At 49.2% G+C, this 108475-nt stretch overlaps 3 protein-coding genes and 1 long non-coding RNA gene across 7 annotated transcripts; 3 read left to right on the forward strand and 1 right to left on the reverse strand.

The window, feature by feature from the left end:
• Positions 1 to 9009: 9009 nt before the first annotated feature.
• Positions 9010 to 48793, forward strand: Galnt6 (polypeptide N-acetylgalactosaminyltransferase 6). 2 transcript variants are annotated; one of them, XM_087899294.1, is made up of 12 exons: positions 9010 to 9083; positions 16736 to 16937; positions 22633 to 23223; positions 24768 to 24940; positions 36912 to 37061; positions 38261 to 38495; positions 41469 to 41586; positions 42777 to 42977; positions 43449 to 43580; positions 44494 to 44595; positions 46144 to 46296; positions 47148 to 48793. In XM_087899294.1, exons 3-12 carry the CDS (start codon positions 22730 to 22732, stop codon positions 47259 to 47261), a joined length of 1872 nt encoding a protein of 623 aa, XP_087755420.1. In that variant the 5' UTR covers positions 9010 to 9083; positions 16736 to 16937; positions 22633 to 22729; the 3' UTR covers positions 47262 to 48793. The 2 variants fall into 2 exon arrangements, with proteins under 2 accessions (XP_087755420.1, XP_087755421.1); XM_087899295.1 differs by lacking the exon at positions 9010 to 9083 and adding an exon at positions 10403 to 10556.
• Positions 26811 to 28275, reverse strand: LOC146890982 (uncharacterized). Its single transcript, XR_015735705.1, has 3 exons — positions 28202 to 28275; positions 27379 to 27442; positions 26811 to 27056 (listed from the first exon to the last, which is right to left on the reverse strand). It is a non-coding gene; the product is annotated as an uncharacterized LOC146890982 (long non-coding RNA).
• A 9218-nt stretch (positions 48794 to 58011) lies between the features above and the next one.
• Positions 58012 to 75527, forward strand: Cela1 (chymotrypsin like elastase 1). Of its 3 annotated transcripts, none has more exons than XM_085678595.2 (8): positions 58012 to 58156; positions 58808 to 58890; positions 61226 to 61326; positions 62761 to 62886; positions 64268 to 64404; positions 65676 to 65821; positions 70796 to 70945; positions 75372 to 75527. In XM_085678595.2, exons 1-8 carry the CDS (start codon positions 58117 to 58119, stop codon positions 75375 to 75377), a joined length of 789 nt encoding a protein of 262 aa, XP_085534721.2. In that variant the 5' UTR covers positions 58012 to 58116; the 3' UTR covers positions 75378 to 75527. The 3 variants fall into 3 exon arrangements, 2 of the variants coding, with proteins under 2 accessions (XP_085534721.2, XP_048302311.2); XM_048446354.3 differs by lacking the exon at positions 75372 to 75527 and adding an exon at positions 71397 to 71752 and having other exon boundaries at positions 58017 to 58156; XR_014997912.2 differs by lacking the exons at positions 58012 to 58156; positions 58808 to 58890; positions 61226 to 61326; ... (2 more) ...; positions 65676 to 65821; positions 75372 to 75527 and adding an exon at positions 66938 to 67137 and having other exon boundaries at positions 70796 to 70931.
• Positions 75528 to 75931: 404 nt separating this feature from the next.
• Positions 75932 to 104567, forward strand: Bin2 (bridging integrator 2). The gene is made up of 12 exons (XM_048446313.3): positions 75932 to 76102; positions 82885 to 82965; positions 88857 to 88911; positions 89161 to 89255; positions 89713 to 89808; positions 92589 to 92696; positions 92900 to 92985; positions 94699 to 94774; positions 95496 to 95578; positions 97199 to 97904; positions 103217 to 103291; positions 104186 to 104567. Exons 1-12 carry the CDS (start codon positions 75947 to 75949, stop codon positions 104213 to 104215), a joined length of 1647 nt encoding a protein of 548 aa, XP_048302270.3. The 5' UTR covers positions 75932 to 75946; the 3' UTR covers positions 104216 to 104567.
• The last annotated feature ends 3908 nt before the right edge of the window (positions 104568 to 108475 follow it).

Raw genomic sequence — 108475 nt, forward strand, 5'->3', positions numbered from 1 at the left:
CCCATAACCATACTGATGTATATTTTGCTTATCACCATAGATCCTTCATCTGCTGAAGGACGGCGATACAGACGGAGACCCACATTGGAGCACCGGACTGAGCCCCTCAAGGTCCAAATGAGGAGCAGAAGGAGGAAGAACATGAAAAAGAAAATCAGGACTGCGAGGGATGCTATCACCCACTGATACAAGGGAACAGATCTAATGAGAGTTTACCAAGGCCAGTTGGACTGGGACTGAACGAGGACGTGATCTAACCAGATTCTCGGAATTTGGCCGGATTCTCTGAATGTGGCTGGCCCGAAGTCTTTCTGAAAAGCCATTGACTATGATACTGGGACTTGTTTCCTCTGCATATACTGGATTTTGGTGATCCAGTCTGTTTGGATACTCACCTTCCTGGACCTGGAGGGAGGGGGAAGAACTTGAACTTCCCACAGGGCAGGAAACCCTGACTGCCCTAAGGGACGAAGAGGGAGGAGGAGAGGGAGTGGGGGGAGTGGGAGGGTGTTAGGAAGAGGGGCGGAAATGGAAACTTTTATAATTTAATAAAATTTACTCTCAAAAAAACAAAAAAAAAAAACAAAGAATGAAAGCATCAAAGAGTAAAAAGAAGAAAATGAGGTGGAACACGGAAGAAGCAAAGAATAATGGATTTCAGGTACAGTGGGATCCAGGAGGCCAAAAGATGTCACTGGGTCCTCCCACTCCTCACTGTCTTGCCTTCTCAACTACGTCCAGTTTGCTTGTCCTTCCTCAGGCCACTGTAAAGATGCCCACTCTAAACTTCTGCCTCAAGCTTCCCCACCTGGTCATTCTACCCTAAGCCAGTGGCCATGATCAGAGATCCACCCCTGCCCACTGAGCTTCACATGAACTAAGAAGCCGAGGTAGGTGAAGAAAAAAGCAAGCTCTTTTGACCAGGCTGGCCCTGTTCTCACGTAGTCAAACTTCCCAGACTCTTAGTCACAGACCAGCAATTCCCTGCTCAGAAGCCGGCCCCAGGGCTCATCCATCCCCTTCACATAACTCCTCATATATTTGTGTATTCCTGTTACAGAAAGTTAAAGCCATTACTAATCAGTAAGTGCATACAGTCCAGCTTCATTGCCCCTGAGCTCACGTCCCTTGCCTCCCCTCAGGCAGGATCACTGTGCCCCCGAGAAATTAGAACCCAAAGACCCTCCAGCTGTGGCTTCCACTGGATGTATGGACTGCCCTTGCACAAGCAGCTCGCACCAGCTGCCCTGATCACAGGTCGGCATCTGGCAGAGGAAATGGCCGACGAGGGCCAGGCCTGGACTTTAGACCTGGTGGTAAAGCCAGAGTAATGAGGATCTCATATTACTAGGAGGTGTGGCACAGCTGGGATGCAACCCCAGGGGACATCCTGGCAGGCATCTTGCCATCACCCCTACTGAAGGCCACCCTCACCAGCCAACAAACAAAAACAAAACAAAAATAAATAATTAAAAATAATAAAAAATCTAAATTTTTATCCTAATTTTGTTTTGGGTCTTTTGGTTTTTTAAAACAGAGTTTCTCTGTATAGCCCTGGCTATTCTGGACTTCACTCTGTTGACCAGGCTCGCCTTGAACTCACAAAGATTCGCCTGCCTCTGCCTCCTGAGTGCTGGGATTAAAGATTTGGGACCCCACCACCCAGCTTTCTGCATTAATTATCTTGATGGGTTGGTTGGTTTGTTTTGAGACAGGGTCTCATTGTGTGGTCCTGGCTGGTCTGGAACTGGTAGAGGTCCACCTGCCTTAGCTTCCCTAGTGCTTGAATTTACGGCATGTACCACCAATCTCAGCTTTCCTGTTTTTAACATATTGAGTTAAAATATAATTTCCTCACAAAACATAGTAGTTCATGCCTGTAATCCTAGAACTTGGGAGATAAAGGCAGGAGACAGAAGTTCAAAGCCATCTTTGGCCATATAATAAATTCTAGGTCAGCCTAAACTGTGTAAGGCCTAGTCGCTAACACACATATTTTTCTTGTATTGAATATTTTGCCTCTTGAATTTTGCACTTCAAATACCTCATTTGTTACCATCTAGTCCTGAGCCTGCTCCAGTCATAACTCTTTTTACATCCATCAGGCTGCCCAGATTGACCACTGGGTCTAGAAAAGGCAGTCAAGGCTTGGCTATTTTTGTACCTCTTTATAATTCTGCATCACACAGAGGCCAGCACAAGCAACTTCAACAGTGTTTAGCGGCCAGACATGGAGGTGCTCATATATGATCCCTGTTTGAGAGGCTCTGTAACAGGCCCCAGACCTTCGCACAACTGACTCCATGATGGAAGGACCATTCAGGCTGGAAAACTCAGCACATAGACAGCACCACCTGCCCAAACTAAAGGTCTAATCCATGAAAGTCGATAGTTCTGAGAAAGTCCCTAAATGTCCTACCCCTGCCTTTTGACTTCTGTAGATCCTCTTCTGCTCACTGTTCTTGTTAACTGCAGTCTGCCAACCCAGGACATGGTTCTTGTGCTGAAAAGCTCACCCTGAGGAAGGCTCAGGGCTCCACTGGGATCCTGGACACTCACTGTAGTCACAACCAGCTAATAAAGATTTTCTATTGGCTTAAACCAATGTCTGAGCAGTTGCCTCTGGTGAAAACCCCAAAACAGGTCGAGGTCAGCTTGAGCTACATATCAAAACCCTATTTCAGAACAACAACAACAAGAATGAAACAATCTTTAATTGAAGGAAGAAAGGAAAAAGCCACTGACAAGATTGTATAATTTGGGGGTGACACAGTTTATTGTTTACCAGGGACTGGGTTGAAGGCTTTGTCGGTTTTTTAAAACTTACTTTTGCTTTGTTGTTGCTTTGTGTTTTTTTTTGTTTGTTTTTTTTTGGGTTGTTGTTGTTCTTTTTGTTATTTTAGTTTGCTTTGGTTTTTGAGATAGAACCTTGGGCACCTCAGTCTGGCCTGGAACTTGCTAAGTAGCTGAGGATAGCCCAAACTCCTGATCCTCCCTCCTGCTTCCCCCACCCCTAGTTGGATTACAGGTACACACCATGGCTTTCAGGTGTTAGGGTTTGTTTGTGGTGTTTTGAGACAAATCCTTGAATCCCTGGCTGGCCTTGAAATCATTTAGTAGCCAAGAATAACCTATAACATCCTGACCTACTTCTCTTCCCTCCTCCTTCCAGGCGCTGGGATTCCAGGCCCATGCCAGTATGGCCTCCAGAGGTCAAACTCAGTTCATGGGGTTTGTGCTTTTACCACTGAGGCATCTTACCAGCTCCCGTCATTTCTTTGAGACATGGTCTCAGTAGCCCAGGCTAGTCTCTAAGTCCCACTTCCACCTCCCAAACATCGGTATTCCAAACACATGCCACCATTTCCAGGGATCGTTTTACTGATCTATCAACACAAAGGTTGAAATAATCATCCCATTTTACAGATAAAAAAGCTGAGGAACTCTGAGGCAAGCAAACTAGAAATCCTTAGTGACGATGGCAGAACTTGAAACAGTCAAGATTCCTAACCCATCTCTTGTTTTGGCTACTTCTCCCCTGGGCGCAGGAACGACAGTGCTACCGAAGCAGGTGGTACTGAGAACTATCACACCCACTCATGCTCCACTCACTCGGTAGCCCAGGCTGGCCTGGGCATCACTGACCACACTGGTCACTTGCAGGAGTCACCTACTGGTGAGGTCGGGGTAGTGATCCAGGCAAGCTCATGGTGTCCCACACCCACAACAAGTTTTCCCAGAAAAGCCGGAACAGCCTCTCTCTGTGGAGGGCGGCCTCCCTCTCCCCCATGTCTGCCACACCCGGAAGTAGCTCTCTCTCTCCAGTGGCCTGAGTGGGAGGAAGAGAGCCAGCCGGCAAGGGGCAGAACTGGTGTCTTCAGCTCACAGAGCTGCCCTTGTCTCCTGGCTTCAAGGCATCTGCTCCTCACTGAGCTTCCCGCGCCCTAGCGGGGAAACCCCTTGAGAAACACGGGCATGAAAAGGGAAATGCAGAGCACCCCAAACTAGAACCTTAAACGGCTGAGCAACAAAAAGCAGCGTGTGAGGGAAACAATGTTATTCACAAGGCTCCTAGGAAAGGGCCATCTCAAGTTATTGCAGCTGGGTAGCCCAAGCTGGTCCTACGGAATAGCCCAAGGATCAAGGGATGGTTGTGAGCATGCGTGGATGATTTCAGGCGCCAGACTGCAGGTCGGGAAGGGAGGAAGTGTAACTCCTAGTTCATATCTTGTCCTGGGGCCAGTTTTACCCCATACCACATGCATATATAAATTTGTCATTTAAGGGAAATAAATGACTTTGTCTTTATCTTATTTATCAGTATTGTGAGAGGGGATTAGAGGACAACTTTTGGGAGTCAATTCTTATCAGGTAGGCTCTGGGGACCAAACTCAGGAGTCAGAATGAGGTTACAAGCCCTCTAGCCTGCTGAGCCATGTCGATCTCCCACCACACACCTGTTTTTTGACTTAGGGTTGGTCTCATGTAGCCCATGATATTCTCAAACTTGTTATTTAGCCAAGTGTGGCCTTGAACCCCTGATCGATTGATCCTCTTAGATAAGAGGTGTGTGCCACCATCTTGTGGACTTCCACCAGTGGAGGTCAGGTTGGCAGCTCCTGTGCTGTGGTGGCTCAGAACCTTCCTGATGCTGTGGGGAGGACCACTGACATCCCCCTGATGCTGTGGGGAGGACCACTGACATCCCCTGATGCTGTGGGGAGGACCACTGACATTCCCCTGGTGTTGTGGGGAGGACCACTGACATCCCCCTGATGCTGTGGGGAGGACCACTGACATCCCCCTGATGCTGTGGGGAGGACCACTGACATCGCCCTGATGCTGTGGGGAGGACCACTGACATCCCCTGATGCTGTGGGGAGGACCACTGACATTCCCCTGGTGTTGTGGGGAGGACCACTGACATCCCCCTGATGCTGTGGGGAGGACCACTGACATCCCCCTGATGCTGTGGGGAGGACCACTGACATTCCCCTGCTAGGAAGGAACAATTCAGGCCCTGTTGTTAGGGACAGGTCTATGGCATGTACCTCTAAGTTAGGTCATTATGAGAACTTAAGTCACAGTTAAAATCATAGTCAGGCATGGTGGTTCACACCTCTAACTCCAGCACATGGAAGACTGAGGCAGGAGGATTGCCCCAAATTTGAGACCAACTGGGCTACAGGAGACTGACGCTTTTTCAAAGACAAAAATGGAGGCAGGGCTCATGTCTTTAATTCCAGCACTCAGGAGGTAGAGGCAGACAGATCTCTGAGTTCAAGACCAGCGTGGTCTACGTGGTAACTTTCAAGACAGCCAGGCTACACAGAGAAACTCTGTCTTAAGGAAGGAAAAGGATTGGAAAGATACAGTAAATACAAACCTAATGACCTGAGTTAATTGCCAGGATTCACATGGTGGGAGGAGAGAACTAACTTCTAAGAGTTGCTCTCTGACCTACACACGCACAAGCATGAACGCACACACAGATTGTAAAAAAAAAAAAAAGGAGGGATTAAGATGATTAAAATATAGTATATACATAAATGAAGTGTCATAATGAAATTATTGTTTTACACAATAAATTGTAGGGGAAAGTGTTAGAGCTGTGGAGTTGCAGAGACACCCTAACTTAATCAGGAAGCCAGACTATTCTTAGAGCTGCAACAGGACAGCTCTGGAGGGGTAGAGGGCTATAGGACAGTTCTGGGGGGTAGAGGGCTAAAGGACAGCTCTGGAGGGGTAGAGGGCTATAGGACAGCTCTGGAGGGGTAGAGGGCAACAGGACAGCTCTGGAGGGTAGAGGGCTATAGGACAGCTCTGGAGGGGTAGAGGGCTATAGGACAGTTCTGGGGGGTAGAGGGCTAAAGGACAGCTCTGGAGGGGTAGAGGGCTATAGGACAGCTCTGGAGGGGTAGAGGGCAACAGGACAGCTCTGGAGGGGTAGAGGGCTATAGGACAGCTCTGGAGGGGTAGAGGGCTATAGGACAGCTCTGGAGACTGGAGCTGCAATAGGACAGCTCAGCCCTGGAGGGACAGTGTCCTGACTTACTAGGAAGCCGGGTTACCTGAAGCAGTGGGAGATAGTTTCCCCACAGGATACAGCAATCCTGCTCTTCTGGAGAGCCTGCTATGGTTGACCTCTGTTCTGTTCCCTTAAGGGAACGTCTTAGCAGAGCTATCTGCTTCTTCTCCCGACCAAGATGTTACTTTTTTTAGCTAATACTCTGCTAAAGGGGAAGTCCCTGCAGAAATGTAGCAATCTCCTTGGGCTCTGACAAAAAGTTGTTACTTTTTCTGTTCAGCTTTGCTCAGCCCCTCATAGGGAGCATCCCAGGAAGGTTCTTCTGTTCTGCTCTGCCTTCCTCAGTCCCCTAAGGTTGGTCCTAAGGAGGAAAAAATGGCAGCCTCTAACTGAACAGGCAGAGAGGCTTATATAGGTCTTCTTGGGGGGGGGGGCTGCTTTCCCAGGTAGAAGAAGGATTGGTTAATTTAGTTGGTCAGGGGCTGAGATGGCTCTGATTTCATGGTCCTTTTTAGCTTTTTGACTCTAATCTTAGGATCAGGGCATTTTTTTTTTCACTGGTTCTGATTCTAGGGACAAAGTGTGTTTCTTTGTCACTGGTTTCAGAGTCAGGGCATGTTTATTTAGTTCTGGGTTCAGGGATACAGATATTTCTTTCCCTGGCTTAGGTCTCAATCCAGGGTATATTTCTCTCACTGGCTCTGGGTTCAGAGTCAGGATGCTCAGTGATTGGTTGGTTTCCTGCTCCAGTTGTCCCTTTTACCCTACATAAATGCTAATCATTTTCTTTTTAAAATTATTATTATTAGTTTTTCAAGACAGGGTTTTTCTGTGTAGCCCTGGCTGTCCTGGAACTTGCTTTGTAGACCAGGTTGGTCTGGGACTCAGAGATCTGTCCACCACTGCCTTCCATGTACTGGAATTAAAAGGTGGCTAATCAATTCTTATTTTAAAAGTTAATTTATTGAAAACCGCTTCAGAAGGTGAGGCACAAAACACAGGCTGGTGTAACTTCTTGGAAAGCGAAACACAGTCTCTTTCAAGCTCCAAGGTGCTGTCAGTGGTCAGGAGCCTGAGCCTGCCCTGGGGAAGTACAAGTCCAACACCTCAGGCCATGTTGGGACCTAACTGAGGTCACATATTCCTGATGGTCAAAGTGGTCAAAGGTGAGAGGCAGAGTGGGGCAAAGGTGATAGGTCAAACCTAGGCAGGGAGTCTAATAGCCAAGGAAAGAGAAATGGGGACAGGGTCCCCTCATCCCAGCAGGAAGAGCCATGGGGGAGGGCAGAGCCTCTGCAGAGGAGCCACAGGGAATGAGGCTTGATCCCCCAGAGGGCTGGACAATGGAGGGTGTGGGGTTGGGTCCTGGAGCTGGAGGTGATTATGTGAAGTACACAGGACACCTCCCTTTCTACTCTGGTGAAAATGTAGCCCTGCACCTGAGAGAGCTGGGAGAGCATCTGCCTGTGTTCTACTGGCTTACAGGCTTTCCCAGAACACCTCTGAGTCATTCAACCCAACCACAGGCTTTTAGATCAAACCCCTGTCCCTGAGTCTTAGAGACTTAAAAATGCAAAATCATTTTACTATCAACCAAACGAGAAACAGCATTCTTTTTTTTCTTTTTTCCTTTCTTTTCTTTTTTTCTTTCTTTTTTTTTTTTCTTTTTTGAGGCAGAGTGTGGCTGCTCAGATCAAGCTCCAACTCCAGACCTCCAGCATTAACGTCCCCAATCCTGGGAACAGGCACCAGTGTCTACCAGAAGAGAGTATCCAAGCTGGGTAAGGTGGTATACTTCCGCAATCTCAGAACTCAGGAGGTAGAAGTCAGAGGACCAGGAATTCAAGGTCATCCTCCATTATGCTATATAGGGAGTTCAAGAGTAGCCTAGTCCACTTGAGACTCTGTCTCAAAACAACAACTCAACCAAATAAACACACACACACACACACACACACACACACACACACGAGGGCTAGAGAGATGGCTCAGCAGTAAAGAGCATTTGCAGCTCAGTGATGAGGACCAGGGTTCAGATCCCACACCCCTGTAAACAAGCCGGACAACTCCTCTAATTTACAAGGCACAGACACATAAGCGACTGCAGCCGTTAGATGGGCGAGGTACCAGGCTTTTTCTCTGAGCCACCAACCAGCTCCCAAATCATGACATAGAGACTGACTAGTTTTGAACGCTGGGCCTTGCTTAGAGGCATTTCTGGCTAGCTCTTTATTAAATGAACCCTTTTCTCTTTATCTATTTTGCTTCGGGGCTTATTACCTTCCTTTCTTATTACCTTTCTTTCTTATTACCTTATCTTACTTTCACTGCTTTTCTCAGTCTGTCTGTCCTCTGCCTGGCTTCTTGTCCCCGGCATGTCCCTCTTTCTCTGCTCCTTCTGGTTCCGTTCTTTCAGCTGTGAGCCTAAATTTCTTCTCCCATTTATTCTCTCTGCCCGCCAGTCCCACCTGCCTTTCTCTGCCGAGCTATCGACTGTTCAGCGTTTTATTAGACTCATCAGGTGCCTTAGGCAGGCAAGGTGAAACAGACACACACATCTTTACATCACTAAACAAGTGCAGCATAAACAAAACACATTTACAGTCACTCTGCAGTATATACAAATGTAACACATCTTTCCCTAGTTAAATAATATTCCACAACAGGAAAGGGAATTTATGTGTCCGCGAGTTATCTGCCTGGGACACCTGGACGAGCCTCTGGACTAGCCACCGCCCAGCACGACCCCCGCCGGGGGCCTCAGGCTCTGGGCGCCGCAGCCACTGTGGCTCCTGGTCGGGGGCCCTCGCCGCCCGCGGCTTGCGATGCCGGCGGTCTGGGGTATCCGCAGACACTGCACCGGAGGGAGGGGCGGGATCTGGAGAGAGCGGTCTGACTCCCCGTGTCGGGAGCGGAGTCGACGCACCTGCCGGAGCGGGGTGTGGCTCCACCCATGACAGGACCCGCCCCGCGCCGGGCCCGCCCGCCCTCCCAGACTCCCCGTCGGGAAACCCGCAAATGACTCGGCGGCAGCGGTTCGGCCTCGGCGCGATAGGTAAGCAGCAGTGGGGCGCTCGATCCCGCGGTGCCCTTGGACTTCGCAGCCCTGAGCTTCTCGGGGACTCGCTTCACTCGCGCTCGCTCTGAGTCCCGACTTCCTGCTACCCGCCCCACTCCTCTCCGACCCGCAGTCAAATGAAGGGGCCGAGCCAGACACCTCCTCTGGTGCGGTGCCAACCAGCGCCTCGCCTGGGGAGACCCCCTCCACCTTTGCGCTCCAGAAACGGGGGTGGAGGAGCTTAAGCGGGGAGCTCCGACCCCTCTTCCCGTCTCACACACCCGAGCGCCTACCCTGCGCTTCCCCAGATTGCGATCACTTCATGTGCTCAAGCGCGGGAAGACCTTCAGAGAGGGTCCTTCCTGCCATGTCACCTTTGCGCAAAAGGGACAAACCAGGGGAAGCCTTTTTGGTGGGGTCCCTTGCCTGCTTGATTCCCCCTTGGATGCTTGGCACTTTTGAGGGGTAGAGAGCAGAGTTCTGTGGTATTGTATAGGGAGTGTATGACTTACTGTCACCAACTTCCTGATTCTCTTCCTCACTTGTTCCATACCTCATGAAGACTACAAGGAGAACCCTCCTGTTACTTGCCCAAGGGCCAGTCGTTCCAGACTCCAGACCACTGCTTCTGTGGACACTGCTGATGATAACTTGCCCACAAAGCTCAAAAAGGGAAGCCTCTATCTTAAGCAGGAACTCACCGCAGTGGTCTCAGGGAGAGCTTTAAGGGTTGCACTCTGAGCTCATCCCGAGACCCACAAAGGCAGGCATTGACTGACGTTAATGACTCTAGACACACCAAAGAACCTCCAGGGCTATGTTCACTTAACCGCAGGTGTGTGTGCATTCCACAGGCCCTCCTCCCCTCCCGACAGGAGAGCGTTCCCCTGCCATCAGAAAGGCTAAGAAGGATGAGCTGGGCAAATTCATGTGATGACTGGATCAGGGTTCTGAAGTCTACTTCATTCAAATTAGCCAAGAGCCTGCGTCAGCACAGGCATTCCCCAGCTATGCCACGTGCTTCGGGAACCCAGCGGTGACAGGAGAGAGCTGCTTCGGGGTTACCAGGACCAAAGAGCAAGACAGGACAGTCAAAAGGAAGTATAGAGCAAGTGAAACCGAGGGAAGCTGGCTGCCGGGTAATCTCTGCCCACAGCTGGTACTGCCTCCAGCACCCGGAAGAGTCCAGGAAAGGGAGGCCCCGTGGGTGTCAGGTGCCCTCGGAGATCACAACTATCTTTGCCCAAGTTCAACTGGGAGAAACCCGGACACGGATGCGATCATAGGTTGAATTCTTGTAGCCATTGTCCGGAACAGAAGTCAGGCTAGGGAGGGGCAGCCCTGTGCTCACCTGAGAGCTGCTCACAGAGGGAGGTAGTGGTGGATAATGAAGGCTGCCAGTAGCTGACTCAGCGCTCGCTCCCACTAATGTAGCTGTATAACCTTGGCCACATCACGTAAACTCTCTGGGTAAGGAGTAAATGAGGAGGTGCTTGTGGAAGTGATTGCTAGAGCTTTAGGTACCAACCAGACGTATGATGTGTCAGGGCTCTGGTCAGACATGAGCCTTGGTGTGAATCTGCTTTTTCCGAGCTGTGTGCCTATGGTCAAGCTAGTCACTCTGGGCTTCATTTTACTTCTGGGTAAAACAGAAGGTAGGAATTGATCATGTAGCTCAGTTGGCAGAGTGTTTTCCTAGTGCGCATAAGACTGGGGGTCCAATCTCTAGCATCACAAAAACTGGGCATGATGGCATACGTCTGGAACCTAAGCATTTGGGAGGTGGAAGCAGGAGAATCTGAAGTTCAAGATCCTCCTTGGCTAGGTAATGAGTTTGAGGCCAGCCTGGACTACCTGAGACTCTGTCTCAAAGCAAAAGCAAAATCCAAGACCAAACAAAACAAAACAAAACAAAACAATAACTTATGTGAGGTTTTTGTTTATTCTATTTTTTCTTATTGTTGTTTTTCTCAGATGGGGTCTCTATATAGACCTGACTGAGCTGGAACTCACTATGTAGACCAGGCTGGCCTCAGACTCATAAACATCCACCTTCTTCTGTCCCCACCCCCCAAGTGCTGAGATCAAAGGCATTCACCACCACTATCTTCCCAGCTTCTCCGGAGGATGGGGCAGAATGGTTGCTTGAGCCCAGGAGTCAGGCTGAAGGCGAGCCTGGGTGGCATAGTGAGGTGATCATAGGCATGTCCTTGTGGCCAATATCTTTTTTGCTTGAAAAGCAAATGAAAGATGGTGATAACATTGCCCTAAACATCCCCTTGGGGCTGATGGACATAGTCCAGTGTCCCCATCTGGAAGTGAAGCCGAATACCACAGTGGGTGTTTGGCTGTGCCAGAGTTCGGGTAAACTTGGCTCTTCATATACCCTCAGCCTTTCTTCTGGAAAAGCCCAAAATGCCCGTTTCTGGTGGATGGGATGAGACTGAGTGTTTCTGTACAGAAGAGGTCAAGTGCAGGGCAGTGCCTGTCTCCGTGAGGATCTCAATGCTGTGATTGTGCTGGGTAAAGGCCTTGTGTGGTAAACAAGGATGGGTTCGGCCCAGGGAGAAAGGAGCTTTGAGAATGAGTCCCCTGGCACCTGAGAGTCCTGTGGGGTCCAGTTATTCTCCAGTACCCGGCCTAGCCTGGCATAAGTCCTAGGGAGAGATGTGCAGAGAGAAACCCCTTTCTGACCACAGCTCTGCATCTAATGGCAAACAAAAGACAGATCGGGAAGGAAGTTACTACATGCACACTCACACACATGCACGCACACATACATACACATACTCCCCCACACGCATGTCCATTCACACACATGCATACAGATGAGCATACACACATGCACACACATATATACACACACTCCTGAACACACACACCTCAGTGCAGAGGGATGGATACCTGGCCAAGCCGTCAGAATAAGCATTCTGGATACAGAAGCTTGAGAAACGGTTGAAGGGTGCAGAAAGCAAAAGGACGAAGTTGTCTGGATGTGTTGCTCACTCTCCTCCATGAATCTAGTGGGAAAGTCCCACGTGGAGAAAGCAGGGCAAGTGAGGAGTGACTCTGGGGACAAAGATGCACCCCCAACTCCCGAGGGCCGTGATACACCTAGAAAACCTAGCTTTCTTTTGTTCTTTTAGAGATAGGGTTTCACGTAGCCTAGGATTGCCTCAAATTCTCCACGCAAATGGAAGTGACCTTGAACTCATTTTTGATTTATTGATTTTATCTTATGTGTGTGAATGGCTTTCTTGCCTACATTCGTATATGTGTGCCACGTGCATGCCTGGTGTCCATGGAAGGCAGAAGAGGGCAGTGGGTCCCATGGGACTGGGGTCACAGGTGGTTGTGAGGCACTAAGTCCCTCCAAGAGCAGCCATGCTCTTAAGCACTGGGCCTTCTCTCTAGCCCCTGACCTTGAATTCTTGGTTTTCCTTAATGGTTGAAAACACAGGTTTGGGCCACCACATCCTACTAGGAAGACCTCTTTTTATTTGTTTTTAATTTAATTATGTGTATGTGCCAGAGAGGAGTTGGATTCACCTGGAGCTGGAGTTGCAGGCAGTTGTGAGCCATCAGATGTGGATGCCTGGAACTGAATTTAGGCCCTCTGGGAGAGCAGTGAGTTCTTTTAGCAGCTGAGCCACCTTTCCAGCTTCAGAAGACTTTTGGAAAAAAAAAAAAAGCATTATAAGCAAGTGTCTTGACTGTCTGTTTTGCTTTGCTTTGCTGAGACCTTAGGAAGGAAAGGAGAGCCATGCCAAGCGTCTGGTTAGCCTGGAAGGTAAATAAATGCAGATGGCAAGCTGACTGCTGGATGAATCTGCCCCCATTAAACAGCCTTAATCTAAAGAAACGTGGCCAGGGCTTTGCTGATCACGAAGTAGAGAAGCCCAGAGCAAAGGAGTCTGGCAGGTACTACATCTCATCCTCCAGGGTGAGAACAGATTTTGACGACAGTTCCGGGTAGAGAGGAAGGGCACCCAGAAAGTAGGACATAACCAGCAAGGGCTTGGTTACCTTGGTACCGTGAAGGGATTGAACATCACAGATCTTGGTGTGAACCAGGAATTAGGGGTGCTTCTGGAAGCACTGGGGAATTGCTCAAGTCAGCGGACTTAGCTGGCTGCTTGCAGACCTGAGGGCTGTGGCAGGTGGAAGTCTCCAACCATCCTGAGAAGGACTCCTGGGACCAGGAGCAGACTGCCCCAAGAGAAGAGAGGGTCAAACTTCTTAGCCCCAGCCCTTAGAACCATCTGTCCCATGACCCCCAGCTTGTCTCCTCCTACCCACCACCAGCCAACAGATGGCAAAACTCAACTCAACCCTAGGAGGTTAGAGAGGCCCAGCTCCCACACCCGAGACCCTGGGGATAAAAGCCCGGCTTCCTGTTTAGTTGCCTGCTGTTCTGATTTCCAGTGAGTTATGCTTGGGGTAAGACGACAAAGGTGTAACAAACACTTTTTATGCCAACCCTGATCCTGTTACACAGTGGTGAGAAACTGGTTGGTTTTTTTTTTTTTTTTCAGTAGAAAATCTGTTTGGATAACTTCAGTTCAACATTTTCTGTAAACCTAGAATGAACCTAGATGTGCTGGCTGCAGAAATAACTTATCACACTGTTCTGGGAGAACGAACCCAGGACATTACTGTAGTGTTGGTCTTCAGGAAGAGCCAAAGTGTCTGTGAAGGTGTAACTCAGGGACAGGTAGTGGAAATGTCCCACCATCCTGGGACCAGAGACATCTGACAGGGAAGGAAAGCCCTAGAGGCCATCCGGTCATCTTCTCATAGTGTGACTACAGGGGAGGTAAAGGCAGCTGGGCTTGATGAAGAGAGCATGTCATCGGATGAAGGGACAACCATTTGGCCATACAACCTTGTAGCTCCCTTCCCCCTCCAGGATCTTGAAACCAACCTGTTCCGTGAGGTCCACCTGTCTACACCAACGCCTTGGTGAGCCAATTAACTTGAGCAAATATCCTGTGGGGATGGTGTGACAGCTCTCTCCCTGAAAGCCACAGAAGGCCACGTCTCTCTTCTCCCAGAGGTGTGCAGTTCATTTGCATATACAGGAAGAAACTTCATTACAAAGAGGCCACCTGGGTACCGTCTGGGTGGCTGACCCTGTCTCTCATGAGAGCCAAGACCTCACTCGGTGCTTCCTAGTTTTGACATCTTCAAGCATAGGATCCCTGAGTGGGAGTTGGGGAGAAGGGAAATGCAGTAAGGGGGGTTAGGGACGGAGGAGAGGTGCAGAAGAGCCCAGGCCCTGTAGCACTGCCATCGGGAGGTAAGAGTGACAGGAACATAGCAGAGCTCTGAGAACCCAAACCAGCACCTGCTCCTGGGAGCCTCTAGCTGCGTGTCTGCAGTCATCCAACCAAAGTAGGCTCACAGACACAACAAGGCTGCTGGATACCCAGATGGCAAGCTGCGTGTGACAGCAGAATGCCACCTAACTCAAACACTTGTGGGAGGTGCGCTCGGCGTCATTAGAAAGCCACTGTCCAAAGCTGACCAACGCTAGCTCCTTCCATCTATGACAGGCTGGGTCACCTACTCATACAGCTGGTACTCCAGACTTCGCAAGTGACAGATGGTAGAAATGGCATGGCCCTTGAAGTCCGGGAGTCCAGATCCCTGGCCTGGCATAGAGACACACTGACACAGGCAGGTTTGTGTCCTGATGACAATGAAGAAGAGGGAAGTCAGGAGGCCAGAGGTGGAGGTGTGGCTCAGTGGGAAAAAGCCCTTGCCTTGCGTGTGTGAAGCCCTGGCTTAGATCCTCAGCACTGGGGGCTGGGGAGGAGAAAGAGAGGAAGACAAAGACAGGTAAATAATGCTTAACTCTGCTTTAGTTTTATGAATTCTGTATAACTGATGTTTCCTATTCCTTTACTGAAGATGGCAGAAGATCAGAGGAGACTCTCCTGGAAGAGGGTTGTGTCACCGAGTTTTAAATGTGGGGCTACAAAGAAGGCATTTTCCTAGACCTGGACTCATATCAGTGTGGCAGGAAAGCTCAAAAGTCTCACAGCAGCTTACACATACGATGACATCAGAAGTATAAAGTGTGTGCCGTACCGAAAATTACCTGAAAATGTGATTGTTCAACTGTGCTTACTTCATTGAGAAGTATAAATTTTGAAGAACACAGTTTTTAGTTCCTTTTTGAGACAGGTCCTCACGTGGCCTAGGCTGCCTACAAACTCTGTGTAGCCGTATGACCTTGGACTTGTGAGCCTCCTGCTGTCACCTCCTGAGTGTTGAGATTACAGGTGTCACCAATTTATCCAGTGCTGGGGTTGGAGAGGAGGGCCTCGTGTGGCCTAGACAGGCACTTGACCCACTGAGGTCCATTCCCCAGCCCCAGTTCTAATTTTATATCAAGTAATGTTTGTCACCTTCAGGAAGATAAAGTGTTAAATTTTAATTATTCAAAATTCATAAACTAAAAGCAAAAATAAAGTTTTCCAAAGATCCTTGTTGAGTCTGTAGCCTTTACACCTCAGAAGTTTCTTATGCCAAGAGCTGTTCTGAGACTTTGATGCGTGCTGTAGCCATAGGTAACAACGGAGAGGAAAATATAATAAAATCATGCAATGCAGTTTTGGGATGTTGTTGTTGTTTGTTTGTTTGTTTGTTTTTGTAGCGCTGGAGACAGCATGTGCCGGGCAAGCGCTCTACCACTGAGCTATGTCCCCAGCCCAACTTAGTTTCTCCTCTTCTCTTTTTAGGCAGTCGCTCACTGTATAGCCCAGGCCTGGAACTCGCTATGTAGCCCTTAGATTTTATGCTCTTAGATTTTTTAGAGATCCACCTGCTCTTCTCCTGAGTGCTGGGACAAAAGATACACCACCACTATAACTGTCTTTTTGTATTCTGGTCTTTTTTTAAATTAATTTTTATTTTATGTGTTTGACTGTTTTGCCTGCATGTATGTGTATTACATGCATGTCTGGTACCTTAAAGACCAGAAGAGGGTTCTGGATCCCCTGGAACTGGAGTTCTGAGCAGTTGTGAGCCCTCATGAGGGTGCTGGGTCCTCTGCAAGAGCAACAAGTGTTCTTCACTGCTGGGCCATCTCTCCAGCCCTTCTAATGTTCCCCCTGCCCTATGCTGGCTATTTAAAGACTCTTCAGTGACCGATTGGAATCAGTATTGGTGTAGCCTGGGCTCTGCTCTCTGAGCAGCAAGGTAGTGAGTGCGTGCTCTATCTAGAGGAGCCCATCCCCCATGTCTTCCTCAACTAGGACTTGGGGTAACTTGGCTCTGACAGTCTTATGAACAACAGGCCCAAGGGAGGGAGAGACCTGGGAGTGGATGCTCCCTGGCAGCCACAGGGCTGTGAGCACAGGTAGGAAGGGACGTGGGTCCTGCAGAGCTCTGAACTCAACCACCTACTATATTAGGGGTTATTTCTTTCCCAAGGCTCATGGGGCCCAACCTCCTGGCCCTTGTTTGCCATGATTCTAGGACTGTGTCTGCATGGGGCAGGAACCCTCAACCCCAAAGCCCTGTGGCATCCATGAAATTGATATTTCTCCAGGAATATCTTCCTGTTGCTGGCATGCTGAGCTGACACTGAGAACAAGTCCTTTCCTGCCAAGTCTAATCACAGGTGTCTCGTTTCATTTCAGGATGTGGTTAGAACCTTGAGGAACTGCAGGTTCCAGAAAGAGCGCTTTAGACGGCCAGACTGGATCCAGAGAGCAGAAGTTCCAGAAGAGTTCAGTTTAACCCAAGGTCTGTTTCTCCAGGGACAATAAAAGGAATAAAGGTGTCCGCCTCTTCAAAGAGTGCTGGAGTGACGAGTAACTCCAGGAGGCCTTCCTGCAGGAGGTGAGTCCTGGCCTGAGTCTAGCTGGTTACTGCAGTGTTACCACGCCTGTGTCCAGCTGTGCCCACTCTCGTGCTGGAGTGGGAAGTAAACAGAAAACTGTCCTGAGTGCAGGCTACAGGGTGGCTCAAGACCTGGCCCAGGCTACAGAGCCCAGTCTGCTCTCGACAGTCTCTAGACCGAGGTCTGCAGCTCAGGCAGAGCCCCTGGAGCTGGCCCTCAGCGTAGCTCAGGCCCTGGGAAAGAGTCTCCACGCACAATCCTGCTTCTCTCCTTGAAAACTTCGTGAGACCTGGAGGGAACCCTGCCTTTCTCAGCTGTCTGTGCTGTTCGCTACCTTTTACTTTCAACAGCTTGAATAGGCAGTACGGTGTGGGTTCCCAGTACGGTGTGGCTCGCAGTATGATGTGGGTTCCCAGTATGGTGTGGCTCGCAGTACGGTGTGGGTTCCCAGTACGGTGTGGGTTCCCAGTATGGTGTGGCTCGCAGTAGGGTGTGGCTTGCAGTATCAGATATTCAGTGCTCCCTCCTCCCTGGCCTGCCCTGTAGAACCACCTCTTCCATTTAATTTTATTTTCTTTTTTAAAATTTTGTTTCTATTTTATGCATATGAGTGCTTTGCCTGAGTGCATGTCTGTGCACCACAGATATCTGGCGCCTGTGAAGCCGGAAGAGAGCACCAGCTCTCCCAGAACTGGAGTTACAACAGTCATGAGGTGTCATGTGGGTGCCGGGAATTGAACCTGGGTCCTCAGGACACCCAGTGCTCTCAGCTGCTGAGTGTTTTCCCAGGACTGCCCCACTTCCTGGGACCTTCACAACCCTTGGGAAGAGGCATTGAGCCTCACACCCCACTGTGTATCTTTGTGTCCCACCCTAAGACCCAAAAGAGTTTTACTGGTGCCACTTCTGTCACTGGCAGGGCTGCTCCCCGGGTCGGATCTCCGGGTCCCTCTTACCTGGTCACCCAGCTGCTAGCGGCTGCTGCTCACCTCTTCGGCCACCAGCTGTCCTATTCCTCTTCCTAGAATCCTTTCTGGAAAACTGCTCCCCGTTCCTCAAGGGCAAACAGTGTGAGGGCTGCTGTCAGGCTTCACCCCAGCCAGCTTCTGCTGTGCTTCTCTGACCTCCCTCTCCCCCGTCCTGGGCTGCTGCTCTCTAATTGGCCGGCCCAGCTCAGCCTTTGCTAGGCTCTGCACTTGAGATATGCTAAGCTTGTGCAGACAACTAAGGTGAACTCGGGGGCTCAGCCCAACTTTCCCCCGTGTGACGTTTTGGCCTTCCTCCATCTGGCATTCCCTATACACTCCTCCTCTCACCTAAGGACACCCCTCTGATGCGCCCTCCTCGAGGGGAGGCCTTATTCATCCTTGCCCTTTCCGAGTCCCTGGCACATAGTAAGTCTTCCACTTATAGCAACAGAATCAATGAAGGTCTCTCATAGCCTAGATAATCCTTAATACAAAACAGGAATTTAAAAAAGATTTGTTTTTATTTTGTGTTATGAATGTTTTGATTGCTTATAAGCACCATATGCACGCAATGCCCTCAGAGGCCAGAAGAGGGTGCTGGATCCTCTGGAATGAGTTGTCAGCTGCCCTGTCTGTGTTGGGAACTGAACCCAGGTCCCCTGCAAGAACAGTGAGCACTCCTAACTGCTGAGCCACCTCTCCAACATCAAAACAAGGATTTCTTTAATTTATTATTGATAATGCTATAAAAGAAATCACTGTCTCCGCAGCACAGACTGAGCTTGCCGGCCTTTGAGTCCATGCTGGCCATGTATTCTCCATGTACAAGGGACTCCCAGCACCAGGCTTCCCGCAGAGCAGACAGACCTGGGCTCAGCGAAGAGCACTAAACATCTCAAGCACAGTCACTTGTTTTTCTTCAGAGTAGACTCGACAGGTCTTGGGTGTGCAGTATGAGGGACGAACGGGGGTGGGGAGGTAACTATCATCACCAGCCCAGGGTCACTTTAAAGCAAAGGATGCCAGGTGCGATGCCAAAGCCACCGATGCCTGGGGGTAGGTTTTGCAGGGAAACCGCACAGGGCCTTATTCATTGCAACGATAGGGGTACCTGAGGGCTTAGACAATGACATGAACTCGGCCGTAGGTTTTGCATACATCACCTAACCCAGTCCTCAGCACTGCCCGAGTTGGCTGTTGGCAATGCCTAGTTTATAGATGAGGAAATCAAGGCTTAGAGGGATAAAATAGATCTCCCAAGGGTCACCTGTGGCTAATAGCTGAGACTGTGTTTTGAAAACTGACTGTGCACACTGATGAGACTGCCACACTTCTGAGGAACATTTCCTTTCTCCCTTAACCCTGCACCAGCTATAGAGGTGGCTCCTCTAAAGGGGGACTGAGCCTGAGGTCACGTCTCTTGGCACCAGCATCCATCAGCTGGTGCCCTTTATACTAGCTTAGCTCCCATAGAAAACCTTCATATTCATCCTCTGACTGGGGTGCTGCGGCCAACCCCCTTGCTCCTCACTCCATCCTCTTACCCCTTAGTCCCCCTCCCCCATGCCTAGTACTGCATGGAAGGTGTTATCATGGAATAGAATCTTAGATTAAAAGCAGCAACAACAATTTCATCTGGAATTAGCGACATGTGCTCATAATCTCAGTTTGTGGGAGCTGAGGCAGGAGGTTTTAGGCGAACAAGTTACATAGTAAGAGCCTATCAAAAAATGAAATGATTGCCAGACAGTGGTGGAGCACACCTTTAATCTCAGCACTAGGGAGGAAGAGGCAGGTGGATCTCTCTGAGTTTGAGACCAGCCTGGTCTACAGAGTGAGTTCCAGGACAACCAGAACTATACAGAGAAACCCTGTTTCAAAAAACCAAAAAGAATACATACATAAATACATACATACACACACATACATAAGTACATTCATATACACACATACACATATACATGCATACATACATATTCTAAGTGAGTAAATAGAGAAGAAACCACTTGGCCCTTGGACAGCAGGAATTTGAGCTCCATGGCCCACCCATATGTACATTTTGAGGGGCAAGGAACTTTTGACAATCTGAAAAACTAACAAATGAATGTAGAAATGTATTTTAATTGATATATCATGAATGCATAAAACATATGTTGATAATGATGTGTCTGACACAAAAGATATACAAACCTATTATGTGTGCATGTTTTTAATTGTCTCTCACAGTCCAGGTTGACCTTGAACTTACTAGATAGCTGAGTATTATCTTGAACTTCTGATCTTCCTGCCTCCACCTTCTGACACGTGAGGCCTCAGCGTGACTGAAAAAGTCGTAATTGCATAGAATGAACTGCAGTATTACAGCACTGAAATCTCCATGCCCTACTATGTGATAACCTCATTGCTTCCTCTCCTGTGCTCCTGTGGTAACCTCAGGTGTTGGGGGTAGCTGCTTAAAATGTCATTTGACACTAATTGTCTCCATCTGAGCTGGTCATTCTTCCAGGAAATCTCACATGATACACGGTAATCTTTCATAGCTGGTGTGTGTTGGCCACCATACAGAGTATACATGTGATCTTTCATAGTTGGTGTGTGTTGGTCACCATACAGAGTACACATGTAGTTTTTCATAGTTGGTGTGTGTTGGCCACCATACAGAGTACACATGTAGTCTTTTATAGTTGGTGTGTGTTGGTGTGTGTACCATACAGAGTACACATGTGATCTTTCATAGTTGGTGTGTGTTGACCACCATACAGAGTACACATGTGATCTTTCATAGCTGATGTGTACTGGCCACCATGCAGAGTATACATGTGTATTAATTGATTACTATTGCTATCAGTAAGGCTTCCTTCCAGTCAGTAGCCACTGATGGTAGTTTTAGGGGAGTAGAAAGTTATGTTTTCAACTGAATAGGACCCTTAGCCCCTGCATTGTTTCAGGGTCAACTATATTTACGAAATCTGTGCCAGACATAAAGAGTAAGAGTAGGCGAGGGGTGGTGGCGCGCGCCTTTAATCCCAGCACTCAGGACGCAGAGGCAGGCGGATCTCTGTGAGTCTGAGGCCAGCCTGGTCTACAGAGTGAGTTCCAGGACAGCCTTGTCTACACTAGCGACCCTGTCTCAAAAGAAAGAGAAAGGGATGCTGGGTGGTAGTGGCACATGGCTTTAATCTCAGTACTCAGGAGGCAGAGGCAGGTGAATCTCTGTGAGTTCAAGGCCAGCCTGGTATACAGAGTGAGTTCCAGGACAGGGCTGTTACACAGGGCAACCGTGTCTTAGGAAAAAGGAAGAAAGGAAGGAAGGAAGGAAAGGGGTAAGATACTGCCCACATCAGCATCTCTCTCCAGAAAGAAGACTGCATTTTCTAACTTTCTAGTCCTCGTCTGCCTATTTCTAATCAGTATTTCTTTGTACCTTTTTCCTTTTCCCCCTAACCCCAATAGCCCTGTCTGTCCCGGAACTCACTGTGTAGACCAGGCTGGCCTTGAACTCTCAAATATCTGCCTGCCTCTGCCTCCCAAGAGCTGGGATTAAAGGCATGATCCACCATGCTCGACTACTTCATACATTTTTGTCTTTCTTCAGAAACGCTGGCTTTCCTGTTCTTAGCCTCTTTATAGCTTTGCCACGTATTTATACATGCAACACCATCTTTAATTCGGGCGTATTTTATACTTTTCAGTAAATGGCAACACTATCTCTGTGCAGCTTGCACTTTTACCCCACTGCCCTGACAGCATTTCACAGAGAAGTGGTGTTCCTTCCACGGCTGCAGAGAGCTTGGTGGTGTCGTAGTCTCACACTTACTGTTCAACAGCTAATTATGCATTGCTGCCACTTTTGATCAGTGATGCTACAGACATTCTTGTCCAGGCCTCCAGGGTCACACAAACCAGTTTATCTGACATGCAAAGTGGGCCAGGCATGGTGGTCCATGCCTATAATCCCAGTTCACAGGAGGCTGTGGATCAGGAGTTGAAGGCCAGCCTGGGCTAATTAGCAAACCCTGTCTCAAAAACCAAGACAGCTTGGAATGAGACTGCAGGTCGTTCATGGAGATGCTGTCTAGTCCTATCCTCTAAAGCAAGGCACCAACAAGTGTGTTCCAGCTAAACTTTATTTAGTGACAAAGGGTTTCCCAAAGTAGTTTCCTCCTAGCAGGAAAGACACAGACCCAGTTTTCTCACTTATAGCAAAAGGAAATTAGATACCAGGATGCTGTGGCTGTGCACAAAGGTGATGGGCACACTCACCTTGGAGTCCCCAACCTTCCCCATCTCTGCAATGGCTTATAACATTGGGGGCTGCTAGTTGGGGTTTCTGTCCTGCTCAGTTCCCACAGCCGATAAGCCCCAAAGAGAGTCTACATTAGGTTATAAACTGATTGGCCCATTAGCTCAGGCTTCTTTTTAGTTCTTGTAGCTTATATTAACCCATTATTCTTATCTATGTTAGCCACATGGCTCGGTACCTTTTTCAGCAAGGCAGGTCATATGCTGCTTCTTTGGTGATCTGGGCAGGACTGCAGAAAGAGCTTCCTTCTTCCCAGAATACTCCTGTTCTCATTGCCACACCTCTACTTCCTGTCTGGTTTCCCCACCTATACTTCCTGCCTGGCTATCAGCCAATCAGCGTTTATTTAAAATATAATTGACAGAATACAGACAATTCTCCTGCACCAGTGGCTCATCTCTCTCATATGCCCTCTTTTCTCAGGCTGAGGCCCCAGGCGTGGCCACCCTGGCATAGCAAGCTATTTCCAAAGTGAAGTCCAAGACTCGGTGCCGACCCTGCTTGGGTCCTGGTCGGGAAGATGAGGCTCCTTCGCAGACGCCACATGCCCCTGCGCCTAGCCATTCTCGGCAGCGCCCTCATGTTCTTCCTCTTCATCCGGCAAAAGGAAGTAAGCAAACAGGAGCAGCAGGCCATGGAGAAACCGTGGCTGAAGTCCCTGGTAGGCCAGAAGGACCACGTGCTGGACCTCATGCTAGGTGCTGTAAACAACATTAGAGATGCCATGCCCAAGCTGCAGATCAGGGCTCCGGAACCCCAGCAGACTCAGCTCTCCACAAACCGCTCCTGCCTTCCTGGATTCTATACCCCTGCGGAGCTGAAGCCCTTCTGGGAACGGCCACCTCAGGACCCTAGCAGCCCCGGGGCTGACGGAAAAGCATTTCAGAAGAAAGAATGGACCCCTCTAGAGACCCAGGAGAAGGATGAGGGCTATAAGAAACACTGCTTCAATGCCTTTGCCAGTGACCGCATCTCCTTGCAGAGGTCCCTGGGGCCAGACACCCGACCCCCTGAGTAAGTAGCATCCAGAACTCTCAGAGGAGACCAGAGCATACCCAGAAGTGTGGCCAGGAGGGCTGTGCCCACTGGCCAGTTGTCAGAAAGCAAGTCGAAGGGAATTTGAGAATAGGCAGGGATTTCCTCTTCCCTTTTGCTGGTCAATTGCCCTGATCCCAGGGGCTGGAGCTCAGGAGTACTATGGTCAGGCAGGGGCCATAGGGACTTGTGAGCTAAAACACAGCTGTAGAGGGAACAGGATGTAAAAGAAGGAACCCAAGGCTGCAGACCAGGACCTGGCACAGGGAACTGGGAGGGGCTGGGGCAAAGCTGTGGCTTCTGCAGCCTTCAAGATGCTGAACCTGCTGCTGCCATCTGGGCCTCTGGTACTAATTCGAGAGAGGGGACATACTCTGACTGCTGCTGTGGCAGTCCAGAAGGTGCCCACACCACCCTCTTGGTTCCCTCTAGTGAAGCCACAGGTCCATAAATCATTCCAACTTGAAGCCGCTTATGCTCTTGATTTTGGGAAGAAGACCCACACTTGAATCTTAGAGCTGCCCTCCCCTCTAATGTGTGCCCCCCTCATAATTACACTGTGTCCTGATAATTTTTTTTTTGTCTTTCACACTTAGCCATTGTCCTTTTTAACTAATGAGTTGGAAAGAAACAAGAGGCTCCACTAAAGGTCATGACCTTATCAGGCTGCAAACCTGGGCCTCCCCGGACTTGAGCCATGTATTACAAGCCAACAAAGTGTAGCTTGGCCATCAGGAACCTCTCAGCAAAGAATGACGTCGGCATAAGAGCAGCCAGAGCAGGAAGCTGAGGAGGCTCCCTGGCGGTCTGACATCTCCCTGATAAGCAGGAGAGAATCACCGCCAGGAAATTGAGTCTGATAATCCCAGGACTTAGGAGGCTGAGGCGGGAGGATTGCCAATGTGAGATCAGCCTGGTTTACACTGGGAGACCCTGTCTCCACGAAAAGAAAACAGTGGTCAGCTGTGTGTTCCCTGAGATTCAGGTCCCTGACCCTTACAGTGTCTAGACGGCAGAGCCAGGTGTCTCACAATGGTTGCTGTGGAAGACAATGGGGGAAAGGTCCCAGGAAATTGCTAGAGTCAGATCAAGAGGAAGTATGAACTAGAACTCTTAGGGACGGAATTTACCTCACACTGAACATTTGCCCTTAGTGACTCAGCCCTCTGGGACTGCTGAACAGTCATACCTTGTGCAGTGTCCAAGGTGCAGAGGGAGGCAGTTGTAGGAACACCTGGTCTGAGAGCAAAATGAAGTTGTGGGGAGGGGTGGTGTACCTGAGCATCCTGAGCGGTAGCTTTGGAGGGGACTGCACCGAGGGCCAGGGTGGGAGAATGGAGCCACAGAGTAAGAGCTATTCCCAAGTACAGGCAGGGAATGGAGATTGGTGTGTTGGGGGGGTGCGGGGGTCACCGGGGGTTGGGGGCTAGAGAGCTCTAGACAGACCTCTTTCTTTCCCCCTCCTGGAACTCCTCCCCTGCCCCCAGGACTTAGGGAGTTTGTATGTCCTTCCACTGTTCCAGGTGTGTGGACCAGAGGTTCCGGCGTTGTCCCCCGCTGCCCACCACCAGCGTGATCATTGTGTTCCACAACGAAGCCTGGTCCACTCTGCTGCGCACAGTGTACAGCGTCCTGCACACCAGCCCTGCCATCTTGCTGAAGGAGATCATCCTGGTAGATGATGCCAGCACAGAGGGTGAGACTGGCATGTCTGAGTAGGGGTGGAGTCCAGGGGCCCTCTGAGGAGGGCAGGCCTCTGAGGATCAGGCCACATTCCTAGAGCCTTGAGCTTATCCGCACCACACGTGGCAACCTGGGACTCCGAGGCTCCCTGTTTGCAGTCACGGGCAACTCTAACTCAGGAGTTAAAAGGAAATGGCTCAGCAAGTAAATGCACTTTGCTGCCAAGCCTGGTGACCTGAATCTGAACCCTGAGACCCATGCACTACCAACCAACTCTACCTGAGTGTTGTGATTTGAGTGTGTGTGCACAAGCATGTGCAAATACAAACACTAAATAAAGGAGGGGGAGGGGAGGCAAGGACGGGGCCTGCAGGGCAGGGCAGGACAGGTGGCTGGAGGGCCCTCCTGGTCTCCCTCTGCTTCTGAAGGCTCCCCCTCAGAAGCCCCTTCTGTCCTAATTGTTAATAGGGGAGACTGCTCAAGTTTTTGACCTCCCGAGTATTCTGCACCCGGCTCTGACCTAGGCACGAGTCAGTGGGGGAAATGGTTCCCGGAGAAGGCTCATGAACCATTCAGAGCTCATGGGTTTAGGGCCTGAGTGCTCCTTTAGCAGACAGTGAAATGTCATGTAATGACGTGGACTTGAAAGTCCAACCTTGAGGAGTCTAATTCCAGCCCTGACTGTGCTGGGCCTCTCTGAGTTCCAACTTCCCTTTTCTACGAATGGGCACACTCGACTCCTGCCTATGGTAGGTGCAGGTGTGAGACAGGTGATGAATATGATTCGTGGGCCACAGGGGATCCAATGGCGTCGCAGGAGAACTCTCTGTGAGTTTGCTTTCCTTGCTGTGTGGGGAGAGTGCATTGTGGGAGTGTGCAGCCCCGAGATGCTACTTCTGCCTGGTGTGGCTGTGACTGGCTGATGATGGAGCCTGGGCAGGAGCCGGGCCTGGAAGGATTGTTAATGAGACCACTACCACAGCTTCAAGCCAAATCTGAAGCAAGCTTTATTTAAATACCAGCCAGGTGGATGGGCTCTGGCTAGGTTTCTGAGAGATGGCCCAGAATCACAGTTTGTAGTGGCTTAAGAAGGAAATCTCACAATTCATTGCATTTCCCATCAGGTCCAATTAGAGGCAAACATATAGCCTGAAGTACCTCCATCCTGTGAACCTCCTGCCCATCTGTGGTCAAGCCCATCCGTGCAGATGGGTCAAACAAAAACATGTGTCTTGCTACCTCCCATAAACAACAGTTCCCAGCATTGCAGGAGCTGTCTGTCCTGGGGCAGGGGCTGGCAGGTCAGAGGCGTTTTTGTTCCATGGATCTCTGAGGCACAGTAAATAGAACTTGAAGTGTAACTTCGGCTCTCACAGAATGAGTGTCTGAGGAAGGAGCAGCAGGTGGTGGGTGTTCCTGGGAGAGAGGGGAGCCCAAGCAGGGCTCTGGAGACAGGAGCCTGTTTGTTAAGGAGACTGAGGGTGACTGCAGGTTAGGTTTGCCATGGATCTGAGGGTAACAGGATGCAGAGGTTTGCACTTTGCTGGGACGCTGTGTTCAAACCAAGAACTTTGTAAACAGGTTCTCTCTCTATGGATGTTATAGTTCCTTGTCCTGTCACTGTGATAAAACACCTGACAAGAGGCTGGAGAGGTGGCTCAGCTGTCGGGAGCACTGGCTGCTCTTCCAGAGGACACAGATTTGGTTCCCAACACCCACGGGGCAGCTTACAACCATCGGTAATTCCAGTTCTGGGGATCTGATGCCCTCTTCTGACCTCCATGGGCATGTACCTGGTGCACAGGCATAGGTGCAGGCAAAACACTATATACACAGGGAAAAAAAGTGTTTAAAAAAATACTCAGACAAAAGCAATTCAGGAGAAAAGGATTTATTTTGGCTTTCAGGTCAAAGTTACAGTCCACTGTGGTGGGGACGTCCCAACAGCCGGCGCACAGCAGCTGGGCACACTGCACCCACAGCCAGTGACTGTCTGTGCTCAGCTCGTGTTCTCCTTTTCCTGCAGTCCCGAATGCCAGCGAATGATGGCACCCACAGCAGGCGACTCTTCCTGCTTCTGTTAACCGGATCAAGATGTCTGGAGGGTCATCATTCGGTGATCCTAGAGCCTGTGAAGTTGACAGAATGAGCAGTCATACATGTTGAAGTGGCCTTCGTGCCCGGGCTCAATATATCCATTTAAAAAGAGACGAGGCCTCACTGTGGACCCGTGCTCATGTCCCATGCTATAGCCAGAGCAGCCTTGTCTTTCCGGCTGCTCTATTCCTGCGTTAGGGAGGATCCTTCAAGGGTATGAGGGAGAGGGAGAGGGAGCTGGGCATAAGTACTACTAAACCCTCTTGTCTAGGGAGCGCTCTCTCTTCCAGGGAAGACTGGCACTTGGCCACACAAGTATCGGGGTTGCAGAAAGGAGGTCTGGTGGGCAAGTACCTGGCATGTTAGGCGTCTGGGAAGGGAGGAGCCTCATAGTTGCAGTACTCATAACGGCAGCTTCCTGAAAAATCAAAAACAAGTTAAAGGCTCCATGAGGGGAGAATCAGGGCACAGTCACAATCAGACTGAAGCAAAATCCAAGTCTAGAAGTAAAAACAGCTCAGTGTCTGACATCTGGAACTAACTCACGGTCTTCTGGGCTCCAAAGTCCCCATTTCTCTAGCTCACGTTCACAGCACACACAGCTTGTGTGTAGGCTCAGGCTAGCTCCAGCCCACAGCTGCTGCTGTCCTCGGTGGCGGTCATATGGTTCTGATTTCCAAAATGCTGGGGTCTGTACACAACTGGGCTGTGCCTTCATCAGTAGCCTCTCTCAGACTCTGTTCTGGGACCCTGACCAGTCCAAGCTTCTGCTGTTCTCTTCAATCCCGGGGCTTCTTCTTAAACCAAGGCTGCACCTGCACCAGTGATGTCCCCTGGCCTCTTTTAGTGTCGAGCCTCAGCTCTTCCCCATGACTCCATTGTCTTTAAAACCAGTACCCTGTGTGACTCTTCCACATGACCAAGTTCAGCTGGCTGCCAGTGCAGAGGTCCAGCCTTGGTCTTCTCTGGCCCACAGCTTCTGTGGGATGACCCTAAAGAAACACTTCCCAGAAGCGTTCACTTCCTGGTCCCGGCCTCTTGCTAATCACGGCCGAGTCTTTGGCTCTCGCTGACCAGAACCACAGATTCTTAATTCAAAATATTTCATGGCCCCAATATAATCTTTAAAGGACCTCTTTAAACTTCCCTCTGAAGCTCTGCAAGCCAATCTTCTAACCTCTGCTCAGCATGAAGGGAAGTCAGGACAAGAACTCAAGGCAGGAACCTAGAAGGAAGAGCTGAAGCCGAGGCCATGCAGGAACACTCATACAGCTTGTTCAGCCTGCTTATATAACCCGGGACCTCCTGACCAGGGCTGGCACCAGCTGCAGCGATCTCGGCCTGCCCACATGAACCACTAATTAAGAAAGCGTCCCATCAGCTTTGGACAACAGGCCAATCTTTTGGAAGCGTTTTCTTAATTGTCAATCCCTCTAGCTTGGGTCAAGTTGACAAAAAAGAAAAGAAAGAAAAAGACCAATCCGGACAGTACCCTTCATAGCAGCCAGCAGGCCTGTGTTCCAAATACATCCATAGTTAAACTGCACTATTACATGTGTCTGTGTGGGTATGCACGTGTGAGTGCAGGTGCCCTAGAAAGCCAGGGGTCCTCAGAAATGGAGTTACAGGTGGCTCTGAGCAACCTGATGCTGAGCTGGGATCCGAACTCAGGTCCTACAGAAGAGCAAGCATCTCTCCAGACCCCATTCCTGTGTTTGCCAGGGACCGTTCCCGGTGGGGCACAGGTCCAGCAGAGGAAGTAAAGTAGGTGAGAGAACCAGTCCCTGGTGGTGTTGGGAATCTTGCAGCCTGAGTGACTGGAAGCCAGAGCACTTCTTTATGCAGAATCTAGTAAGCAGAAATACATCCATGTTGTTCCAAAACATAGATCACATCATTCTGGTTTTGGACATGTGTTTCACCTCCTCTTGCTCATCTTTTAGTCACCAATAAACTATGACAGAGCAGAGTTATCATTTCCAATCATTTCCCATCAAGTTTTGACATCTTTGATAAGCAGTTTTCATTTTTTTAAAATTTTCTATGATTTATTTATCTTTATTTTATGTGCATTGGTGTGAAGGTGTCAGATATGGATTTTCAGACAGTTGTAAACTGCCATGTGGGTACTGGGAATTGAACCCAGGTCCTCTGGAAGAGCAGTCAGTGCTCTTAGCCGCTAAGCCATTTCTCCAGCCCAGCAGTTTTCATTTTTAATTATTATTACTCATTAATCCCATAACCCAATTTTTAAGAATCTAGGGGCATATGACAACCTGCTCTCGGGCTGGTAGCTTTTGTGGCTACAAGGGTACTAGGCCAAACAAAATCTTCCAGCCATCCCAGGCCTGCTGCCATGTCCAAGCGTGAATTATTAACTCTTAATGGTCAGAGTGCCCAAGACAAATCCTCAGGCCGAAGCTGTTGCAGGTATGAAATTCTGGCACACTACAATGCTCTCATTTACATCTTCACAAAATTTGTTTGTAAATCTAATCCTGGCATTCTTGTCCCTTGGTCATATGATACCACAGTGGCTCTGCATGTGCCAACTTTTCCAGGAAAAGGGGGGTCCCGACATCTCATTCTTCCTACACCATTCTTACCCATCAACACAAGTCTCTGTGTGATCTAACTTTTAGTCTTTGCTGATTGCCAAGTGTGCAGTGAGAAGAGGCTGCGATCTGATCTGTGGCCACTCCTCCAGCCCACTGAATTTTGTTGACCTTTTTGAGTTTACTTTGTTTTGAATATCTTGTTCCTGCATAACAGGAACAGATGTTTAAAGAATGTCTCAGAGACCTCTGGCGTCTTTATGTGTGTCAGTCTCCACGACCTGAGGAAGACCTTCAAGTTGATAAGGATATCTCCCTAAAAGTGGGCGGGGTAGTATCTTCAGGATTATCCTGGGGAAGCTTAGAAGCAGTGCTCCTGGGAGAAGGCGTAAATGATTCGTAAGAAATTTCCCATCAATCCAATATCCCCAAATTGTACAAATATTAAAATATGGAAGTATGCAGCAGGTGGAGATGAAAACCAAAGGTGACATGGCGGCCATCACGGGGCTCAGCTTTGCTGGACCTTTGTCCACCAACTGTGCAGGCTTTATGACTTCTGCCATCCCCATCAGACATGGCTGTGCCATGTGTTCTCTCTGCCACCTCCAGTTTGGCCTGGGCTCATTCTTTTGTTTTGTTTTGTTTCCCTTCTGCGTATGAGAGCCTTGCCTGCATGTAGGTCTGTGTACCATGTGTACACCTGATGTCTTTGGAGGCCATAGGATTCCCCAGAACTGAAGTTACAGATAGTTGTGAGTCTCCGTGTGGATGCTGGGAATTGGACACAGGTCCTCTGTAAGAGTATCCAGAATTCCTAACCACTGGGCCATCTCTCCAGTACCCACACACACTCGCTCTTAAGGCCACGCCTGTCGTCTCTAACTTCTCACCTGAGAACTCCGGCTGGTCCTCTTCATTTTCCGAGTCCTGCTTTGAGACTGTATGTGAGATGTCATTGCCCACAACAATATCCACTGCTGCCATGTCTCTACATGTAACCCTCACGGCAGTGCACATACTGTAAGAAACACCCCTCTCTGAGGCCTCTCAGACTTCGGGAAGCCTCTGAGTGCTATTCAGTAGGAACAGAAGAACTGTGGGCTCAGCAGTCTCTGCCTGTCTATCCACACAGGAGAAAATTTCCCACACGTTTGACTGTTTGATCAGATTAACTGGCTCCTGTTACACACACAAGGCCTGCTTCTCTGCTGGACAGTGTGCCTCCTCTCTGTCCTCATACCCAGGTGCCCCACAGCAGCCCCGTGACCTGATTATGTGGGCATTTGATACTTGGGGGAGGAGACCCTGTGCTAGGCTGGGGGACTTTTAATTCCTTGCCAAGAGGCAGAATCAGAGTCTAGACTTCACCCCTTACTGCCCTGTCTTCTTGGAGTTTAATTTTTTTGTTTTATTTATTGTTTTTTCAAGACAGTGTTTCTCTATGTAACAGCCCTGGCTGTCCTGGAACTCTCTTAGCAGAGCAGGCTGGCCTCGAACTCACAGAGATTCACCTGTCTCTGCCCCCTTGTGTTGTAAAGGTCTGCACCACCACCACCTAGTTGTTTAACTTTTTTAGTTGAAAAGACAGAAAATTAATTTACTTTTTTAGACTTTTTTATGTATACGAGTGCCTTGTCTGCATGTATATGAGTGCACCGTGTATGTCTCTGGTACCCGGAGAGGCCAGAAAAGGGCATTGGATCCCTGGACCTGGAGTGAAGGATGGTTGTGAGCCACCATGTGGGTCCCGGAAACCAAACCCAGGATCTCTGCAAGAGCAGCTAGAACCCTTAACTGCCGACCTATCTCTCCAGTACCTTTATTTTGTATTTTTGAAAATAAGATCTTATTTATATGTATGTATATGTGAACATGTCTGTATACGGATATGTGCACAAGAGTGTAGAGCCCACAGAGGCAAGCAGAGACCTGGAGGTCGAGTTCCAGGTAGCCGTGAGCCACCAGAAGTGGGTGCCCCCTGCCAGAGCAGCAAGGGCTCTTAACTCTGTGCCGTCTCTCCAACCCCCAGAAAATCAGTTTAGATAACAACAAGTCTATGAAGCAGTTTGGGTAGGAGAGAGAAAAGGAACAGTGCCAGGCTACCGAGTCAGGGGCCCCTTCAGCAGAGATGCCAGGGAAGGCCGCTCAGGCTGTCCCCGCAAAGCAGCAGCCAGCACAAGGGCCCTCGGGCGTGGTGCGTTGGCGAGAAAGCAGGCTGTCATGGCTAAAAGGAAGTGGGCAAGGCAGCCAAACATACGGATACAAAAGTGACAAGGGTGAGTCACGAGGCCTATGTAAGCAGTGGCAAGTGAGTCTTGTGAGTCGCACACAGTGTGGCATGCTGGCATCGCCGTCTTTTGCTTACTTTTAATTTTAGTATATGAATTTAATCTTTTTCTTTTAAATCTGTGAACAGGTCTTTTGTGTGTGTGTGTGTGTGTGTGTGTGTGTGTGTGTGTGTGTGTGTGTGTGTGTGATCAAGCCGAGAATCAAGCCTAGGTCCCTGTGCATGATAGACAAGGCTCCTGCCTCTCAATCTTGACCATGTTTTTCCTTCCCTTCTTAAAAAAATTTCTTTTAGCCAAGCATGATGTCACTTGCCTTAATCCAGCACTTGGGACTGAGTCTCTGTGAATTTGAGGCCAGCCTGGTCTACATAACAAGTTCAAAGCAAGTCAAGGCTACCAGCCAGGGCTAAATAGAGAAATTGTGTCAAAAATTATTATTATTGTATGTGGATGTACATGTGTGCATGTGTTTAAGTACAGGTCCACACATGTCATGGTACATGTGTGGAGGGCAGAGGACAACTTTTGGGCACTTCTCTCTTCTTCTCTGACTCTCCTGCCTTGCATCTCACTGTAGGAGGTCTGGGATTGCAGATGCATGCCCCCACACCCGACTTCTTTTTAACACGGTTTCTGGAGATCAAATTCATGCCATCAGCACCGTGCTTCAACCCTCTGAACCCTCTCACTGGCCCCATCATTGACATTTTCAAGTGCACAGTCCTTTGGCCCTAAACCTATCCAAACTGTCACGCAGTCATCACCACTGCTGTCTGCAGGCCTTCATCTTCCCATGTTGCACCTCTGCCCATTAAAACCACAGTGCCGTCCACACCAGCACCTGGTGCCCCCATCCCACCTCCTGGCTATTGCGGTTGAGCACTCTGGCTACCTCCTCCTATAGGTGAATAGCATACACAACATTTGTCTTTGGGGGCTGGCTTCCTTCACATTCCACAGTATTTTCAAGATCTGGTCTGTGGAACACGCATCAGGCTGACTAACATTCCCTGATAATGGTAAACCTCATTTTGCTTATGCATTCATATGTTGCTTTTACAAGTGGCTGTTATGACTAACCCTGCTATGAACAGGTGTACAAATATCTGTTTCAGTCCCTGTTTTGAATTCTTTTTTATCTGTACCCAGAAGTGAAATTGCCAGATTATATTATGATAAATCTGTGGTGGATTTTTTTTATTTTTATTTTTTATTTGTTGTTGTTAGGTTTGGGTGCCCCACCCCGCCCAGTGCTGAGAAGTGAACCTGGGGCTTTGCACTTGTCGGGGAGTTGGTTCTCTCCTTCCACTCTGTGGTCCAGTAATTGAACTCAGGTTGTCAGGTCTTCATAGCAAGCACCTCCACTCACTAAGTCACCTCACTGGCTCTGGATTTGTTTTTAATGCACCTCTGAAACAGTGTTAGTAAAATTATCTGATTGTAGTAGATTAAAGCAGCAGAATTGTGAGCCTGAGTCCATAGAGACCCCACAGAGACACCACATCTTAAAAAACAAAGTTCGTCTGATTCACAGTTTTAAGAGATAGCGCTGAGGAGCAGGAGGAGGCCAGGAATATAACACAGTTAGTGAGTGTTTGCTTAGCATGCACAAGGTCCTGTGTTCAACCCACAGCATGGCATTAGTCAAACGTGATGGCACATGCCTGTAATTCCAACGTGTGGCAAGTGAATACAGGAGGATCAGAAACTCAAGGTCATCCTCAAAGATGCCAGGGCTGGAAAGATGAAGTAACACTGAAGAGCACTGGCTGCTCTCTCAGAGGACCCAGGTTCAGTTCTCAGCACCCACCCTGTGGGTCACTGCTGTCTGTCACTCCAATTCTAGGGATCCAGCACCCTCTTCTGACCTCCATAGGCACTACACATACGTATGGTACAGACATACATGCAGGTGAAACACCATACACATCAAATAAATTTCTTTAAATTAGAAACTCAGAAGATGAAAGAAAAAAAGGAAGAGTTTGAGGCTAGCCTGGATTAGAGGCCCAGGAGAGAAAGTGGTGGGGAGATCTGGGGCTAGGGCGTTGCTCAGTGGTAGAGCATTTACCTAGCATGCTTGAGGCTGTGAACTCTGCCTCCATCATCATCGAACATAAGGAGAGAAAGGAAACTGTGTGTGTGTGTGTGTGTGTTGTGTTGTTTTGTTTTGTTTTGTTTTGTTTTTCAAGCCAGAGCTTCTCCATGTAGCCCTGACTATCCTGGAACTCGCTCTGTAGACCAGGTTATCCTCAAACTCAGAGATCTACCTGCCTCTGCCTCCTGAGTGCTGGGATTAAAGGCGTGCACCACCTCACCCAACGAGGAAACTGTATCTTAAGGTGGCTCCATATCTAGAACATTCTGGGAAAGTATGGAGGGGTGGCTGAGAGGACAGCTGACTGTGATACCTGGGGTGACAGCTATGGGGTAAGAACGGATCAGCTTGCTGTTGAGTTGACAATGGAGCGTTAAAGAAGGGAAAAGGCAGGGAGAACCCAGCTTGGCGCCAGGGCGGAGTGGCTAAAGGGTTGCTGGTTGCTGGTGTGGAGGTCACGAGGTGAGGCTGGGAGCGCAGACTTGCACTGAGGTGCAGGGCTCTGCAGGGCTGGAGGAAAACCTTGGAGCTGTCAGCCACAGAAGCATTGTCACCCGTGGGCTGCCTGGGGCAGAGGAGAGGGGTTTGCCTCTGTCTTGTGGACTCTCATCCTGGTGAGTGATAAAGTCACAAACTGTCATTGCGGGACATGAGAACGCATGCTGGCCTGCCTGTCTCTAGACTCAGCCTTGGGTTCTATGTCCAGTAATCCCAGAGGTGGGACAGACAGTGGATGATGTGGGGAGTTGTCTGGCTTTCCTGCAAGGACCTGAGGCCCAGAACCAGGATCCCCCAGCCTGGGCCCCTGAGACTGGAAGGAAGGCGTGGGAGAACTCTAGAGCACAGGGCCCTGGAAGTCACAGCTTAGCGCCTCTCACTGTCTTACCACACAACCCACTTCCTGTGAGGCTTGCCGTGGTTATCTCTACCATGAGCTTCCCATGAGCCGAGCTGAGCAGGGTCTCTGGAGACCTCAGCTGAGCTGCTAAGAAGGTGACACCACAGTCGGGCTCCTCCTTCCTGTGAGCAACACCTGGCAGGGGCCAAGCTGGCGCTCACATGTCCCATGGTGGCCAGGCTGGGACTTACATGTCCCATGGTGGCCAGGCTGAGGCTCACATGTCCCGTGGTGGCCACTCTAGGGTTCACATGTCCCTTGGTGGCCAGGCTGGGACTCACATGTCCTGTGGTGGCCAGGCTGGGACTCACATGTCCCGTGGTGGCCAGGCTGGGACTCACATGTCCCGTGGTGGTGATAGACACTCCCTGTCCAATCCAGTGTCCTGCCCCTGGACAGTGCATTGCAGACACTAAGTCACTGCTGGGCTGAAGCCACCACGTGAGACTAAATTGGAACAGCCAGGTCCTGACACCAAAGACAAGAGGCTCCATTTCTGAAACAAGACAAGCTCCCTTCTCAGGTGACTTCCTGGAGGGTGTCATTCGCAAGGGCAATGGGTCAGGGACACTTGCCTACCAGAAGGACTGAAAAAGAAAAACCAGGTCACTTTTAAAGTTTAGTTTCTTTCCCCGAGGCTCTGCTTTCCCCGGCAGTGAGGGGTCTCACAGGGGAAGCAGGAAGACCATGGATAACTAAGGGTACACCCTCACCCCACGAAACTCACACCCCTTAAGTCCTGGTAGGTGACCTCAAAGCTCTTAGAGGAGATAAATCTTCACACACAGGCTGCTTAGGACCCCGGTGCCACCACAGGGTTTGCTGGGGTGACCTGGGCGCCCAGTCTTGACTTTCCATCTGTTAACCCTGGGGTAAACAGGCACAATGTCACCTGCTTTAGTGACTGGCACATGACAGGTGTATGTGTGTGTGTGGGTGTGGGTGTGGGTGTGTTTGCTATCAGTGACAGCCCAATAAATTGCCTCTAACTCCAGCTGCAGCAAACCTGACATCCTCTGGGCCTGCAACACAGCACTGCACGCACGTGCACACACACACACACACACACACACACACACACACACACGCATAATTTAAAAACACAATCATTTTTCCTTTGTTTTTAAAACAGAACAGTAAGCCAGGAGTGGTGGTGGTACACATCCTTAATCCCAGCACTCGAGAAGCAGAGGCAGGCAGCTGTCTGTGAGTTTGAGGTCACCCTGGGCTACATAGTGAGTTCCAAGGCAGACAAGACAGTGAAACTCATCAACAAAAATCATTAAAATATAAAGATAATTGATGTTTCAAGATGGAATCCTTCAAAATAAAACGAGTTTAGATGTCCTGTGAATTTTAGGTGGAATCCCAGGGCTCTTAGGGAGCACTGCACACTGTAGCCAGAAAGAGCCTCTCCAGGTTCCTCACAAAGGGAAGCACCAAGAGAAGTCCCGAGGCTTGGTCTGTGCGTGGAGCAGAAGGGGCAGCCCAGCTGACAGGAAGTAGGCAGCGTGCTCCCTCAGGAGGAGCCGCTGCTCTGCACAGGGGTCCTTCCTGCTCTAGCAGAGGGGTCCTCCCTTCTGCAGGCTCCTGTTGGGCCTGCACCTGCCCTGGCAGGTTGTCCACCACCCACTGTGATTGTCTGATCTGTCTTGCCCCCCCGGGCAGTCTGTTCTTCAGACGCAGGCTCCTGTCTGCCATGCTCCCTGCTGTAGTTAGTGCCTAGCTTGTGCAAGCCTGTGGGCATGGGGTTCACAGTTTTATATATATATATAGTGTTCTCTTATGAAAAGTATGTGTTCTTCTTGGGCATGCCCAGCACTGGAGAGGGGAGGCAGAGGCAGGATGACCAGGACCCTGATGACAGGCCTCAGGCCTTCCTCCCTGCGTGTCTCTGCTCTCTGCCTTCGCATTCTGTGTAATGGATCTGTTCAGGTGTGTGGGAGGGGTTGGCATTCAGACCTGCTGAAGACCTGGGAGTACCTGGGCATGGTGCCCACAGGGGATTAGTGAGGAGCTGGTAACAGTGGCCTTGTCCCTTCCAGAATACCTGAAGGAGAGGCTGGAGCAGTACGTCCAACAGCTGCAGATCGTCAGGGTGGTGCGGCAGCCGGAGCGGAAAGGGCTCATTACAGCCCGGCTGCTGGGAGCGAGCGTGGCGCAGGCCGAGGTGCTCACGTTCCTGGATGCCCACTGTGAGTAGCAGATGCCCGCCTGGTGGAGGTCTAGATACCTGCCCTTCACCACTGGCAGATGAGGAAGGGCTGGGGCTGTCCTGTCCTGTTTCAGAAGTAAAGAGGCTTGGGTGCTCCTCCATTTTTGTCCCTTCCTCACACTGACTCCAGGCATGGTTCCTGAGAGAACATAACCATGAGGCTTGGTGACTCAGGACAGCTGGCAGTGACGCCGATGGCCATTTGCCCTTCCCTTGTGTGGGTCTAAGAGAAACCCCTGTCCCCACTAGGAACGCTCCTGTGTGGGATTGTTCTATAGGCCTATGAGGAGTTTAAAAGGCCTCCCCCTTGACTTTTCCTGAAAGAACAATAGAAACCAGAAAACTCTAGACTCGTATCAGGAACCCAAGTTCCCGTCTGGCTCTGCCTCAGTTTCCTTACTTATCTAACAGGATAACATTAAAATAAAGTAAAATAGGGGGCCCCAAATGGCTTAGAGGTTAAAAACACTTGCAGAGAACCAGGGTGTTAATCCCAGCACCCACATAGTGGCTCACAACCATCTTTAACTCCAGTTCTAGGGGATCAAATCCCCTTTTCTGACCCCGCAGGCACAAGGCACACATATGGGACACAGATACACAAGCAGACAGAACACTCAGATACATAAGGTAAAATAAATAAACCTAAAAAATAAAGTAACGTAGAACCTACGTTCATTTAAAGTCACAACTGTCTAGGCGTGGTGACATGCGCCTGTTATTTCAGCATTTGGTGGCAGAGGCAGGGGGATCACTGCAGGTTCGAGGCCAGTCCACTTAGTGCGCAGTATAGTGAGTTTGAGTCAGTGGAGACTGAGTAGCAAAGCTCTCAGGAGGAGAGACAAGAAAGAAAGAAGATCATGAAGCCTGGGGGAGGTCAGCTCCACAGTAAGAGCTGGGCATTGACACGCACATGCCCTGGAGGACAGACACTCAGGCGGGGGCTGGAAACCCTGAGGACACCGTCTTCAGGTCCATGGTAGTTCACATCTGATTTGTGCTGACCAGGTTGCTCCCCCAAAACCTACCGTCCCCCTTCCAAAGCCACATCCACCTTTCAGGAAGTGGAGGAAGAGGCTTCGGGGATTCTATGTGTCCCCCATCCTGGGCCTCCTCTGAGGGTAGAGGGTTCATCTATGGCTGGGCCCCTGACCTGCACCTTCTGGTCTGGGTCTGCAGGTGAGTGCTTCCACGGCTGGCTGGAGCCCCTCCTGGCTCGAATCGCTGAAGATAAGACAGTGGTGGCGAGCCCAGACATCGTCACCATCGACCTTAACACGTTCCGGTTCTCCAGACCTTCACAGAAAGGCAAAGCCCACAGCCGTGGCAACTTTGACTGGAGTCTGACCTTCGGCTGGGAATTGCTTCCTGCACATGAGAAGCAGAGGCGCAAGGATGAGACGTACCCCATCAAGTAAGGACTGTGCCCTGCTAAGCCCCCACCCTGGCCTCTGCTCACTCAGCTCCTAGGACCTGTACCATCCCACACCAACATCTGCTAGGTGCTTTATCAAGCCACAGTCCCTGTGAGGTAGATCCCTTGGTTAGCCTGTTTTACAAGTGAGACTACGAAGCCAAGACGGTAAGCAGCTAACCTCAGATCCTGCGGCTAACACAGGGTAGATGACCTGTGTGCCCAGCATGGACCCTACCACCCCACACCATGATAGCTTGCTCCTGCCAGCCTGTTCACCTTCACCTCACTCTTTGTTCCCTATATCTAGGAGGCCAGGGCCTCTGCTTGCAGAGCAGGTGAGGGACGCTGTATGGAGGTCATTGCTGAACAATCACTGCAATAGGTAGTTGTGGCATGGGCTCCCAGGTTACTGTCTCAGGAAAGACTCAGAGAAAGAAAATAGGTGCTGGACCCAGCGATGCATGCTTGTACACTGTCTTAGTCAGGGGTGCTATTGCTGCAATGAAATACCATGTCCAAAACCAAGGTGGAGAGGAAAGAATTTGTGTGGCTTACGCTTCTACATCCTAGTCCATCATAGAAGGAAACCAGGGCAGGATCGCAAACAGGGCAGGAACCTGGAGGCAGGAGCTGATGCAGAGACCATGGAGGGGTGCTGCTTACTGGCTAGCTCCCCATAGCTTGCCCTGCTTTTTTTCTTCTAGAACACAGGCCCGCCAGCCCAGGGATGGCACTACCCAAAATGGACTGTACCACAATAGCCCTCCTCCATTATACACTAACTAAGAAAATGCCCTAGGCTCAACAACAGTTTGGTGTTATGGAGGCATTTTCTCAATTGTGGTTTCCTCCTGAGAGAATGTTAGCCTGTATTGAGCTCAAACTACCCCTCAGGACACTGAGACAAGAGGATCACAAATTCAAGGACTGTCTGGGCTACAGTGTGTTCAGATCCAGCCTTTGAAATCCAGTGAGACTTTGTCTGAAAGCTAAAATGTCTAAGGCGCTGCGACATGCGTCAGCACTCAGTGGGAGAGCTCTTGCCCAGCGTGTACAGAGGCCTAGGTTCAGTCTGAAGCAGGGCAGGGTGGGGTGAGGGAAAAGGAACAAATGCAGGCTGTGTGCATCAGTTTGAGGCTTCAACTGCCATGTACTTTTCACTAAGGAGACACAGAACTGTCTAACTCCGCCAGCCACCCACAGATAGCCTATTGGTGTTCTTTTATTGGGGGGTGTAGATTTGGGGTTTTTTTATAGTTGCTTCAAAATGTGAAAACCAAACTGAGCCTGGTCGTGCACATCTGAAACCCCACCTTCGGAAGGGAAAACAATACCAGACATTCAAGTTATCCTTGGCTAGCCAGCTCCAGGCCTGCCTTGAAGAGAGCCTATGAAGAAAAAGTAAAAATCATGTTTTACCATAGAGCACTAATTCTCAACCTTCCTAAACCTTTAAACTGCATTAAACCCTTTAATGCAGTTTCTCATGTCGTGGTGACCCCAACCATAGCATTCTTTTTGCTGCTACTTCACGGCTGTAATTTTGCTACTGTTATGAATCGCAATGTAATATCTGATATGCGGTCCTGACAGCAAACAGGCTAGGTATCTACAGCTAACGTGCTTAAAGCTTATGGAGGCTTGCCTCTCGCTCCCTGCGTGCCCAGCCTCTACAGACTGCAGGACTTTTTCTTCTTTTTGTGCTGTCTGTGTGCATGTGTGCAGATGTGTGTACAGGTGCACATGTGCACATGTTTTTGCATGTGTTGTGGGCACATGTGCAGGTGAGTGCTTCTGTTTGTGTGTTCATGTTTCCAGGGATGGTGTTGGGACTCATCCTTAAGTGACCTTCCACCTCGTTCGTTGAGGCACTGTCTCCCGGTTAATCCTAGAACTCCCCAACACAGCTGGGATCACTAGCCAGCTTGCCCTGGGATCCTGTCTCTGAGACCGAGTAGCAGGCAGGTTGTCATGTCCACCTGCATTACCCAGGGTTTCAGGATCTGAACTCAGGCCCTCACACTCATGTAACACTTTCACTGCTGAGCCATCTGAACCGTTGTTTTCCCTGCCCAGATCATTATGGATTTTAGACTAGCCTGAGCCACAAAGTTCCAGGAGAGCCTGGACTATAGAGTAAGACTTCTCATCTTGAGAAACAAAAAACAAAAAGAAGAGGGGAAAGAGAAGACAGAGGAAGAAATCTACAGTCCCTGCTGACTCTGTTTGTCTCATAGGAGCCTTTGTTTGGCATGTATAACAACAAACCCGTACTCCGCCCAGGCCGGGACCAGGCACACAGCAGCACGGGCAGGGCACCTGGCCCCCACCCCTCACTAACGCCCTAGCTCGAGGGCCTCTGTAAGACAGTCCAGCAGGAGTACAAAACTCCAGTGTTTGAGGAATGAATGTGCTACTGGGTTCAGGTGCCCTGGCAGCACACGTGGCTTGCTAGAAACACTTTGGATGGTGGTCCGTCAACACTGGTACTCATCCTTGTTCTCCCAGAGATGACTGAAGGGGGAGCTAAGGGACACAGGGTCCCAGGAAGTAGGCCAGGATATACAGGCATTTTCCAAAGGCTATCTGTTGAGATGAGTCTACAGTGATGTTTCTGAGTGACCTTTATCCTCATGGCCAGTTTGTCCGTGATTGCCCCAGTCTGGGCAGCTCTCAGGCATCGTCAAGAGCAGGTTCGCCTCAATGCTTCATCTGGAGCTCTGGGCTCTCGGAGCAGCCTGGGGCTACTTGGGCTGCCTTAGGACCCCTTAAAGAAGACAGAAGTAGTGACAAGAACCCAGTCCAAGCATGATGGTTTCCTCAACTGAAATTCTTTCTAGAATGTGACTGTGGCATCAGGGAGACAAGAGCAGGTCCGGGGAATCCCCCACTTCCCTGGACTCCTGTGACATCACCTTGCTGCACTGGCCCGGTCTTTACTTGGGTCTGTGCCTCTCCCTGCCTCTCCAGATCCCCGACGTTTGCTGGTGGCCTCTTCTCCATCTCCAAGGCCTACTTTGAGCACATCGGAACCTACGACAGCCAGATGGAGATCTGGGGAGGGGAGAATGTGGAAATGTCCTTCCGGGTGAGAATGGAGAGAGCTTCGAAGGGGAAGCCTCAACATGAGTGGGGGGGGGGGACAAGCTATCTATCAGGCATTGGTAGCTTCGAGGATGTCATGTTGGAACTGGACTTGAAAGGGTGTCTGCTTCCTGCCCTGGCTCCCGGTGAGGGCAATAGGACTCTGGAGCTGAGTCCGATAGCTTGAACCAAATCCCAGGGCAGAACTTCTAAGAGGGAAGGGATTGTGGGAGCAGTAAGGACTGAACTCAGGTACCAACTGTTCTATGAAGAATGTGGGAATGGTCTCAGTGAAGGTGAGAACGGGCCAGGAGCCAGTTTGTAAAAATCAGGCTCTTCTCCCCAGTCAAAGGACACCTGCCCTGGGGGCCTTTGGGTTTTCAACAAGCTCTTCCTAAGAGAGACAAGAGGTGGGACCTGGTTCTGATGAAGACAGAACTCTGAGGAATTCTGAGAATGAGGCAAATCCAGACAGATTAGGAAGGATTGCCTCTGAAACCCGCTAGTGAGAAAGTAATTAGTAGGAAAATGAGCTCATTAATGGAGTCATCTCGGTACCTGGCATATATCAGGCACATAATTGCCCTCCGAGGTTACTGTAGCTGCGGCCATGGATTTCTGTTGCTGCCATATATAAGTGAATAGCAGGTGCCTCCCAAAACAAGACCCAAAGAGCCCGGTGGAGAGATGTCTCCAGCCAGCAGCTAGCATAGAGAAGGGCTGCCAGTCAGTATCTGGTTCTCACTTTTGGTGAGCTCTGACCCAGATTCAGGATCTCTCCTGGGAAGCTGGCATGCTCAAGGCCCAGTGGCCATGGGCCACTGACAGGTGCTCTGGTGTAGGGGAGGCCAGCTGTTCTGTAACCCCTGGGAAAGGAGCCGAGAGCCCCAGAGCTGAGAGTAAGCCATAGCACAGAAGTAACCGATCGTCTCTTCTCTGGCATGAGCCCTGGTGACTCAGGACTGCACACACATCCACTAACCCAGAGCAAGCAGCACAGACAGCCTGGACACGGGTAGCTGAGCCCTGGGCGGAAGCCCACCAATGTCTCTTTCTTCAGGGATGAAAAGGGAACATATACTTCCATCCTAGGACCTGGGCTCTGGTGTTCTGGGGACTGAACAGAACTGCTTGGAGGGACTTTCATCCAACCTCCTGAAGGCCCCAAAAGAACCTCCTGTTCTTTTGTGTCAGGTATGGCAGTGTGGAGGCCAGCTGGAGATCATCCCCTGCTCTGTGGTGGGCCACGTGTTCCGTACCAAGAGTCCCCATACCTTCCCCAAGGGCACCAGTGTCATTGCACGCAATCAGGTGCGCCTGGCTGAGGTCTGGATGGACAGCTACAAGAAGCTTTTCTACAGGAGAAATCTGCAGGCAGCAAAGATGGTCCAGGAGGTAAGATGTCCGGTGCCTGGTGAGAGTCTGCTGCCCATTGGCAGGGCCATCCCGTCTCTACCCTCCTGCCTCCCTTCATTCCTCAGAACTCTATAAGCTAGCCCAGTGAACACAGGGCTCCGAAGCTAGAGGGCTGGGGGAGCCTTGGTTGTGCCTCCAGGGAGGGGAAGTGTCCCAGCATCGCTCAGAGGGGAAGGAGAGGAAGGAAAGAGATAGGAAGGAGAACCCATCACTGGAGGAATGGCTCTGACAGGCTGACTGGGGAATCACAGGACGCGAGGGGGTGTTGTGAGGTAATGAGGTCCCCAAGGTAAGGCAAGAGGTTAGGTATTAGATGTGAGGCTGAGCCTGTAGCCATGATGAGCAGGGGAGAGTGGCGTCAGCGTTCCATGTTGTCTGGGCTGCTCAACGCCGACAGGAAGACTGGCTGTGCCACTCACTCACCTTTTAGGGGACTGACTTGGTTGACAGAATAATTTCGGTGACATTTCGGAGCGACTGCAGCTGAGGGAGCAGCTACACTGCCACAACTTTTCCTGGTACCTGCACAATGTCTACCCGGAGATGTTTGTCCCTGACCTGAACCCCACCTTCTATGGAGCCGTGAGTTAGCTCACCCACCACCATGGTACCCCAAAAGAAGTTAAGACCACATAGCCCAGGAGCAGCCAAGTCAAGAGGATGGGGGATACAACTGGGGGCGTCCTCCAATAGTTAAAAACCTGATAAAGGGGGAAATCTGTGAGGTGAGGAGTGATTCTCAAGGGCTGAGTCTGGGAGAATACCCAGGAGGGTGTGTTAATACGCATCACTGGGCCCCATGCGCACTGTTTCCATCTGGACGTGGACAAGTCCCAGGTGATGATGAGGGTATCTCCTGTGTGCTGAGGACCTCTCAGGGCCTGGCATCCTAAGGGCCTGCTCATCTTTCCCTACAAAGGGCATACAGCCCTGCCCTGCCCATCCTTGGGGCTCCTCTGTCACACTTTGCTATTAGCTCCAAGCATCTGGTTCATGCCCAGGGTGGAAAGGCCATTCCAGCCGTGCCCATACCCGGCTGAGCTATCTGCCCGTACCCAGCTGAGCTATCCTGCCCATACCCAGCTGAGCTATCCTGCCCATACCCAGCTGAGCTATCTGCCCATACCCAGCTGAGCTATCTACCCATACCCAGCTGAGCTATCTGCCCATACCCAGCTGAGCTATCTGCCCATACCCAGCTGAGCTATCCTGTCCATACCCAGCTGAGCTATCTGCCCATACCCAGCTGAGCTATCCTGCCCATACCCAGCTGAGCTATCTGCCCATACCCAGCTGAGCTATCTACCCATACCCAGCTGAGCTATCCTGCCCACACCCAGCTGAGCTATCCTGCCCACACCCAGCTGAGCTATCCTGCCCATACCCAGCTGAGCTATCTGCCCATACCCAGCTGAGCTATCTGTCCATACCCAGCTGAGCTCTCTGCCCATACCCAGCTGAGCTATCCTGCTTCCCCATGCTCACCTTTGTGCAGATCAAGAATCTCGGCACCAACCAGTGTTTGGATGTGGGTGAGAACAACCGTGGAGGGAAGCCTCTCATCATGTATGTCTGCCACAACCTTGGCGGCAATCAGGTAGATAAAACATGTTCGCCCTGGGTAGACCCAACGGGAGCCCATCTCTGAGGCACCTCCTCTTTCCATGGGCCCCCTTTCTGTATTCTGAATAGTCCTTTTCTGAGGCCTACAACAGAGGCCATGCGGAGGGAGGAGTCACCCCTGCAGCAGGAAGCAGCCAGGCTGAATGGGAAAGCATGCTGCAAACAGACGAAGCGGGCCACACGGCTGGCATCGTGCTGGGCACTAGAGGATGAGGGGATGCTGCCGACAGAGAGGGCTGTGGCTGAGACCAGCTGCTGAGGGCTGTGGAGAGTTGCTGGGCACTCGCTTTCACTTACACCTATACTCAGCTTTTATCCTTAATGCCCTCCTGGCCACCTCTAGTAGTGACCTCTAGTAGTGACCGCCAAACCTACCGACACCCTGGAAATGTCCCCATGCCCCAGTGCCCTGGCACATCCCTGAGGGTAACTTGTAAACCTCTGCCTTAGTTTGTGTTCTGTTGCTGTGTTAAAACACAAAGAGGAAAGAGTTTTTAGACACAGGGGCTCCCCGCAGGGGCTCACCTGGCTGTCCTGGCACTTACTATGTAGACCAGGCTGGCCGCCTGCCTCTGCCTCCTGAGTGCTGGGATTAAAGACGTGTGCTGACAGGTTTGTTTTTTTGTTACACTTCTACATCACAGTCTATCACTGAAGGGAGCAGGGCAATAATGTGGAGACAGGGACTGAAGCAAAGGCCACAGAGAAACAGTGCTAGCTGGCTTGCCCTCCAGGCTCATGTTCAGTCGACTTCCTCCCTACCAGGACCGCCTGCCAAGGAGCGCCACCTCCCACAGTGGGCTGGGCCTTCTCATTAACCAAAAATGCCCTGCGTCCTTGCCAATCTGATGATGGCATTTTCTCAGTTGAGATTCTTCTTCCAGATGACCCTAGTTTGTTTCTAGGTAACAAAACCAGCCAGCACGCTTCTATCCCGTCCCTCAGATATCCGGTACCCAGATCTGGTACACAAAAAGTATTTAAAGCAGAACTGACACAAGATGAAGGGGTAGCCGGAACTGACTGCGGAGATGTGCAGAGGCAAGCAAAGCCATTTTAGCCAACCTAGAACTAGCAGGTGACTGTGATGGCATATGCCATGGGCTGGATGGCACAATGTTCTAGTAGTTGGAAGGCTGGTCATGAGTTTGAGACCATCCTGGTCTACATGACAGAAATCTAAACCAGCCTTGGTTACAAAACAAGAATCCATGTCTCTCCCAAAAGGTAGGGCTAGTGTTCCAGCATATGACTGCATAGGTGGCGCTGATATGTATAAGGCTCAGGTAAATTTTAATTTATAGTTCAATTATGGTGCAGATAATTTATAGTTCTATGCTCTGTCAACCCAGTATAACGTGTGGCAGCGATCACTGCAGCGGCACAAATCTCTGAAAGCCGCAGCGCATTTCCACGTCCTCCCTAGAAAGTCCTCTAGTTGGTGCTGTAGGACAAGTGGCTTCGGGAGGTAGCAGGGAAGCTGCCCACCTGCCCCAGAGAACATCTTTGTCTTGACTTCCAGTACTTTGAGTACACATCCCAGAGGGACCTTCGTCACAACATTGGGAAGCAGCTGTGTCTACACGCCAGCGCTAGCACGCTGGGCCTCAGGAGCTGTCAGTTCACTGGCAAAAACAGCCAAGTGCCCAAGGATGAGGAATGGGAGTTGACTCAGGTAAGTCAGTGGCCCAGAAAGCTCGGGGCGTGAGTCCAGAGCATCATCTGCCCTCTTCTCCCTCATCTTCTTCTTCGTCTGGGTGGAATACACAGTGGCTGTGGAGTCGGCCAATGTCTGGTTCCGGCTAATTATAAAAAGAGCAGAGATGATGGTCTGGGCTCTCCTGCCGTGGCACATTTTAAGGCTGAATCCAAACAGGTGCTCCCCTGCCTCTCGTGCTGGGCACTAAGCAATGCATAGGCAACGTCTCTCTCAATCGTTTAGGGGCTCCGTCCCAAAGGACAATGTCCGCATTTCTACCAGGTAGCCAGATGAAATTCAACAAGCTTGTCTGGCCCAAGCTTCAGGCCTCCCTGAGTCTGTCTGGGAGTCCAGGGTCTGTCCCTCCCACTACACCGCGTGACGTGGGCAGTAGCCACTCTCATCACCAAGCCTGAGCGCCACTCACTGCGGTCAGCTGCTCAGAAATAAAGAATGGCCTAACCATGAAGCTACCAGAAAGGACAGAGCCAAAGTTTCGGCCAGAAACAGAAAAAGGGGGAAGGCAGCTATGACCCCAAGTTTTTGAACCTGGCCACCCTGGAGAAAGGGAGGCCCTGAAAGGGTTTGTTTTGTTTATTCTATCAGCCATGGTCCTGTAGTCTTCTGTGACAGCCTTCAGGCTGGCGTGGCGCGTGGATCTTTGGGAAGGACCTGGCAGTCCTCTTTGTATCTTACCTGGTTTCCTTTGCCTTTTGTGAGCTGCCCTTGTCTCGTGGTCCTCGGGTTCACCCTCCACTGTGTTGCCTTTTGTCAGCTGCCCTTGTCTCGTGGTCCCCAGGTTGACCCTCCACTGTGTTGCCTTCTAGGATCAGCTCATCAGAAACTCAGGATCGGGCACCTGCCTGATAACCCAGGACAAAAAGCCAGCCATGGCCCCCTGTAACCCCAGTGACCCCCGCCAGCTCTGGCTATTTGTTTAGGCCTGGGATCAACCCCATTGCAAATTCAACAAGCCCCCTCAGGAAGTGGTGTCGCCAGCCGTCTGGATGCCTTCTCCCCGGCTGCTCTGGAGGCCTGGAAGGTGGATTTCTAAGCTCAGTGGCCATCAAGGCAGGACCTTCTTCTTGCAACAACACTGGGGCCATTTTATTTCCTCCAGTGGAAGAGACCAGCAGGTCACATACTTCTTGGCCCAAGGCTTTTCTCATCCTCCAGAGACAATGGCCTTTAAAGCCATTTAAAGCCACTGAAAGTTCATCCTGCAGAGGGACTGGAAGTACAGAGACCACCCTCAGTTGTTGGCACTCCCTAGTGCCAAATCGTTCTGACTTACACAGAGTGCCTTTATCCCACAGCGTTTGCACAGTTATCCATGGAAGAGACAGGGAAGGAGCCACGCTGGAAAGGAGCCCCCATTGGATCAATAAGAAGACTGAGACTGAGCTGGGATATAGTTCAGGGAAAGGCCCTGGGAAACTCCCTAGCACCACAGAAAACAGGAGAGAAGGAAGGCCAGGAGAGGAGAGCAGAAACAGAGTAGAGGGCCCTTTCTGAAGTCACACACTAGCAGGTGGCTCAAGCCGGGGCTAAGGCCCCATCTTTGGTGCTGAACCAGGGCTCCATCCGTCACACAGCAACACTAGACCATGCACTGCCAGCCTTGCTGTTTCCTGATCCGCTCTGACCATTCTGGCTGGCTGGCCTCCAGAAAGTCAGTTAGCAAGATGGGAGACCACATTGAGAATCCTGGGCTGTTAGTGTTGAAAGAAGTTCATGGGCTCAGGCATCGGTGAGTCTCAAGGCTTAAGGCCTTGGCCCCTTTGTTCTAACCCATATACAGGGAGATAAAAAGCAAGGCAAGAACTAGACATGAAGGTACAGGCTTGCAATCTTGGTACTTAGAGACTAACACATTGTCAATCCAAGGCCAGCCTGAGCTACAGAGTTCAATCTTGTCTCGAAAGCAACAAAAAACAGCATGGGACTCTGAGGGCAGCACCTCGCAGCCCTGAACTATGGTAGACCAAGTGTTTGTTTTTCAGTAGAAGCTGGATAGGTGTTTGCCCAAGGTCACTTGACAAGGTGTTTGGCAGCTCTGGGACCAAATCCCAGATAAGGCTAGTTGGAGTCCTAGCAAGGCTGAGGGATCAGGGATGGTGTGCAGAAGACTGGAAGACTAATGCCACCAGCTGTCCTTGTACAAGCGCCCGGTGTGGAGCTGACGTGAGAGTGCCAACCCTACTACAATCAGCTTGGACCCCACTGTTCTGCCTGGAAGAAAATAGAAATGTCCAGCAAGGCTTGGGAGGGCTTCAGGAGCAAGTTGTCACCACATGAGGGGGCCGTGGTCCACGCAACTGCACTTTGCAGGAGATGTCCCGCATTCCCTGGGAGACAGTCAGGGGTGGTCTAGCCAACGGAAGAGGAACTGGTCAAGCTATGATCCAGGGTGGGGGAAGGGAAGAAAGACTTGCGGACCCAGTGGAAATAAAGGTTTTATGGTATTTGTCGAGGACGTTGTATCGGGCTCCACTCTCTCTGTTCTGGCTGAAACAGGTTGGGAAGAGCTACATTGTCCTAGTACGGCCACCGTCACTTATCTGCAAGCATCCTCTAGCCAGTGAAGTGTGTGTAGGTGTGAGACGGGCCCTTCCCCCATGGACTCCCACTCCAAATGTAAGCAAGACCCAGGATGTGCTAGTAAAGGAGTCAGGAAGGGCCTCATTCAGTGACAGCTAACCCCATTGATGGAAAGATTGGAGGACATGTCACATGCAGCTTCACACGCAGCTCCTCAGCGTTAGCCAAACCGCGGGAAGGTCCAAGGGCCTGGGAAACAAAGACGGCAGGTTGAGGTGGTGATAGGAATAGAAGGTGACTTTGACTCGTCCCAAGGCGGAGGCAGCCTGGTCTACACAGCAAGTTTCAGGCCAGCCAGGGCTACATAGTGAGACCCTGTCTCAAAAAAAGAAAGAGGGGGGAGGGGCTGGAGAGATGGCTCAGAGGTTAAGAGCATTGCCTGCTCTTCCAAAGGTCCTGAGTTCAATTCCCAGCAACCACATGGTGGCTCACAACCATCTGTAATGAGGCCTGGTGCCCTCTTCTGGACTGAAGAAAGAATACTGTATACATAATGAGCAAATAAATAAATATTTAAAAAAAGAAAGAAAGAAAGAGGGGAAACAGGGTGATGGTGGCGCACACCTTTAATCCCAGCACTTGTGAGCAGAAGCATGCTAGACTCTGTGAGTTTGAGGCCAGCCTGGTCTACAGAGTGAGTTCCAGGACAAACCCTGTCTCAAAAAAAAAAAGAAAGAAAAAGAGAAGAAAAGAAAAGAAAGTGAAAGAAGGAAAGAAAGAAAGGAAGAAAGAAAGAAAAAAAAAGAAAGAAAGAAAGAAAGAAAGAAAGAAAGAAAGAAAGAAAGGGGACGAGGGGATGGCTGGGTGGTTTAGAGCGCTGGCTGCTCTTCCAGAGGACCTGAGTTCAATTCCCAGTACCCACATGGTGGTTCATAAGTGTCCGTAAATCCAGTTCCTTCCCATCATTGCACATAAAATAAAGTTAAATAAATTATGATTTTTTTAAGAAAGGAAGAGAAAGGAAAAGAAAGGGGGAACTGAAGAGATGGTTCAGTGGTTGGGGATTCTGCTCATCCATGGGACCTGAGTTCAATTCCCCACAGTCACATAGTAACTCAAGTTCCTCATCAGCTCCACACAGTGTGTAATTCCAGTTCTGGAAGATCCATGTCCTCTTCTGGCCTCTAAACATACCAGCCACATGCGTGATACACAGATATACATGCAGCAAAACACTCATACCCATAGAAATTTTTAAGTTTTAATTTTTAAAAAGAAAAAAAGAAAAATTTAAGAGCTGAGGAGAGTTTGGTCAGTAGCATGGGCCTGGCATGCACAAGCCAGGTAAAGTGGACGTGACACATAGCACAAGCCAATAATTCCAGCACTCAGGAGACAGAAGCAAGATGAGACATTCACATCATCAATTACACGGAGAGCTGGGGACCAGCCTGGGCTACAATGACAACAATGTTTGGATCACATGGGCACGAAGGTGACCATTCTGGCTCCTTTCATTTCTTCAGATCTTAAACTGAAACACTTTCGTGGGTCCCTAAGTGTATTCTGGGCCCTAAGCACTGTGAATGAATGAATGAATGAATGAATGAATAAAATTTATGCCCTGGCAATGCTGAAGCATGCATGGGCAGCCTGTATATGGTGGCTCTGTTGAACTTGTCCCTATTGGGTTTCATGGTCTAAGTTGATGAGGATGACTGACCAGGTCTCTTCCTCAAGAGGGCACCAGATCTCGTTACAGATGGTTGTGAGCCACCATGTGGTTGCTGGGAATTGAATTCAGGACCTTTGGAAGAGCAGGCAGTGCTCTTAATGCACACTGTTAAGAGAGGCAGGAGGATCAGGAGTTCAAGGCCGGACTGGGCTTCAAGCACTGTGGCTACTGGCTGAATCTGCCCCTATGAGAGGGGGTTGAGTTGCAGCTGAGAAAAGCTCAGGGAACTCAGAGAAAATGAAAGCTGCCCTCCTACCCCGGAATGGGCCCAGGTTAGGGGAGGGGCATATACGGCCGGAGTGTTGAAAAGGCTAAGGCTGGCTGCCTCACTGACCTTGCCTTCTCTAGCCTACTGCTGCCCCCATGTAACCACTTTCTGATGCTTTAATTTTGAGACAGGGCCTCAAGTATCCCAGTCTGGCCTCAAACTCTAACTCACTCTGCAGCAGAGGGTGACCTTAAAATTCTGCCCTCCTGCCTCCACCTCCTAAGCACCAGGGGGTCCTAGCTATATTTGCTTGCTTGCTCCTTCCTTCCTTCCTCCTTCCTTTCTTTCTTTTCTTCTTTTATTGTTTTGACAGAACCTCACTTAATGTAGCCCCAGGTACCTGTGTTGTTGTTTTGATAGAATCTCATTTACATAACCCTATTTACCTGAAACTTGGAATCTTAGACCAAGTTGGTCACAAACTCAGAGAGATCTACCTGCCCCTGCCTCCTGAGTTCTCAGATTAAAGGCACGTGTCACCACGCATGGCCATATATATTCTTTAGAAGTGATAACTGTCTACAGCAAGAAGCATAGATGTCCCCATTTTCCATGCATATGCACAGAGTAAACATGATCACGTTCATAACTGGCTTCCTTCGCTTAGCATGGCAGCAGTGTCTTCTCATACCAGTCTAACTCATTCCTTTTGAGAGCTGTGCCTTATTGCTGCTTGTGAACCCAGCACTGAGGCAGGGGAATTACAAGATAGAAGCTAAGCTGAGCTACATATCAAAACTCTGTCTCAAAAAAATAACAAAAGAGTCGCTGCTGGCCCAGGCTGTGCCGGGAGACAGCATCTATAGCACAATTAATAAAAACCCAGAGGCTTGACCTGGAGCTCAACCTGAAGGTGAGAAAAGCAAAACAGCCAGCCACTGACTCTTACCTCTACCTCAGTCCAAAATGGTGACCCTGCCTCCAGGAATCTCAGAATGAGACTGTGTGTGAGAGCTGTCTCTTCCCACTTTATATTCCTCTCTAGTGCTGGGATTAAAGGTGTGCACCACTGCTGCCTGGTTTCTATGGCAACTAGTGTGGTTACTGGGATTAAAGGTGTGTGTCACCACTGCCTGGTCAGTAGAACATGAGTGCGGCTGTTTTACTCTGATCTTCGGGCAAGCTTTATGTATTAAGATACAAATGGAATATCACTGCAAGCTTTACCACCCACCACGAGGCGTGGCGACAGCAGAGGTCTCCAGAAGCTATCCGACCTTCAGAGCCTCAGCCTCAGCCCCACCTACACCTAAGCCATAATCACCTGAGATGCTCCTGGAGGGCTGACCACCAGCACTGTGGCCCTGCCTACACCAAGAGGAGAGGTCATCTGAGCCTTGAGCCCATCTACACCTGGAGGAGCAAAAACCAGAGGCTGAGCCCTACCCGAACCTGAAGGACTGCTCGACGGAGCCACAGCCCAGCCACACCAACTGAAGGAGGAGGGACCCTCCCTGAAACACAGGCCGACTGGGGGAAGAGATGGGTACAAGGTAAGAAGACACTAAACAACACAAGGAGCAATACCACCAGAAACTAGTGGGTCTATGGCGAGAAAACCTGAACACCCAACGCAGATGAAGCAGGAGAAAACAACACTAAAAATAATTTTATAAAGATGATTGAGGCCCTTAAAGAGGAAATGAATAACCCCCTTAAGGAAATGGAATAAAATACAAACAAAAAATTGGAAGGGATAACAAATCCCTTAAAGAAAACCAAGTAAAAGCAATCAAACAGGTGGATGAAATGGTTCAAGACTTAAAAACTGAAATAGAGGCAATAAAGAAAACACAAACCAAGGGAAATCTGGGAATGGAAAAATCTGGGTAAACAATCAGATGCAAACATAACCAGACAGAACACAAGGGATGGAAGAGAGATTCTCAGGAGTTAAAGATACGGTAGAGGAAATTGATGAATTGGTCAAAGAAAATATCAAATCCAACAAATTCTTAATACAAAATATCCAAGGAAATCTGGGACACTGTAGTGGCATTTCGATTGTATTTTAATAAATAAAGACTGCCTGAAGATCTGAGAGTAAAACAGCCCCACTGGTCAGCCATACAGACTAGGCTATGGTAACACACACCTTTAATGCCAGTACCAATAATGATAGACACCTTTAATCCCAGTAGCCACACTGGTTGCCATAGAAACTGAGCAGTGCATGCCTTTAATCATGGTGGTGCACGCCTTTAGTCCCAGTCCTAAGGAAGATTATAAAATGGGAGGAAACAGCTCTCAACACACAGTCTCATTCTGAGATTCCGGGAGGCAGGATCGCCATTTCAGACTGAGGTCGAGGTAAGAGCCAGTAGCTGGCTGTTTTGCCAGATATTAATCCACACACCTACGAACACCTGATTTTTGACAAAGAAGCAAAAAATATAAAATCGAAAAGAGAAAGCATATTCAACAAATGGTGCTGGCATAACTGGATATCAACATGTAGAAGAATGAAATTAGACCCATATCTATCACCATGCACAAAACTCAAGTCCAAATGAGTCAAAGATCTCAACATAAAGCCAGTCACACTGAACTTTATAGAAGAGAAAGTGAGAAATACACTTGAACGCATTGGCACAGGAGACCACTTCCTAAATAGAACCTCAGCAGCACAGACACTGAGAGAAACAATTAATAAATGGGACCTCCTGAAACTGAAAACCTTCTGTTAAGCAAAGGACATGGTCAACAAGACAAAACAACAGCCTACAGAATGGGAAAAGATCTTCACCAACTCCACATCAGACAAAGGTCTGATCTCCAAAATATACAAAGAACTCAAGAAATTGGTCATCAAAAGAACAAATAATCCGATAAAAAAAAAAATGAAGTACAGACCTAAACAGAGAACTCTCAACAGAAGAATCTAAAATGGCCAAAAGACACTTAGTCATCAGAGAAACGCAAATCAAAACAATTCTGAGATTCCATCTTACACCTGCAAGAATGGCCAAGATCAAAAACACTGATGACAACTTATGTTGGAGAGGTTGTGGGGTGAAGGGAACACTCCTGCATTGCTGGTGGGAGTGCAATCTTGTATAGCTGCTATGGAAATCAATATGGCAGTTTCTCAGAAAATTAGGAATCAATCTACCTCCAAAATATGGGTATTTATCTACCCATAAATACCACTCTTAGGCATATACCCAAAGAATGTACACTCATACCATAAGGACATTTGCTCAACTGTGTTCATAGCAGCATTATTTGTAATAGCCAGACCCTAGAAACAACCTAGATGCTCCTCAACCAAAGAATGGATAGGGAAAATGTGGGGCATTTACACAATAGAATACTAATCAAAGGTAAAAAGCCAATGACATCTTGAAATTTGCAGGCAAATGGACGGAACTAAGAAAAGCCATCCTGAGCGAGGTAACCCAGACCCAGAAAGACAAATATAATATGCACTCACTCATTAGTAGATAATAGACATAAAGCAAAACACAACCAGCCTCCAGGCCACAACCCCAGAGACCTAGGTAGCAAAGAGGACCCTAAGAGAGACATACATGGATCCACAGGAAGGGAAAAAAGACAAGACCTCCTGAATAAATTGGGAGTGTGGAGTGGGGGGGTGGGGTGGAAGGAGAGAAGGGAGGAGGGAAGGGGAGTGGGGGAAACAGTATAGCACATTTCTATCCAAACAGTTAAAATGAGAAGGAGAAAGGAAGGAAGGAAGGAAGGAGGGGGGGGAGGGAGGGAGGGAGGAGAGAGAGAGAGAGAGAGAGAGAGAGAGAGAGAGAGAGAAAGATAGAAAGAAAGAAAGAAGAAAATCAGTATGGGGAAAGAAAAAAATAACAAAGAAAAGCAAAGTCTCGATTTTCTTCTCTGTGACTCCCCTCCCTTCCTCCCTCAGCTCCTCTTCTCCAGACAGAAACCTGTGTGTAGCCCAGGCTGGCCTCCAACTCTCCATCCTGCCTCCCTCGCCCCATGCTGGGATCACAGGTCTGTCCCTACCATTCCTTCAGGAAGCTTTCCGGGAAGGGGAGAGTGTCACCTGGGACCAAAGTGCAGGATAGCTCCTGAAAGGCCTCTCTGTCCTGGGGTCAGTTTTTATATTCTAAAACCACAAGGTGGAGCTGGCAAGCAAGCAAGGTTTCCAGGAGCCGACTGAGGGCAGCAGGCTGTGAGCTGGCCCACTGTTCAGCTGTTTCTCCAGGCCATTCTGTTTCAGGTAGCAGTGAAATCATGTTTGGCAAACAGGCAGCACAAACAGTGCTTTAAGTGAATCACCAAATAAATCAACAAATCAGGATCTAAGAATAGTTCTTCCACCATTAGAGCCAATTCATGCAAACCTCTGTGTCAACTGGGCCTTTTCTGAACTTTGTGGGAAATTTCATGGCCAGCCATGAAGTTTTGTGGTAAACTAGACCACACACCACAGCCTCGCATCTTTGCTTAATTGAAAAGGATGTGTTCCAGCCTGGCAGTGGTGGTCACACCTTTAATCCCAGTGCTCAGGAGGCAGAGGCAGGAGAATGAATCTCCATGAGATTGAGGCCAACCTGGTCTATAGATAGATTAAGTTCCAGGATAGCCATGACTACATAAGGAAACCCTGTCTTAAAACAAAAATTTTAAAAAAGAAGAAGAAAAGAATGAAATCCTAGGATTTGGAATGGCTTATTTGGGAAAACAAAAACAAACAAACAAGAAAGATGTCTTGACGTTGAAGCCAACCAAGGTGACTGTCTATGCCTAAACCTACAAACGAGACTGAGAGAGTCTGAAGCAGCTTCGGTGTGGTGTGGACACCGATAACCTCAGCAAGCGGAGGTAGAAGAATCGGAGTTCAAGACCAGACCCTACCTCAAATAAAAAAGAAAGGCTGGCCAGTTTAAGGATGAAGTGCCAGTTGTAGGGGTTTGAATGGAATCCTAGGGTTTACTCGTTCCGTTTTTGTTTGTTTGGGAAAGGGTCTCATTGGGCCCAAACTGGCCCGGAACCCCTCCCCATCCTCGTACCTCCTCTAAGCTCTGGAACTGCAGCTGTGAGCCGCCACTCCAGAAGGAGGCTGGTTTTCAAGCGCGTGCGGACAGGGAACAGGATTTCTCTGGGCCAGGCCAAGAACAGAGTGGGTCCTGCTCTTAAAGAAGGTGGATTCTGTGATGTTGGACTATACTCAAGAGGAGGCTCAAGCTTTCTCTTAGGCACTGTAAAGGTTTTGTGGCCTGGTAGGGCTCTCCGCCGACGCAATAATCCAAATCAAACCCAATTAGAAGATGCCCAGGTTTAATGGATGCCAGCGCTCCCGGGTGACCCTTCAGGCTTCCTGGGAGAAAGATGGGGAAACCATGGAGAGGGGAAAGGAGAACCGGAAAGACCACGTGTTGGTTCTCTGGGTCTTGATCCTCTCTGCAAGGGTCACTGTTTGGCAGGCTTTCTCAGAGATGGAGTCTGGACCGTGGCAACGCCCAGGGGAGGGGCCTGGAATGAAAAGCTCCACCCAAACATTTCAGAATGGATGCCAGGGGCTGGGGTGAAGCCCCACCCGAACATTCCAGACTCTCTGGATATAGGGGTGTCAAGGGGCTGGGCTGACACTTCCAACCAAGCATCCTGGACTAGCAACTGCTTCTCAGTCTCCAGAGAAGCCAGAAGGTGGGAGAGGGACACAAGATGTCCTGGATTCTCTGGCAGCTCAACCCTCTCCGTGAGATCACCTCTGTTTTTAGATGCTGGAGGCCGATTGCAGAAGGAGCGTCCTGGACATCCACCACCCTGAAGGCCCAGGGGACAGACTGCAGAGCCCTCAAGTGCCTTCCTCTCCCAGCCCCGCAGCCCCCAAGCCTGGACTCTGAGGTGCATCGGAGGACCCTAGGGGAGTCATGGCAGCTTCCAGGCTCTGCTGCACTGCTGCTCCCGTCACCGCGCTGACCATGGTCGCCTTGGGCCCAGCTGGGGCACACTGGCCTCTGACCTTCTTCTTCTTTCTCTTCTAGCCCCTCCTCCTGTGCACCCTCTGCCGTCCGTCCTCACGATCCTTATTCTCCCCGTCCTGAAGGTCCCTCTTTCATCTTGTCCACATTCTCTCGTCCTGAGAGCTCTGTGGCTTTCCTGAGCCTTCCCAAATCGGTCTCTCTCCATAGTGTCTTCTTTGCTTTGCTCCTGGGCTCAAGCCTATATCCGTGTGCTGGGAACAAGTCCCATCTCCCTGTTTGGACACAGAGAAGCTGCTGTGTCTGTTCCCCTCGGTTTTCCCCAGTCCCCCGGTCCCTACAGACACAGGACAGGTCTCTGCATTCTAGTTCCGCAGTGTGCTGTGGGGCAGTGTGAACGATGACAGGGCTTCTGACCATGCGCTGACGTCTGGAAGAAAAGCAATCCTCATTCTTTGTCTGATTTTTTTTTTTTTTTGAGACAGGGTTTCTCTGTAGCTCTGGAGCCTGTTCTGGAACTAGCTCTGTAGACCAGGCTGGCCTTGAACTCACAGAGATCCACCTGCCTCTTCCTCCTGAGTGCTGGGATTAAAGGCGTGCACTACCATGGCTCAAATTTTTTATTATCACATTTACCTACTTACATATTTATGTTGTGTGTGTGTGTATATGTGTGTATATATGTATGTATGTGTGTGCATGTGTGTGTATGTGTGCGTGCATGTGTATATATATATATATATGTTTGTATGTGTGTATGTGTGTGCATGCATGTGTGTAGTGTATGTGTGTGTATATGTGTATGTGTGTGTGCATGTGTGTATGTGAATGTGTTTATATATGCATGTGTGTATGCATGTGTGTCTATATATGTGTATGTGCCTATATGTGTGTGTGCATCTGTGTATGTGCATGTGTATGTGTGTGTGTGTGTGTGTGTGTGTGTGTGTGTGTGTGTGTGGAGATCAGAGGATAACTTGTAAGATTCCATTCACTTCTACCATGTCAGTTCTAGGGACTGAGCTGGGGTCAGCAGTGTGGTGGCAAAGGCTGTTAACCCTCTCAGCCATTTCTATGGCATTCTCTCCATCTTACTTCTCAAAAAAAAAAAAAAAGATTTTCTGGATGCTTTTCAACTGAAACAGGTTAACTGAGCTCTGTCTTTGAAGAGCAGATAACCGAGTTGACTTGAACACTTTCCATTTGGACTGCCATGCCACCTGTGCTTTCCCGCCCGCTACCCACAGCCCTGCCCAGCTGGCAGCAGGAAGGTCAGCAAAGCTGCTGATAAGAGGGTATAAAGAGGGCTTGGCTCATGGCAAGGGGCAGTGGGCTACCCTCTCGGCAACATGTTGCGCTTCCTGGTGCTCGCCTCCCTGGTCCTGTACGGTAAGTGGATCCTTTGGCCTGAGTTCTGAGGGAGGGGGGACTTGAACAGCAGGGTCAGAAAGTCTCTAAGCCCAGACCAGCTCTCTATCTCAGAGGAAGGTGGAAAGCTACGCCTAGCAGAGACCTAACTCTCCTGGAGCAAAAGACGAGCAAGATTGAGGAGCACTGCCTGACTGGCCACGCAGGACTGAGGGGTACCGATTGGTCACGCAGGTGCCTGCTAGGTGTCAGGTACCTGAGCCAAAAAGTATAAAGAAGCCCCTTGGGGGGTTCCCCACCATCCCTCCTAACTGCTGTCAGTAGCTCCTGGAGAATCCCACCAAAGCATAGGAGAGGTTTCCTCAAGCTGAAGGGTGACCTTGAGGCAGGAAGAGCAGGCGTCTGTGGGCCTTTAACCTGGTGATTTGGGAAAGGTCTTTCCCTGCCAGTCAGAGTTCTTACACATCCCAAAGAAAGAAGGGGCTTGGGCTCCGTTTTCAAAAGAGGCAGAAGGGGTGCAGACAACTTAGGGCTGGGCCCCTGGGCCTGTTTCAGAAGGGCTGTGAATTTGCAGACAAAGCTAACAGTCTTCACAGCCCAGCTGCCGCTCCCTGCCCCCGCCCGGCTGCCCCCACGCTGAGTCATCAGTGTCTTTTCTTCTGCCCCACAAAGGACACAGCACCCAGGACTTTCCAGAAACTAATGCACGGGTGGTCGGAGGGGCTGAGGCCCAGAGGAACTCTTGGCCATCTCAGGTGGGTGTTTCCCCCTGCCCAGGATTTTACCCAAACAAGAGATAATAATGTGTACCCCCCCCCAAATTATTTCACACGTCTATCGTGTTTATCCTCAGCAGCTCACTTGCTGTCTAATTCTGATTTTTAAATATGTGTGGGGCCAAACTAAGATGGAACTCTAATTGCAAAAGACTTGGGGGAGGAGACTTATATACCAGTGTCCTGGGCGCGTGCGTGCGTGCATGTGTGTGAGAGAGAGAGAGAGAAAGAGAGAGAGAGAGAAAGAGAGACAGACAGACAGACAGACAGACACAGAAAGTGCCGAGTTCCACCCCACAGCTAGAGCATTCCGCCATGTTTGTGGTCGGGCCTCCCATGCTTCTGCCACTGCACTGAGTACTCTAAGCTAGTGCCAACCCCTCGCTCTCTCACTGACCCCTCGAAAATCCCTCTCACTCTTCTGTCTCCACCTCCCACCTCACCACAGGAGTGCTGGGAATCACAGGTGCTCACCATCCAGGCTTCAGTTTGCTGTATGAGACGGGTTCTCGTCATGGGTCCTGGCCGGCCTGGAACTGGTAGTGTAGACCAGGCTGACCTCAAACTCAGAGAACCTTCCTGCCTCTGTCTCCCAAGTGCTGAGATGAACACACCGGTTTCTTTCCTTGCTTCCTTCCTTCCTTGCTTCTTTCCTTCTTTCCTCCTTTCTTTCTTCCTTCCTTTCTTCCTTCCTTCCTTCTTTCCTTCCTTCCTTCCCTCCCTCTTTCCTTCTTTCTTTCTTTCTTTCTTTCTTTCTTTCTTTCTTTCTTTCTTTCTTTCTTATAATCTTTGGGGGGAGGTATATTTTATCTATCTATCTATCTATCTATCTATCTATCTATTTCTTTATTTATTTTTGTTTGTTTATGTTGTTTATATTGAGCTATATATTTTCTTCACTCCCTTCTTCCCTGCCTCTCCCCTCCCCTTCTATCATCTCCCATGGTCCCCATGCCCCAAATTTGCTCAGGAAATCTTGTCTTTTTCTATTTCCCATGTAGATTAGATCCTCATTGTTGTCTAGGTTCTCTGAGATTGTGAATTATAGACTAGTTTTTCTTTGCTTTATATATAAAAGCCACTTATGAGTGAGAATGTATGATATTTGTATTTCTGGGTCTGGGTTACCTCATTCAATATGATGTTTTCTAGATCCATTCATTTACCCACAAATTTCAAGATGTCATTATTTTTTTCTGCTGTGTAGTACTCCATTGTGTAAATGTACCACATTTTCCTTATCCATTCTTCAGTCAAGGGGCATTTAGGTTGTTCCCAGGTTCTGGCTATGACAAACAAAGCTGCTATGAACATAGTTGAGTACATGTCCTTGGAACACACCAGTGTCTTACAAGGGTTTCAAGGATTTATACCCAGGCCATCAGGCATAGCAAGTGATTTACTTGTGACCCAAACTTCATTCCTTCCTTCTGTAATATGAGGGTTTGAACCCAGGACTCCATTCGTGCATGGCAAATGTTCTTCCTCTGAGTTACATGCTTACCCCACAAGCTGTTGTTATTCCTGCGATGGCCTGTGTGATACTGCTACAGACTATGTGCCAGGTGGACCCAAAAGGCTCCACACGCCCTAAAACACACGCGCACCCACCACTCCACAGTGTAAGGCTAACATGCCAAAAACACAGAGGTGTGAAGTTTCTTTGGCTAATGTTTTCATAGCCTTAACAGGACACTTGCGCCTGACTCACTGCAGCTATGAATACATAGAGCAGGCATGCTAGCTGCCTGACAGCCACACTTCCAGAGGAATCACCGCAAGTACAATTAGATTTAATTTACATCAATCTGAACCCAATTCTCAGAAGTAGATCTATTGTGTAATATGAGAAAGCACAAACTGATTACAAAGAAAAAAACAAAAAAAGAATATTCCATTGGCATGTCTAATTACTCCCTGATGGGCAAGGCCAGGGTACTTCTAGAAGACACTGAAGGGAGGACCTTGGAGACCTGAACCTGCAGGGCTTGAGTGAAGGAGAAATGCCGGCTCCCTTTGGAACGGAGATGAGGGAAGAACCGGAGTTCTATGCCCACGGGCGGCAACATTCCATTGGAGAGGGGCATGAGGCGCTTGCCGCGCCTTTACTTTCCCATGTGCGTGTAGCAAATGTCACCAAACGGTAGAGACTCTTTTCAGCTGACCCCAGAAGCAAGGCATTCCACATAGCCTCTTCCAGCAGTCTGGAGCAATGGGGCAGGGGTGGGGTGGGGGTGGGGAGCTGGTTTGCTATGAATGATGTCAAGAGTCTTAGAAGGGGTGACTCCAGCCCCCCTGCTTTCTTCTTTCCTAGATTTCCCTCCAGTACCGCGATGGAGGCTTATGGTACCACACCTGTGGAGGGACCCTCATCCGGCGAAGCTGGGTGATGACAGCTGCTCACTGTGTGGACAGGTGAGGGCAGAAGCGACCGCCCCTTTGGAAGACTATAGAACTTGGACTTCTCCAGACAGGACTAGCAATGGGCCATCATTGAGCCCGTGTGTTTGGGGGTCATGGAAGGGACAGTATAAAGTACATGTTTTGGAGTCCAGCAGGTTCAGATTCAAATCTCATTCCAGCATCTTCTGGCGGTGTGACCTCTGCTCTCCCAGTCCCTCTGAAGCGGGAAAATAGTGCTGACAGCTGAGGAAATACTTAAACGTTGACTTGCCATCTGAGGGCTGGTCCTAGGGACAAGCGAAGTTTTCTTTTTAAAAAGTTAGAATGTATTGTTACTATAATTATTTTTATTTTTGTTGCTGTGTGTGTGGATGTGTGTGTGTGTGTGTGTGTGTGTGTGTGTGTGCATGATCAGGGGCACACGACATGATATACATACAGAGGTCAGAAGACAGCCTTGTGGAGTTGATTTTCCTGTCTCAGGCATAGAAGTCTGATTGCCATACTTGTGCAGCAAACACCTTTATCCATTGAACCATCCCGCCTGTCCAGTTCCCAGATCTGAGCAGATATTACAGTCACATGGGAAGCAGCAATTGGTGGGCCCACTCTGCAGAGCTCTCATATGGCAAGTTCTGGGTGAAACCTGATGATTGTATTTCAGTGGGGGACATGCATGCGTGTACGAGTGTTTAGAGGTGTGTGATTGCCCATATGCGCATCTGCGAGATCAGAGATCAACATCAGGAAATCTTAATCACTTATTCACTTTATTTTTTGAAAGAGCCACTCATTGAACCTGGAACTTGATATTTTTGCTAGGCTGGGCCAAGAGGCCCTGGGACACATCTGCCAGTGCTGAGGTCAGAGGTATCTCCTCATGTTTGCACAGTGGCCTTTTTCCCGCTAAGCCATCTTCCCAGACCCTGACAAGTTTCCAAGTATGCTAACAGTGCTGGTCCAGAACACACTTTAGGAGGTACCGGTCTAGACAGTGTACAGTGATGAACATTTGTAACCCTGGTACAAGAGGCTGAGACAGGAGGATTGAGGGTTTGAAGCCAGCCTGGGATGAGACAGTGTCTAAACCAACACCACCACCACCACACACACATACACACTTACAAACATACATACAAACATGCGTGTGTGTGTAAAACCTCTAGGTTTATCTCCCCACAGCTGGGTGTTGTCGAGTACCATCATATTCAACCTGCACTGCTGACTTCGTGAGCTGAAAATGTGCAGGGATTGTACTTTCTGCTGCCACCAGTCGATAATTCAGGGAATGAGGGGGGATGGCTGTATTCTCACCTTCCAAGACGTTTGCCCTCCTCTGTCTAGGCCAGATAAGCTGAGCTCCTGGCCCAAAGTGAGCTGTCACCCACCTTCTTCCTTTTCTCGAAGGGAGAAAGAGATTCCTCAGGCTTCCTTCTCTCTCCCCAGCCAGATGACCTTCCGTGTGGCCGTTGGAGATCACAACCTGAGCCAGAACGATGGCACCGAGCAGTTCATGAGTGTGCAGAAGGTTGTGGTGCACCCCAGCTGGAACAGGAACAACGTGGCTGCAGGGTATGGCAGGAGGCTAAGCTGTGGGTATGCAAGAGGCTAAGCTGCAGGGTATGCATGAGCTAAGCTGGCCTGGGCTGGGGCAGGGGCTGCCTCACCCCTGGGTCTCTGTTTTCTTCACTTGCTCTCCTGGGGGCACAGAGGGATGGCTGAAACTTTGTGTGTGGCTTCTGTGGCCTGGTCTTGTTGAGTAGTGGGTGGAGCCTGGGAGAGAGCCCCTCGTCCTGCAGCAGGCAGTGTGCTGGCTTCTCAGCCAGGAGCACGTGGACCTAGGTACCTGCAGAGTTATGGGTTTTTCTCTTTTGGGTGAGGATTTTCTGTTTTGATGCCTCTGTTTTTCTGGGGGTCGGTATTTTGGTTTGGTTTTGATATTTTGAGACAGTCTCTCACATAACTCAAGCTGACCTTGAACTCACTGTGTAGCCAAGGTTGCCACCCTGACTCCCAAGTGCTGGATTCCAGGAGCATAGTACCACACGGTGCTTCGTCTGGTCCTTGCTATTTATTCACCTTATGGGATACACTTCATGTGTACAAGAAAATCTTGCTTGGTTTTTGGCTTGGCTTTGGTGTAGGAGAAGGAACCCAGATCCTTGAACATACCAGGCAAGGAAATTTCTTCAGGTGTGTTGTAAAGTTTTGGAAAGCCAATCTTTAACGTGGTGGCTGGGGTGCTGCCCTCAGTGGGGCAGTCTTCTAAGGTGAACGCTTGAGAGGCTAAGGCAAGATGATCAAGAGTTCAAAGTCAGTGTCAGCTGCGTAGCTAGAACAAAGACAGTCTGGGATCAAAAAGACCCAGGCTCTAAAACATCTAACCCCTGTCTGCCAAAAAATGGGGACATAATTCAATGGTAAAGTGCCTGCCTGACATGATTATGGCTGTAGTTGAAGCCACACCACTAGAGAAAAACTTGTGGTCACAGAAGGGGTTGTACCTGTTTGAGAACTCTATAGCCAAGACCACACCACCTGCTTTTTTACCATTCTGGCTGTCCACCCACCTAGGTTGCAAAGCAGAGCCAGGCTGCAATTCCAACATCCTACCAACAGGTGCTGCTGTTACACACCTAATGTACCGCAGCTCAACAGCTTCCAAGTTTGTCCCCTCCTTTAAGGGTGTGTGTGTGTGTGTGTGTGTGTGTGTGTCTGTCTGTCTGTCTGTCTGTCTGTCTGTCTGTGTGCCTGTGTGTGTCTGTGTATGTTTGTGTGTGTGTCTATGTTTGTGTGTGTCTGTGTCTGCATGTGTTCACATGTGTGCAGGACCAGAAGTCATCAGATGGCACAGAACTGGAGTTTCCGGCATCTGATGTGGTACTTGGAGCAGGACTTGGATCCTCTGAACCGCAGACCTACTGTGAGTAAGACACCTCCTCTCCTCCTGCAGCTATGACATCGCCCTGCTGCGCTTGGCCCAGAGTGTTACACTCAATAACTATGTCCAGCTGGGTGTTCTGCCCCAGGAGGGAACCACGCTGGCTAACAATACTCCCTGCTACATCACAGGCTGGGGGAAAACCAAAAGTAAGTCATGCACAGTTCCACCACACACCACTGAGATTTTGATGAAACCGCTGTGCTCCTAGGGGCTCCTTTTTCTGTGGCCCTAGACATTTATAGCTAAGACCAACAGCTTAGGGAACCACAGATCAAATCACTGATACAGCTGAGCCAGAGGTCACGGACTTGTATAGCTGGCTAGGAACGTGGGAACACTAAGGACAACCCAGAAGCCTGGCAGCCGCAAGGCGGGAATGCGGTTCCTGGAGAAGAGTCAAGGCCTTACCTGAGCACAGTCTATTGGGAAAGCCAGGGGCAGACACAGACAGACTTCTAATCCAGCGCTCAATTCTTGTAATAGCACTGTGGTTCCATACCAGGAAAGGACTCTAAGGACCTACAGAAATAGCATCAGACACAAGGGCTTTCAAGACTCAAAAGAGTCAGGTAAAGGAAAACTGTACCAAGCTCTTTTAAAAATGATTCATCTTTATTGTTTTTAACTACGTGTACATGTGCGTGTCTGCGCGTGTAGGAAGTGCAGAGTTCAGAAGAGGGTGTTTGCCCAGACCGGTGCTGAGAACTGAACTCAGGTCCTCTGCAAGAGCAGTAAGGGCTCTTAACCACTGAGTCATCTCTCCAGCCCTAAACTCAGCTCTTACGAGAAGGAAATGAACCAGCTGTGGCACAGGCCTCTGGTCTTAGCACTCGCAGACACAGGTGGCCCTCTGTGAGATCAAGGTCAGCCTGTCCCACATAGTGAGTTCCAGAACAGCTATGGCTACATAATGAGACCCTGTAGAAGAAAGAAGAGGAGGAGGAAGAGGAGGAGGAGAAAGAAGAGAGAAAGGGCAATAAGATACTAGCTACCGGAGAGGCTGCAGCAGGGGGCCTGGGAGTCTGAGGCCTGCCTGGGCATTGCAATGAGGCTGCATTCCAGAAAATGAAAGGAGAGGAGGGGGAAGAGAGGGCCTGGTGGCCCCAATGCCTCTTCTGCTCTGCCCTGCTCTGTTCTGTGGGTGTGTGCAGCAGAACAGGCAGAATTTATGGAGACCATGCTATTGCTTAGCTAATTTATCCATGGACAGAAACAAGCAAAAGCAGGCCTGGGGGTCAGTGCCTGGGAACAGTGAACCTGTGGCTGCCATCTACAGAGGAGAGGGGGGATCCATGACCTGCCACAAGCAGAGAGGAGCCAGCCCCAAGTTTAGGTAACCAGATCTTGGAAAGGCTTGGTAAGATATGAAAGGAAGAGTCCTCCCCTGTGCTGACTTCCAGTGTGACATCCCATTCAGCCAATGGGCAGGTGTCTCAGACCCTGCAGCAGGCGTACCTGCCCAGCGTGGACTATGCCATCTGCTCCAGCTCCTCTTACTGGGGCTCCACGGTGAAGAGGACCATGGTGTGTGCTGGTGGAGATGGGATCCGCTCAGGATGCCAGGTGAGTGCACACAGGTGTGAGCCCCTTTTGACACTCTGCCTTTTGCTCACCCTCAGTTCCTCGCCTGTTCTTGCAGTCACAGAATCTCAAAGTGGGAAGGAATAGGGAAATACCTTGCTCAATATCCTTACCTCAAAAGCTGCACTGTGGCCTGACACACCTGTGTTTGTGTGCGTGTGTTCTTTAGAAGTTACTTGTGATCTAAATCCTTTTAAGCACGGGAACCTGCACTAAGTAGTTTTATAATCTTTTTTATACAATGCAGAGAATTCTCTGCTTAGATAAGATCAACCCACAATAAATCATACGATAGTTGCTCAGTGCAGTTCAACCTGTGTCCGTTTGCGTGTCTCTCACGTGCAGGAACTGTGCTGGGTGTTAGGAACGCAGGGAGGATTAAACAATAACAGGCGAAAGTCAAGGGCAGTGTGGCGTGCTGGCACTGTGGACCCGAGGGTGCTGTTGTCCCAGTGTGACTAAACCAAAGACAGTGAGTGACACAGAGACCCGCGGACCGTCACCGCCTGTCTGCCAGTCAGGAAAGACCTACCTGGTGAAAAACCGGGGCTGCCACATCAAAGGAAGGATTGGGCTTACAGGACCAGGAGGAGTCTCAGTCTTTCCCTAGCTAGAGTGAGCTAGGATCAGAGGCTCCCAAGTCATACCCAGCCTCCTACCTGGTTGTGCATGGCTGTTGAGCTGTTGTTGGCTATGGTAGAACCTTTGGAGATGGCTAGAGAAACCCAAAGGATACTCTCTCAACTGTGAGCACAGTGGCAGGAGCACAGAGTCCCGATTCCATCGGTGTCCACTTCCACGCCCGTCTATAATCTTAGCACTTGGGAGGGAGAGGATGGGGGCTCAGAACACCAAAATCATCTTGGGCTACAAAATCAGGTCAAGGCCAGCATGGGATACATGAGATGCTATCTTGAAAACAGAAATAAAATAAAATAAAATAAAATAAAATAAAATAAAATAAAATAAAATAATAAAGCTTGGGAGAGAAAGCCAGGTGAGATGCCCTTAGGAACAAATGTGATCCCTCATCCCAAGGAAAAGTGGCAGAATAAGAAAGAGTAGTGGGTTGGGAAAGACCAACAAGAACAGAAAGGCTTGAGTGTTTCCGGGATGGGTGGAGAATAGAGAACACACCCAGATCCAAGAAAGGGCGTAGACAAAAGAGATAAACATGCAGTAAGATCTATAAACTGGGGGAGTCTGACAGGTCATCTCATAGCTGGAGCTGCGGTGGATGACAACTCTTTGTCCCTCAAGAGTCTCTGTAGATGGTGAGGGCAGAGCACAATTGACAGGTAAGGGTGAAAGACATTCTTCAGGGAATGTGGGTCTTGCTTCAGAGCCATGGATGAGGGAGAGGGACAGACCCACCAGAGACAGAAGTCATGGAAAATGGATCTTTCAATGGGAAGAAAACTGTGAGTGGCTATGGGCAGAGGGGAAGTGTCCTGGAGACCCAGAAGAATAATGGACAGCCATGATCCCAGTAAGGAAGGGAGGGATGGAAGCCAGAGCCCAGGTGGAGCTAGCTCTAACGGGGGGGGGGGGGGGGGGGGGGGCTGGAGGCGATGGGTGTCCCCTGCCCGTGAACAGGTTTGCAGGCAGGTCTTGTGTTTTATTGCTTCTGGTTACTCATGAACTAGGAAGTCAGTTTGAGTACAGAAAATGAAGGCAAAAAGGTTGCACGTACCTAGGATAATTACGTGAGCGGGAAAGGGTTGTCCTTCCAGGCCGTGAGGCTGGCACAGGCTGTATTCCCTCTCTCTCTCTCAGACCCAGTTAAAGGGGGGATGGGTTCATTCCCAGCTGGGTTTCCTCCTATCCTGGCAACAGCACAGGAGTGCGGTTTGATTTCAAGGTTCAGCTTTGTGGAAGAGGAAGGGAAGTCTGCAGGAGGCCGGTGTGCTGGTTACAACAGGACAAAAGGATCAAAGGATTTTGTGAGCCCAAAGAACTATAGGAGGTCAAGTGGCCATTGCTGTTCCAATTTTCACTGTTAAAACTTAAACACTATGATATTGGCCGTGGTGGCGCACGCCTTTAATCCTGCACTGGGAAGGCAGAGGCAGGTGGTCATCAGGGTTCAAGGCCAACCAGGGTACACAGTAAGACCCTGTCTCAAAATAAAAACAAACGATAATAACAAGACCTTAAAGGCGAGGCAGACTAGTGCACAATGCGCCCTCTCCTAGGTCCCCGCTCATTCCTCAAGTCCAGCCTTCCCCCAACAAATTTGCGCGCCTCTGCTCCCAGAGGCCTTCAGTTCTGAAGAACTGAGCATTTTATTTCTCCACACGGATAAGTCTTTGTGACAAATGTGTCTCTGGATCCTTTCTTACTGCAGAGCCCCCTGATAGAGGGCCTTTGAGGTTTACACAGTCCTAAGTGAGTCCCCTTCTAGGATCCGTGGTTCTCTGGCTTCAGTCTGTACATCCACACTGGGTTCTTTCGCAGCTTCCAGAACTTCTGACCCAAATCTCCAGCCACACCCTCCCTCTTGTCGAGCTCGGTCTTTTATCTTGTCGTTTAGCATAAAGCGATAATATTATACATGCTCAATTCCCTGCCATTCATCAGTTCTGAAATATCCTCAAAAAATTGCTGGGGGTAGAGTGGAGAGATAACCGCCCCTACCTTCAGCCCCAAGGGACCTGATGTCCTCTTCTGACCTCTGTGGGCACCAGCGTGCACACAGCACACAGACAAAACCCTCTCACACATAAAGTAAATCCTAACTTTCCCCCCTTAATTTGTTAGGGTGTGTGTGAGTACAGTCGTCTAAAAACACTTTTTCTAAGTAGTCAGGGTTATAGTGAGGTCTTTGAAGAATTAGATCCAGTTTGAATTTTTTGGTCACTTTCCCTAGTTCTTTGTGTGTATTTATCCGCGTGTGCAAGTGTGTGTGTTGGGGCAAGGGGCGGCCTGGAGCGCCGTTCTTCAGGCTCTGTCTACCTTTGTGTTTGAGAAGAGGTCTCTTACTACCCCATAATTCACAAAAGAGGTTAGGGTCCAGGATCTGCCTGCCTTGATCTCCCCAGCTCGGGGATTACAAGGGGCTTTATTTTCTTTGTTTAAATCTGGATTCTGGGGATCAAATTTGGGCCTCCGTGCTTGCTTTAGCCACCCTACAAACTGAGCTATCTACCCATTCTCTTTTTAAGTTTAATTTTTATTGATGCTAAGTGTATTGCTTGCTTGTGTTGGCAAGTGAGACTATGAGGCTCAGTAGTGAACAGTGGGGAAGATCTAGAACAGTCTTTCACTGTATTCACGCCATCCCTCCCCAGAGGCACTCTATATAGTGCAACTCACTATTCACTATTCACTGGAACTCACTATGTAACTCAAAAAGGCCTCAAACTCACAGATGCCTAAATTCTAAGATTACAGGCATGTGCCACCATGTCCAGCTCAGGTAATCTTTTGAACTCTGCCTCCATATCTTAAATATATTAGTATACATTTATATACATACACACACACTTCAGGGTTAGAAAGATGACTCCGTCATTAAGTATGCTTCTTGCACCTCCAGAGAACCAGAGTTCAGACCCAACACCTATATCAGGGGGCTTACCAGCTGCACTCAGTTATAACTTCAGATCCAGGGGCCAGACTCTCTCTGGCCTCCCTCGGTACCCACACACACATACCCATGATTGAAAATTAAAAGTAAATTCAGTCAGGTGGTGGTGGTGTATGCCTTTAATTCCAGCACTCTGGAGGCAGAGACAGGCAGATCTCTGTGAGTTCAAGGCCAGCTTGGTCTACAGAGAGAGTTCCAGGGCCTATCCTGTCTTGAAAATAAATAAGGAGAGAGAGAGAGAGAGAGAGAGAGAGAGAGAGAGAGAGAGAGAGAGAGAGAGGAAGAAGAAGAAGAAGAAGAAGAAGAAGAAGAAGAAGAAGAAGAAGAAGAAGAGAAGAAGAAGAAGAAGAAAAGAAGAAGAAGAGAAGAAGAAGAAGAAGAAGAAGAAGAAGAAGAAGAAGAAGAAGAAGAAGAAGAAGAAGAAGAAGCAGAAGAAGAAGGGAAGGGAGAAGGAAGGAAGGAAGGAAGGAAGGAAGGAAGGAAGGAAGGAAGGAAAAGAAACTTAAAAGTAAATTCTGCCAGGCAAGAATTAATTAAAAATAAGTGCATGTATGGCACTGTGGACATATCGGCCCTTACAGAGACCAGAAAGGGCACAGATTCCCTGGAACCACAGTTATGGACAGTTGAAAGTCACAATGTGGGTGCTGGGAACAGAACTGGGGTTCTCTGCAGGAGCAGCAAGTGTTCTTAACTACTGGGTCATCTCTCTAGTCCCTCAAAGCCCTGTTTAAAGCAAGAGAGGGGTTGTGGGGGTGGGGCAGGAAGGAAGGGCAAAGTGAGGGAGTGTGTGCTTAGCCTGTGTGAAGCCACGGCGTCCATTTCCAGTTCGGCCTGCACAGGCAGCAGCAAGCGTTCTAGCCTGCCTGCACGCTGGCTCAGCAGGCCTGGCAACCTGAGTTCAGTCCTCAGAACCCATGTGGAAGGAGAGAGCTAAAACTGCAGCTCGCCCCTATTCCCACCGTGGAAACCAGTGGGATCTCCACTTCCTTTGCACCTGCACAAAGGAAGTCTCTCCTCCCTTTCTAAACATGCGTTCTACACACACACACACACACACACACACACACACACACCCCGCAGCTGCAGCACTCATTCACGTCCTGCCTCAGTTCATGGTTTCAGGACTCGTTTCAATCCCCTACTTTTGAGGTCAATGTCTTATTGTTATCTTTCCTCCACACAGTGGTGCATAGAACTTTAAGCTGTTATTGATTTTTAAGTGTGTGGCGTGTGTGTGTGTGTATGTGTGTGTGCATGTGTGTGCATGTGTATATATGCACGTGTGTGTCTTCGTGTGTGTACCTGGGTGCATAGGTGGGCAGGAGGTGAGCTGCTGTTTTAGAATTCTGTTCCTCTTCTGACAGGGTGACTCTGGAGGTCCCCTCCACTGCTTGGTGAACGGCCAGTACTCTGTGCACGGAGTGACGAACTTTGTGTCCAGCCTGGGCTGTAAAGTCTCCAGGAAGCCCACAGTCTTCACACGAGTCTCTGCTTACATCTCCTGGATGAATACTGTGAGTTCCCGAGAATAATTCCCTGGCGATAAAGCACTGGCTGGGTTAGGCAGGAAAACCCAGGCTGGGGAAGCTGTTGTCACTCCCCCCCCCACCCCCCAGGAGCTCCTCAGCCAGAGTTCCCCTTCACACACCTCACCATGCGTTTATAGTTTATTCTAACCTGAACCAAGCACACACGTGACTGAATCAAAGTCAAGGGCGGGGCTGCAGAAAAACCTGCACTGCATGCGCCCCCCTCTCCCTTAAGTGCTCCCTAATTTTCACTTAGGAAAGGGGTCTTAGCAGATGATGCTGCCTAGCCGTCCTAGTAGTGGGCCACACAGCGTGTCACTGTGCCTTCCAGCCACCAGACACATTCTGGAGCCTTGCTCTGTAATCTTGGCGGAGGCCCTGAGGAAAGCCAGTGGAAGAGGTGACTGATTGAGAACATAACTGTCTTTTCCTTCAGGTCATGGCCTCCAACTGAACACTTTCCTGAGTCCATTGGCTTTCCCAAGGTGGTTCTTAGCTCTGTAATAAGACTTGACTTCAGCAAGAAGGAGGCAGGGTCGGGGTCACCACTCAGTGGTAGAGCACTTGTTTAACTTGCCAGGCCCTGGGTTCATCCTCAGTACGGGGGTGGGGGGTGGGGTGGGGAAGGGGATGGAGGAGTGCTGGGGGCGCTCAGCCATAGAGGGTTCCTCTAGCGTGCATGAAGCCCTGGGTTGGGTCGCCAGCACCTGGGGCAAAGGAGGGGGTGTGATGAAACAGTGTGAGCCTGTTGAACCAGATACAGAAAGGCAAATAAAACGGAATGAATTATCATAGTGTGTGCTTGCATTTATAATTAAGTACCCTACAGAAAATCCACTTATAGGTCCTAAGATGAGTTTCACCACGTCATGGTCTGGTTCCCCCTTTGCTCTGTATTTGGAACAAGTGCTAACTCCAAGCTCCTGGACGACAGGACCTTCAGGATGCCCTAGAAGTGGGATTAGGAGATCAGGTGCCAGCCAACTAAGGGAGCAGCAATAGAGCAGGGCGGGGAGGGAGAAGAACAGGTACTAAATAAAGAAAGGAAAGGGGGAGAGGAAGGGGGAGGCCAGAGAGGAAGAGGCAACCATTCAGGGCTGGCGTTAAGCATGAATCAGCACTTCATGGAGACTAAAATAGAGCTCTATAAACCACACACAACTGGGAAGCTGATAACTCTGTTCTGTCCTGGCCAGGGTACAGGGTGTCAAGAATGGGCTAGGAAAAACAAAGGGGGAACCGAAAGAAGACATTCGGGTGGAGGAGAACAGCTTTCAGAGCAATCACTAAAGAGCAGACAGGACTGGGGGAGTGGACAGCACAGCAGGGGAACTGGCTGAGCCTCCTGCCAGCAGCAGGGAGACAGCATTGGCACCAGTAGGCCACAGTCCCCAATCCCCTCCTTCGGAACCCCGCAAAGGTAAAGCTGGAAGCAGACTTAGTTTATTAAACAGAGGCGAGGGGTCACATGCCTTAGACATGTGCACACGTAAGTGGAAGACAATGCCCATCCAAGTGTGGCTGAGCCTCTCAAAACACCTAGGCGTCCTTATAATGCCCAACTCCACATTTATATAACATATAATTATTGTATGGCTTTCTAAGATATATTGTTTAAAAGATGTAATTTACTCCACAATTTAAAGGTTAAACAAAGTCGGGTTGGAGAGATGGCTCAGCAGTTAAGAGCACCTGCTGCTTTCCTAGAGGACCCAAGTTCAGTTCCCAGCACCCACATGGCAGCTCACAACCACCTGAAACTCCAGCACCACAGGACCCAATACTGTCTCTGGCCTCTGGCCTTCACTCACACAGACATACATATAAAAAATAAAAATAAAACAAAGCTTTTTGAAAAGTAGACACATTTTTAAAATTAAAGCTTAAGCTAAAATATATGAACTGATTTACTCATTTTTCTTATGTGAAAGAATTTCATTTTGTACATGAAATTGTAAGGTGGTTTCATGAGTGTATTTCTGAGGTTGAGGGATGAGAATCCTAAGTCAGTTAAACTCAGGGTCACTATCTGCTTCTAAATAAGCATAGTTTGTTGTTAGTTGTATTCTCTCTTTCTCTCTTTGTCTCTCTCTCCTCTCTCTGTCTGTCTGTCTGACTGTCTGTCTGTCTTTTTGTCTTTCTGTCTGTCTCTCAGACATAGGGTCTCACATGTAGCCCTGAATGGCCTGGAATTCACTACACAGACCAAGCTAGACTCAATTCACAGAAATCTACCTACCTCTGCCTACTGGGTGCTGTTATTAATGCCTGGCCCATAGTTTGTTAACACCATTGTCTAGGTTCATTTGTCTTTAAAACTGTGAATGTTAGTGACTGATCTGTGCACATGAGTACATATCCTCTTGGACTTTAGTGGGTTCTGAGCCAACACGGGTGCTGGGAACTGAACTCAGGTTCTTGGCAAGAACACTATGCTCTTAATCAGTGAACCATCTCTGAATTTTGATTTGGTAAGCCATGTTGAAGTTTCTGGCTTTCAATCACATTCTGAAGTAAGGGACTTCTTTCCCTCTGTGTACCCTTAATTCTCTCTTTACTACTTCACCATTGTATTAGCAGAGCTGGTTACATCATGGTGTATATTATAATCTCTACATAGATGTGTATGCTGTGACCTCTGTATCACTGTGTATACTGTGTCCTCTACATCACTGTGTGTACGGTATCTCTACATCGCTGTGTGTACTGTGACCTCTAAATCACTGTGTATGCTGTGACTTCTACATCACTGTGTACACTGGACTGTAGTCAGGGTGTCTGAATTCCTGTCTTAATACCACCACAGAGGAGTTGGGGTAGCCTAAGAAAATTGTCAGTCTTTCCTGTTATAAGAAACAGTTCTGTGGGTTATTGTTTTGTTTGTTGTTGTTACTGTTGTTCTCTGTCAAAGGTAATTAGCACAACAAGGGCCCATATGCCTTAAAACAGCCCATGTGACTTGCTTGTTTGCACAACTCTTAGGCATTCCCAAGCTTGATCTTACTCTTTCCCTCAGCACCAACTAGTCGATTGCATCAGAGAGCTTCTCAGTCAGGCAGAGTGGTACACACTTGGAGTCCCTGTACTTGGAAGGCTGAAGAGGGATTGCCCAAGTTCTAGGCAGCATGGGCTACAGGTCCTGTCTCAAGCAAACACCAAGAAGGAATCGTTAGGACACTGCCGAAGTCCTGTGACATCCTGGGAGTGACTCGGGTATCAGGCTTGGGCTACTGATATCCTGGCTGCCATTGGCATCTTCTCCCAGCACCTCAGCAGGACCTATAGTCTCTGGATTTCTCCGCTCTTTCCTATTCTATATGAGGTACTTCCATTTTCTTAATCTACCTTTTTCAGGCCGTTACCAAAGCCAGCATCCATTCCCTAACCACCTATTGCTTGAAATTTTGTCTCCATCTCTATAAGTGAGCCAAGAACATTACTGGCTAATCATCCGATTGCAGATCCACCTCCACACTAAGCACCTTGAGACCGGGGTTGCCATTCATGCTCGGCTTCACCACGTACTGCAATGCCTGGCACACTGCTGCTCTTGAGTGCAGGGTCTTTTTAGCTGAAAGGAATGGAAAACAATGGCAGGCAATTGTTGGCATGCCTCCAGCTTCCCTCTGCATTCCACAGGAAGTCAACTATGACATCTTTTCCTTGAGGGAATTTACCAGCTCTCTTAGATTCAAGAATAAATGGTTACCCCAAACCTCGTATCCATCCATACCTTTAAGTTATTCCTTCTAAGTGATAGGGGGAACTTCCTGGAAGACCTAGAACCTAGAGAAACCATAGTAATCCCTGTAGCCCCACCCCAATTTACATAATCTAAAATCCTGTGTCTAAATTCCCATCCTGTGTTAGTCTAACGTACTGTGCTTTGACTGGAAATGCTTGCTCGCCATTGCCCACTTCCGGCTTCTACTGTACTCTCTCCTCAGCTCTTATTTATTTTTGCTTTTGGGAGACAGGGTCCTTCTGTGTGGCCCTGGCTGTCCTGAACTCACTTTGTAGACCATGTGGTCTCGAACTCACAGAGATCCACCTGCCTCTGCCTCTCAGGTGCTGGGATTAAAGGTGCGCGCCACACCTCCTGATCCCCCCTCAGTACATTATTAATGGCATCCCTTTTCCTGAGGACCCCACCTCTTTCCAGGGTTCCTTCCAAATTCAGATCTGGATTCTGCCCGCCTTCTGCGCGCTGTCCCTACAGTTTCCAGGTTTAGAGCCAACTAACTGCAGCCCAGACTGAGACACAGCCTCCCAGCATCAACACCGGTACAGCCCATGTGTGGGCTCTGGTCCTCACCGAGTGAGACCCAACCTGTTCTGTCTCCCGGTTCAGTTCTTTTCTGTTCAGCCTTTGGGAACCAGTGTTGAAGGGGCCATTCCTTCCTCACTGTAGGGCTAGCATCTCCAAGGGTCTTGTGCACCCACCGAAGTCCACCGTGAACAATCCCTTCCCAGTCAACTTCCTCAGAACGGCCCAGCTGCCCTCTCAGCTGCAAACGACCCTGTGGACGCCAGCCTGTAGCCTGGGAGTCACCTGAGCTGGACAGTGGCATGCTCCCGTGGTCCTCGGGGAGTGGACGGGAGTGTGCCCCCGTGGTCCTCGGGGAGTGGGCAGTGGCGTGCCCCCGTGGTCCTCAGGGAGTGAACAGGGGTGTGCCCCAGCCTCGGGAAGTGGACAGGAGTGTCCTCCAGTGGTCCTCCCAGGGAGTGGGCAGTGGCGTGTCCCAGTGGTCCTCGGGGAGTGGACAGGGGTGTGTCCCAGTGGTCCTCCCGGGGAGTGGGCAGGGGAGTGCCCCAGTGGTCCTCCCAGGGAGTGGGCAGGGGTGTGCCCCAGTGGCCCTCGGGGAGAGTGGGCAGGGGTGGGCCCCAGTGGCCCTCCCGGAGTGTGGACAGTGGTTCAGGCCGCCCAGGTCCAGCAGGCCGCAGGGAGGGTGTGAAGAAGGCCCGCCCTCTGGCCTGACGCAAGGCATGCTGGGAGGCCGCACTTCCTCTCAGGGGCCTCTAGAAACCACAGGATCGGGCAGCGCCCCCGCAGCCGGCAGGATGGCCGAGGGCAAGGCTGGTGGAGCCGCTGGCCTCTTCGCCAAACAGGTGCAGAAGAAGTTCAGCAGGGCCCAGGAGAAGGTAGGAGCCCGGCCTCAGCAGGGCGCCCGGGTCTGGGCTGAGGAGGAAGGGTCCTGTTGTCTGGAAACTGAGCGGGGAGTGAGCGTCCATGGACACTGGCCGATGTGGGAGAGAAGGAAGCAGCTGAGGAGACAGCTGTTGCTCAGGAGCCTTCTGCAGCCCTCAGCCTGACCCAGAAAAGACAGCAGGAAGGAACAAGTGGTAGTGGCCACCTGTGTCGCAGATTTTGACCTGGCCTTAAAGCAAGGAGGGTGTTTCACAGATGATGAATTAATTGGAGGTTCTTGCCCCCACAGTAAGTGACAGCGGCTGTGTTGCCAGTGAGTCGCCCCGCGCCGAGGACTAGAATAATCTACACAGTTCTCCTCACACCTGAGTGATGTTTAAACTGGTATACACGAAGCCAGTGGGCAAGAGCATAGAAAACCCATGGCTTCCTAGGCTGTACGCTGAGTTCAAGACCAGCCTGAGCTACAAAAGACTCTCTGTTGGGGTGAGGAGGAGCTGTGCACAGTAGCGAGTCCCTGCATCTTATGCCTTTCCTTGGGCCTTGCCGGTGATTCAAGGCCTCTGCGTGTGCTTCCTTAAACTGACATGTAACATGCCACCATTCATGCAGATTATGGGGACAGCCGGGCATGGTGGCACAGACCTTTAATTCCAGCACTCAGAGGCAGTGGCAGGCAGATCTCTGTGAGTTCAAGGTCATCCTGGTCTACAGCCAGGACTATGTGGAGAGATGCTGCCTAAAAAAGAAAAGAAAAGATTGTGAGGCTACTTTTCGCAATTTCTTGTTTGTTTTTTGAGAAAGGGTCTGAAATTGTAGCCCAGGCTGGTCTAGAATTCATGTTGCTCATCCTGCAACCCCAGTCTTCAAAGTTGCTGGGGTCGCAAGCTGAGCCGCCATTCTCACCGCTCTTCAGTTTGGGTGTTTCTGTTTTGTTTTTTTGAGACAGACTTTCTTGTACCCCTAAACTCACTATGATTTTGAATTTCCCAGCCCCCTGCCTCCCTCTAGCTCCCAAGTACTGGGGTTACAGGCATGTGCCAACACAGCTTATAGATGCTGGGGGTTGCACCCAGAGCTTTTTGTGAGCAAACCAAACACCCTGCGAGCTGAGTTCTATCCCAGCCCTTTCCCTTCACATTTTAAAGGTATTTTGATTTTACCATCTGGAGTGTTTTCTGTGCTAGACATCTGATAGATTCTAACCAGACATCTGATAGATTTGAGCACAGTGCTTGTGGGAGGGTCTAGTTACAAATAGGGTGACGGGAGCTCTCCTAGAGAAAGCTACACTGTGCAAAGCTAACAAAAGATAAAACCAAAAATCCTGCTCCATTAAGAGCTGGCGAATATGGCTCAGTGTTAGAGCACTTCCCTAGCGAGTAGGATCCTGGGCACCACAAAAGAGAAAAAATTTAAATTAAAGCCCCAGATACATCAGGTGCGTTTGCCAGGCTTCCTCTGGCCCATTGTCAGCACGATACCCTTGGATTTAGAGCTCTTTGTCTCCTTTAAACCTAGGCCCCCAACCTTCCATACATAATGTTCTGTCTTTGGCTTTTGGTCTCTCATCTATAAAATGGGAAGGTTGGTTTTCTCTATGAAACTCTATCTACCAAGACTCAGTTAAAAACAGAAGGTGACTCTGAACTTCAGAATCAAGCATTTCCTACATAGTTAGCACACTGTTCTTCCTGTCCTGGACCCTGGCAAGATAGGGAGAGGCACAAACTCACGTCTTCCCTGAGACCTCACAGCTAGACTGCACCTGAGAGGGGAGCTTGTGAGGTCATGGCTGGCTTAGGTGGACCCTGGTCTTAAAGGAGAAAGGGCCCGATGGGGAGAGCTAGAGACCTTGAGTCTTGGGAAGTTACTGAGAGAGAGCAAGATAACTCTCTCTTTAGAGAGAGAGAGAGAGCCAGTGAAGCAGACACTCTGGCTGACGAGGTGGCTCTAAGCTAAGTCTGATGGCCCCTCTGCCATCTGTGTGGCCCCAACCCTGCAGAGCCTGTCTGTGAAGGAGCTGATGGAAGGGGAAACGCTTTTACATAGGGCTCACGCTCCTCTGAAGGGGGAAGGCCTGCTGACTATTAAACACAATAGAAGAAAACATCCTTCCAGTTGTTTTCCAGTTCCCCCCGAATGCAGCACGAGCTGTATTTGTACAGTATGATCCATCCTCACATTGAGTCAACTGCTTCCCTGTGTGTGGTTTCTCTGTGGCCAACTGCTCAGTTCTCCCCGGAGCAAGGGCATTTTTAAAAACCACTCCTATGTTGTTCTTTTCTCTGTTAACATTTATTCAGCTTATATCCCCAAGAGTTTAATTTGTCAAATATTTGCAATAGATTCTTTTGTTCAGGGGGCTGACTAGGGAATTAAGAGGTGAATTAGAGGCACTCTTGTCTGCCGGAAGCTTCTAATCTACTTGTTTGCCTAAGATATGCACATCTGTGGGAACTTAGAGGGCAGAAGGATTGAGTGGAAGGTTTTCTAATAGTAGCTGAGTTTAAAATGGGAACTGTGGGTGGTCAGTAGTCCCTGCTCCACTCCTGTGAGTGTGAGAGCACCTTCCAGCTGAGGAAGGCTAGCATTGGCATGACCTGAGCTGTCAACCACTTTAGGCAGAATAGTGAGCAATGCAGCTGGAGCAGGAGAGTGGTGGGAGAGGAGCCTGAAAAACACAGGGCCTCTTAGGGAGAGCCTCCGGCTAGCGTGTGTCTGCTCACTTTCCTCAGAGTGTTCTTAGGGAGAGCCTCTGGCTAGCGTGTGTCTGCACACTTTCCTCAGAGTGCGGCAGATCCTTGCAGCCAAGACAAAGTCTGATAGCACTGCATACTGTCATTTAGCATTGGTTCCTACTCACACCACCTAAAATACAGGGGGCAGGGCTTCCTGGGGAGTTGGCTGTGGAGTTTTAAAGGTGTGTCCCTCCCACTCTACACAAAGGTTAGAAGACTAGGTCAGGTGATCCTGGAACACACTCCACCCACACTCACAAAGTGTCGCCATCTTGCCTCGTTTACTCGCTAGCCCTTACTTCAGCTCTCCAAGTATCTGAATTCTAACTTGTCAGCTGCCTGGCCAGACTAACTGGCAGAATTCTCAGGGCAGGATTTTAGGGATTGGTATCGTTAGCTTTCATTAGGAGTTGATCATAAAGTAGAATTTAGCCAGGTATAGTAGTATACACCTATAATCCCAGCCCTCAACAGGCTGGGACTGTTAGTTTGAGGCTAGCCTGGGCTACAAAGTGAGACTCTGTCTCAAACACTCAGACAGACACACACAGAGATTTCTCTTTCAGCAGACGTCTGCTGCATGTATGCACATCTTGTTCCGGCAAGGCTCTAAGAACGCCTCCAGTGCGGTCTGCGGCCCAGCACAGGCACCAGTTTCTGTAGCAACAAGTGACTTCAGGCCTAGAGAGATGATAAATATTTCCAGGTTATCTCTTTCGCCTTCTCCATTTAAGAGTTAATGGTGGGTCTATGGCCACACCGCCCTGAACACGCCCAGTCCCATCTGATCTAGTAAACTAAGCAGGATTCTTCCTGGTCAGTGCTTGGATGGGAGACTGCCTGGGAATACCAGGTGTTGTCTGTGTGACTGAGGCTATCCTAGAACTCACTCCATAGGCTAGGTTGGCCTTGAACTCAGAGATTCCCTCCCTCTCTGCCTCCCAAGTGCTGGAATTAAAGGTGGGAAGATTCTCAGCCTTCATACCCCATGAAACCTTATAGACTCGAGCCTTTAGTTGTCCTCTGCATTGGCTCTAAGCTGAGTTTTCTTGATTTCCACCCCCGCCTAAGAAATATTAAGTGGGCAAAGGAAGGGAGGAGTAGCGAGAAGGAAGTGAGAACCATGCCTACCACCACCAAGGTGGTTTTGCAACTTTCTGTTGTTGGGGAGGGGAAGGGTGCAGGGAGGGAGGAGTGATGAGTGAGGTGAGGTTAGAGACAAACAAAGACAGACACGCTGGAAGAAAAGGAAACACCTGCTATTATAGGCAAGGAAACAAAACTAGACCCAGCTACTGGGCATGGTGGTGGCGCCTTTAATCCCAGAACTCTGGAGGCACGCAGCAGATAGATCTCTGTGAGTTCAGATCTCTGAGTTTGAGACCAGCTTAATCTACATAGTGAGTTCTAGGACAGCCAGGCCTACATTAGTGAGACACTCTCAAAAAGATTAGAAAAAAAAAAAAACAGCAACAAAAACAAAACTAGACACAGCAGGCAGCTAGAGAAAACAGTCTATATACATAGTCTCTTTTAATCCCGCAGTAGCTTCAAGACAAAAGTATCTTTCACTGTGTATCCCTGGGCAGAACTATCTTATAGCCAGTCAACAGAAAGGCCACGGTATGAGTTACTATGTGGCTGCAGAAGCCTTGGTCTTAATCACCATGGAGAGAGCATGAGATGTGAGAGGCATTGAACTATTCCTCTCGCCATAAGACTGCAGACGTGGGTCAGGGTGTGCCAGAGCCTTCTGCACAGGCCTAGGCACACATCTCTGTGATTCAGATTTCTTTATAATGAGATCCTAGTTGACCAATCTCATTTCACTCCCTGCCACTCCCCAAATACACCCTGAATGAGACACACCCTCCCAGAAGGCTGCAAGAAGTTGCACACACCTAGATTTGTTGGTCAGAAATCCTTTCCCCTCCATGTTTATACTGTTCCAGTCTAGCAAAAGCCCTGTCTCCAGGCCCCCCCATGCACCGCCGTGGTCTCAGTCTGGCAAAGCCCCACATCCAGGCCCAGCCGTGCACCGCCGTGGTCTCAGTCTAGCAAAGCCCCACATCCACATCCAGGCCCAGCCGTGCACCGCCGTGGTCTCAGTCTAGCAAAGCCCCACATCCACATCCAGGCCCAGCCGTGCACCGCCGTGGTCTCAGTCTAGCAAAGCCCCACATCCACATCCAGTAGGAATCGCCTCCTTCCTACTAAAGTGACTAACTGGCCTCTTGCTGGATTCTGAGCTATAGAAAAAAGCAGAGTAAGTATCGAGGAGTGGAGATTTAGAAAAAAAAAACAGACGAATACAAAAAAAATTAAATAATAATAGAAAATCACGAAAATACCAAAGTGTCAAACACTTAGGAGTGAGTTATGAACTTGATTAATAGAATAAAGCAGGTAGAGATTAGTGTGAGAAAGGACTGAGCTGATGTTTTTTTATTTATCTATATTTGTTTTATAGTTGCATAGCAGACAAAGTAGAGAAGTCATTAGGGTATTCTAGAAAGGGAATGAAGTCTCTAACAACTAATAGTGGAGATTTCCAGAAATCTTAAAACAAACCAACAAAATAATAATAAAATATTAATAATAATAATAAATAATAAAAATAATAAAATGGTTGCGTAGTAAAGGCTGCCGAGAGCTGAAGCTTATGGAAGTACAGAGCACTAGGAACTGTCTCTATGCTGAAACTGCCAGTGGTGCCTCATGGTCACTATTACCTATTGGACACATCATGGGTGTCTAATGATGGGAGCAGAGGAATGAAGATCTATTAGAGGAACTGAAGCAGCGTTGTCAAGACCTATTGCAGAAGGACGAAGAAGAAAACAGTAAAGGCCGGGCCTCAGGCTGTGCCAATAAAACCAGAAAGAATAGGGTGGCACGGTGGGGGTTGGTGAGGAGGAAGAGGCAGAAGTCGAAAGTCCAAGATGGGGCTTTCAGAAGATTTGGTTCTTTCTTTTTTCATCGATCTAGCTATTGGGTATGTATGCAAGTGTGCATCACACGAGTGGAGGTCAGAGGACAGCTTTTGGGAGTCAGTTCTCTCCTTCCACCACGTGGATCCCAAGGGTCCAAGTCAGGTCATCCTCAGGCACATCCTTTACCCACTGAGCACCGCCCAGCCCCTCGTCCTTTCTTACTTCTCTACAGTCCTCTAAGATCAAGAGTCTTTCCTGTTTCCCATGACCTCTGAGACTGGAGTGACAGTTGACACTCGCGTTTCCTAGTTGGAAGATAGACATGGGTGCCATTCATTTCCAGCTGGGCTTGTATCAGAGTTTCTTAAGGTTTTCCACAGGGCCTTTATGAGGAGAGCCCCTTGCTAATCTCTCTGACTGCATCCATAGAGAAGAAAGGGTAGCAGTGGCTAGAAGAGGGAAACCTAATTTTAAAAAATCTTCATGGCTCACACTTTATTTCCTTCGTGGCTCACAGCATATTTCCTCAGTAATCTTGTTTTGGTGCAATGTCCTCTTCTGTTCCCCTTTAAAAATCAGTTTAAGAGCTGGGTGTGGCAGCACAGACCGTAACCCTAGCTCTTGGGAAGCAGAGGCGGGTGGATCTCCGAGGTTAAGGTCAGCGTGGTCTACAGCATGAGTTCCAGGACAGCCAGGACTACACAGAAGAAACCCTGTCCCAAAAACCAAATGAACTTTAAGGCTGGAGGTGCAGTTCAGTGGGAGAGTGTATGTTTAGCTTGTGCAAGTCTCTGGGTTCAACCCAGCACCAAACCAAACATTCAAAACACCTCGCTCAAATAATGAGAATCCAGAAAGTTACAACTTACTTATCGAGAGAGAGAGAGGAGGCTATGAATGAGAATAAACAGGCAGATCCCCCATACCACGTACCTATCCCCCAGGTGTCCCAGTTTGAGAGCCACAAACCTTGTTTTTGTTAGCTGTGTTACATTCCTGACTCTGCTGAGCTGAGGGGAGACGAGACCTGTAGTTACACCCAATACCAACACTTAAGAGACTTGACCATAACCATACAGGCCTTTTTGTCTTTTATCCCAGGTTCTGCAGAAATTGGGGAAAACTGTAGAAACCAAAGATGAGCGATTTGAACAAAGTGCCAGCAACTTCTACCAACAACAGGTAACCTGGAGGGTGGAGAAGGGCCCAGTGCCGGAAGAGTCTAGCGGGCAGGCGTCTCATCAGCCTGCCGCTCCTTCTGTTCTCTGAAAAGCAACAGAACTTGCCCTTCTGTTGCTGTTGCCCTGTTTAGTCCACAGGGCCTGATCTTCTTTCTCTGCATATTATAGCATTGACGTTAAGAAGACCCTAGCAGCAGGCGTGGTGGCTCGCATGGGCTTACCTCAGCACACAGACAGCTGACGCTCCTTATGATACACAAGTTATTTGCGTAAACAAACATCTCATGGCAGTGCAGTTCCGACACTATTGAATATCAGGTCAAATGTCACAGGCCAGGAACACAAGACTGCTGGGACCACACCAGACACCAGCAGCCGTTTGTATCCCCGCCTCATTTATTTCCATGTAAAACATATATTCATGACTACAGATCAGAAAGTATATTCAGGAAAAATGAAACGGGAATAGGTGTGATCACTCATGCCTATGATCTCAGCCCTGGGGAGTCTGGAACAGGAAGGGCACTTTTCAGCACCAAATGTTAAGTTTAAATTCTGGTTACTGGGAATCTGATGCCGCTGATGTAATAAACCAATCAAACCAAATCAGTAAACCCAGGTTTATTCTGAGCACAGCATTCCTGGGTGGTCCCAGGGGAGGCTGACGAAACCACAAGGGAAAACCACGAGGTAGAGGCCAGCTTTTAATACCCTCTGGGATGGAGCCGCCAATGACTGACTTTCTCAGGGGCAGAGTCTGGACTGAGGCAGCTCCAGGGAGGGGGCATAGGAAGGCATCTCCACCCGAACTGTCACAAGTTCAAGACCAGCCTGAGATACAAAAACATAAACATAAAGCTGGAGAAATTCAGCTCTAGAGGCCACAGGGTAGAGGCAGAGAGCTGATTCCTACAAGTTGTCCTTGGATCTTCACGTGTTTTCCTTGGCTCTGACCTGCCCACATGTGCATACAGAAAGACACACACACACACACACACACACACACACACACACACACATGAGTGTGCACACACACACATAAAATAAAAAGAAAAAGAAAATGATTTTTAGAACAATAATGATTCTGTAAGGTTATATCCATTCTTGTTTCATATCCTACAATTGCTGTGATACCTGTGTGTATAAGACTTAATATATCTATTATAATTGTGAAGTTTCTAAGATTATTTTATGGTTGTTTCTTCTTGGGGTTGGATTATAACAGAATCTTCTTTGTTTTTTGACCCTGGTTGACCTGGTACTTACCATGCATCCCAGGCCAGGTGCTGGAGATGGAGCCCTGTCCTCTGGGAAGAACAGCTAGTTCTCTTTCCCTGAGGATCTCCGGTCCTCCTGCCTGAGGCTTGTCCTTTGAGAGCACAGCTTGTCCACAGTCACCTACAATTTATGTCTTGCTGGCTGTTTTGTTGTTGTTGCTTTGGGTTTTGTTGTTGTTTTTGTTTCATTTTGTTTTTTGAGACAGATTTTTCTCTCAATAGCCCTGGTTATCCTGGAACTCCACTGTGTAGACCAGGCTGGCCTCAAACTCCAGAGATCCACCTGCCTCTGCCTCCCAAGTGCTGGGATTAAAGGTGTGCGCCACCCTACCCGGCTTTTTACTGACTATTGAATGTGTTCAGTTGTCTGTGTTTTCTGTTTTCTGTAGATGTATAGATGTAGAAGCTTGATTAGATTTAGGTTTTCATTTTTGTTTGGTAGCAATACTACTCATAGGCATCATTAACTGCTACCATCAGGAGTCCCACCATGTCTGCTTGTCTCCTTTAACGTGGGGTAGGAATAGTTCTGAGTCACTAATGGCAAAGGAATCAGCTCTTCACTTTCAACATTTAAAGTTTATTCTTTGACAGTTTCACACATTTGATCATTTCACCCCCTCCCCATGCATTTCAATCCCGTATCAGCTGTCACTCTCAGGTGCCATTTGCCTGGGTTCTAGAGTGGGCTCCATCACTTTGTTTTGAGACAGTATCTTATGAAGCCCATGCTGGTCTTGAACTCACTGGGTAGCTGAGGAGAGCCTCGATCCTCGTGCTTCCACCTCCTGGATTCTGGGTTATAGGTATGCACCACCACAGTGTGCCGGCATGGTGCCGAGCTCAGGCCCTGGGCGCTGTGCACACCTGCCAAGCGCTCCCTCACATGCCCTCTGTAAGTTTTGTCTCTGTGCGGCTCTCCTCGCCTCCCTCCTTCACCATACAGGAAAAGATGTTTTCCCTCTGGAAGCTCTGCAGTCTTTTCCTTGTGGTATGGACAGCACTTGCTCAAGGCTTGGTTGTGCCATCTCCTGTTGTTCTGCTGGTGTCTGGGAGCCCCCACCCAGGACATTCCATCCTCAGTCTCTCCTTCCCCAGTCTGTTGGGATCCAGTGCTGCATCTGCTGACTGCTCTGGTCACGCTTCACAGAGAGTGGCTCATTAACTGAGGGTGCTGTCTCTGTAAGGGGTGGATAGAACGAACTCAGGCTCTTTATGGCAATGCCGAGAACTTGGCAAAGTTTCAGAGGGCAGAAGTGATGAAATCAGCAGATCTGGAGATAGAAGTGGCTTTTCCCCTGCATTTATAGACTGGGGAACTGAAGCTGGAGAAGTAGGGGAACCTGCCAGTTGAGAGTAGAGCCAGCACACCAGCCAGCCAGCCAAGTGAGAAGCTGGCGTCAGGAAATTAGGTGCTGGGTTATTTAGCCTAGACATGGCAGGGGTGGGTAGATGGGTCTGAAAAATGAAATGGTGCCCGGTACTAGTCCTATCGTCCCAAAGCCCACTTCCCCCACCATTACCGCATCCATGGCCACTCCCATACTTTATCTCTTCAAAAGAAAGAACAAAGGTGTAAAGAAAGAATGGAGTGTGGGCCTGGAGAGATGGCCCAGTGTGTAAGGGAAGACTGGGATGTGGTTGACAGCATGCACACTTTTTGCAGAGCACCCAACTTCCATTCCCAGCACTCTCAACAGACAGCTCATGACATTCTGTGACCAGACCTGCCACCTGCTGCTGAGCTCCTGAGGACAGAAAGGGTGTAAGGTACCCAGAGCTGGAGTAATAGGAAGTTGTGAACTGCCTGCCCTGGGAGCTGTGAATGGAATGCAGGTTGTTGGGAAGAATAATGCATGCTCTTAACCTAACCACTTGGCCATCTAGTCAACCCAGTTGAATCAGTCAGATTGTTTTGAAATCAAGTTTTCATGATGAAGTGAAAAGTTTAAGTCCCATTGTTTTCTTTCAAAAAGAATGTTAAATCTCCATTAAACTTTTGAAAAGTTTTTTTTGGTTTTTGAGACAAGATTTCTGTCCTAGAAACCTTTCTGTAGACCAGGCTGACCTTGAACTCACAGAGATCTGCCTATCTCTGCTTTCTGAGTGCTGGGACTAAAGGCGTGCATTAGCATTGCCCAGCAGATTTTTATTTTTATTTATGTGTATGCATGTGTATCTGTGAATATGCACATGCATGTCCAGGTGCTCCGGAGGTGTTGGGTCCTGGAGCTGGAGCTACAGGTAAGCACTGGGAACTGAATTCAGTCCTCTGCAAGAGCAGTAACTGATCTTAAATGTTGCACTATCTTCCAGCCCTTTACTGATTTTTGTAACTTCAACAACTCTTCCAAAGCCCTTAAAATCTTGATTATTGAGCTGACAGGACAGCTCTGTGAGAAAAGGCACTTGCTGCCAAGCTTGATGTAAGTTCAGTCACCAGAACGCACATGGCAAAGAGAACCAGTTTCTGCCATTGTTCTCTGACCTCCGTATGTATGCAGTTATTAGATAGAAATTTCCATTTTTTCCTGTTATCTTTTAATTTAAAAGTTCACTAGCCTTTCTAGTAATGAACGAGTTCACAGCAAGTATTTCCTGGTGAATTGCACAGCATCTTTTAGGTTTCAAATACTCTGTTCCCTGAGCCGCTTCCTTCTGGCCCTTGAGCTGACCTGCAACATTCCTTTGAAGTGGGTGGGTCACACCTTAGCTCTCTCCCACACTCCTGAAGTAAGGCTCCAAATGTCAACCACCTGGCCTCTCACTTCCTCTCCACCCCATCCCAGAAACTGGGGTTTACCCACACAGGAGAGACAGGAGTGAGGGGAGGGAGGCTGTAAACAGTGCAGTGAGGAATAATTGAGGAGACCTCTGAGGAAGACAGCTTTGGTGACAGGAACATAAGGTTTGTCCTCAAGTCAGTATGGAGGAAAAGTTAGATCCCAAGCTGGAAGACTCGATGCCCTGAGGGTGGTATCCAGAACCCATGTTAGGAAAGCAAATCTGAATGCCGTGCCGCATGTCTGTAATTCAGCAACCGAGGCAGGCTTTCTCTGTGTAGCCTTGACTGTCTTGGAACTCACTCTGTAGATCAGGCTGGCCTCGAACTCACAGAGACCATCTGTCTCCACCTCCTGAGTGCTGAAATTAAAGGTATGTGCCACTACTGCCTGGCTAATGGCAACACTCTTAAGGTGAGCCTGAGTGTGTACTGGGGCAGAAACAAGAGAGGCCTCACCTAAATAAAGCAGGTGAGAACACACTCCCAAAAGTTACTCTCTGATCTCCACATGTGTGTCATGGCACATGCGTGACACTCACACTTCACAAGACACTCATGTACATAGTAATAAAGAATTAAAAAAAAAATCCTGGGGCTGGAGAGATGACTCAGCAGTTAAGAGCACTTGCTGCTCTGCAGAAGACTGGGTTTGGGTCCCAGCACCCACATGACCACTCAACCATCTTCTGTTCAGTACCAAGGAATTCAACACCGTCTTCTGTCATCTTTGGACATAGGCAGTACATATACATACAAGCAAGCAAGACACTAATATACATACAAATGTTTTAAAGATTCCCTGTACGGATACAGCAGGGTAGTAGCCTTCTATTTCAGCGCTGTTTAACATGAAAAGCCCTGTGTGGGGCATGGTTACTGGCTTCTGTTTCCTGGAAGTACTTAAGAAGCAGAGAATAGGACTGAGAGATGGCTCAGTGCTTAGGAACGTGTACCACTCTTCTAGAAGACCTGAGCTCAGTTCCCAGCATCCATGTCTGCTGGCTCACAACTTCCTGTAACTCCAGGTAGACCAAACTCCTCTGGCCTCTTTTGGCACCTGCAAGTTTGCACTCAGAAAGGCAGACAGACTATTAAAAAGACTAAAAATGAAACATTTAAAGAAAAAGAAGCAGAAGCAGAGAACATCTATCATTTATGAAGCTGAGACAGGGCATTGTTGCAAGTTCAAGGCAGCATGGACTAAGTAAGAGGACAGATTTTGTCATTAATCAGTGACGAAGCAGAGGCCGCAACAGACGTCATGACTGTAGTTCATTCTCTGGCTCCGCTTCTCTTTAAGAAAGAGACAGAGATGAGAGAGGAGAGAAGAAAGGGGGCAGGGAGAGAAAGAATTCAGACACCAGAGCTGAGGTAGAAGCACACAGAGGTCGGATGGGCTCAGTGCACAGGAGGAGAGGAGATCAACTGGACTCCTTGGAGTAGGAGCGGTGGGTGGGGGCAGGTCGAGTGAAGATGGGGGAAGACTGCATGGGAGGCAGGAAATGTCTGTGTGAAGGTTCAGAGGGGAAAGGGGCTGTGGTACAGACGGCAGCGAGGATCACACAGACAGTCACCTGCAGGGCCCTCATTCCAGGGCTTAGGTATAGGCTCTTGTGCACTAGAAGAGAGAAAAAGCAGAAGGCAGAAAATATGCAATGGGGGCGTCCACTATTCCAGCTCATACAGTGACCCCAAAGAGACAACCTGTAGCTTGCTGGCAGAGTGAAATTCCAGGCGTGAGCTTTGTCTTTACTGAATTTTCCAAGGCCAACCTCTTCAGCACCCTCCAAACAGACCTTGTTAGTTACCAAAGCCATTCTCTGCTTCCAGGCAGAAGGCTACAAGCTGTACAAGGACCTGAAGAGCTTCCTTAGTGCAGTCAAAGGTGGGTATCAGCCTGGGAGGACACGGGCTGGGCGGGCTGGGCGGGCTGCGGTGGGCAGAGCAGCCTGTCCCAGGGTTCCCAGTGCTCAGCTGCCCTTGACCCCTGAAACTCTTGAGGGCCCCAGTAACTTCCTATTGCAGCCCCACCCAGCTTCTCTTACTGAGAACTCATCCTTGTGGCTTGTCACCGTGGGATTACATCATCGCTTTTTGAGACACTTGGTGGTAGGACTGAGTTCTCTCCTTTCAGTGATGCATGAAAGTTCAAAGAGAGTGTCAGAGACCCTGCAGGAGGTCTACAGCAGTGACTGGGACGGTCATGAGGAGCTGAAGGCCATCGTGGGGGTAAGGGCAGCTTGGGCATGACTCTGCCTTGGGGTGCACTCCCATCTCCCATCTCCCTCAGCTGAGCCTCTGTATCCTGGAAAACAGAAAAGGGCCAGTTCATTCTCTGTTACAGAGCTCCACCTCTAAGCAACAGGATTGCAGCTGGTTCTACCTTCTTTCCTCCTGTAAGGTCACAGAAACGCCCCCTCCTTGATGATGGGCTATTTATGAGAAACAGCCACATACAGTTAGCTGTTCACTCGTGCGGATGTCCTCTGAGCTTGGGGCCAGGGGCCTTGCTCTTCACCCCCTGGGTGCAGTTCTGTAGACAGAGCCCATGTCTCTTCTTGAGAATCTGACATGATCTTCTAACTGTGGTGCTACAGTAGAGCTCTCTGCAGAGAGAGTATGGGGGTTTCTCTGGTAGATGCTTGTAGACATAGGGTACTCACCACCCTCTGTCTGGATCCCACAGAACAACGATCTCCTTTGGGAAGACTATGAAGAGAAACTGGCCGACCAGGCTTTGAGGACCATGGAAAACTATGTGGCCCAGTTCAGCGAGGTGAAGGTAACTCAGTCCGCTGGGTTGGGGGCAGACCACACTAGCTAGATCATCTGCTAATTTACATCAGCTAGTAAACATCAGGTTTACATTGTAAGCAGCACTCGAGCCCGTGGTTAGACGTGGAGCGAGGTAGATGAGAGGTTAGGCTGACAGAGGTGCAGTGAGGTGTTTACACTTAGATGTCAGTGAATTACACTTTGTGCTCAATTGATGAGTGAACCAGATCCAACTAGGTCAAAGCATCCATCTCTCTTTTACCTGAAAACTTGTTTTTATTATATTCAGTTATGTTTGTGCACATGTGTTTGAGTGGGGCATGTGCACATGGGTACAGTGCCCCTGGAGGTCAAAGGTGTTGGGTCCCCTGGAGCTGGAGTTACAAGTGGTTGTGAGCTACCTGACATGGGTGCTGGAAACTGAATTTGGGTCCTCTAGAATAGAAGAACCCTCCTAACTTCTGAACCATCTCTCCAGCCCCAAAGCATCCATTTCTTTTATTTTCTTTAAACAGAATCTTGCTATGTAGTCCAGGCTAGCCTGAAAGTTGCCATCCTCCTACCTCAGCCTTCTGAGTTCTGAGATTACAGGGGTGTGTCACTATGCCTGGGCTTCCCTTCTAGATGGGAGAAACAGCTAATAGAGCTAAAGATGTCCATTGTATAGGAAGAAACTTAGAGACGTCTTGACATATCTTCAAATACTTGAAGTTCTGTCAGGTGAAAAGAACCTAGCCTGTCCCAAAGTGTTCTAGAAAGCCAAATTCGAATTTTAAAAAAATTAATTATTTAAAAATATTTTTTGTTGCTGGGTAGTGGTGGCACACACCTTTAATGCCAGCACATGGGAGACAGAGGCAGGAGGATCTCTGTGAGGCCAGCCTGGTCTACAAAGTGAGTTTTTTTTAAAAAAAAAAACAAAAACAAAACCAAAAAAATCCAACCAAACCAAAACTAAAAAAATTTTAAAATATTTTTTGTTATTTTTATTTCTATGTATGTGTACCTGTGTGTCACATGTGTGTGGGTGCCCACAAAAGCCAGAAGAAGGTGTTGGATCCCTGGTGCTGCAATTGCAGGTGGTTGTGAGCCACCTGACATCGGCGCTGGGAGCCAAACTTGGGTCCTCTGTGAGACTCGCTTTTGCTTAACTTCTAAGTCATTTCACCAACCACTCTAAAAAAAAAAAAAAAACTATTACATTATTCATGTATTTGCTGGGCGTGTATGTATGTTTGTGCATGTATGTTCACAGTGTGTGTACGACAGCACGGCAGTGAGTCAGAGGACTACTTGGGGAGACCACTGTCTGGTTGCCACACTGTCCGTCTCGGAGACGGGACCCACTTGGCTGTCAGAGGCCAGCACCTTCAGGCGCTGGAGCATTTCTGGCCTCAGAAGGAGGGCTGTTATTCATCCCACTTGGTTTATTAATCATCTACTCTGCTAGCCCTGTGCTGCTTGTGGACTGAGGAAGCCACCATGGGCTTCCAAATAAGCTTCAGCTCTTCAGAACATAGGAGAAGCACTCCGAGGTAGTTTTATGCTGTGTGGCTAAGCAGAAGCTGAATTATATCACTGGTGGTTTTCTCTGTTTGTTTGGTTTGTTGTTGTTGTGTGTGTTGTTGTGACAGGGTCCTACTGTGTAGCCGTCTTAGGGTTTCTCTCGCTGCAGTGAAACACCATGACAAGTTGGGGAGGGGAGAGTTTATTTGGCTTACACTTCCACATCACAGTTCATCATAGAAGGAAATCAGGGCAGGAACCTGGAGGCAGGAGCTGGTGCAGAGGCCATGGAGAGGTGCTGCTTACTGGCTTGCTCCTCATGCCTTGCTCAGCCTGCTTTCTATAGAACCAGGACCACCAGCCCAGGGATTGCCCCACCCACAGTGACCTGGGCCTTTCCCCATGAATCACTAATTAAGAAAAAAATGCCCAACAGCCAGATCTAATGGTGGCATTTTTTTAAGGTTTCTCATTTCAGATGACTCTAGCTTATGTCAGGTTGACCTAAAAGGAGCCAACAGAGTAGCCCAGGCTGGTCCTGAACTCACAGAGATCTACTTGCTTCTGCCTCTCAAGTGCTAGAATTAAAGTCATGCACCACCACACCTAGCCTTCTCCTTTTTTAAAGATCCATTTACTTATTTTAATTGTGTGTGTGCCTGAGCATGCGCACCACATGAGCGCAGGTGCCTGCACACTAGAAAAAGGAGTCAAATTATCCTAGAACTGGAGTTAGAGGTGGCTGTCAGTCATCTGGTACGCGGAACTGAACCCAGGTCTTCTGCATCTCTCCAGACCCTTGATCTGCTTTCTATCCTGGACAGCACAGAGACATCTCATGCAACCCCATGTTGAAACAGGAGTGTGAACTATGGAAGATCACATTGGCGGGGGAGCTAGGCAGGGTAGGGTCTGCTCCCAGAACAGCTTGTGGTTTTGATGACCACACAAACTCCCTAAGAGTGCTTTGTGCTCAGCGTCTGGTCATAGAGTAATGTTTGTGTAGGGTTGGTGAGGCTGCCAAGATTCAAAAAGAGATGTCCCCCACCCTAGACCACAAGGCTAGTAAGTGGTACATAGGGGCTAAAACCCAGAATCCTGACTTTCAGTTTAGTGGGATGTTCAAGGGCCTTGCTCCTAGAAGCTGAACCAGTTTTAAATCTTAATACAGGTTGCACAATTCAGTGGTAAAATCCAAGAATCTTGTTTCTTTGCTTGGTATTCTATTACCATCCTGGAAAGTGAGTCGCGTCTATACCCTTTCTCATCACCCTGGACTAGGAGAGAATTGCCAAGCGGGGCCGGAAACTGGTTGACTATGATAGTGCCCGACACCACCTGGAGGCCGTGCAGAATGCCAAGAAGAAAGATGAGGCTAAGACTGCCAAGGTAAAAACAAGCAAAAAAACCTGCCCTATCCCCAGAGGTGGCAGGTCAAGATGAGGGCAGGCCTGATGGATTCCTGTGTTCTGGAGGACATTTACCGTGAGGGCAGTCAGAGTCCTGAGGCGGAGGAGGACTCAGGTCTGGGCAGGGAGAGGAGAGGGGGTGAGGGTGACAGAGGCAGCCTCTACCTCTCATCTGTCACGCAGGCAGAAGAAGAGTTCAGCAAAGCCCAGGGTGTGTTTGAAGATCTGAACCAGGAGCTGCTGGAGGAGCTGCCTGTTCTTTACAACAGGTAATGACTGACATCCAGTATGGGCCAGCTGCTTAGGCCGGTGGGGTACAAAGCCACCTGCCGTCCACATATGGTGCCTCATGGAAAGAGCCCTGTAGCCTCAGCACTGCCACTAATTTGCTGTGTGATTAGGCAAGCATCCTTATCTCCCTAGACTTGTGACACAGATAGCCATCCTTGCCCCACCAGCTTTTCTGGGTTGGAGGACCAGGTGGTGTTGGGTAGGCGAGATCTTGTCTAGTAAAGTGCTTTGTCATCCACATTCCATTGCACAGACGTGTGCTTTTAAACCGTCACGGTTCACAGGCGTCTGCACTAACGAATGTGCCAAGGCTTCGTGGTCGACAGAAGTGTTCTAGATTCAAAGCTTCCGCAGTGGAAGAGAAACAGGGACTGAAACTCATTTGCATGTTATTTCATTACACCACGTTCGCTCTCATAAGATTACAGCAGATTGTACTGCTTAGTTTGTCTGTAGCCTTTCTTAAGTCAGAGTCCAGCAGTGTAGCCCAGGGTGCCTTCGACTTTTGATCCTCCCATCTGGACTTCCCACGGGCCAGGATTACAGACATGGCCACCGTGCTAAGATGTTAGGATACAGTTCTTTTTATTGACTGCATTTATGTGACTCCGATTTTTTGTTTGTTTGTTCGTTTTGTTTTGTTTTGGAGACAAGGTTTTTCTATATAACAGCCCTCGCTGTCCTGGAACTCACTTTGTAGACCAGCCTGGCCTCTGCTACCTGCGTGCTGGGATTAAAGATGTGTGCCATCATGCCCCATGTTACTCCAAATTTAAACAAAGTAGAAACACATAGTTTCTTCCTAAGTGCCACGGGGAACCCACCAGAGAGGACTGCTCAAACGGTTTAGCCAGTTGAAAGCCTTTATTCCAGCTGGCTGGGGCCATACCCAGGTATTTGGGGACCAAAGGGTAGCCCTGAGTGTCCAGAATATGGGGTTTTTAAAGGCAGAAACCATGTTCTAGCATCTTGCTCAGCAGGTGCCGGGATGGGGATTTGCAGAAGCAAGCAATTAACAAAAGCAGTTAGCTGGAGGGGGTTTCCACACAAACAGGCTAATGAACAGTTAGCTAGGCCATCCTGACCTCAGGTCAGGATTCTCCATCTAGGAGAGCAGATACTCGTTAAACCTGGAGTGGCTGCAGTAGGAATACAAGATGGAGGAGCCTCTGCATGGTCTTTCCTTGTCACAGATATAAACTTTGCAGATTCGTTTATAGGGGAAATCTGCCAAAATACACACATACATACATAGACTCCATGTATTGCTGAAACAAAAAGAACAGCTCCTTATTTTAATAATTATAATTACACGCCTTATATTCTTATAGTTGTTTAAAAATTCTGCAAAGCAGTTTCTACATTACCACCCCAGAACCCAAAACAGATAACTTTTTTCTTTCTTAAACAGTGCCTCACTGTGTAGCCCTGGCTGGTCTGAAACTCACTCTGTAGACCAGGCTGGCCTTGACCTCAGAGTGCTGGCACACGTCACCACACCCAGCCAGATAACTTCTATGTCAGCCGGGCTAATGCTGTCTCCCCTCCCCTGTCAGCACTCCTGGCCCGGCCGCCATGAGTAGATTCCAGACCCTCTCCATCCAGGAGGCCAGATGCCCTTCTCTGGAGAGCCTGGTTGGTGGGTAGCTGGGCCCTACTTCCCTTACCCACGCTTGTTTGTTTCCCTGTAGTCGTATCGGCTGTTATGTGACCGTCTTCCAAAACATTTCCAACTTGAGAGATGTGTTCTACAGAGAGATGAGCAAGGTGAGAGACTCCTCAGTGGGGTTCTTTAGGGAATCCATGGTGGGCCTTGTCCACACTGTGTCTTTAGGCAGTCATGTTGGGAGCGCAGAGTTTGACTTTTATTGCCTAACGAAATGTTTGTGTTGAGTGCTAGTGAAACACACATCTTGTGCACACTACCAGGGCATCTTCTCCATCTTCCTTAACTGACTGAACGCAAGCTCCAGTTCAGTAAGTGAGTAAGGAGGTGAGGGTGTGCGAGGGACTTGAGGTGACCAGAGCTGCTGCTGGGCAGTGGGGAGAGCAATTGGGCATGGGTCATTGTTTCAGGTGGGTGCTTTAGGACCAGTCTCCATGACAGGCAGCCATAGCACATGACCTCGTGAGGTCTCCTGCTGTGAGATTACAGCATCTGTACTGTTTTCATGTTGTGTTCACAGGGAGCACAGACTCCTTCCCAGTTTCCTGCTAACTTAGGATTTACTTAGTTAATGTTAACCTGAGCTTTCATTCCCTGGGTCACCCAAAACAAGTGACAGCCTCAAGCCAAACCCCACCTTGAGAAAGCTGCCTTTGCTGCCCTCAGGGCACGGCACGATGGACCAAGGAGGAAGGGTATTGGGTGGGGCCAGGCAGTGGCAGTGCTGGAGAGATGAGGAGGTTTGGGTTGGGAGAGCTGATGGGGAGGGGATGGCGGCGGGCCCGGATTTGTCTAGCATCTCTGCTTTCTTCCTGACTCTAGCTGAACCACAGTCTCTATGAAGTGATGAGCAAACTGGAGAAGCAACATTCCAACAAAGTCTTTGTGGTGAAGGGACTGTCGAGGTGAGCCCATGAGACTGCTTGTCTTGTGTCCTGTGTGGACATACTCAGCAGCTTCATCCCACATGCCAGGCCCTGCCTTTTTACTCTAGGTCTTTGCTGTTTACTCTGTGCCCCCATGGAAATTATTTTTCTTTTCTTCAAACATTTCCAATACATTCCTAAAGATGAAGAATGATAAACAATCATATACCTACCACCAAACTTAGGTGACCAGCTGTTGTAACCAGACACAGTGGCACCCCCTGGTCTTGGGAGCATAAGCCAATATAGTCATAAATTTGAGACGATCCTGGCCACATAGTGATGCAGAGTTTCAGGCCAGCCTACGCTACCTTGTCCTGGGGAGTCGGGGTGGAAGGAGAAGGACTGCTTGCTGTAAACATAGCTGATGCGCCCCTGTCTTTCCTCACTTACTCTGTCCCACCTCCGCCAAAGGTGAGCATGTGCTCTGGACCACTGGCTGTCTTCCAGGCCCTAGCTGAGAGTCTCTGCAGCTCTGCATTGCTAGCTCTCCTGAGCGGCCTTTGGTGCTGCCGGAGAGTTCAGGGTTCCAGCTCTGTGACACCCCTGGTGATTCTTTTCCTGCGTTTCAACTCTTTAACCTTCTCTGAAGAAATGATCTACCTAAGGCTTTTGTTGTTACTCTGGATTCCAATCCTATAACTACACTCACGTCAAAATCTGCCCGTCTGCATTGGCTCTTCGGCCACTTCTGTCTGTTGTGTCTTTGTCCTTCGTGTGACCTTCATCCTAGTCAGTGTCCCTCGGAATACGACTGCTCCCGCTGAAGTCTTTAAAATGCATCGGCTCCTTCTGTGAGAAGGTGTGCTGTTGGGTGTTGTGGGTCTGGCAGCACAGGCAGCTCGACCACCCCTGGCGTGTTTTACAGCACGGAGTGATCCAGAAAGCCGTCTCCACAGGCAGTGATGACAGATAAGGAGCTGGGGGAATCCAGCAAGGACACGTCATGGCCTGTGTGTCTGCAAGGCGGCAGTGAGACTGGCCTGTGACCCGAGAGGAATGGGGCTCGTATTTAGGGAGGACTAGAGACGTCAAGAAGAATTACTAACAGTTACTAATGGGTCAATGTAGACCTTCGTAGACATGTTTTCTTTTGTTACAAGAACTCCATTTTCTTTTCTCCAGCACTGAAAGCCGGAGCTCTGTGTCCATTCTCCCCAGATTTATGGTCAGCTCCATTGATGTCCCAGGATGCCAAAGAATAACAGCTCTTTTCTTGTTTCGAGCCTCTAAACTTACTGTCTGCTGGAAAGGCTTAGACTACACAAGCACCCCTTTCAGGATGAGAAGCAAGTGTCTCTCCTCCTCCCGCCCTCCCGCACAGGACACAGCAGGGTTGGGGCAGGTCAGACCACGTGTTTTCAGGGTCTCTGGAGCCACTCTCTGTTTCTTTTCATTCTGCTATGAAGCTGCGATTGTGGTGGAGATGAAATGAACCTCTTCCTTCATTCTTGGTGCGCTTCGCTGACAGGTGTGCCCACTTTCTCACACCGCCTTAAGCTGCTCTCGTCTGTGTGGGTGATAATCCCTGTGGTCATTTAGGTGACAGCCATCCTGTGACCTGTGCCCTGCTGAATCCCACTGTTTTTCTTTCCACAGCAGCAGCAGGCGCTCCTTAGTCATCTCTCCCCCAGTTAGAACTTCTACAGCCTCCAGCCCTGTGACCTCTCCTACCAGCCCCTCGGCTCTCTCTGTGACCAGTGGGAGCGAGTCTGTCTTAGCCTCTGGAGAGGTGCTGGCCTCTGAGGCCGCAGATGAAGAAGAGATATGTGAGAGCAAGGAGTCCTTAAAAGATGAGGAAGTGGAGGAAGGCCAGTCTGAAGCAAGGTCTTCAGAGGGTGAAGAGCCTCTACCAGCCTGCAACGGCCCCACCCAGGCCCCACCGTCTCCTACATCCCAGGAGGAAGCCGCCCTATGCTCCCCAGCTCCATCCCTGGGCAGTGGTCAGACCCTGACAGAGCAGCCTTCCCCCCAACAAGTCGTCATTCGCACCCGAACCGCGAGTGAAGGAGCCAAGCAGAGCAAAAAGGGAGTCTCTATCCAGAGGATGTCGGCACCCCCTAGTCGGCCTCCACCACCCAAAGCCCCTCCAAGCCCCAGGCTTGCCTCAGGCAGTGAGCCCCACAGCCCTCCAGCCTCTGAAGAGGGTTCACCCCGCAGCCCCAGGGATCCCTTAGAAGAAGCCTCTTCCAATCCAGAAGCACCCGAGAAGCCGCTGAGAACCCCTGAGGCCTTAGAAAAGGAAAGCACTGGCAGCCCCAGCCCAGAAGAGCCATGTGCCTCCTCCACTGTGAGCATCATCCAGGCAAGTGAGGCTCTGTTGGGTCTTTTTCTATGTTAATTGATTTGGCTTTCTAAATGTTTTGTGTAGTTCTAGTGTGCTGGTATAGTATCTGTAGACCAGGCTGGCCTCAAACTCACAGAGATCTGCCTGCCTCTGCCTCTGAGTGCTGGGATTAAAGGCATGCATCCCTGAGCCCAGCTTTAATAAAAAATATTTTAATATTGGTTTAAGCATGAGGTTTAAGAGGAACATTCAGACAGTTAAGAATACCCCAGAACTCAGGTGTGAGCTTCTCTGAGAGTTGCTTTTTGTTTGGTTTATGTTTTGTTCTATATAATTTTTTATATTATTTGCATTGGTGTTTTGCCTGCCTGTATGTCTGTGTGAAGGTGTCAGATCTTGGAATCACAGAAGCAGTAAGCTGCCATGTGTGTGCTGGGAATTGAACCCTGGTCCTCTGGAAGAGCAGTCAGTGTTCTTAACTGCTAAGCCACCTCTCCAGCCCTGTGTTTCATTGTTTTAAGACAGAGACTCACTACATAGCCCGGAGTGGCCTAGGACACTAGGGCCCACTGTGTAGAAAGGCAGGCCTCAAAAGCCCAGTGTCCCTGCCTCTCCTCCCGAGCACTGTTGTACAGTGTGCACCACCATACCTGGCTCCTGTTGGGTCTTTGTTCCTTCACTAAAGTCAGAATGCTCCACAGCCAAGACAAGTCGGTATTTCAGGGTCTCCACATTCTTCTAAACCGGCTGGGAATACAGGTCAGTCTGTTAGAGCGTTTGAGTTCCTGCCTGGTGTGCACAAGCGCTGGATAGATCCCCAGTCCAAACAAACAACAAAAACCACCCAACAACACCCTTGGGAACTTTTTCTTAAAACTTGAAATTGTTTTGAAATTTTTTGCTTTGTTTTATTTGAGACAAGGTCTTACTTGGTCTGGAACTTACTATGTAGACCAGGCTAACCTCAACTCAGGAAATTTACCTGTATCTTCTCCTGAGTCCTGGGGTTACAAGTGCACATCACCATGCCCTGTTCTCTTGCCTCGCCTTTTCATTTTAATTGTGCATGTGGATGTGTGTTAGCACACGTGTCATGGCTGGGATGTGTGTGCATGTAGATGTATGTTGGTGCACATGTGTCGTGGCTTGGATGTATGTACATGTAGATGTATGTTGGTGCACATGTGTTGTGGCTTAGATGTGTGTGTACCTGTGGATGTGTGTTGGTACTCATGTGTCATGACTTGGATGTGTGTCCATGTAGATGTACGTTGGTGCACATGTGTCGTGCTTGGATGTGTGTGCATGTGATGTGTATTGGCACACATGTGTCATGGCTTAGATGTGTGTGTGCATGTGGATATGTGTTGGTGTACATGTGTCATACTTGGACGTGTGTGCATGTGGGTGTGTGTTGGTGCACATGTGTCATGCTTGCATGTGTGTACAAGTGGATGTGTGTTGGCAACATGTCATGACTTGGATGTGGATGCATGTGAATGTGTGTTGGCACACATGTGTCATGGCTTAGATATGGAGCTCAGAGGCCACTCACAAAAACCAGTTCTCTCCTTCTTCTATGTGACTTCCAGGGATTGAACCTAGGTCATCATGTTTGGCAACAGGTGCCTGTACTTCCTAAGTTATTTTGCACCCCTCCCCCAACACCGGAACTCACATAGCCTGGCCTCAGACTGCTATACAGCTCAGGGTGACTTTGAGCTCCTGGCCTTCCTGCCTGATTGTGCCACCATCCCCACATTTCCAACAGGGGCAGGAAATATACTTTATAATTCTTGGCTGTGGTAAATAAACCAAAGAAAAGGGCAGCAGATTTCAGGATGTATCTTTGATGACGAGGACCTAAGGGTGGGAATTTATAGAACTCGTAAAGAAAAGGTGTGACCGTTTGATTCTTTGAAACAGTTTCACTGTGTAGCTCTGACTGGCCTGAAACTCATTATATAGCACAGGCTGGCCTTGACTGTGTGGCAGTCTTCCTGCCTCTGCCTCCTAGTTCGGTGACTGCAGCCATGCTACATACCCAGAAGGATGGCCTCTGAAAGGGATGGACAGTCTAGAAAAGGTGAGGTGCTGACTCACCGCAGAGCAAAGTTCTGTTAGGGCCATGGAAATGAAGTTATGTTCTGTTAAAGCTATGGGGTTTAGTTATTTAAAGTGTGTGTGTGTGTGTGTGTGTGTGTGTGTGTGTGTGTGTGTGTGTGTGTGTGTATATACACACATATATATATATATGAATGAGAGAGAGTGTGTGTGTTTTGCCTGTATATTAGTCTGTGCTCTGCTTGTGTGCCAGGGAGGGCATTGGATCCCCTGGAACTGTAGTAACAGATGGTTGGGAGCTACCATGTAGGTACTGAGAGTCAGACCCAGGTCCTCTGGAAGAGCAGCCAGTGCTCTTACCCACTGAGCCGTCTGCCCAGGCCTCTATTCAAATCACAGGGAAAGCTTATCATAACGCAGAGAATGGGGCTGATGGGGGGACGAGCGACTGAACGTGCCTGCTGTGGGACCCACTGTGGAGCGAGAGAACAGACTTCCTCAAGTCACCCGACATGGCACCTGTGTGCTACGCACGGATCCCAGGAAAGGGACGGGAGAGCCTTAGCAGAGTGATGCTGAGTCAAGGCCAGATTGCTCCATATAACAAGATCCTGCCTCAAAAAGTTCAGTCAGGCAAGCAATGAGGAAAATAATCAGAAACAATGTTGGGGAAAGGGAGATGTACAAAGGCTGACAGGGAAACAGAATAGGATGGGCTGCCTTGAAAAATAAGGGACTGGCCAAGTGGTGGTGGTGCACACCTTTAATCCCAGCACTCAGGGGATAGAGGGAGGTGGATCTTGGTGAGGTCAAGGCCAGTCTGTTCTATACAGAGACACCCTCTGTGGCTAAGCCTACACAGAGAAACCCTCTCTCAAAAATCACACATACACACACAGAAGAAAAGAAGAAGAAGAAGAGGAGAAGGAGGAGGAGGAGGAGGAGGAGGAGGAGAAGGAGAAGAAGAAGAAGACGAAGACGAAGACGAAGACGAAGACGAAGACGAAGAAGAAGAAGAAGAAGAAGAAGAAGAAGAAGAAGAAGAAAGAAGAAGAAGAAGAAGAAGAAAAGTAAGAGGAGGAGGAAAGAAGAAAGATAATGGCCTATGGTAGGCGGTCTATAGTCAGGTGCATTGTCGAGAGGGTCACATGAGAAATGAACAGGACTAGGATTCACTCACCAACCACAGTCACCAAGCAAGCCCGTACTATGGTCCAGGCACTTTTCTGGAAAATGGGTTAAGACAGTGAACAGTGATTTGTTACCTAGCGCTTGGTGGCACAGGTTTATAATCCCAGCACTGCAGAGGCAGAGGCAGTAGGACTCGAAGTTTAAGGTCATCCTCAGTCATGTGGTGAGTTTGGAGCCACTCTGGGCTACATGAGACCCTGTCTAAACAAATCGGGTTGGAGAAACATCTCAGCAATTAAAAGCACTTGCTGTATAATCATGAGGACTGGAGTTCAAATCCCTCATCCACATAACAGACTGAGCACAGATGTGACCCATGACCCAGCTCCAGGGGAGGAGAAGTGGGGCATAATGGGAAAATCCCTGAGGCTTCCAACCATACCTTAAAGGGTGAGACTTGGATCTACAGAGAGGCTTTCTGAAGGACAGTGAGTGGCTAGGGAAGGGCTCTGAGACCCTCTCCTGGCTTAACACACGTGCACACACACACACACGCACACACACACGCACGCACACACACACGCACGCACACACACACACACGTGCACACACACATGCACGCACACACATTAAGTGGCAAAGAAAGAACAGAAAGAAACTAGTGAAATTTAGTGGTGATAGAAGATAGGAAGAAATGTTACGAGGGGAAGGCTGTAGGAAATGGGGCCGAAATTGCAATTTTAAAGACTGGGTCAGAGAAGGTGACCAGGGAGGGTTTGTAGTGTGTGTTACTCAGGTGATGCAATCAGACTCAAAATTCATGCATGCCGAGTGACCCGGCCCTCAGAACATGTTCTATGTTAAAGGGCTAAGGTCTTTGTGACAGTTCTTTGATGGTGCTGTCTATGGCTAGTTCCTAACTTCCCCTAAAGAAGGCTCCATGGCAAAGTGCTCGCCGTACAAGCCTGAGGGCCTGAGTTTGGATCCCAGCACCGTGTGAAGCTGGACCTGGTGACGTATGGGAACTGAAGACAGGAAAAGCCCTGGTGCTTGACAGCTACCCAATCTAGCCAAATTAGTGAGTTCCAAGTTCAGAGACCCTGTCTCAAGGAATATGGCAAGGGGGCAGCAAGGCCGCTTAGCAAGTAAAGATGCCTACCACTGAGGCCAGTGACCTGTTAGGTGCCTAGGGTCACGTGGAGGAAGGAGAGAAGCTAGTCCCAGTCCTCTGATCTCCACATACCATGACATGTACACACACACACACACACACACACACACACACACACGTAATTTAAAAAGAAATAAGAAAAAGGTAGAGAGTAATAAAAGGAGACACCCAGCATCAACTCTGGCCTCCACATGCACACACAAACATGTAACTGGAGGTGTCTCTCCTGCCCGCCAATTCCCGAATAACAACTCTGAGGCCTAATATTAATTGCAAACTGTTTGGCCTATTATCTCAGGCTTATTATTAACTAGCTCTTACAACTTAAATTATATTTTACCACAAGGCTCACATCCTGCTTTCCCAGAAGCTGCTGGTGTCTCCCTGACTCCACCTTCTTTTTCCTTCTATCTTTGCTTGGATTTCCTGCCTGGCTCTATTCTGCCTGGCTATTGGCCAAATCAGTTTCTTTATTAACAAATGGTAATAAAACATATTCACAGCATACAGAAGGACATTCCATATCACATACACATGTGTGCTTATACACGCACGCACACAGGCACACAAAAGAAACTGTTAAGCCACCTGCCTTTCCTGATCATTTATGGCTTAGGATCACTCACAAATGAGGGCTGCAGTGTGGTCCTGAAGAATCTCAAAGTGACCAGTAGCCGTTGGAAGACTCCTTCATAGGCAGGAGCCAGCCACAAGGTATGTCCATTGTGGGAACAAAATCCAGAACCAGAGACCTGATTTTCTGGCCAGCAAGTCATGATACCCTACAAGTCTGTAAAAAGGCACAAAAGAAAGCCTGCCTGATGCTCCCGGCTCAGGGAAATGGTGTCAGATCTTTGCCCTTTGGGTCGTCTGTGACCCTCGGGAAATATAAGGCACAGAAGAACTTCCATGGGACATTGGGGGAGCTGAGCGTCTCTCACTGACAGAACTGTTTCTCTCGTAGGACCAAGGCCCTGAGCTTCACCTCTGTTCGGATCCAGGAGAAAACACCATCACAGCACCTGAGCTTCAGAAAGAGGTGAGGAGGTCGGGAGATGCCGCAGACAGTGGAGCGCTTGCCCAGCAAGCAGGAAGCCCTGGGTTCACTCCTCAGTGTCACATAAACTGAGCACAGTGGCACACACCTGTAAGCTCGGTCCTTGGGAGGTGGAGGCGGAAGGGTCAGAAGTTGAAGCCCGCCCTTGGCCAGCTCTATAGCTAGTGTGAGTTCTGGGATCACAGGCAGCCCACAGTACCTGCCCAGAGTCCATGCAGGGTCTCCCCAGCCTGCCTGATCTTGCTTTAAAAAGTGACATTATACAGGATGTACAAACACACACGTACTCACAGACATTATACAGACATTATACAAGATGTACAAAAACATACTTATACATACTCACAGACATTATGCAGGATGTACAAAAACACACTTACACGTACTCACAGACATTATACAAGATGTACAAAAACATACTTATACATACTCACAGACATTATGCAGGATGTACAAAAACACACTTACACATACTCACAGACATTATACAGGATGTACAAAAACACGCTTACACATACTCACAGACACAGTGCAGAACAGTAACTCGGAATGCGAGCCAGAATGGTGTCATGAAATGGAGCCATGAATTGTTTAGCTCCCAAGAAACATCCAAGCAGTTTTCCCAGTAAACGGTACGCATTCCTTAGAGCAGCTGCTGCCAATGTGGTGGGCAGGCTCCTCTGTCCATCTGACCACAGAGGCAGTGACCTGTGCACGGAGCCTGCAGCTCCTCCCTGAGGAATCCCAGCAGCCAGCACCATGGTGCCACCCTCTGCAGAGGCCATCAGCACTGCATGGAATACAATTCAAGAGAAAGTAGAGTTTTTACCCCTCCTGAGTAGGTCAGCATCTGATGCAACCATGTTTACCTCCCAGGTGTTTCCAAGTGAAAACGCAGAACTCTGAAGAGAAACTGCCGGACAGCTAACCCCATCTGCCCACAAAAGTGTCTCGCACAGGGTCAAGGTTACAAGCCAGAGCCACTCCATGTTGTCGGGTAGTGAGATACTCAGTCTCAAAGACCTGTCATTTTTGGAGTCTGAGGAGCAGTCCTGGGGAGAGGGGATCACACTCAGGGAACATTTTACTCAAGATGTGAGCATTAAGGGAAGCAGGGCTGTGATGATGCTAACACAGAAGCATCTATGGGCATGTCCACACATTCTCAGAGGAGGACGTATGTCCAGCTATCTTCTCACTTGGCAAAGACTTAAAGCTGAAAGATTTTCGCATTACTAAATAAAGTGATTTTGACTAAGTGTGGAGTCTTGCCCTGAGCACTGTTTTCTGTTGTAGAAAGGCTGCTCATTCATTCCGGCTGCCCAGACCCCCTAAATAATCGCTGCTTGGCCTATTAGCTCTACCTCCCTTTTTTGATTTGTTTTGTTTTTTCGAGACAGAGTTTCTCTGTGGCTTCGGAGCCTGTCCTGGAACTAACTATTGTAGACCAGGCTGGCCTTGAACTCACAGAGATCCTCCTGCCTCTGCCTCCTGAGTGCTGGGATTAAAGGCGTGTGCCACCACCGCCCGGCTCTTAGCTCTACTTCTTATTGGCTAGCTCTTACACCTTAATTTTACCCGTTTCTATTAATCTGTGTATTGCCACATGGCTGTGGCTTAGTGGCAAAGTTCTGCCCAGCGTCTGCGTCTGTTGGGGGCTACATGGCTTCTCCTTGATTCTCCCTACTCTCTCTGTATCTATCTCTTTCAGCCTGGCTATATTCTGTTAAGCTATTGGCCAAAAGCAGCTTCTTTATTCATTAACCAATAAAAGCAACACATATACATACAGAAGACTTCCCACACCAGTTTTCCACTGTAATGATTTCTGCCCCAGGTTCAGAATGCTTTAGTCATACGTGATCCCTGTCCACCAACCTCCTGGCCAAATGCCTGTCTAAGTACCCCTCCACCCTGGTGCACTCCTGTGAGCAAATACTGTGGGAAAGGACTCTCTTTCAGAGCTGCCCATCTGTGCAGTCCAGTCCTGTGTGAACTGGGGCCTGAGCCAGATGGAAGCCGCTAGAGAACACAGGAGGGGAGGCACAGACATGGTACCATGGTGGGAGTGACATGAAGTGCGGGGTCAGAGTGCTAGTCTGAGCCCTGTCCTTGCTTTCAGTGCGAAATTCTGTGCAAACAGTTACCCAGAAGTCCTTTCTGTCACCATCTACCTTCCTGCTTGCTCTTTCTTTTTTCCTTCCCTTTTGACCTTTTGAAACAGGGTCTCATGTAGCCCAGGTTGACTCTGAACCTCTGATCCTTCTGCCTCCGTCTCCACACGCTAAGACTACAAGTGTGTACTGTGAGAACTGCAGATTAGCAGTGGGTTGCGGGAGGACACGTGGCGAACACCAGTTGTGAGAAATTCCTCGTGGTTAAGCTTGAGAAATGAGCGTGGCAGTGTCACTGCACACAGAAGGAAGCTTATCTGGACCCTCTGCTTGCAAGAAGTGAACAAAATGAAGCAATGGAGGAGACCTTGACAGATGGGCAGTTCATAGTAAGAGCAGCTGGGTGCAGGAAAGATGAGACCAGCCCATGGAATCTTTGGAGGGTTGGGGTCTGCTGCCCAGGCTCAGCTGCGGCTACCTCCTGCCTGGCACCAAGTCCTGTCCAGATCCTCTGGTACACTGGAGAAAGAACCTGGCAGGTTCCTTTTGTACGGTATGCCTGTCCTACTGCAGGGAAATGGGAACCATGACTGCCACTGCCAGGGCCAGGGATGACATGGCATCATGGCGTCTCTAATGACAGGAGGGAAGGGGTGGGGCTGGGAGTTAGGCGGGCCTTTTTCAGAGGACAGTAATTACAAACACCATCACTTTTACTATTATGGTTGAATGGGTATGTACATGGGTGGAGGCTTACCCAACTGTACAGGACTATCATGGACTTTATTATACATGAATTATGTCCTGTGCTATAAACACTAATTCTAGGGGGCCCCAGTCCCCTAACACAGGGACAGGACACAGAATTTGAAATATTGGATTCTCCAGTAGTAGGTGTGACAGTACAGGAGCTGGGGATCTGTGTTTTTATTTGGGAGTGATTTTTTTTTCCATTTTACTTATGTGTATAGTGTATAATCTATCAAAGGGAGAGTCTAGTAACTGAGTTATTTTTTCATCCATCAGGAAAATGCTTCCTTCATCAGTGCCTCCCAAGCCCTTTGATACCCAGAGAGGACTGGGCACAGATGTGCCTGGGTTTCTACATCAGACACCCCTGCAGGGTAGTAAGCAGTCCTTCCTTGCCCTGTGATGAACTTGTGGACATACACAGTGGCCATCAAGCAAGCAGGCACAAACCCGATGGTAAATACAGGGAGTGTCGAAACCATTCCCTGGGCATGCTTTCCTGGACCCAAACCCATAGAAATCATTTTTCTGCAATCAAGCCCTGTTATCTTGTTTAAAAAACATGTCCTTCCCAGGCTTTCTCTACTCTGAACAGTAGTCTGGGGCCGGGAGGCCGTGTGCTTCTCAAGAGAGATCTTCAAATGCCCTACTGCCCGCCTTAGAAAACACTCCCTCCTGCAGCCATCAGAGTCTGTGGGAACTCCTTCAGCCTTTAAGGTACCGGCCCTCTTTGGGCGTGGTGCAGCTTCATTCATTGACCAATAAAGCAACATAGACAGGAAGTCCCACACCGCCAGGTGTAACTAGGGGGCCGCTGAAGGGTCGAGAAGAGGCTGGGAGCGCAAGCCCCTCCTGTGCTCCACCTTCACCATCTTGCAAACACCTCTGGGGCAGCAGACGTCGCTCAGTTGGTAGACTGCTTGTCTTGCATTCATGAAGCCCTGATAAACCACCACATAAAGCCGACATGGTGGCACCCACGTCAGCCCAGTCTGCAGGAGGGGACGGTCAGACATTCAAGTCACCCTGACATGCTGCATAGGAAATTTTGAGGCCACTGTGGGAAACATGAGACCCTGCCTTTAAAATGAAACAAAACACCTGAGAAGTCCAGTTTGAGCTTCCTGTTACAGGGCTGTTGCTTTCTGGTTTGGTTTTTCTTGTTTGCTGACTCTCCTCCCCTGGCAATGGGAAGCTCTCGGGGAGTGGGCCATAGCCACCTTGTGGAACTTCCGGTCTGTTGGGAGGGAGGAGTCTAGACCTGCTTCAGCAGAGACACAGCTGCAGTGGGAAGGGGGCACTCGGCTGTGAATGTGGCACTTTATTGGCATGTGATCTTACTCCCATCTCTGAGGAGGCAGGGGAGAAGGAAGGGCCATATGCTTAGCTAGGTTGGACAAGTCTCAGCTGGGAACCAAACTATTTATCCACATATTGTCCGGGAAAAAGGCAAGAACAGCAAGCCTACCACCCCAGTAGCAGCACACGGAAGCCAATAAAATGAGGGGAAGATAACTATCACGTGTCTCCTGTGCCCAGGCCCCTAGAGGTCAGCTGACAAAAGGCTGCTCGCTCCAGTTTCTGGGGCTTACATTTCACCCATCATCTGTCCCCATGCCTCTCCACGGAGGACAGACCAGAGCTGGGTGTGAGGTGCCAACCTGTAGCCCCAACACAGCCACAGCTGAGGCAGCAGGACAGAATCTGGTGCCGGCCTGTGCTGCAGAGAGCTCTACAGACATGATACAGTTGGATGATAGGGTACGTCAAACAGTAAAGTTGAAGAGCGAGATACACAGGCGCTCACAAATTTCTCACTTGATGCCAAGTCTGGAGCTCGACGTGTGCATAATGGCTCCTTCTTCCCTACAGCCTTCTGCTTCTTAATGTATTTAAATGCCTAGGGGAAAGTCATGTATCAGTAAACCTCTGAAAAATTTTAAAGGTTTATTTATTATGTATAGTGTTCTGCCTGCATGTATGCCTGCAGGCCAGAAGAGGGCAGCAGATCTCATTGCAGATGATTGTGAGCCATATGATTCCATATGATTGGTGGAATTGAACTCACGACCTTTGGAAGAGCAGCCAGTGCTCTTAATCTCTGAGCCATCTCTCCAGCCCCTGAAAAAATTAATGAGCTACACAGAGAAACCCTGTCTCGAAAAACAAAACAATAAAAAAGGAAAATATTATTTGTGTGTGTGTGCACGATGCGCGTGTATGGACAACATGCATTGATAACATGCATGGACATCAGAGGAGAACTTTGTGGAGTTGGTTCTGTCCTTCCATCTTTATGTGG

Source organism: Myodes glareolus, chromosome 19 (genome assembly GCF_982192425.1).
Source record: "Myodes glareolus chromosome 19, mMyoGla1.1, whole genome shotgun sequence".
Taxonomy (NCBI): domain Eukaryota; kingdom Metazoa; phylum Chordata; class Mammalia; order Rodentia; family Cricetidae; genus Myodes; species Myodes glareolus.

Coding starts and splice junctions, on each gene's coding strand:
- Galnt6 (XM_087899294.1), top strand. CDS start 22,730: ATGAGGCTCCTTCGCAGACGCCACATGCCCCTGCGCCTAGCCATTCTC. Junction 23,224..24,767: donor CCAGACACCCGACCCCCTGA/GTAAGTAGCATC, acceptor CCACTGTTCCAG/GTGTGTGGACCAGAGGTTCC. Junction 43,581..44,493: donor ACCCCACCTTCTATGGAGCC/GTGAGTTAGCTC, acceptor ACCTTTGTGCAG/ATCAAGAATCTCGGCACCAA.
- Cela1 (XM_048446354.3), top strand. CDS start 58,117: ATGTTGCGCTTCCTGGTGCTCGCCTCCCTGGTCCTGTACG. Junction 64,405..65,675: donor AGGCTGGGGGAAAACCAAAA/GTAAGTCATGCA, acceptor CATCCCATTCAG/CCAATGGGCAGGTGTCTCAG. Junction 65,822..70,795: donor GGATCCGCTCAGGATGCCAG/GTGAGTGCACAC, acceptor CTCTTCTGACAG/GGTGACTCTGGAGGTCCCCT.
- Bin2 (XM_048446313.3), top strand. CDS start 75,947: ATGCTGGGAGGCCGCACTTCCTCTCAGGGGCCTCTAGAAACCACAGGA. Junction 89,809..92,588: donor CCCAGTTCAGCGAGGTGAAG/GTAACTCAGTCC, acceptor ACCCTGGACTAG/GAGAGAATTGCCAAGCGGGG. Junction 94,775..95,495: donor TCTACAGAGAGATGAGCAAG/GTGAGAGACTCC, acceptor TCCTGACTCTAG/CTGAACCACAGTCTCTATGA.